This window comes from Hypanus sabinus, chromosome 3, assembly GCF_030144855.1.
Source record: "Hypanus sabinus isolate sHypSab1 chromosome 3, sHypSab1.hap1, whole genome shotgun sequence".
Lineage (NCBI taxonomy): Eukaryota > Metazoa > Chordata > Chondrichthyes > Myliobatiformes > Dasyatidae > Hypanus > Hypanus sabinus.
The window spans coordinates 186,505,714-186,627,203 of record NC_082708.1 but is presented as its reverse complement, the minus strand read 5'-3'; the positions used below and the strand labels follow the sequence as shown (position 1 = coordinate 186,627,203).

At 42.0% G+C, this 121,490-nt stretch overlaps 1 protein-coding gene across 2 annotated transcripts; it reads left to right on the top strand.

The window, feature by feature from the left end:
- Nucleotides 1–2,420: 2,420 nt before the first annotated feature.
- On the top strand, nucleotides 2,421–120,528 carry paip2b (poly(A) binding protein interacting protein 2B). 2 transcript variants are annotated; one of them, XM_059965779.1, is made up of 5 exons: nucleotides 2,432–2,518; nucleotides 50,628–50,680; nucleotides 51,060–51,215; nucleotides 100,177–100,350; nucleotides 114,837–120,528. In XM_059965779.1, exons 2-5 carry the CDS (start codon nucleotides 50,678–50,680, stop codon nucleotides 114,891–114,893), a joined length of 390 nt encoding a protein of 129 aa, XP_059821762.1. In that variant the 5' UTR covers nucleotides 2,432–2,518; nucleotides 50,628–50,677; the 3' UTR covers nucleotides 114,894–120,528. The 2 variants fall into 2 exon arrangements, with proteins under 2 accessions (XP_059821763.1, XP_059821762.1); XM_059965780.1 differs by lacking the exon at nucleotides 50,628–50,680 and having other exon boundaries at nucleotides 2,421–2,518.
- Nucleotides 120,529–121,490: the final 962 nt, after the last annotated feature.

Sequence of the window (121,490 nt, the reverse complement as noted above, 5' to 3'; positions counted from 1 at the left end):
GATAGTCAAAGGCTTTTTCCAGGCCTGAAATGGTTGCCACAAGTTTGAGGTGCTGGGGAGTAGGTACAGGGGAGACGTCAGGGGTAAGTTTTTTTACGCAGAGAGTGGTGAGTGCGTGGAATGGGCTGCCGGCAACGGTGGTGGAGGCGGATATGATAGGGTCAATTAAGAGACTTGTGGATAGGTACCTGGAGCTTAGAAAAATAGAGGTAAGCCTAGTAATTTCTAAGGTAGGGACATGTTCAGCACAACTTTGTGGGCCAAAGGGCCTGTATTGCGCTGTAGGTTTTCTATATTTCCTCTTTGATGGTAGCAATGAGAAGACGACATGCCCTGTGTGACGTGGGTCCTGAATGACAGATGCTTCTAGCCTCTAGAGAGCGGCAGCCTTGTCTAACTTCGCCTTATGGATCAGCCCACCCTCCCAAGAACTGGGCTGGTCAATTTTTCCTGAACTCTCTCCGTTGCAAACGCATGTTTTTATATATTAGAATCAGAATATATTCGTGAAAATGCCGATGTAAACGTAGAACACAGCTTCTAACAATCGTAGTGGCGCTCTGTGTACTCAGATAAGAAAGCTGCCATCTGGAAACAGGCAGGCTGATACAACGCACAAGGAGGCGACACCGATGCCTGAGCACATTGCAATATCATGTGCAGTAACAAAGAATTGTCCAATCAGGATCACGGAACGCCAATAATGGACAGCCAGCAGAGCCAATTAAAGCGCAAGAAGAATGAACCGGCTCTATTATCGGCCTCGGCCTTACCATCGACCTCGTTGCGATCTGGCACTTCATCGGTTACCTGCACAGTACTCTCTCTCGGTAGAGTTTACATTTGATTCTGCATTGTTATTGTTTTACCTTATTCCAGCTCAATTTAATCGATTTGTATGAACAGTATGCAAGACTAGCTTCTCACTGCATCTTGCGATATGTAACAATAATAAAACGATCCAATACAAAATAACTGCGAGCAAGAAACAACGCCTGAAAGCACGAACTGCAGGGCTGAAGAACAACTTCTAAACCAGTGTTTACCGACTCTTGAAAAAGAATGCATCCCAGAGGATCCCAACTACAGTACTCTGTTTGTCCCACTGCCATCACGGAGGAGGGCTACGTAGCGTCAACGCCAGGACCACCAGGCTCAAAACAATTACTTTCCCCAACCAGTGAGACTGATCAACACCTCCACCCAGTAACCCACCCCTCCACACCCCCAACCACCACTACTTTATAATATCCTGTCAGAGTCACTTTATGTACAGACACTCCTGTGCCCAGCATCACTTTATGGGTGGACATCCAAGCTACGTATTTATATTTATTGTATTGTGTTTTTTGATTATTGTGCTCTTTCTCTTATTGTGTTTCTTTTGTACGCATCAGATCCAGAGTAACAATTATTTCGTTCTCCGTTACACTTTGTACTGGAAATGACATTAAACAATCTTGAATCTTAGCCTCACAATTTACATCGTTATGAATTTGCACTATATTGTTTACTTGTACTGCACTCTCTCTATAAATTTAACACGATTCTGCATTGTTGTTTTACCGTGCTCAATGCACGGTGTAATGATTTGATCTGTATGCTAGACAAGCTTTTCACTGTATCTTGGCAAAAGTGACAATAATAAACCAATTCCAGTTTCGAGCAACAAATCCTACGCCAAAAGGGGCGGGACCACAACTGTAGTTTGACCCGCCTCTCTTGATTGACGTTCAGGTTAACCAATAATCAGGCTTCAGTGGAGGGACTCTGCCTTTCAATCCTCTCAGGCAGCTCCAAGGGATTGGGCAAGAGAATTATACATATATCAATAAAATGCACCAAACGAGATTCTTCTTTCGTTCAACCCCCAACCTGTGTGTGAAAGACGACAGAAACCAACCATCGTACGCAACAACATTACAGTGGGCGGGGCAAGAGGCGCGGCTGTTTAACACTGACTGTCCTCCTCATTGGATAGAAAGGAGCAGTGCGATGACGTAACGCCCGAGGCTTCTCACTCTCTCCGCCTGAAAAACAACCGCGAGAGCGCGCGTGTCCTCCAATGCCACTAGTCCCGCCTTCCATTTCGGAACGACGCGGCGGTGAACCAATTCGTTTTCAACCTGTCTCCATTACCTGGTTTCTATTGGCTTCCAGTGCTGTCGGTCGCATCGGAAAGGCGGGACGATATTGTGATCGACCATTCATTACGAGGCACGGAGGCGGGATAGGTTTGAGCTCGTTTGCTTGCCAGTGCGCGAACCCGCCTCTAATACGCGTCCCGCCTTCCACTTCAGAGCGACGCAAAGGGGAACCAATTCGCTTTCAAACTCTGCTTCGGTTCCTTATTTCCATTGGTCTCTGTGGAAGTCCGTCCCGTTACAAGGGTGTCTCGGTCCAATCATCACAAAGCACAGGAGGCGGGATAGTTTTGAGGTCCGTTTGTTTGCCCGCGCGCGCCCGCGAGCTCGAGAGAGACGCCGAGAGAAAGGGTTTTAAACGTGGTTGGCGTGAGGTAAATATCTATGCAGATGCTTTGCGCTTTGTGGAGTATTGGTGGGCTCCGAGGGTGTTTGCTGTGTTTCAGTTCCCTGCATCCTCCCTTCGCACACGATCCCTGGAGTTCAATGCGGACCTCCTGGTTACGAGGAGCTCCTTCAGCTCGCTGGGCCCAAGGCCTTCAAGCAAACATCCCCCCCCCCCCCATTCTTCCCCAACCACAGAATGATTTCTACTCAAATTCTCGGCCTTCGATCCCCCACTCTCGCCGTTGTACCAGGTCATCAGGACCAGCCACCGCGCCCCCCCCCCACAGATTATAATCTACTAAATTTAAATCTTTCAAACCAAAGCCTCCAACACCAATCCCCCAGGACTCCTTCCCCACCCCGTCCACGTATCCACTTCTCCCCATTCCTCGCCCCCCCCCCGGAGATTACACTCCTTACCAACCCCCCAAGACTCCCCTCCTCCTCCTCTCACCCCCCCCAGGACGACTCCCTTCCTCCTCCTCCCCTACCCCCCTCCCCAGGACTCCCCTCCTCCTCCTCCTCCCACCCCCCTCCCCTCCCCCCTCCCCTACCCCCCTCCCCTCCCCCCTCCTCCAGTACTCCCCCCCTCCTCTCTTCCCCTACTCTCTTCCCCTACCCCCCCTCCTCTCTTCCCCTACCCCCCTCCTCTCTTCCCCTACCCCCCCTCCTCTCTTCCCCTACCCCCCTCCTCCTCCTCCCACCCCCTTCCCCAGGACTCCCCTCCTCCTCCTCCCACCCCCTTCCCCAGGACTCCCCTCCTCCTCCTCCCGCCCCCTTCCCCAGGACTCCCCTCCTCCTCCTCCCGCCCCCTTCCCCAGGACTCCCCTCCTCCTCCTCCTCCCGCTCCCTTCCCCAGGACTCCCCTCCTCCTCCTCCCACCCCCTTCCCCAGGATCCCCTCCTCCTCCTCCTCCCACCCCATTCCCCAGGACTCCCCTCCTCCTCCTCCCACCCCCTTCCCCAGGATCCCCTCCTCCTCCTCCCACCCCCTTCCCCAGGATCCCCTCCTCCTCCTCCCACCCCCTTCCCCAGGATCCCCTCCTCCTCCTCCCACCCCCTTCCCCAGGATCCCCTCCTCCTCCTCCCACCCCCTTCCCCAGGATCCCCTCCTCCTCCTCCCACCCCCTTCCCCAGGACCCTCCTCCTCCCACCCCCTTCCCCAGGACTCCCCTCCTCCTCCTCCCACCCCCTTCCCCAGGATCCCCTCCTCCTCCTCCCACCCCCTTCCCCAGGATCCCCTCCTCCTCCTCCCACCCCCTTCCCCAGGACCCTCCTCCTCCCACCCCCTTCCCCAGGACCCTCCTCCTCCCACCCCCTTCCCCAGGACCCTCCTCCTCCCACCCCCTTCCCCAGGACTCCCCTCCTCCTCCTCCCACCCCCTTCCCCAGGATCCCCTCCTCCTCCTCCCACCCCCTTCCCCAGGATCCCCTCCTCCTCCTCCCACCCCCTTCCCCAGGACCCTCCTCCTCCCACCCCCTTCCCCAGGACCCTCCTCCTCCCACCCCCTTCCCCAGGACCCTCCTCCTCCCACCCCCTTCCCCAGGACCCTCCTCCTCCCACCCCCTTCCCCAGGACCCTCCTCCTCCCACCCCCTTCCCCAGGACTCCCCTCCTCCTCCTCCCACCCCCTCCTCCTCCTCCCACCCCCCTCCTCCAGGACTCCCCTCCTTTTCCCTTCCCCTCCCCCCTCCCCCAGGACTCCACAACTCCTCCCACACTCCCCCCCCCCCCCCCAAACCAGCTCTCCACTCCTCCTCCCACACCCCTCCCCAGGTCTCCACTCCTCCTCCATCATTACATGAGCTACCCTGACAAGTATCATTTCAACAATTACATCCCCACAATCGCAGATCATAATGTCCCATCACAACCACAACCCCACCCTCCAATCCCCATCTTTGGCTTTAATCACACTATTCCTTACCATCTCCAATTCCGAAATGAAAAGAAATGTTATTCTCTCTTTAACCCTTGGCTGTAATTCTTGAAACCACTTTCCAATCTTAACTTCTCCAATCTACTGCCACAACATCCCCTGCCATGATTGCATCCCCTGCACTGTTCCTTCCAAAAATATCCCTACTAGTTCAGCCAATCTTCAGCACCAAAGTCAGGTTGTGATTTTGAAGGAAATGTGTTTGTTTTTGCTGGTTAACAATGTTAAAATTGCTGTGTGTTCAGTCATTTTTCGATAGTGATATGTTGTCACTTGATTGGTAAGTCAGTTTGTGAGTAAGGCATTGTTTTGGGTTCAAAATCAAATGAATTTACTATTCTGTAACACTTCACAACATTTGGATGATGAAGAATTTAAAGCTAAAGGCATTGACTTATTGTAGCCGTTGAGGGACAACTGAATTGGACACAACAAGACCTCACAAACAGCAGTGGCATATAACTGTTTTGAAATGAGAGGCCATGTGGAGCTTAGAGTTTGCTCTGCTAGTCAGCATAGTTACTGCTGATTCTGTGGCACAATTTCAAATTCACACCTGATCTCTGTGTTCTTCACTTACTTGGTATCCAAGATATAGTGCTCAGCCTCAAATATAATTCTGTGCATAACGTCTAATGCACGATTAATTCTTCCATTGTCTTAAATGACAAACCCTTAATCCTGAGATGGTACTGCCTTGTTCTAAAATCTCCAGCTGGAGAAAATGGCTGCTTAATTGTATGTCTGAAGGCAGATTTGTGTTTAATAGTTGTGGTGAACCTACTTTATTTCAATGTGCTTTCAACCTGCTTCAGTTATTTTAAAGATTATTTCCTGTCTTCACACTAAGGATATCCTCATTGTGTCACAAGTTGCTCAGCCACATTGGTAATTAACAGATCTTGTTGATGCTTGTGTTGTTCTGCTGAACATTGTGGGCAAGCTAAATTGGTGGTGGAATGTGTGGTAACACTCATAGGCTGCCCCCAGTACATCCTTAGTTTGTTCTGGTTGTTACTGCAAACGATGCATTTCATGTGAATTGCAGCAGAAAACTGAGCATTCACATGAAATATTGGACTTGTAAGATTAGTTGTAATTTTGTTACCTGGTGTATTCCTCATTTCCGTTCCTTCTTCACTGTAATGAAATGACCAACTTTAGTTGAATGAGGAAAGTTTAAGAACAGTTATGAAGCAGAACTTTCAGGCATTCTGGGAAAGGAGATGTTGATATGCTTCAATATGGGCATGTGTGCTGATCAGTAGAAGCACTATGGTATCCACATAATCTACACATTAATTGCAACTCTGCAAACTGGCAGTCATCAGCAACAAATAGGAGGACGAGGCTCAATGTTCTACTAGACCAGGAGTTCCCAACCTTTTTTATGCCATGGAGCCTTACCACTAACCAAGGGGTCAGTGGACCCCAGGTTGGGAACCCCTGTACTAGATGGAATTAAAAAATACGTAAATACTGAGGGGCTGACTCTTCCCTAACCTTATAGTGATCAATGCCAAAGAGACCTATTTTTGGCCAATTTATTTCACTCCATTTTAATGTAATTCCAAATGTAATGGTGGAGATCTGCTTCAGACCCTGCAGCACTTGTAGTTGAGCTAAAGATAATCCCATTAGATTCAGCCTTATTTAGCCCATGTACACCAAAACACAGAGAAATGTATCATTCGCATCAACAACCAACACACCCAAGGATGTGGCTACAAGAGTTGCCACCCGTTATGATACCAGCATAGCATGCCACGATGTTTTACAGAACAACACAAGCTGCAACAGTGACAACAAAATAAGACAACAGTAAAACAAGCCCCTGTCCAATCCCTCCCACCCATTTATGCACCCAGAGAGGCATCCAATCTGACAGGCTGCCTCTATTCTCTTGTCTTTGTCCCTGGATTCTCAAACTCTTAGACTTCAGTCCTCCTACTTTGGACTCTGCCCCATGGCACTGATCGCAGGTTTGATCTACGGGCCTCATCGTCCGGTCTTGCATGGTTCAGCCACAGTGACCTGGGCCCTTATGACTCTTATGGGCATCTACCTTCTGGACTTGGCATGCCCTGAACTTGGATCTTCAGCTTTGCCATCTAGACTTCACTGGGGTTAACCTATCTGTCTCCTCTTCTGGACTAGGAAGGAAATAGATTTCTAGACTTGCATGGACCTCTGGCCATGGTGACTTGGGGGTTAACAGTCCTTGTGGACCTACCATAGTCTTCCAACCTGGGACCAGTCTCCAATCTAGGGATTGCTGGCATTGAGACTAGAGTTTGATAGTTTGAGTGCATCTACAGTTACGTAAATGCCTACTGTGGTGTAGACTGTCTGCTAGTTCCAGGAGATTGTTCCTGGGCTGCTCCATGCCAGAGACTGTTCAGCTGTTTCCAGTAGTGACCCTGTCATCATTATCAGAGTTTGGGTTCTCTGCTGATGAATCCAGTATTCAGCTTTGTTTGCTGTTCCTCTATCAGGGCAGCAGTCTGTGCCACATGCAGAATGAAGATGATGCTGCAGCTAGCAGTTATGTAAATACAGAGGATTCTCTTGAACCTGTGCTGCTATACTAAACAAGTTAAGAACATGGAACATTACAGCATAGTACAGGCCTTTTGGCCCACAATGTTATGCCAACGTTTTAACCTAATCTAAGATCAGTCTAACCCTTCCCTACTACATAACCTTCCATTTTTTTTCCTTTCATCCATGTGTTTGTCTAAGAGTTTCTTAATTGTCCCTATGTATCTGGTTTTTTTTGCCCAGAGTGTGTATGCCACCACTCCTGGCACCCACACACACTCTTTGTAAAGTTCATGGCTGAACTTGTATATCAGCACTGTCTTCTTGCTGTATCTCCATGACATTTGGATTCTCTGTCCTTATTTTATTTTAACCTGCAGTGCATCATAAACTTCCAGTTTCATAAATTCTGTTGTACACAGTTCTGTGATATCTAAGCAGTTAAGCAAATATAAATATTTTAGAGTTGTATTTCTGTCCATATTCTAAAAATATAGAGGATGTGGAAATTTTTAAAGCTGTGAAAGAAACACATTTCTTTAAACTGATTTAAACCATGCGGTCTTATCCAGGTTAACTGGGACTACCTCAACAAACAGCACAAACTCAATAAATGTAATACTCTGGTGTTTATATGAAGAGATTTGATCCATGATAATAATGCCACCTTTGACATTGTGGTGTTTCCTGATATTTTGCAATAATGTTAACCAACAAAATTGAGGATAATGTAGTGAATTAAGATTTGGTAATTGAAAATAGACCAAACATGGGAATAAACATCTTTCTTTGATTAGTAGGCTATTGTTAATGATGCAATATAGGGATTAATAATCAGGTTCTAGGTATTTGCACACAATACAAAGGAATTTGCTGAGGGATCAAGTAACCTATTTCCAGGTTTACAAATGATACTAAACCAGGTAGGTTTCTGAGTGGGAAGGAGGATATAAAGCGGTACCAAAGAGTGAGTAGATTGAATATGATGTGAAAAATATGAGGTCACCTACTGCAATACACACAAAATGCTAGAGGAACTCAGCAGGTCAGGCAACATTTGTGGAGATAAATAAACAGTCAACATTTCGAGCTGAGATCCTTTATCAGGACTGGAAGGGAAGAGGAAAGAAGCCAGTATAAGAAGGTACCAGGTGAGGGGAGGTGTGTGGGATAGAGGGATGAAGTAAAAAGCTGGGAGTTATTAGGTGGAAGAGGTAAAGGGCTGAAGAAGAAGGAATTTGTTAGGACAGGACAGTGGGCCATGGGAGAAAAGAAAGGTGGAAGGGCACCAGAGAGATGTGATGGCTAGGTGAAGAGAAGGAAGCCAGAATGGGAATGGAAAAAGAGAAAGGGGGGGGGGGGTCGAGATCTCATGCCAGAGATTGGAGGTACCAAGAGAGAATGAGTTGTTGCTCCCCCTACATTACAGTGGTGTCATCATGATAGTAAAAGGAGACCATAGACTGACATATCAGAATGGGAAGTCAAATTGAAATCCTGCTTTTTTTTGTGGTGGATGAAGTGAAGATGTACGACAAAGTGGTCATCCTATCTATGTCAGTTCTCATCAGTGTAAAGGAGGCCAGACTGGGAACACTGGATGTAGAGGGTGATCCCAACAGACTTGCAGGTGAAGTGTTCTCTCATCTGTAAGGACTGTTAGTCACACTTACAGTGATAAGTGCCAAGAGGTAGATTAGCGGGGAGGGACGAGTGGACAAGGGAGACACATAGAGAATGATCCCTGTGCAAAGGTAAAGATGCACTTAGTGGTAGGGTCCATTAAAGATAGTGGAAGTTGCAGAGAATGATGTGCTGGATAAGGAGGTTCATGGGGTGATAGGTGAGGACTAGGGAAATCTTATCCCTTTTATGGCAATGGGAAAATGGGTTGATGATGGATGTGCATGAAAAGTTTATCCAGTATTTTCTGTTTGTTGCTCTGGATTTTGTTTCATCCATTTTTGTGCACATAACAGAAGTGCGGTGTATTTTAATTTAAGATGGTGAGAGATTGGGTGGAGTTAATGTTCAAAGGGAGATCAGAATCAGGTTTATTATCACTGTCTCATAATGCTGTGTAATTTGTTATGCAACAACAGTACAATGCAAAGACATAAAATTACTTAAATCACAAAATAAATAATGCAAATGAAGAGGAATAATGATGTAGTGTTAATGATTTCATTTAGAGATCCAATGATGGAGCGCAATAAACTGTTCCTGAATCATTGACTGGGTCTTCAGACTTATGTTACTACTGTCTGGGAGGAGGTATAAGAAGAGTGCTTGTCCCAGATGGTGAGGGGCTTTGATGGATTCTGCTTCTGGAAGATATCTTTGGTGAGGAGAGTTGTGTCCATGTTGGACACAGAACAGACCCACAGAAATATTGATACCCAGGAACTTAAACTGTTCACCCTTTCCTCCTAATTTCCCTTCCTGATGTCCACAATCAATTCCTTTGTCTTGCAGATGTTAAATGCAAGATTGTTGTTGCAACACCACTTAACCATCTGATCTACCTCAATTCTGTATGTCTCCTTGTTGCTATCTGTAAATTATAAATTGTGTTTAAACTGTGCTTAGAAATAGTCTTGACTGTAGAGCGAGTAGTGCAGTGGGCTAAGCATACATCCCTGAGCTGAGTTGATTGTCAATGTAGTCTCCCGATGAGAAAGTCAAGGATCCAGTTGCAGAGGGAGGTACAGAAGCTTGGGTTTATAAGTTGACTGATGAATTCTGAGGGGATGATGGTACTAAATGCTGAGTTGTAATTAGTAAACAGCAGCCTGATGTGTGTTTTGCTGTTCAGCAGAATGGAGAGTGATTGAGATTGCCTTAGCTGTAGAACTGTTCTGATGGCAGGTGAATTGCAGCAGGTCTAGCTCTTTGTTGAGTTAATTCTAGCTGTAACCAACCTTTCAAAGCACTTGTGAATGCACAATTGATAATCATTGCAGCAACTCATCCTGCCACACCCCTACAGCCACTGGGATATTGGGGAATAGAAATGTAGGCCTATGAGGGAAAAGTGTAAAGAGAATTTGCTAGGTTCATCCAGGAGGGGCTCATTCAGTATGTTGATTGTCCAATGAGAGGACGGGCCATATTTGACCTGGTATTATTTGTATTATTAGTATTATACAAGTATTATTTGTATTATTGGTATTATACAAGTATTATTTGTATTATTGGTATTATACAAGTATTATTTGTATTTATTGGTATTATACAAGGTCATATTTGACCTTGTGGGAGAATGTTAAAGTGAAGCAGGACAAATTACAAAAGTATTGGAGTTAATTGGGATAATTGTATTTGGGCAAGTCCACATGGGATGTGGGAGGGTACAGGACAGGTATGTTCCAGTAAGAAGAATGACAAAGATGGGAAGGCAAGAGAACTTTGGATGTCTAGAGAAATGGTGAATTTTGTCAAGAAGGGAAAGGAAGCACATATAATGTTTAAGAAGCTAAAATCAAACAGAGCCCTTGAGGATTATAAAGAAGCTAGAAAAAAAACTCGGAGGGAATTAGAAGAGCTGGGAGGAGGCATGAAAAGTCCTTGCAAGTAGGATTAAAGAGAATTCTGATGCATTGTATATGTACATCAAGAGCAAGAGGATAGCTAGGGAGAAGGTAGGACCTTTCAGGATAAAGGAGAAAATGTGTGCTTGGTAGTGAAGAATTGGGTACTTTGCATCAGTATTTACCAAGGAGAGAGACGTGGAGAGTAATGTGAACAGTGTGTACTGTGCCAGATTGCTAGGGCATTTTGAGATTAAGAAGGGGGTAAAGTGTTTTAAAGAACATCAAGATGGATAAATCGCCAGGGCCTGTTGGGATATACCTTAAGTTACTGAGGGAGGCAAGAGATGAGATCATTGGGGCCTCGACCAAAATCTAGTCACATGCAAAGACCCAGAGGACTGGCAAGAAGCTAGTAGTGTTCTATTATTCAATAAGGGAAATGAGGGAAAAGACAGAAGGTAGTTGCCGATGGGACTTATTCTGACTGGAGGTCTTTAACTAGTGGTGTTCAGCAGGGATCTGTACTGGGACCTGTGCTATTTGTAATGTATATAAATTACCTGGATGTAAAAGCAGATGTGTGTGATAGTAATTTTTCAGATGATACAAAGATTAGTAGTGTAGTTTGCTAAATGATACAATTGGGTATAGATCAGTTGCACATATCTTTTGGAGAAACGGCAGATGAGAAATAGCAGATGGAGTTTAATCCAGTGAAATGTGAGGTTTTGCATTATAGGAGATCAACTGTAAAGGGATAGCACTTTATTAATGGCAAGACACTTAATAGTGATGTGTAGAGGTATCTTGGGGTCCCGTTTAATGTTGACAAAGTGGCTATACAGGTTGATAAGGTGGTAAAATGGTATGTGGCATGCTTGCATTTAGTAGTTGAAACATTGCAATCAAGAGTCAGGAAGTTATGTTACAGCTTTATAAAACTCTGGTTGGGCTGTGTCTGGAGTATTGCATTCAATTTTGGTTGCCTGATTATAAGAATGAAGTGGAGAATTTAGAGAGGATGTGGAAGAGTTTTATGAGATTGTTACCTGGATTAAGGAGCATGTGCTATAAAGGAGAGGTTAGACAAACTTGGCCTGATTTCTCTGGAGTGGTAGAGGCTGAGAGAAGGCTTGATAGAGATTTACAAAATAAGATCCATCGATGAGAAAACTGTTATCTTGTTCTCAAGATTGAAATATCTAGTACTAGAGGACATGCATTTAAAGTAAGGGGTAATTTCAAAGGAGATATGCAGGGCATGATTGTTTTTTACAGAGTGATCGGTCTGGAGTATATATACATTGCCGGGTGATGGTGAAGCCAGATACAACAGGGGTGTTTAAGAGGTTCTTAGAAAAGCACATGAATGGAGGATGGAGGGATACAGAAGTCGTGTAGGAAAAGATCAGTTAAGCATTTAATTGTTTATTTTTTTTATTTCAAGATACAGCGCCAAGCAGGTCCTTCCAGCCCAATGAGTAGCGCCAGTCAGGTACCCAATTATTATATCCCTAGCCTAATCACAGGACAATTTACAATGACCAGTTAACCTACACCATGGGAGGAAACGAGTACCTGGAGAAAACCTACACAATTGTGAGGAAAACCTACAAGCTACTTATGGACAACACCGTAATTGAACTCCGAATTCCAGATCGACCCCAAGCTGTAATAGCATTACACTAACTGCTACACTACCATGGCAATTTGGCACAACATCATGGAGTGAAGAGCCTGTTTCTGTATTACACTACGCTGTTCTATGTTCTGTATAACTAACTTTTCTATCATTTTCTCTTCCCTTAACTTTGTAGATTCTTTTGTTGAGTGCACAAATTCTTCCAGCTGTCTACTGACCTTTATAATCATCTTGCTCTGTTGCAGTGCAATTTTCACCAGATATTCTTGTTTGATTACTAATATGTAAAACAGGATGGTGGGGGATTTTTTTTTGAAGTGGTGAAAAGTTTGGAATCAATTAATTTGTTTCATTTAGCATTTTAAGATCATAGGGGAATACATTGAGTTCAGAGTTGTGAAAAACCTGTATGGAAAATGAAAAAAAACTAAGCTTATGATGGTTCAAAATCTTTTGCTGTAGTAATTACTAGCCAGCAGAATTAAGTTGTCCTAACTGATACCATTGAAAATGTAAATGTGCGCAAGGAACCAAATTAAGAAGGGCTAAAGATTAAGCAACAATTTAATACTGGGGGATATAGTGATGAAGGACAGTGTAGCAAATTTTTTGCTTTTTTTAAAGTCATGAGGTCATACAGCACAGAACTCGGCCCTTCAGTCCACGATATGATTCATCAAAGCAGCCTACACTAATCCCATTTACTCACATTTCGTCCTTTGCTTTCAATGTGAAAGTGTCTCCACTAAGTCTTTGGTGGTGCATTCCAGATGCCAGCCACCCTTTGTGTGGAAATCTATCTCTAAACCTCCTCCGTCTTGGCTTAAACTTGTGGTGCTTTGTCTTTGATATCCATCTTGTCAAGGAGGTAAAATATTTTTGCTATCTACCCTGTCTGTCCCCCTTGTAAATTTATGTCTCTATCAGGTCTCCTCTTAACCTTGTCTCCAGGGAAAAGAAACCCAGTTTATCTAGCATTTCCCTGTAACAGTAAAACATTAATCCAGGTGACATCTTGGTAAATCTCCTTTCCACCCTCTCCAGCACAAACACATCCTTTCTCTACTGTGGTGACCAGAACTGTACACAATACTTGGCCTAACCACTATTTTATAAAGTTGTAACAGGACTTCCCTGCCAAGTATATACAGAAAATGCAAAAACTCATTCAGTCATATTTGGCAATGTGATTTCATTTTAACTGTTTGTTGAAATTGGACCGTAGAGGCCAGTGTTCTAGGATTATCCTTGCAACTTTTGTTTTATGATGCAATACTGTTCCTTTAAAGTTGGTTCTGCTCATAAACAGTTTGGAGGAATCATTTAAATAAAAGTAGGAGCTGCTGTGAATAATTTCAGTTTGATTTAACTGATTTTGAAATGAGTAGATTACAATTCAGTTTTAGATTTGTTCATTTTGCTGTATTAAAATCTGATCTTGATTTGTGGGGCAGTTGCCGGGTTGAACCACCTGTATGTATTCGATACCTGTACCCAATGAAAACATAAAAATTAAACAAATTTGAAGTCCAACCATAAACGAGCTCACTTCAATTATTTTCTAATAATTAGACATCAACACTTCTTTAAACTTAACTTACTATTCACACTGAGCCCAGACTATCTGGTTCTTAAATTAAATAGCTGGAAAACCAAACTAATTATTTGCATTGAATACTTTTGGTATGAATCATTTTATATTTGGATGAGATAAGCTGGGAGGTTATGGGTGGAAGAAGTAAAGGGCTGAAGAAAGAGAAATCTAATAAAAGAAAACCATGGAATAAAGGAACGGAGAAGGGAAACCAGAGAGAGCTGAGCAGGTGAGGAGAAGAGCAAAGAGGGCAAGTAATTTTCAGAAGTTAGAGAAAATTATGTTTGTACCATCAGGTTGGAGGCTACCTTGACAGAATATGAAGACTTGCTCTCCCAAACAGAGTTTGGCTCATCATCACAGAAAAGTAAGCCATGAACAGAATAGGAAGTGGAATTGAAAAGGATAGCCATTAGAAGATTTGTGATGGACAGAGCAAAGACATTCAACGAAGTGATCCCCAATCTGATTGAAATGTGCAGGAAGCAGCATCAGTGCATTTGTCAATATAGCCATGGCTACTACACCTTTTGGATGAAGAGGGAGGAGCTGAAAGAGAAATTATTAAGGGCAAGAACCAGTTCTGCTATATCTTGAGCAGGGTGGTAGTGGAGGGTAACCCGTTAGGTCTGTTGTTCAGAAAGACGTGAAGAGCTTTAAGGCCTTCCTGATAGGTGATGGAAGTGTATAGGAACTGGATGTCTATAGTGAAAATAAAGCTATCAGGACCATGGAACTGAAAGTGCTTAAAGTGATGGAGAGACATTAATGAATGTTGGTTGCATTGATTGCCTCAAATTGTTACTAGTAAGCTTTTGCCAGACATGTTGCTCTGATGTAACTAGTAGAATGGATAGGGGAAAGCCAGTGGATGTGGTATATTTAAATTGTCAAAAGCCTTTTGACAAGGTCCCACACAGGAGATTAGTGTGCAAACTTAAAGCACACGGTATTGGGGGTATGGTATTGATATGGATAGAGAATTGGTTGGCAGACAGGAAGCAAAGAGTGGGAGTAAATGGGACCTTTTCAGAATGGCAGGTAGTGACTAGTGGGGTACCGCAAGGCTCAGTGCTGGGACTCCAGTTGTTTACAATATAAATGATTTAGACGAGGGAATTAATGCAGCATCTCCAGGTTTGCGGATGACACGAAGCTGGGCGGCGGTGTTATCTGTGAGGAGGATGCTAAGAGGATGCAGGGTGACTTGGATAGGTTAGGTGAGTGGGCAAATTCATGGCAGATGCAATTTAATGTGGATAAATGTGAGGTTATCCACTTTGGTTGCAAGAACAGGAAAACAGATTATTATCTGAACGGTGGCCGATTAGGAAAAGGGGAGGTGCAACGAGACCTGGGTGTCATTGTACACCAGTCATTGAAGGTGGGCATGTAGGTACAGCAGGCGGTGAAAAAGGCAAATGGTATGTTGGCATTCATAGCAAAAGGATTTGAGTATAGGAGCAGGGAGGTTCTACTGCAGTTGTACAAGGCCTTGGTGAGACCACACCTAGAGTATTGTGTGCAGTTTTGGTCCCCTAATCTGAGGAAAGACATTCTTGCCATAGAGGGAGTACAGAGAAGATTCACCAGATTGATCCCTGGGATGGCAAGACTTTCACATGAAGAAAGACTGGATTGACTAGGCTTATACTCACTGGAATTTAGAAGATTGAGGGGGGATCTTATTGAAACGTATAAAATTCTAAAGGGATTGTACAGGCTAGATGCAGGAAGATTGTTTCCGATGTTCGTGAAGTCCAGAACAAGGGGTCACAGTTTAAGGATAAAGGGGAAGCCTTTTAGGACTGAGATGAGGAAAAATTTCTTCACACAGAGTGGTGAATCTGTGGAATTCCCTGCCACGGGAAACAGTTGAGGCCGGTTTATTGGCTATATTTAAGAGGAAGTTAGATATGGCCATTGTGGCTAAAGGGATCAGGGGGTATGGAGAGAAAGCAGGTACAGGGTTCTGAGTTGGATGATCAGCCATGATCATACTGAATAGCGGTGCAGGCTCGAAGGGCTGAATGGCCTACTCTTGCACCTATTTTCTATGTTTCTATGTTTAGTACAAACTGCTGTTGCATCTTAAAACCAAGTTTTGCCTTAATATAATAAAATAACTTATTACATATTTAATTAAGATCAAAAATCTACTCTAAATTAATGCCGCAAAAATTTCAGTGTTTCCTTAAAGAGGACCAAGTGTTGAAAATGTCTATCTGTATTGTCAGAGTAAAGCAGACAGAACTAAGTGACTGTTCCTAAATAAAGGATAGGCTGGTTTTGATAGTGAGAAATTCAAAGGATGGTAAGTCTTTGTCATTCTTTATCATTGATAATTTTGAAAGCACAGTAATTGGGTGCATTCAAATTAGAGATGCATAAAAGTACATGAAAGATATGGGGATGGTGCAGGAAAAGTTTTTGGAATATAAAATGACATCAGTTTGTTGAAAGGCTTATTCTAATTTTATCTTTATTGTGTACAAGTTGAAAATCAAACTTTCATGCTAATGTCAGTGATAAATGGCTGTATCCCCAAGTTACAGTTGTCTACTTGAATTTCCAACAAATTCATTTTTGTAGTCTTCTGATTACTGAGATTTTCAGGTAAAATGGAAATGTTCTGATCTGTTGAGTATTTTTGCAAATAAAATTCACCTGATGTCCATTTTTGTTTTTATTCTGTAAATTTCTGTGATACCAGGGATATGTGATAGATAAATGATTATGTCCACTTTTTTTTAAGTACTTCATATTTCAAAGGATGTTTGAGTATAAATGTGTTTTTTTACACTAATGATCTGGGGCAGGGGTCTGCAACCTTTACCACTGAAAGAGCCATTTGGACCCGTTTCCCACAGAAAAGAAAACACTGGGAGCCACAAAACCCGTTTGACATTTTAAATGAAATAACACTGCATACAACGTTTTTTTTTGCCTTTATGCTATGTATAAACAAACTATAATGTGTTGCATTTATGAAATCGATGAACTCCTGCAGAGAAAACGAAATTACATTTCTGCATGCAACAAAAACATTTTGAACTCTGAAAAAAAGACGTTGGGTTGAAGGTTACTTTTAAGTAAAATACTCAATGTCTATTTGAATCCTTCTTGTATTTATGAAAAACGCCAAAATTAAATTGTCCGCCAGCAGCAAACCAAAAATAACGTCAGCCAGCTGTCAACCTGAAAAATAAAAGGACTATTGCACTGAACAATGAAAAAATATGAATATACGTAAAATAATAGGCAATTAAAATATTTATCATACTTGGTTAATGGGATTTCTGCTCCTGGACCTCAGTGCACAGTGTCTGCACATCAGGGCTGTATGACGTCACCTTCATCTTTACACAGGATCACAAACTGTCATCTGTGAGGCGTGCACAATGTTTATTTTAAATAAAGTTCATGTTGAAGAACACCTGCTCACATACATATGTGGATCCAAAGATCGACAGGTCTCCAAGCGCATACTTTTTAATGTTTACATAAATGTCGGGGATAGCATTCCATGTTTCGAACACAAGTTTGTGAGGTTTGAGGAGGTTTTCAATATCACTCCATTTGTGATTCTGAGCAAGAACGGTCTTCTGACGGGCAACGTCTTCAAGGTCTGCTGTCAAGCGTCTAAACTTGGACACCAATATGTCTTTGTCGGCCAGTTCCATCTCAAGATGAGGTTGACTCACACCTGCCAATGCAGTCGTATTCAGTAGGGATGGATCGATGCTTAGGGGAGTGACCGGGAAGGATAATGTGTTTTTTCCTCTCTGAACTCTCAGAAGCATTTCCCAAACGATGTTTGCATTGCGATGATTGCAGAATGTAAATACTCTGAATTTATCATGTCATGAGCTTGTTTGAACTCTCTCAAATTGGGAAAGTGAGACAATGTGCCTTTCTGTAAATCTCTGGCAAGCACTGTCAACTTGCGCTCGAATGCCAAAACATCCTCCAACATGTGCAGGGCTGTGCGTCCTTTCCCCTGAAGAGCTGTGTTCAGCGTGTTCAGGTGCGCTGTCATGTCTACCATGAAGTATAGCTTTTCCAGCCACTCTGGCTGTTCCAGCTCAGGAAAGGTGAGCCCTTTGCTGCCCAGGAAAGTTTTCACTTCTTCCAGACACGCGACAGAGCGTTTCAGCACCTCCCCTCTGGACAGCCACCGGACTTTGTTGTGCAGCAGGAGATCAAAATATGCGCTTTCCAGCTCGTCCAGTAACAAACGGAATTGACGGTGATTTAAACTTTTTGCCATTATTTTATTGACAATCTGAATGACAACATCCATTACTTCTGCGCATTCCGGAGGAAATGTTTGAGCGCACAGTGCCTCTTGGTGCAAGATGCAGTGAAAAGTCAGCAGCTTTCTGTCCAGCGACTTCTGCAGTAAAGCCACAAATCCCTTGTGCGCTCCTGTCATACTTGGTGCCCCATCAGTAGCTACTGACACCAGGTGGGTGGTCTTTATTCCTTTGGCTCTTAAACAATTCAAGACAGCCTCACAGATGTCCTCCCCCCGTTTTTGGCCTTTTAGAGGTATCAACTCAATCATTGCTTCCTATGGCCCGGCAGAGTTTACATACCGGCAGAACAGCGCTATTTGTTCAATATCACCTTTGTCTTTAGACTCGTCACAGGCAATCGAGTAGGCTACAGCTGAATTGATGTCTTTAATTTGCTGTCTTGTGATGTCTTCTGCCATTTTTATGGTTCTGTCTTTGACAGTCTTTGCAGAGAGGGGCATATTCCTGATTTTCTGCACAATTTCACTCTTGTTTTTAAAGTCCGTGAATAGATGTTCTGAAATCTTAATGAAAGATTCTTTTATATATTCACCATCTGTAAACTGCTTCCCGTGCCTGACTATTTCCTGAGCGGCAACAAAACTAGCATATGTAGTTGATTTTCCAGACTTCATCCACTTCTTGAAATGATTTTTGCTCATATCAACCTTTCGCATCAGTTCTGAAACGGCTTTTTTTTTCTCTCATCTCCCATCCGGATATTTTTGAGCAAAGGCTTTATTCTGTTTATTCTGGAAATGTCTTGTGACATTTGACTTTTTGTTGTTTGCTAGTTTCTCATTGCATATTAAGCATACCGGTAAACCAGTCTCGTCAGCAGTGAAAGCAAATGAATCTGCCCACGTATCATTAAACGTTCTGTTTTCTTCAGTCACTTTTCTTTTTTTAGAATTAATTCTCCATAGTTAGCTTACCTTGGATTGAAAAATTAAAGAAATCGCACTCTGGCGGGTGTCAGGCATTGGCAGTGGTGACGTATATTAATAGCGACAAAAAACACGTTTTATTTAGATTGTACAAGATCACCATAATCTTCAAATTTAGAATTACATTTCAAAAATTAACAAACTGACATAAAATACATTTTAATTAAATACTCATCATTTATTTTCCAAAGCCACAGGGAGCCGCAGCACAGAGATGAAAGAGCTGCATGTGGCTCCGGAGCCGCGGGTTGCCGACCCCTGATCTGGGGTGTTAGGGTCTATGTTGTGCCTTTAGAGCATATTCATGCTTTAGTGTTTTAATAAAACAGAAATGTTGAAATGATCAGATCATGGGTTATCTTTCAGGTTTGTTGACCTTTCATCAGATGTACTTAACTGGAGTAGTGCAAATTGTGTCTGTCCTCTGTTTCCCCACCAAGAATGAAACTGATCTGTGCAGTTTTCTTCCCTCGTTTGGTAGAGAATCATAAGGTCCAGAGGTCCTTTAACTACAAGCATGCATTTTTGTTTGTATTTTCATTTGTTTTAATTAGCAGTTGACCCATCTCTTTTCTATTTAAAATTGTGTGTTCACTTCAACGGCCACTAACATTCTAAAATAAATATAAAATGTAATTATCGTAAGCGACTAAGATTTTCATAGGCTGTCTTTATGCACACCTGTAGTTCTATTCATGGCCATGCTTTTCTGGGGCATGAATTACATTTTTCTGTTTTGCTTTCTGGTAACTGGGTGCTCTAGTGAACAATAATGAGAATGGCATCATTCACGTTATGATTTAAATGCAGTGAAGCATCCTAAGGAATTTGACTGGACAAAATTTGATACTACATAGCATGAAGACAAGATAGTATATGGCAAAATGTTTGATCATGGAGAGGTAGGCTGTAAAAAGAGCCAGGAATCAGAGACTGAGAGATTTAGAAACTAGAGCTTAAGGTTTCGACAGTTGAAGGCAAGGCCACCAACAGTGAAGGAATTAATTTTGGGAGTTATGGAGATGTCAGAAGTTTTGAAACATCTATATGTTCTGTGTTTGAGAAGGTGGTATGAAGCTATAGAGCAATTTGCAAACAAAAATAAGAATTTTCAAATTGAAATATTAACCAGGAGTCACTTTGGGTTTTTTAGTCTGAGTGATGTGGTAGAATAAAGGAGGTGGGTCAATAATAATTTGAAACATTCATGATGAAAACAGGAATGATGCTTTCTACAGAAGTTCAGCTAATTCAAGGCTTGTATCAGGCTAGAAAAAATTGTTTCGTTTGATGAGGTGCATGATTGGAAGCTCATCTTGTACTTGAGGAACTTCTTCTCTAGCAGTTCCTCAGGCATTTGATAAGGTACCCCATGCAAGGCCTATTGACAAAGTAAGGAGGCATGGGATCCAAGGGGACATTGCTTTGTGGATCCAGAACTGGCTTTCCCACGGAAGGCAAAGAGTGGTTGTAGACGGGTCATATTCTGTTTGGAGGTTGGTGACCAGTGATGTGCCTCCGGGATCTGTTCTGGGACCCTCTAACTCTTCGTGATTTTTATAAATGACCTGGATGAGGAAGTGGAAGGATGGGTTAGTAAGTTTGCTGATGACACGTAGGTTGGAGGTGTTGCAGATAGTGTGGAGGGCTGTCAGAGGTTACAGCGAGACATTGATAGGATGCAGAACTGGGCTGTTAAGTGGCAGATGGAGTTTAATCCATATAGGTGTCAAGTGGTTCATTTTGGTAGGTCAAATATGATGGCAGAATATAATATTAATGTTAAGACTCTTGGCAGTGTGGAGGATCAGAGGGATCTTGAGGTCTGAGTCCATAGGACGCTCAAAGCAGCTGCACAGGTTGACTGTGGTTAAGAAGGCATACGGTATATTAGCCTTCAGTAACTGTGGAATTGAGGTGGTGTGGCATGGCAGCAGCGGCCTTTCAGACCTGGTGTTACTTTAATTTTCTAATTTAAGTTTGATACACAATTTTCGATTAGGGCACATGGATAACAGAGCAACTATCTACCATTGCCAGATACCACTACAATACAGAGATCGCTCAAAAACAAAACTTCACAAAGATCTGCTGGTTGAATTACGCGACCTCAGCTTGCTGAGGGGAACAGGCCTACATTCCTCGGACTCGTCTGATGCTGGTAGCTGGAGATGGAGACATTGCAAGTGATGTGCGAGGAAGTGGAAGTGAGGCAAGCGGGCAGAGGTCCATGGCAGGCAAACAGTGAACCCTAGCCGGCCGGATCTCCCGTCCATTCTGCTGTCCAATGCCCTGGACAATAAATTGTACTCGGCGGGAGTACAGAGTCTGTTGTGGGTACGTCTTGTTACGTATCCCGTAACTGGATAACTTACCAGCAAAGATAGAGAGGTCTGTTGAAGTCTGATGTCACTATTTTCAAATGTTTTTATTTATAAAGGGACACAAAAGTAAGGTTAATATAAACATTCAGATAATGCACGTCGTCAATACTCAATCTAAAGCGCGGGTATAGTAATAATCATCATTAAGAAGTGAGCTCTACTGTTGTCTAGGGGTTAATAGATTGTCCAATGGAAATATAAAAGTCACTCAGAAGTCTGCAGACTTTAGCCTTTCGGGGAATCGCTGGGTTTCACGTGTTTTAGAGGGATCGGTGAAAAACGGAAAAAACTTGCCCGGGTCTTTATGAAGCCACTCCGTTAAATCAGGGGAGCGTTGTTCCCCCGTTGTTAGTTCGAAGTCCTTCTCGGTATTATCAGCCACCCGCTCCCCAGGCAAAGGAGTTACGGAGCGCACGTGGCTTTGTAGGGCTTCCAGCTATTGCGGGAGCACTGAGCGATGGTGTCCTTCTGGTGCGTCTCTGGGGTACTGCCTCCTTTTATCTTGACTTGCAGAGTTGTAGATGTCCATCAAAGTAGGGTGATGCAATTCCCCACCCCCACATTGACCGAGGGTGTCCATATCCATGGTAGCTGTCAGGTAGCAGGGACATGCACGTCACACAGGTGCCTCTAAGAACCGTTGCATTGTCTCTCACTTCCTGGGTCCGAGACCTGAATTAATAGCGATCTTGCGATTCTCCGGAAGGAGGGGGCTGCTCCCGCCCCTTCGGCCCCTCAGAGCTGTGGTACATTCATAACAGTCTGTACAGAGACATGGCTCACTGATAGAATTTTGAATGCAGCTCTCTCCGGTAAGACTCGTGGTGGTGGTGGTATCTGTATTTGCATCAACACTCTGTGCTGGTTTCCGGACACTGATCATCGCAGGTGGAGTTTATGGCTGTTAGATGCAGACCATTTTATTGCCATGGGAATTCACCTCTGTTTATATATTCTGTGACTTCATTTCCCCCCAACACTAATGCTAAGGACGTGCTCTGAACTGTATGGGGCTATTAGTGAAATGCAGAACGCACACCCTGATGGACTGTTTATTGTCACCAGTGATTTTAACCATGCAAACCTTAAGTCAGTGTTCCCCAAATTCTATCAATATGTCGACTTCGCAACGAGGGGGGAGAACACGTTGGACCTGGTTTACACAAGCATCCCTGACTCGTACCGGGCTGAGTCCCACCCCCACCTCGGTTACTCAGACCACATCTCTGTTATGTTAATCCCAGCATACAGGCCACTCGTCAGGCACTCCAGACCAGTTCTGAAGCAGGTGAAAACCTGGCCAGCAGGATCCATCTCTGCTCTTCAAGACTGCTTTGAGCCCACTAACTGGCACATGTTCAGGGAGGCTGCAACCGATGGCGACTCTACCAACTTAGGAGAACACAGCGTCAGTGACCAGCTACATCAGCAAGTGCATTGATGAAGTTACTCTGTCCAAGACCATCACTATACACGCTAACCAGAAGCCATGGTTAACGCGGAGATGTGTGCACTGCTGAGGACCCGCAACTCCGCCTTCAGACAGGCAACAAGGCAGCCCTAACAACAGCATGGACCAAACTGTCCTGAGCCATCAGAGGGGCAAAGCGTGCATTCGCCCAGCGAATCCACAGCCACTTCCAGGACAGTGACGACACACGGCGCATGTGGAAGGGCATCCAGGGCATCTCCAATTACAGGACAACATCACTTGACTGTGCAGGTGATGCCTCCCTCCCAGATGCACTGAATAACTTCTACGCCCATTTTGAGGCGGAAAATGATGTGGTGGCGAGGAAGTCCACTCCTCCTACAAATGACCAGGTGCTGTGTCTCACCGTGGCCGATGTGAGAAGAGCCCTGTGCAGGGTCAACCCACGGAGGGCTGCTAGACCAGGCAACATCCCTGCTAGAGTGCTCAGAGGATGTGCAGACCAGCTAGCAGATGTTCTCACTGACCTCTTCAACATTTCCCTGAGCAGTGCCACCATTGTCCCTGTGCCAAAGAAGTCCTCAGTGTGTTGCCTAAATGACTACCGTCCCGTTGCACTCACATCCATCATCATGAAGTGCTTCGAGAGGCTCGTCATAATGCATATCAAGACCCTGCTGCCACCCTCACTGGACCCCCTGCAGTTTGCGTACCATCCCAAGTGCTCGACGGATGACACCATTGCCATCACCCTCCACCTGGACAAAAATGACACATACGTTCGGATGCTGTTCAACATTCAACACAATCATCCCTCAGAAACTGATTGGAAAGCTGAGCCTACTGGGCCTGAACACCTCCCTCTGCAAGTGGATTTTAGATTTACTGACTGGGAGACCTCAGTCAGTCAAGATCGGGAGCAGTATCTCTAACACCATCACACTGAGCATGGGGGCACCCCAGGGTTGTGTGCTCAGTCCACTGCTGTTTACTCTGCTGACCCACGACTGTGCTGCACCACACAGCTCGAACCACATCATCAAGTTCGCCGATGACGCGACTGTGGTGGGTCTCATCAGCAAGAACGACGAGTCAGCTTACAGAGAGGAGGTGCAGCGGCTAATGGACTGGTCCAGATCCAACAACCTGTCTCTGAATGGGTACAAAACAAAAGAGATGGTTGTTGACTTCAGGAGGGCACGAAGCGACCACTCCCCGCTGAACACTGACGGCTCCTTGGTAGATATCGTTAAGAGCACCAAATTTTTTGATGTTCACCTGGGGGAGAATCTCACCTGGTCTCTCAACACCAGCTCCATAGCAAAGAAAGCCCAGCAGCGTCTCTACTTTCTGCGAAGACTGAGGAAAGTCCATCTCTCACCCCCCATTCTCACCACATTCTACAAGGGTTGTATTAAGAGCATCCTGAGCAGTGACTGCCTGGTTCGGAAATTGCACCATCTTGGATCGCAAAACCCTACAGCAGATAGTGAGGTCAGCTGAGAAGATCACCGGGGTCTCTCTTCCCGCCATTATGGACATGCTGCATCCGCAAAGAAGACAGCATTTTGAAAGGCCCCATGCACTCCTCATACAATCTCTTCTCCCTCCTGCCATCTGGGAAAAGGCACAGAAGCATTCAGGCTCTCACGATCAGACTATGTAACAGTTTCTTTCCCCAAGCTATCAGTCTCCTTAATACCCAGTTCCTGGCCAGACACCTTGCCCTATTGTCCTGTTTATTATTTATTATAATGCCTGCACGGTTTTTGTGCACTTTATGCTGTCTTGGGTAGGTAAGTAGTCTAGTGCAGTTGTGTGTTTTTTTTCCTCTGTTGTTTTTTTACATAGTTCAGCCTAGTTATTGTAATGTGTCATGTAACACCATGGTCCTGAAAAACATTCTTCTTTTTACTATGTACTGTACCAGCAGTTATGGTCGAAATGACAATAAACGTGACTTGACTTGAATTGAATGTAGGAGCCAAGAGGTAATGCTGCAGCTATATTGGACCCTGTTCAGACCCCACTTGGAGTACTGTATTCAGTTCTGATCTCCTCACTACAGGAAGGATGTGGAAGCCATAGAACGGGTGCAGGGAAGATTTACAAGGATGTTGCCTGGATTGGGGAACGTGCCTTATGAAAACAGGTTGAGTGAACTCTGCCTTTGCTCCTTGGAGCGACAGAGGATGAGAGGTGACCTGATAGAGGTGTACAAGATGATGAGAGGCATTGATCATGTGGATAGAGGCTTTTTCCCAGGGCTGAAATTGTTCCCACAAGAGGACACAGGTTTAAGGTGCTGGGGAGTAGGTACAGAGAAGACGTCAGGAGTAAGTTTTTTATGCACAGAGTGGTGAGTGCGTAAAATGGGCTCCTGGCAATGGTGGTGGAGGCAGATACAATAGGGTCTTTTAAGAGACTTTTGGATAAGTACATGAAGCTTAGAAAAATAGAGGGCTATAGGTAAGCCGAGTAATTTCTAAGGTAAGGACAAGTTTGGCACAACTTTGTACACCGAAGGGCCTGTATTGTGCTGTAGGTTTTCAATGTTTCTGTGATTAAAGATGGCTTTCTTAGAACTGAGGCAAAACAGCAGTGAGGTCATGGACCCTATAAAGATTACAGAAGAGCAGGTACTTGCTGTCTTGAGGCAAATTAGGGTCAATAGGTCCCCAGGGCCTGACAAGGTGTCCCATCAGCCGTTATGGGAGGTCAGTGCAGAAGTTGAAGGGGCTCTGGCAGAGGTATTTAAAATATGCTTTGCCTCAGATAAGGTACTGGAGGATAGCTAAAATTCTGTTGTTCAAGCAAGGCTCTGAGAATAAGCTGGGAAATTATAGGGTATCAGTACGAGGTAAGTTACTGGAAGGTATTCTAAGGGACTGAATGTGTAAGTATTTGTATAGACAAGTCTGATTAGGGATAGCGTGGTTTTGGGTGTGGTAGGTCATGTCTAACCCATGTTAGAGTTTTTCAAGGAGGTTACCAGGAAAGTTGATGAAGAAAATCCAACACGAGGAAATCTGCAGGTGCTGGAAATACAAACAACACACACAAAATGCTGGTGGAACGCAGCATCTATAAGGAGAAGCACTGTCACTGTTTCAGGCCGAGACTCTTCGTCAAGATTTTTAAAGAAAATCCAGTCTGCATGGACCTTAGCAAGGCTTTTGGCAAACTCCCGCATGGGAGGCTAGTCAAGAAGGTTCAGGATGAGGTAGTAAATTGAATTCAACATTGGATTTTGGGGGAAACCCATAGAGTGGTAGCAGATGGTTGCCTCTTTCACTGGCAGCCTGTGACTAGTGGTGTGCTGAAGGGATTTGTGCTTGGGTCCTTAGTTGCTTACTATCTATGTCAGTGATATGGATGATAATGTGGTAAACTGAATCCGTAAATTTGTACATGACACCAAGACTGGGGACAGAGTGGACAGTGAGGAAGGTAATCAAAGTTTGCAATGAAATGTGCACTTGCTGGAAAAATGGCAGATGAAATTTAATACTGACAGGTATGAGGTGTTGCACTTAGAGAGTACAGACCAGTTTAGGACTTGCTCAGTAAACAGAAGGGCAGTGAGAACTACAGAAGGACGGAGGGGTCTAAGAATACAGATCTTGAAAGTGGTGTCACTGGTGAATAGGGTCGTAAAGAGAACTTCTGGCACATTTGCCTTTATAAATCAAAGTACTGAGTACAGGAGTTGGGTTGTTATGTTTAAGTTGTATAAGACATTGGTGAGGCCAAATTTGGAATATTGTGTACAGTGCTGGTCAACTACCTAGAGGAAAGATATCAATAAGATGTCGTGACTTGAGAACACGAGTTATAGGGGAAGGTTGAATCGGTTAGGGCTTTATTCCCTGAAGTGTGGGAGAATGAAGGGAGGTTTGTTAAGAGGTGTTCAAAATTATGAGGGGGTAAATGGAAGTAGATGTTTTCCACTGAGGTTGGGTAAGACTAGAACTAATGACTTGCATATGAATCTGAGGTATGATTAATAGGTTTGCAAATGACATAAAAATTGGTGGTCTGCTATATAGGCTTGTGGCTGGTAAATTGAACAGGGCAATGAATGATTGAATTTAATCCTGCTAAGTGTGAGGTGATGCATTCAGGTGGGAGGGGAGTGGAGAAGAGGTGGTACTATGAAGCAGGAAATATCCGTTAACTAGTAGAGCCATAGGGTATATGTATTGCGTAACAGAGGGGCCTTGCAGCACAAGTCAGAGATCTTTTGAATGTGGCAGCACAGGTATGTAGAGTGGTGCAGGATGCTTGCCTTATATTGTTGAGGTATAAGAGCAGAGAGTTCACGGTGCAACTTCATGAAACATTGCAGCACTGCACAAAATACTGGAGAAACACTGAGTCAGGCAACAGCCATGGAGGGAATGGATATTTTAAAGTTCACTGAGCTCCTAAAGCATTTTGTGTGTTGCTGCAGATTCTAGTATCTGCAGTGTCATGTGTCTAATCTCTGTAAAATATTAGTTATGCAGCAACTAAGACACATTATTGGTAGAATGTGATTGAACAGAGTGTAGAGGAGATTCACCAGGATGTTGTCTAGGTGTATAATGTTTCTTTTATAAGGAGAGACTGGGTAAACTGGGATTGTTTTCATTGGAGGAGAGGAGGTTGAGGGAGCATTATATGATATAGGTGTATAAAATTCAGAGAGACCTATGTAATAAACTTTAAACCATGTTCCCACAACTTAAACAGAGGACAGAGGCTTACACTAAAGAGTTAAGAAATTTGCGGAGGATATAAAGATGAAGATTTTCACCAGAACATGCCATAAAGGCAATGTTGCAAGTACTCCCAAAACACATAAGAAGCATCTGGGTGAGCCTTTGAATGACAAAGGCATAACAGGATACAGATTTGCTGGTAAATGCGATTGGTATACGTAGGTTTTTAATGTTTGACATGGTCACAGTAGAACAAAGGGTCATTTCTATGCTGATGACTGACCCAGCAGTAGTTCCAAGTGATTCTTCTTATTGACATTTATTATGCATAAAGTGGCTCTTTTTAGCAAATAACAATGATTGTTATATTTTTAGTCATTCAGTCATTGATTGTGATGCACTTAGGGTATCTTAAGAGTATAAAGCGATGAACATAATATTTGATCACTTCATATTTTCAGTTCCAATTAAAATCGATTTTCTTCAAATCATTTGCTTAGAATTGACAGGTCTTTAGAATTCAAGATTGATTTGCAACCACTGTTTCTTGGCTTCCCTAACTTTCCTACTTTATTCAGAAAATTAGTGTAGTCAAGCATTTTTAGTCTTTTCTGACTTAACTGCATTTACTTTAATGCAAGGAGCCTCACAGGTAAGACAGATGAGCCGAGAGCATGGATCAAAACACGTTATGATATTGTTGCAATCAATACCTGCACTTAACTACTTAGGAATGGCTTCTTCCCCACTGGCATCGTATTTCTGAACAGTCCTTGAATCCACAAGCACTACCTCGTATTTCTTTATTAGTGCTTTCTTTTTTGTACCTTGTAATTTTATGCTTTTGCACTGTGCTGCTGCTTCAAAGCAACAGATTTCTCATCATATGTCAGTGATAATAGATTGCCATCTAATTAACCATATAACATATAACAATTACAGCACAGAAACAGGCCATCTCGACCCTTCTAGTCCATGCTGAACGCTTACTCTCACCTCGTCCCACCTACCTGCACTCAGCCCATAACCCTCCATTTCTTTCCTGTCCATATACCTATCCAATTTTTTTTAAATGACAAAATCGAACCTGCTGCTACCACTCTCTGAGTAAAGAAGTTCCCCCTCTCATGTTACCCCTAAACTTTTGCCCCTTAACTCTCAACATGTCCTCTTGTTTGAATCTCCCCTACTCTTAAGCCTATTCACATCAACTCTCTCTATCCCCCTCATAATTTTAAATACCTCTATCAAGACACCCCTCTACCTTCGATGCTCCAAAGAATAAAGACCTAACTTGTTCAACCTTTCTCTGTAACTTAGGTGCTGAAACCCAGGTAACATTTTGGTAAATCTCCTCTGCACTCTCTCTATTTTGTTGACATCTTTCCTATAATTCAGTGACCAGAACTGTACACAATACTGACAGAAATTGACAGAAACATTGCTGAGGGAAGGGCAAAACTTGTCGTTTTTTTTTCCCCCGGGTGTAGAAGTTTCACACATGACAGGGGATTTGAGAGGAGTGATATTGCAAAATTTCCACATTTAACCTTGCATCCTTTAAAAATTTCCTTCTTGTGCCAACTCTTTCCATCTTCTACAGCTCCCTGTTTGAATAATCCTAATTTTGACTTGATATAACAGTTCATTCATTGGATAGAATTGACATGTACGATTTTGGCTGTGCGTGATTGTTAATGTTAATAGGAATCTATAAATGCTAGTTGATTTGGGAATTCTTGTCTCTTTGCCAAGTCAGAAAGATCAAAATAAGTAATATCATGAATATCATCTCTTTGCCAAATTGGAAAGATCAAAATAAGTAAAGCTTCATGTGGAAAACCCTTTGTCGTTGACTCCAGTGTGAAAATACAAATTCAGCTGCATATTACTAAATGAGAGCTGGTAATTTTCAATTTTCCTCTTGGATTTACTGGTGAACAGCATAGAGCTTGAGCTATTTCTCTGAACAATTAAGTTTTATGTAATTGAGACTTCCATGCTTGTGATCCCATTAGGTTTCTGAATACTTTCATTATATTTTAGAAACGGCTTCTTCACCTCTGCCATCAGATTTCTGAATGGACTATGAACACTATCTATCTTTTTATTACTATTTATTACTATTTTTATTTACTAGTTTATATATTTCTTATTGTAGCTTACAGTATTTTTATTGCACTGTACTGCTGCCACAAAACAACAGATTTCATGATATACTCCGTCAATAAAAAACATGCATTCTTTTGATTATTAATCCAGTAATATAACTAATGCACTACATTCTGTTACTTAGCTGTACAATTACACCAACTCCTCCATGTAGTTACTAATATTGAAATCTTCAGACATTTCTATGTTCAAAACAAAGCTTTCGGTTTGATGGAGTAGGAGGTGAGTGGCTGAGTAAGTTGTGTAACCCTGGGAACAATGGTTGTTGCAGTGATGTCACAGTGGTACAGTGAAATATTTAGTTGTTAAGTAGAAAAACAAGACAAGTGCTTCATTCCTAAATCTTTATTGAAGCTTGGCTGTTAAGAGATGCCTTTCAGCTGTAGACCAATGTTTCATTTGTTACACAGTAGGTAATATTCAAAATTATATTCTTGCGTGTTTAAATTTATTATATTTTCTGTCTGTTCTGTGAACAAAAATTTCTTAACTATCAGCTTATTTTGGAGGAGCTGTGATTTTTGTTTCCTTAAATTTATGTAGTTATTCAAAGTTGTAGGTGATACTGTGATTTCTTCTTCAGCTGCTGCAGACATTGTACAAAACTTGTCGCTGTGATGATTGTGTAGAAAATTGCAAGATGTTAACTCTGGCGAAGTTCTGATGGTTGAATGTAGAATACAAGGATTGATTTGATTTTCTGCAGCAGATGGAGAATGTTGGTTGACTTAAGTTTGGTTTGTTACTGCATTGCATCCTATAGATGTAAGAGTTGTTTTGTAGACCGAGAGTGATAGAAAAATACAGCATAGAAAAAGATCCTTTGGCCCATCTAGTCTGTACAAACCATTTACACTGCTTAGTCCCATCAACCTGCACCTGGACAGTAGCCCCTCATACACCTGCCAGCCATGTACCTATCCAAACTTCGCTTAAACTTTGAAATCGAGCTCACATTGCAGTGGCAGCTCATTCCACTCTCATGACCTTCTAAGTGAAGTAGTTTCCCCTCATGTTCCCCTTAAACTTTTCAACTTTCACACTTAACTCACAACCTCTAGTTGTAGTCCCACCCAACCTCAGTTGAAAAAGCTTGCTTGCTTTTACCCTATCTATATTCCTCATAGCCCCACCAGAGCTGTAGAAGATGGAAAGAGTTGGCACAAGAAGGAAATTTTTAAAGTTACCTTCTGGTAACTTTCTCGAAAAACTCTTTACGGTAAGATTGGTTAGACATGACTTGCCACATGCAGTCATGCTGATTATCCCTGATCAGTTAATGTCTATCCAAATACTCACATATCCGTTTCCTTAGAATGCCTTCCAATAACTTTCCCACTACTGATGTCAGGCTTACCGGCCAATACTTTCCTGGTTTATTTAAACAGTGAAACATTAGCTATCCTCCAATCGTCTGGTACCTCACCTGTTGCTAAAGCTAATTTAATTATCTCTGCTAAGGCTGCCTCCCGTAGTATCTGAGGGAATACCTTGTCAAGATCTGAGGATTTATCCAGCCCAATTTGCCTCAAGGCAGCAAGCTCCTCCTCCTCCTCCTCTGTAATCTTTATTGGGTCCATGACCTCACTGCTGCTTTGCCTTACTTCAGTAGACTCTGTGTTCTTCTTCTGTGTAAATACAGATGCAAATACACCATTTAAGATCTCCCTTGTATAGATTACCATTCTGAAGACCTATTTTGTCCCTTGCAATCCTTTTGCTCTTGACATATCTATAGAACCCTTAGGACTCTCCTTCATCTTATCTGATAGGGCAACCTCATGCCTTCTATTAGCCCTTCGGATTTCTTTCTTGAATGTTCTGTTGCATTTCCAAAAGTCCTCATTTGTTTCAACCCTTTACCCCTCATTTACTTTTACCCCTTAACCAATATTAGAAAACCAAGGTTTCCTAAGCCTGTTATCTTTATCTTTCATTCTGACATCTACATAGAAGCTTTGTACTCTCAAAATTCAAGTGCTTCATGGTTACATCCTCAAAAAATTCCAGAAGATTAGTCAAGCATGATTTCCCCTTTGTAAATCCGTGCTGACTCAGACAGATCCTGGTACTGCTATCCAAATGTGCCGTTATTTCATCTTTTATAATTGACTCCAGCATCTTCCCCACCACTGATGTCAGGCTAACTGGTCTTATAATTCCCAGTTTTGTCTCTCTCTCTCTCTCTCTCTCCTTTCTTAAAAAGTGGGATAACATTAGCTATCCTCCAATCCTCAGGAACTGATCCTGAATCTATGGAAAATGATTACCAATGCATCCACTATTTCTTGGGCTACTTCCTTAAGCATTCTGGGATGCAGACCATCAGGCCCTGGGATTTATCAGCCTTCAGTCCCATCAGTCTACCCAACACCATTTTCTGCCTAATGTGAATTTCCTTCAGTTCCTCTGTTACCCTAGGTCCTCTGGCCACTATTACATCTGGAAAATTGTGTCTTCCCTAGTGAAGACAGATCCAAAGTACCTGTTCAACTCATCTGCCATTTCCTTTTTCCCCATAATAAATTTACCTGTTTCTGTCTTCAAGGGCCCAACTTTGGTCTTAACTATTTTTTTCCTCCTCACATACTTAAAGAAGCTTTTACTATCCTCCTTTATATTCTTGGCTAGCTTACCTTCGTGTCTCATCTTTTCTCCCTGTATTACCTTTTTAGCTATCTTCTGTTGCTCTTTAAAAGTTTCCCAGTCCTCTGGCTTCCCGCTCACCTTTGCTATGATATACTCTCTTTTATCTTTATACTGTCCTTGACTTTCCTTGTCAGCCCTTACTCCCCTTAGAATCTTTCTTCCTCTTTGAAATGAACTGATCCTGCACCTTCTGTATTATTCCCAGAAATACCTGCCATTGTTATTCCACTGTTATCCCTATTAGGGTATCTTTCTAGTCAACTTTGGCCAGCTCCCCCCTCACAGCACCATAGTTTCCTTTGTTCAATTATAATGCTGACACTTACGATTTTCCCTTCTCCCTCTCAAATTGTAGATTAAAACTTATCATATTATGGTCTACCTCCTAATGGCTCCTTTACCTTGAGTTCCCTTATCAAATCCGGTTCATTACACAACGCTAAATCCAGAATTGCCTTTTCCCTGGTAGGCTCCAGTACAAGCTGCTCTAAGAATCCATCTCAGAAGCATTTCACAAACTCCCTTTCTTGGGGTCCAGAAACAGCCTGATTTTCCCAGTCTACCTGCGTGTTGAAATCCCCCATAACAACCATAGCATTACCTTTGCAACATGCCAATTTCAACTTGCACCGTATATCCAGGCTACTGTTTCGGGGCCTGTAGATAATTGCCATAAAGGTCTTTTTGCCCTTACAACTTCTCAGTTCTATCCATACTGACTCTACATCTCCTGATTCTATGTCACCCCTCGCAACGGACTGAATTTCATTCCTCACCAACAGAGCCACCCCACCCCTCCTGCGCACTTGTCTGTCCTTTCGATAGGACTTACAGCCTTGAATATTCATTTCTTAGCCCTGATCCTCTTGCAGCCATGTCTCTCTTATTCCTACAACATCAACTGAGCCTGAAGCTCATCCACTTTATTTATTATACTTCGTGCGTTCATATACAATACTTTTAATCCAGTACTCCCCTCACCTTTCACATCAATTCCTATTGCACTTGGCCATACTCTCCAATCCCTTCCTGAGCTTTCTGCCCCGTTAATTCTGTTGTCTGTCTTAACTTTTCTTATTCTCTCTTTCCCTTTACCTCCATCCTTGTATTTCCAGTTCGTCTCCTCCCCCACCCCCACTACTTAGTTTAAACACACCTGTCTGCCAGAACGCTGGCCTCTTGCTTGTTAAGGTGCAACCCATCCCTTTTTGTACAATTCATCCTTACCTCAAAACAGATCACAGTGGTCTAAGAATCTAAATCCCTGCTTCCCACACCATCTTCTCAGCTGCACATTCAGATCCCCTAACTCCCTGTTCCTGCCCTCAACAGCACGAGGAACTGGAAGCAAACCGGAGATAACCACCCTGGAGGTCCTGCTTTCCAGCTTTCTTCTGAGTTCTCTGAAGTCACGCTGCAGAATTTCTTTCCTCTTCTTCCTGACGTCATTTGTGCCAACATGCACTACGACTTCCAGCTGTTCACCTTCACCTTGAGGATGCCCTTCAATCAGTCCGTGACATCCTGGATCCTGGCACCAGGGAGGCAACACACCATCCTTAAATCCTGCCTGTTGCCACAGAAACCCTTTTCTGTACCTCTCACTATGGAGCCCCCTACTACCATGGCTCTGCCGGATATCTGTCTACTCGTATTTGCTTCTGCGCCAGTTTTTGACTCACAGACCTGTTGGCCTCTCAGACTGGGAGTATCTTCTGTCCGGACAGCTTCCAAGAGGGTGAACCTGTTTTCAAGAGGTACATCCCTCGGGGTCTCCTGTACTCTAAGCATCCATCCCTTCCTCATCGTTGCATCCCCCCCCCCCCCTTCTCTCTTCCAGTATCTTTGGTGTAACGATCTCGCTGTAGGTCATGTCCAGAAAACTCTTGTTTTCCCAGATGAACCTGAGGTCATCCAGTTGCTTCTCCAGTGGCCCAACATGGTCCTTCAGGAGCTGAACCTGGACACACTTTCCACAGTTGTAGCAGCCAGAGGCACCATCAGTGTCCCTGACCTCCCACATCATACAAACATCACACTGAATCAGTTTACCTGTCGTTTCTTCACCACTTCTCACTCTCTCCAACTGTGGTGTAGTCTCCTCCCTCAGCCTCCTCGCCAAAGACTCTCGAGCCAAAGACCCGCACTTTTCTCACAAGGCACTTCCCTTGACAAGGCCGCTTCCCTAGAGTAAACCTTACTTGTATCGGCTGATAAATTGACTAATTAATTTTACTGGCCGTACCTCTGCCGACCTTGAAGGTATATGTTCTCCAGTCTGTTGTGACTGAGCACTGCTGTGACATTTTCCTTGACTAGTAACGCTACCCTCCCCCTTTAGTCCCTCCCACTTTGTCATATCTAAAACAATGGAACTCTGGAATATTGAGCTGCTTGTTCTTCCAACTTAGTCTCACTAATGGCTACAATATCATAATTCCCAGTGTTAATCCATGCCCTGAGTTCATCTGCCTTTCCTACAATACTTCTTGCATTGAAATATACACAGTTCAGGACATTAGTTGCACCATGTTCAACCTTTAGATTCCTGACTTTGAGGTCTAAAGTACATCTGTTTCCACAACCTCTCCACCATTTGTTCTATTTTCCATCCCACTGTAACTCTAGTTTTAACCCCTGCCCCACCCATGCAGCGCGAGCTAACCTCACTGTTAGTCCTCCTCCAGGTACAAACTGTCTTTTACGTACAGGTCACACTTTCCCTGGAGGAGAGCCGAATGATCCAAAAAAATGATCCAAAAACCTCCCTCCTACACCAACTCCTTAGCTATGTGTTAACCTGTATTATCTTCCTATTTCTGGCCTCACTAGTATGTAGCAGTCCTGAGATCACAACCCTGGAAGACCTGTCCTTTAACTTAGCACTCAACTCTCTGAACTTGCTTTGCACAACCTCGTTACTGTTCCTATGTCTTTGGATCCTGGAACCCAGGAGGCAACATACATCTGGGAATCTTGTATTCATTCACAGAACCTCCTTTCCTTAGTAATTGGGAAGATATCATTTAAGGTTCAGCTATTAAATATTTCCATAGAACGCTTGACATGAAATAAGTAGGTGGTGCCATGCAATTGAGAGGCAGATTATGTTACAGGAATCCCACTGTTGCACTGATCTACAGTGCAGGTTTTAATATGGACAAACTCATGGTGCAATTAAATATTGGTTGGTATAACATTGTGAACATTACTTAGTTGAGGCTGAAAGAAGGCCAGAGATGGGAGCTTAACATCAAAAGATATACCTTGTATTGAAAGGACAGGCAGGAAGGCATAGGCAGTGGTGCAGTGCTGTTGGTAAGAGATGGAATTACATCTTTAGAAAGAGGTGACATGAGGTCAGAGAATGTGTTGAATCTTTGTAGGTGGAGTTAAGAAAGTGCAAGGGTAAAAAATCCCATTACGGGAATCCCATTGTGGTTGCAAAGGAAGCTGGAAAAAGCATTTAATAAGGGTAATGACACTGTTGTAATGGGGGACTTCAATATGCAAAGGGATTGGGAAAATCAGGTTGGTGTCAGATCACAAGAGAGGGAATTTGTTGAATGCCTGTGAGATGGCTTTTTAGAGCAGGTTGTGTTTGAGCCTTCTCAGGGAAAGTCCATCTCAGATTGAGTGTTGAGAAATAACCCAGATCTTATTAGGGAGATTAAAGTCAAGGAATCCTTGGGAGGCAGTGTTCATTATATGATTGAATTCATACTGCAATTTGAGAGGAAGAAGCATAAGTTACATGAATCAGTATCACAATGGAATAAAGGGAGTTACAGAGGCATGAGAGAGGATTAGAGGATGATATTGGCAGGGACGACGGCAGAGCAGAGATGGCTGAAGTTTCCGGGAATAGTTCACAAAGTGCAGGATAGGCATGTCCCACAGAGGAAGTTCTGAAATGGCAGGGGTAGGCAACTGTGGCTGACAAGGGAATTTAAGGGCTGCATGAGAAGGGCATACAAGGTAGCAAAAGTGAGTGGGAAGTTGGATGATATGGAAACTTTTAAAATCCAACAAAAGGCAACTTAAAAAAAGCTGTCAGAAGGAAAAAGATGAAATATGAGGGCAAACTAGGCAAAATACAAAGCAGTAAACCAAAAGTTTTTTTTGCAGTATAAAAAAAACCAGTAAAAGGTTAACGAGTACTTTGCATCTGCCTTCAGAAGATGCTAGCAGTGTACCAGAGGTCCATGAGTGTCAGGGAGCAGAAGTGAGTGCCATTGTTATTACGAAGAAAAGAGTGCTCAGCAAACTCAAAGACCTTAAGGTGGATAAGACACCTAGACCACATTGCCTACATCCCAGAGTCCTGAGAGAGGTTGCTGAAGAGATACCTGATGCATTGGTCATGATCTTTCAAAAATCACTTGATTTTGGCATAGTCCTGCAGGACTTGAAGATTGCAAATGTCACTTCACATTAGGCAGAAAATGGTGTTGGGTAGACTGATGGGACTGAAGGCCGATAAATCCCCAGGGCCTGATGGTCTGCATCCCAGAGTACTTAAGGAGGTGGCTCTAGAAATCGTGGAAGCATTGGTAATCATTTTCCAATGTTCTATAGATTCAGGATCAGTTCCTAAGGATTGGAGGATAGCTAATGTTATCCCACTTTTTAAGAAAGGAGAGAGAAACAAAACAGGGAATTATAGACCAGTTAGCCTGACATCAGTGGTGGGGAAGATGCTTCATGTCAAGTTAGGAAAAGGGGAAGTAAAACGAGATCTAGGTGTCCTTGTTGATCAGTCACTGAAAGTAAGCATGCAGGTACAGCAGGCAGTGAAGAAAACTAATGGCATGTTGGCCTTCATAACAAGGGGAGTTGAATATAGGAGCAAAGAGGTCTTTCTTCAGTTGTACAGAGCCCTGGTGAGACCACACCTGGAGTATTGTGTTCAGTTTTGGTCTCCAAATTTGAGGAAGGCCATTCTTGCTATTGAGGGAGTACAGCATAGGTTCACAAGATAAATTCCTGGGATGGCGGGACTGTCATATGTTGAAAGATTGGAGCGACTGGGCTTGTATACACTGGAATTTAGAAGGATGAGAGGGGATCTGATTAAAACATATTATTAAGGGATTGGACACGCTCGAGGCAAGAAACATGTTCCCGATATTGGGGGGAGTCCAGAATCAGAGGCTACAGTTTAAGAATAAGAGGTATGCCATTTAGAACAGATTTGAGGAAAAACCTTTCACCCAGTGAGTTGTGGATCTGTGGAATGCTCTTCCTCAGAAGGCAGTGGAGGCCAATTCTCTGGATGCTTTCAAGAAAGAGTTAGATAGAGCTCTTAAAGGTAGCAGAATCAAGGGATATGGGGAGAAGGCAGGAATGGGGTACTGATTGTGGATGATCAGCCATGATCACGTTGAATGGTGTTGCTGGCTCGAAGGGCTGAATGGCCTACTCCTGCATCTATTGTCTATTTAAGAAGGGAGGAAGGCAAAAGAAAGGAAATTATAGCCCAGTTAGCCTAATCTCAGTGTTGGAGTTGATTAATAAGGTTGAGGTTTTGGGGTATTTAGAGACTAATGATAAGATAAGTCAAAGTTAGCATGGTTTCTGTAAAGGGAAGTCTTGTCTGACAAATTTGTTAGAATTCTTTGAGAAAGTAACAAGCGTGGTGGTCAAAGGAGAGACGGTGGATGTCATTTACTTGGATTTTCTGAAGGCATTTGATAAGGTGCCACACAAGAGGCTGCTTAACAAGATAAAATCCTATGGCGTTCTGGGAAAGATACTGGCATGGATAGAGGAATGGCTGATGGGTAGGAGGCTGCCATTGACTAGTGGTGTTCCTCAGAGGTCAGTATTGGGACCGCTACTTTTCATATTGTTTGTCACTAATTCAGATAATGGAATTGATGGCTTTGTGGCAAAGTTTTCAGATGATAAGAAGATGGGTAGAGAGGAAGGTAGCGCTGAGGAAGCAATGTGATTACAGCAGGACTTAGACAAATTGAAAGAATGAGCAAAAAATGTAGCAGATGGAATAAAATGTCAGGAAATGTATGATAATGCATTTTAGTAAAAGGAACAATAATTTTGGCTATTATCTAAATGGGGAGAAGGTTCAAGCATCAGAGGTGCAGAAGGACTTGGTCCTTATGTAAGACTTACAGAAGGTTAATTCACAGGTTGAGTCTGTGGTAAAGAAAGCAAATGCAATGTTGGAATTTATTTCAAGAGGAATAGAATATAAAAGCAAGGAGATAATGCTAAAACTTTATAAGACACTGGAGAATCGTCAGTAGTTTTGTGTCTCATATCTTAGAAAGGATGTGTTGTCATTGGAGATGGTCCAGAGGAGGTCCACAAAGATATTTCAGGAATGAAGGGGTTAACGTATGGGAAGTGTTTGATAGCTGTGGTCCTGTAATCGTTGGAATTTAGAAGACTGTGTAGAGATCTCATTGAAACATTCTACCGAATGTTGCAAGCTTTCAAGAAGGAGCTAGATAGGTATCTTATGGATAGGGGAATCAAGGGATATGGGGACAAGGCAGGAACCGGGTATTGATAGTAGATGATCAGCCATGATCTCAAAATGGCAGTGCAGGCTCGAAGGGCCCATTGGTCTACTTCTGCACCTATTGTCTATTGACTAGATAGGGTGGATGTGGAGAGGATGTTTCCTATGGGGGGGGTATCCAGAACTAGAGGGCACAGCCTCAAAATTGAGGGGTGGCCCTTTAGAACAGGGGTAAGGAGGAATTTTTTTTAACCAGAGAATAGTGAATCAGTGGAATGCTCTGCCACAGACTGCGGTTGAGGCCAAGTCCACGGGTATAATTTAATTGATTGATTCCTGATTGGTCAGGGCATCGAATGCTATGGTGAGAAGGCAGGGAGGGGTATGGGGTTGAGGGGGATCTGGGATCAACCATGATGGAATGATGGAGTAGGATCAATGGGCAGAATGGTAATGTAGAGATTACCATAGCGTCAAAGCAATGCTAGCATCAATACAGTGAATGTAAGGAGCTTATACTTTCTTTCCGTTATCATGTGTGTTTCCTCTAGATGATCTGGTTTCCTCTCAGATTCCAAAGATGTATGGGTTACTTGTTAATTATCAGCTAACAAATAGAAGCCACAAATAGAAGCCCATTGGGCACAGACTCGTTAGCTGGACATGTCTGTTATTGTGCAGTATCTCTAATCAAAAAATAAAAATAAATGCTTTGATTGCTGGCAGTCTCTGTGAATGATGTAGAACTTTGTTATTGTGGTGTCTTGAAGGTTAATAGTTGAGATTATTCAACTGGTGGACTTTTGATGTCAGACATTATTGTGAATAGTATTTGCCATATAGACTGGTATACGCTGTTTGTTATTTAAAGATTTGTGAAGGGTATCACAGTGGGGCAGAAATTGATGCTAATACGCCATGGTCCAAAGACCATGGTTTGATCATGATGTTGGCCGCCATCTGTATGAACTTTACACATTCTCTCTGTGACTGTATTGTATTGCCTTGGTTGTATTTCTGTTTCCTCCCAAATGCTGGAGACATGCTGCTAGATAGATTAATCAGCTACTGTAGGTAGTTTGAAATGTAGGGGTGGCAGGGGAACTGATGGAAGTTGATAAGAATGCATGAGGGAAGCATGAGATTAGTACAAATGGGTGCTTGGTGGTCATTTAGAAGCATGGGTTGATGGCCTGTTTCTGTGCTACATGATTCCTTGACCCAAACATGAATATTTTTGTAATCCATCTCACTTTTGACCTTTGAAGCAGCTCAAGGTGTTTGAATGGCCATTGTAATTCCTGCCACTGTCTGTAGGGAGTTTATATGTGACTGCGATACTCTGGTTTCCTCCCACATTCAAAACACGTACCAGTTAGTGTGCTGTGTTCTACCAGCATTTTGTGTGTGTTGTTGTTTGAATTTCCAGCATCTGCAGATTTCCTCGTGTTTGCTAGTTAGAGATAATGAGTTCTGGGTATGTTATGTTGGCACTGGAAGTGTGGCGACACTTGTGGACTGCTCAGAAAAATCCTCACTGATTTGACACAAAATGATGCATTTAGCTGTGTGTTTTGACTGGCTGGAATTGAACTCTGATCTTACACCTAGTGCTGTAAAGCATTGCACTAACTGCTACTCTTCTATGCCTGAAAAATCCTTTTTTGAACTGTATGACTCCATGATTGCAATGTGACACAAAATGAGATGCTGCTCCTGAAGCTTGCGTTGACAGCCATTGTCTTTGGTCTCCTATGTTGCTGCAATGAAGTCTCAGTGGGAATGGAATGGAGATTGCAAGTGAAAGGTGACTGCAATTGCTCTTGCTGTACAAAAGCAATATTGATAGATACTGAGTCGTTAGGTATTATGTCAAATGGCTGAAAGCTTGAGGAAATAGTGTCAAACGGCTGAAAGCTTGAGGAAATAGTGTCAAATGGCTGAAAGCTTGAGGAAATAGTGTCAGATGGCTGAAAGCTTGTCTAAAGACATAGACTTTAAGCACAGACGAAAGGGGAAAAAGTATGGACTCAAAAGAATATAATAGTTTTTTTTCAGAGCTTGATACCCTGGTAACTGAAGCTACATTGGTTTTAATAAGGTAGTTACACTTGGGAATAATAGAGGACAGACATTCTAAACCATCCCCACTTCATGTTCCTTGAGATGTTTGCTATGCTATATACAGTAAATGATTTTGGGTTGAGTTTGTTTTGGAAGAATCTGTATTGAATATTATTGATATTGGTTTATTATTGTCTCATGTACTGAGATAGCAGGAATAGCTTTTCTGAGTGTTAACTAGACAGATAATGCCATAATAATTATATTCAGGTAGTAAAATATAAAATTAAAATACAAAAATTAGGTGTTGCAGTTACAGATAAAGTGCAGAGCAGGTAGACAAATAAAATGCAAGGGCCTTGAACAGGATAGGTATTAGTAAACATGTTATTTAAGCAGATGTCACACTGTATTGATAATTAAGAAATAGATTGGATAATAATTGGCTGTCAGATTTGTTCTTCATGGACTATTGCCCAAAAATAATTCACATTGTAGTAGTATCTATTTTAATTAATGCGATGAGTGGAAAATCTTTCTTAGCTACGTTTAACTTCCAGCACTGCTTCTGAAATATGCTCTTTGTGTTCATTGAAGCCTCTCTGCCATCAGATACTGTTAAATTTATAATTTCAGCAAAGAGCAAATGATAGGACTGACTTGCTGTTGAACTTGTGGCTTCTCTTCAGCAACATGCTTATACTTAATGCACAATTTTGTTAGGGGTTACTCTTGTGAATAAGCTGCAAAGATGTGGCCAAAAAGCTTGTTCAGAGAGACGCCTTAAGGAGTATGTTAATGGAGGAAAGAAGCTTAGGGACGGAATTTAAAAAGGTGGTGATACTTCACTCCCAGATAAGTTTTTATGTATGCTTTGAAAGAGAGAATAAAACTACAGGAATGAGAATCCCTGCAGCATCCGGTGACCTGGGATCTCTGTCTAGGAGGCCGATGTCATAACGCCTTTTAAGAGGGTGAACCTCTGCAAGGCAATAGGCCCCAGTGGTAGGGCTCTGAAAACCTGTGCCAACCAACTGGCGAGCGTGTTGAAAGACATTTTCAATCTCATTGCTACAGTCAGAAGTTCCTACCTGCTTCAAAAGGGTAATGATCGTACCTGTGCCCATGAAGAGCAGGGTGAGCTGCCTTAACACCTATCATTTAGTAGCACTCACATCTATGGTGATGAAGTGCTTTGAGAGGTTGATTTTGGCTAGAAGCAACAGACTCACTGCAATTGACTATATAGGTCTATAGCAGATGCTATCTCATTGACTCTTCATGTAGCCTTCGATCTCCTGGATTATACTAATACTTAAACCAGGCTTCTGGTAATTGATGACAGCTCAACGCTTGACACAATCATTGCTACAGTTCTGATCAAAAAGTACAAGAACCAGAGCCTCTGTACTTCTCTCTACAACTGGATCCTCAATTTCCTCACTACAAGATCATGTTCTGTGCAGATTAGAAATAACATCTCCACCTTGCTGATAATCAACACTGGCTCACCTCAAGGATGTGTTCTCAGCCTGCTCCTCTATTCCTGTATACCAATGACTATGTGGCTAGGCACAGCTCAAAATAGAAATAGAAAAGGTGAGTCAAAAGGACAGTGTTATGGTAGTCATGGGAGATTTTAACATGCAGGCCGATTGGGGAAAATCAGGTTGGTAATGGATCTCAAGAGAGTAAGTTTGTTGAATGCCTAAGAGATAGCTTTTTAGAATAGTTTGTTGTTGAGCCTACTCAGGGATCAGCTATTCAGGATTGGGTGTTATGTAATGAACCAGAGGTGATTAGGGAGCTTAAGGTAGAAGAACCCTTGGGAACCAGTGATCACAATATGATTGTGTTCAACTTGATATTTAATAGGAAGAAAGTAAAGTCTGATGTAACAGTACTTCAGTGGGAAAAGGGAAATTACAGTGGTATGAGAGAGGAGATGGCCAAAGTAAATTGGAAAGAGATGCTGGCAGGAATGTCAGCAGAGCAGCAATTGTGTCCATTTCTAGGGAAAATGAGGAAGGTGCAAGACATGTGTATTTCAATACTGATGAAATACTCAAGTACAATTGCCATGATTTTGACAAGGGAAGTCAAAGTTATTGTAAAAGCAAAAGAAAGGGTGTACAACAAAGCAAAAATTAGTTGGAAAATAGAGGATTGGGAAGTTTTGAAAAATGTACAGAGAGCAACTAAATAATTAGAAGGGAAAAAATGAAATATGAAAGCAAGCTAGCAAATAATATCAAAGTGGATAGTTAAAGTTTTTCAAGTATGTTAAAAATAAAAGAGAAATGAGAGTGGATATAGGACCGCTAGAAAATGAGGTAGGAGAAATAATAGCGGGGGAACAAGGAGATGGCTGATAAACTAAATGAGTATTTTGCATCAGTCTATGCTGTGGAAGACACTAGCAGTATGACTGATGTTGTAGTGTGTTAAGGAAAAGAAGAGGGTGCAGTTTCTGTTACAAGAGAGAAAGTGCTCAAAAAGCTGAAAGACCTAAAGGTACATAAGTCACCCGGACCAGAGGAACTACACCCTAGGGTAGTGTTAGAGATAGTAGTGGCATTAGAAATTCTTTCAAAAATCATTGGACTCTGGCTTTACTCCACTCTCTAAGAAAGGAGGAAGGTAGCAGGAAGGAAATTATAGATCAGTTAGCCTGACCTCCGTGGTTGGAAACATGTTAATGTCAATTATTAAGGATGAGATGATGGAGTACTTGGTGACACAGGACAAGATAGTACAAAGTCAGCGTGGTTTCCTTCAGGGAAAATCCTGATGAACCTGTTGGAATTCTTTGAGGAGATTACAAGTAAGGTAGATAAAGGGGATTCAGTGGATGTTGTATATTTGGACTTTCAGAAGGCCTTTGACAAGGTCCCGCACATGAGGCTGCTTACCACGTTAAGGGCCCCTGGTGTTACAGGAAAGTTACTAACATGGTTAGAGCATTGGCTGTTTGGTAGGGGGCAGCGAGTGAGAATAAAAGGATCCTTTTCTGGTTGGCTGCCAGTGACTAGTGGTGTTCTGCAGGGGTTGTTTTTGGGTCCACTTCTTTTTATGCTGTATATAAATGATTATATAGATGGCTTTGTTGCCAAGTTTGCAGATGATATGAAGATTGGTAGAGGGGCAGGTAGTGTTGAAACAGGTAGGATGCAGGACAGACAGATTAGGAGAATGGGTAAGAAAGTGGCAAATGAAATAGAATGTTGAAAAATATATGGCCATGCACTTTGGTAATAGAAATAAATGTACAGACTATTTTCTAAACAGGGAGAAAATCCAGGAATCTGAGATGCAAAGGGACTTGGGAGTCCTTGTGCAGAACCCCCAAAAGGTTAACTTGCCGGTTGAGTTGGTGGTGAGGAAGATGAATGCAATGCTAACATTCATTGCAAGAGATCTAGAATAAGAGCAGTGATTTGATGCTGAGGCTTTATAAAGCACTGGTGAGGCCTCACCTTGAATATTGTGAAGAGTTTTGGGCTCCTCATCTAAGAAAAGATGTGTTGTCATTGGAGAGGGTTCAGTGGAGGTTCACAGGGATGATTCTGGGAATGAAAGAGTTATCATACGAAGAACGTTTGATGGCTCTGGGTCTGTACTCGCTGGAAATCAGAAAGATGAGGGGGAATCTCATTGAAACCTTTCAAATTTTTAAAGGTCTAGTCAGAGTAGATGTGGAAAGGATGTTTCCCATGGTGGGAGAGTCTAGTACAAGAGGGCACAGCCTCAGGATAGAGGGGCACCCTTTCAAAACAGTTGCAAAGAAATTTCTTTAGCCAAAAAGTGGTGAATTTGTGGAATTTGTTTCTACAGGCAGCTGTGGAGGTCAGGTCATTGGGTGTACTTCAGGCAGAGATTGATAGTTTCTTGATTGGACATGACTTCAAAGGTTACGGGGAGAAGGCCAAGATCTGGGGTTGAGGTTTTTAAAAAAAAAATGGATCAGCCATGATTGAATAGTGGAGCAGACTGGATCGGCCAGATGGCCTAATTCTGCTCCTATATCTTATGGTCTTATAAATTTGCTGATGACACGCCTATTGGCAGAATTTCAGATGATGACGAGAAGGTGTACAGGAGTGAGATAGATCAGCTGGTTGAGTAGCATCTTAGCAACAACCTTGCACTCAACATCAGTAAGACCAAAGAATTGATTGTTGACTTTAGAAAGGGTAAGACAAGGGCACACACCAGTCCTCATTGAGGAATCAGAACTGGAAAGGTTGAGCAATTTCAGGTTCCTGGGTGTCATAATCTCTGAGGATCTATCCTAAGCCCAACGTATCATTGCACTTACAAATAAGGTATGACTTTGGCTATATTTCATTCAGATTTTGAGGAGATTTGATAGGTCGATAGTGTTGTTAAGGCGCATGGTGTGTAGGCCTTCATCGACTGTGGGATTAAGTTCAAGAGCAGTGAGGAAATGTTACAGCTATACAAGCCCTTAGTTACGCACCACTTGGAATACTGTGTTCAGTTCTGGTTACTTCACTTTGGAAGGATGTGGATACTACAGAGAGCATGTAGAGATTTACAAGGATGTTGCCTGGATTGGAGAGCATTTCTTCAGAGAACAGGCTGAGTAAACTTAGCCTTTTCTCCTTGCAGCAATGGAGGATGTGAGGTGACCTGATAGAGGTGTATGAGTGGCATTGATCATGAGGATAGCCAGAGGCTTTTACACAGGGCTGAAATGGCTAACATGAGGGCGCATAGTTTTAAGGTGCTTGGAGGTAGGTACAAGGGGGATGTCAGAGGTAAGTTTCTCACATAGAGTGTGGTCGGTACACAGAATGAACTGCCAGCGAAGGTGGTAGAGGCAGATATAATAGGGTCTTTTAAGAGACTCTTAGTTACATGGAGCTTAGAAACATAGAGGGCTTTGTGATAGGTTAATTCTAAGCAGTTTCTAAGGTAGGTTATGTAGTTGGCACAACATTGTGGGCTGAAGGGCCTGTAATGTGCTGTAGATTTCTAGGTTTTTAGGAATGAGGGTAGCTAGGTGCTAATTGGAATTCCAGGTAAGCTAAACATGGGTGAGAGTTTCACTCCCTGATGAGCAGAAGCTGGGACAGAATTGCCATGTCTTCTCAAGTTGTAAGTAAATAAGGCAGATGTTTTGGAAGCTCATCAGTTAAATATGGCTCTTGGTTTGTGGTCATTCTTGCTAAGGAGAGAAGCAGAGTTGGCTTGCAAATAGTTTAAGATGAGGACCGCAGTCGACAGCTTTAGCCTCATTAGTATCTTGTGTTGAATGTCTGACAAACATTTGACAGTTTAGGGATGGAATACCAGTTGAGAAATGCACAGTCAAGTGGAAAGTAATTTAATTTCTGATTTTCATTTTCCCCATCCCTTCCATGCTCTTTGCAGTTCTCAAGGTTTTAACCTTGTCGATATAATTTTCTGGTATAATAAGTATACATGTGGGACCTGATTATATTGTCAAGGAGTGGCATGTGGGTGGATAGAGCTATTGACTAAAAATAATTCTTTAGCACTAGAGATAATGGTGTAGTTTAGGGTAGAAAAGCCATTGTTCTGTTTTAAATCTGTTAATAAGAACTGTTAACTGTTAACTTTTATTAACTTGGACAACAGAGACATTGAAGGAACAAGGCTTCAGACACATTGACAAGCATGAAGATAAGTTAATCACAGTCACAGTGTCATTTGTGATTGGTTCACTTTTATGGCAGGGCTGGAAACCTTTCAAAAGAGATTCAAACAAATTGTTTTGGAAGTTTAAAGCATCATGTTCACTAATTTGAAGCTCTTTTGGACGAAAATGAGCATTGAGAATGATGGGTTCTCGGTTGAAAATGTATGTTTATTTACATAGTATTTCACATATTTCATTCATATAAAACACAGATTTTATCTTCAAAGTCAAAGTAGTCAAAATTTATTATCAAATTATGTATATGTTACTTATATCACCTTGACACTTACATTCTTGCAGGCATTTTCAGGATAATAAAGAAACCCAATAGAATTTATGAAAAACTGTAAACAGACTGACAAACGATCTTGCAGTTTTAGCAACTGTTTTGATTTTTCTTTCATGGTAAAAAGATCTCTTTGTTATAAAAACACCAATAACTTCTGGAGATAGTAGGATGCTGAAAGACAATCTATCTTTGGATGTGTAACTTGGCTTTGTAATCGCATCCCCCCAACCCCCCGACCCCCGATTGTTTTTATTTTTGATCTTTGGTTCCAGAGTAACTTTTTTTTCTCCTTTACACTTGTGTACTGGAAATGACATTAAAAATCTTGATTTTGGTCCTTTCAAACTTGGTTAGTGCACTGCATGCTTGCTTATTTGCACAGTAGAATGTGTGTGTGGGGTGGGGGGGGTGGGAGTGGAGCACATTGTAGGTGTCAAATGACCAGTGGTTGCGTCATGTTAAGCAGCTAAAAACCTCGATCTCTGGAAAACTTTCATGAGGATTTTGCAGTACTGTTGTAAAATATAACTCTACTATTACTATTATTTAATATTTAAATATAGTTTTCATCTTGATGGACGAGAATCTGAAGAGGTCAGTTTGCCAATCTGTCGAGTTTGCCATAAAGTTAATTTGTTCTTGCTCTGAGCTGAGTGATCTGTTTTTTTAATACACTTTGCTAGCCAGGTGGGGATTATTTCATGTTTTTATTGTATAGAGTTTCTGGAGTTTGGGCCATTGGCATTATGCCAAAGTAATGCTTCATGAGGGTTCATCTGATGCAGATTTTTATGGAGGAGAAGGAGAGAAATCATTTAAGGAACACTTGCACCTTTGAAAATCTATTGTGGATACTGCAATATGAGCTTAACAAGCTTCATGTTGAAAACTTTTTAATCAATCTAGCATATTATAAGAGCCCAAATTTTAAACTTATTGCATAATTTAGACATTTGTCATGCTGCTGCAATATGCAGTGTATTGAGAATGTTAATTAGATTTCCAGTAGAATTTTCTCATTGAGATATGCTTGTGCAAAAGTAGCCATATTTTTTTTTTGAAAATCTTTCTTGCCACGTCAACTGGTCGGAAGTGCACAGGTGATGTGTTCTTAAATCTGTACTTAGGATAACCAGCTGTGAGGTGTTGAAGAAAAGCATTTCTGACTCGTTCTTTTGAGGCCTTTCCAAAACTCTTGATTCCAGTAAGAAAGCAGCCTTTGCTATGTGCCTTTTTGATGCAGATTCTGAGTCTTAATTCCTCATGGAATAAGCTTGTGCTCTGAACTGTACATTGATTCATGCTAAATTGCTTGCTTTAGACCGAGTACTTGTTTACAGTGGAGGAATATTTTTTTAAGTTATTTTTGGTTTGCTGGGTCTGCATTTTCAGCCTGTATATGGAGAAACTTAGAAAAGTGTTTTTGCATGTCAAAACTTTAAGACTTCCTGTTTAAATAGAATGAGTTTCTTAATTTGTCAGATTTAATGTTGAGTATTTTCTCTGCAATAGTTAAACCTGTGCTATGCATTAAACTTACTGGTCACTTAGGTTATAGGTTGAAACCTTAAGATCCCCTAGAATCTCAGTGCTGCATTTGAAATTTTCCAAAGGGAGAAGCAAATTTGCTGATATAATTGCTCTCCAATAATCTGTGCTTGAAAGCTATGTGGGCGCCTGGTGAGAAAAGAAGATCTGATATATCTGTGTCAGCTGGATGAGTAAATGTTCAGAAGTTGTTGATCGTGGAATTTTAAAAGTTTTGTTAGGAGGGAAATTTGAGGAATCAAGTAGTAAGGGCCAGAACAAGAGTCCTGAATTGTACATAATATTTCAGCATGAATCTCCAACTATATTACTTCATCTTGCTTTTAAGCTTACTAGTTTTCTCTAAATGCCAGTCATGCAATTGCCATGACATATCACAGTGAAGACTCTATCTTAAGTAGTTAGAAACCTAGATTGTGTTATTTCTTAGAGTATTTGAGAATCATGGTGTTTATTTTGTAATCTACTTCCTCCAGGTTCCATAATCCAAAGCATGGAAATTCAAATTAAACGAAATGTGGTTTGAATATTGTAAAATGCTAGTGTCTTTATTGTATTGGTTTTTAATTTGAAAGATGTTTGTTGTCACTGAGCTGCAGTGAAAGTTTATGGCACCAATCTGTCTGAAAGAGATGAGCATATCATTCCATCCACTTGGATCTTTGGATATGTATTCACAGAAATGCATCTTGCCACAGAACAAAACTAGTAACTGCAAACTGTGCCATTGTTACAGAGAAAATAATTTATTTTCTTGATTTTTGTGCACTATCTTGCTGCATCACCAGTCTCTGTTGTGTATCCCCTGAGTACATGGATAATACTTGCATAGGTTGAAGGGGAAAAAAATAGTAAGCTTGTAGAAAAATATGGAGCCCCTCAGAATCTTACAATATTGGAGACACATGTAAAGGCATATTTATTACCAATTCCAAGTTGCCCTGAGCTTTTGAGTTGCTACAGTTCTGCTTTGCTGATTCTATGGTGATCTTGGGTAATGGAGTTTCAGGGTTTGATTCAGACAGCACAATGTTCTATATCCAGATGAGCTCTTTTTATTGAAGATTTTGAACATAAAATTAATTTGATTCATTGTGGTGCATGACATTGTTTGCATTGGATCATGATGTACCAGTGATAGAATAGGTGGATGGTGAGTGCTGTCCCAGATGCGTTGTCAAATGTCTTGTCTAAGAAGGTATCCTGATTAGTTTGATGATTTTGTAAAGGGTAACTCTAAACAAAGGCACACAAATTATTTTCTTAAAGAAGAATCCATCTTTTTAACAGTTTATGGCTTATCTTCCTCTTGGAGAATTTACCTGTTCAGCTAAGTGTTAATTAGTTTAAAAGCAAAATTCTCACAAGTTGGAAACCTGAAATAAACATAGACAAGCATCTGTGGAAAAAACAAAAGTTCAACAGAACTGGGAAATAATAGACATAGAACATGTTTAAAGTTGCAGTGAAAGAGAGTGATACAGAAGACAAAAAGAAAAGTTTGTGGTAGGGTGGAATTCAGGCGAGATTGAATGACATAAATGCTGCTGCTGCCAGTTAAAAGTGGGTGGTAAATGTATGTCTGAAGGAATTGTAAATTGGAGAAGGTGGATAAAGTACCAGGAGAAGTAGTACCAGGTGTGCGGTGTAGAATGTTGGATGTGATTATGTTGTTGAATTCATTGTTGAGCCATGATGGCTATATTGTGCCTAGTCAGATAATAAGCTTACACTAAATTTTGTTGGAAAAGTGTCAAAAAGGTAAGAGTAGGTCAAAGTTGGAGTAATTGGCACTAATTTTAATGTATGTCCAATGCCTCTACTCCTGCATCCCACATTAAGATAGCCTGTGGGCCTTTTAATTCCCTTGTGGAATTCTGACCATCGCCACAATCTTTATTCACTTGCCATAAGCAGCAAGTCAGGCAGCATCTGTGGCAAGAGAAGCAACTAGCTAGCACTCGAGGTTGAGGCTCTTTATCTGAACTGTTTTATTTCTAACTTTTCATAGCGATTTTTTTTTTGTTTTACTTGGTGTTCAGTAAATCTGAAAATACATAAAATTTTAAAAGAACCCCATGGTATCTTGATATACTGCTCAGTATGAAACCCGGACTTTTCTCATGGTCGTTTTTGTTTCTTCTCTGCTATTCGATGGCCCGGCCCTTACGTTTGTTTCTTTACCTCTAGTGACTGCCTGGAACAACTTTTTCTTCTGATCATTTGAACAACTGAGGAAAATGGTGAGTTCATCAGAAGAGTTGTGAACCTTATCACATCTATCCCTGCACCCTATGTTGCTGGGAAGTATGAGGTCAGGTCACAGGTGTGCAGTATTACAACACACCATCTGGAGAATTTGTCTGTGAAAGGGTAGCATGTGTGCAGCTGAACTTTTAACAACAAACTTTTAAGTGTGCTTTAGTTCAATTTAGGTCCAAGTCTCATCCCATGATTGCATTCATTGAGCACTTACCTAATTACCCTACAGTGTGCAGAATACTTTTATTTCTGATGGCTAGTTTTTATTATACATCCAGTATTTTCTTATGCATTCAGGGTATTTCTAAGCTAAGTGTTTCCAGTCATTAATCTGCCTCTCTTTCTTGTGTTACATTTCAGACTGATTCCTTAGACATGAAGGCTCCTAATATGACAAATATGACGTCAGGCTCTGGAGCACAGGATGTCATTGTATCCAATGGACATACTGAAAATGAGCCAAATCCTTTTGCTGAGTACATGTGGATGGAACATGAAGAAGAATACAACAGACAAGTAAGGCTTTACTTTCAATGATGGGCCTCTCCTTTATGGTGTTGATGCCCTTACCTTTATTGTATTAATTAATTATAAATAGTTATGGTTAGAAAATATTCCATTCTGGCGACCCACTTTCTGTGCAGGCGAACCGGCTCACAAATAGCCAGTGTGCGGGGGGAGACTTTAGTAATGTACCTCCGATGTCATTTCTGCCCGGAGAGGGCAGGCGCTAGGGATTTAAATGCCAGCACCGCGAAGTTTGAATAAACTAGTCTCGAAACAACTTACCATCTGCGTGTCGTTATTTCAGTGCTGTGTGTAGCACATCACTACATTGGTGACCCCGACGGTCCAAACGGGATTTGGACCAAAGATGACCGACTCTTCATCTGTTCACGCAGTTTCACTAAAACTGCTGACTTTCTGGACGCTGTGACCACGTGTGTGGTTTAGCTAAGCAGATGCCCAGTTCCAGATTCGGCAGATATCCTCTGATTCCACGCGTTACTACCACGTGGTGAGCGCCCTTGACCAGCAGATGGCCGCCCAGGTTGCAGATTTCATACATTCGCCCCCGGAAGAAGGCAAATATGAAGCATTCAGAGCGCTGCTCATTGGGACCTTTGGCCTCTTTGTGGCGTGAGCAGGGTGCCCACCTGCTTCACCTGAATGGTTTGGGAGACAGACTGCCATCAGCATTGATGAACCAGATGCTGTCCCTGGCTGACGGACACAAGCCCTGCCTCATGTTTGAGCAAGCGTTCCTGGAGCAACTGCCCAAGGACATACATCTGCTGCTGGCCAACACAGATTTCAGCGACCCCCCAGAAGGTGGCGGCCCGGGCAGACGTGCTGTGTAAAGCCGAGAGGGAGAGCGTGGCGTCCATCGGTCAGATTACCAGACCAGGCCCGGCAGGGGGGGTGCACACAGCACAGAGGCAGGAGTGAGGAGGCCAGTGAACAGTGGTGTTTCTACCACCAGCGGTGGGGCACAAAAGCCCGCCATTGTCGCCCGCCTTGCAAGGGCCAGGGCCAGCTGCCGCTAATGACTATGGCGGCTGGCCACCAGGACAGCCTCTTGTATGTCTGGGACAAACAGTCGGGACGCCGCTTCTTGGTCGACACCAGAGCGGAGATCAGCATCTTGCCCCTGACGGGGTACGACACCCGCAACAGGAAGCCAGGACCCACCCTGAGGGCCGCAAACGGCAGCACGATACAGACCTACGGCACCCGCAAAGTGCAGCTGCAGTTCGGCGCCAGCCGGTTCACCTGGGACTTCACACTGCCCGCTATGGCCCAACCACTCCTGGGGGCAGACTTGCACGGCGCACGGATCTTCTCCAAGGTAGACCTCCTCCGGGGGTCCCGATGCAACCGGACGATGTCCCCAAAACGGCACTCATCACCCCTTTCGGCCTTTTCGGGTTCCTCCGCATGCCATTCGGCATAAAGAATGCCGCACAGACGTTTCAGCGGTTAATGGACGCGACCTGGACTTTGCTTTCATCTATTTGGAAGACATCCTCATAGCCAGCAGCAGTCGTCAGGAGCATCTGTCCTACCTCCGTCAACTCTACGCCCGACTGAGTGAATATGGCCTCACGATCAACCCGACCAAGTGCCAGTTCGGTCTCGATACCATCGACTTCCTGGGCCACAGGATTACCAAAGACGGGGCAACACCTCTGCCCGCCAAGGTAGACGCGATGCACCACTTTGCCCAGCCCAACACGGTCAAAGGCCTGCAGGAGTTCGTTGGTATGGTGAACTTCTACCACCGTTTCCTCCCCTCAGCAGCCCGTATCCTGCGCCCTTTGTACACCCTGATGTCGGGTAAAGGCAAGGACATTACTTGGGATGAGGAGGCCGAGGCCGCTTTCGTTAAAGCCAAGGAAGCCTTGGCAGATGCCGCAATGCTGGTGCACCCCAGAACGGACGTTCTGACCACACTCACGGTGGACGCATCCGACACAGCAGTCGGTGGGGTGCTGGAGCAGCTCATCGAGGGGCGCTGACAACCCCTGGCACTCTTCAGCAAGCACCTACAACCACCCGAACTCAAGTACAGTGCTTTCGACCGGGAGCTGTTGGCGCTGTATCTGGCAATCCGGCATTTCAGGTACTTCTTAGAAGGCAGGCCGTTCGCCGCGTTCACGGACCACAAACCGTTGACCTTTGCGTTCAGGAAGGTGTCTGATCCCTGGTCGGTTCGCCAGCAGCGATATCTGTCCTACATCTCGGAGTACACAACGGACATCCAGCATGTCTCGGGGAAGGACAGCGTCGTGGCAGACGCACTCTCCAGACCAGCTGTCCAGGCCCTGTCCCTGGGGGTGGACTATGCAGCACTGGCGGAGGCGCAGCAGGCAGACGACGAGATGCCCAGCTACAGGACCGCAGTCTCGGGTTTGCAGCTGCAGGACTTTCTTGTAGGCCAGGTGATAGGACCCTCCTGTGCGACTTGGCTACCGGCCAACCTTGCCCCATCATCCTGGCAGCCTGGAGGTGGCGAGTTTTTGACTCCATACACGGTTTGGTGCACCCATCTATCAGGACAACCGTCCGGCTGGTCTCCAGCAAGTTTGCGTGGCACAGACTTTGCAAGTAGGTCAGTGAATGGGCCAGAACGTGCGCGCAGTGCCAAACAGCCAAGGTGCAGCGGCACACTAAAGCCCCGCCGCAGCAGTTTGAACCCACCCACCGGAGGTTCGATCACATTCATGTGGATGTCATGGGCCCCCTACCAGTGTCCCGAGGAGCGCAGTACCTCCTAACGATGGTAGACCAGTTCACGAGGTGGCCAGAGGCGGTCCCGCTCACCGACACATCTGCCGATTCCTGCGCCCGAGCACTGCTTGCAACCTGGATAGCACGCTTCGGGGTACCGGCCCACATTACCTCCGACAGAGGCACCCAGTTCACCTCCAGCCTTTGGTCGGCTGTGGCCAGCCTGTTGGGAACGCAGCTGCACCACACAACTGCCTACCACCCACAGTAGAACGGACTGGTGGAACGTTTCCACCGTCAGTTGAAGTCGGCTCTCATGGCCTGCTTGTGAGGACCTAACTGGGTGGACGTGCTTCCCTGGGTCCTGCTTGGAATTCGTACAGCGCCCAAAGAGGATCTGCACGCCTTGTCAGCCGAGTTGATGTATGGCGTGCCCCTGGCCGTCCCGGGAGAGATCATACCAGCCCCAAGGGGGCAAGAGAAAGAACCCGCAACAGTCCTGGAGAGGCTACGCGAAAGGCTCGGCAACCTGGCCCCCTTACCAACTTCACAGCACAGACGGACCCCGACCCATGTACCCAAAGACCTGCAAAACTGTAAGTTTGTGTTTGTACGAAGGGGCGGACACTGGGCGCCACTACAGCGGCCGTACGAGGGGCCGTTCAAGGTGATCAACACAACGGGTCTACGTATGTTCTGGACATTGGAGGGAAAGAGGAGATTTTCATGGTGGACTGACTCAAACCAGCCCACGTGGACTTGGCGCAGCTGGTCGAGGTTCAGGCACCATGGCACAGAGGCAGATCTCCCAAACAGAGGTTGATCCAGACTGTGGACATTGGGGGGTGTATCGCTGGTTCTGGGGGGGGGGGGGGGGGGGTTGTTATGTGGCGACCCACTTTCTGCGCAGGCAAACCGGCTCACAAATAGCGAGCGCGCGGGGGGAGACTTTAGTAATGTACCTCCGATGTCATTTCCGCCCGGAGAGGGCGGGCGCTAGGGATTTGAATGCCAGCACCGCGAAGTTTGAATAAACTAGTCTTGAAACGACTTATCGACTGCGTGTCGTTATTTCAGCGCTGTGTGTAGCACATTTTCTTCCTACTTTTCCTCATCTACTATCATTTTGTTGTTTACTAAAGAACAAAGACCAAAAATGTGATTGACCAAGATTCATTAGAGTAGGTGAGGCAAAGAGGCAAAAATACTAAGAACCAAGAAACTAGGGCTGAACAGGCTGCTACTGGAGGCAAGGAATGAGATTTCTGGGTCTGGCTGAGATACTTTACATGCACAATGGCAATTTAAATATCAGATGTGGTGTTCCTTTTCAAGAAAGGCATTAAGGGAAAGCTTTGTAACTTTGTAACTGTGACCCAGGCACCAATAATAGGGAGGAGACGGTGGAAAAATTTGAGTGAAATGATTAATGATCACATGGAAAGAAGGGACTGATTAGTCATAAAGTCATGGAATCCTGCAGCTTGGAAATGAGCCATTTGACACAACTTGTCCCTGCTAACCAGTGAGCATTAACCCCATCACATGTTTTAAATGGGCCAACTGTCTGAAATATTTCATACAACTTCCTAGCTCTATTATCTTATCTGTAATGCTACCATTACTGATCTATACAATTGTACTCTGAAGTTACTCTGTTCCCCTCAATACTCCCCAGGAACTCGCTGTTGATAATGAATCTCCAAGTCTCATTAATGCTCCTAAGTTGCATCACCTCACATTTGTCATGCAGAATTTTTTTAGCACATTTCACCAAACATTACTGTCTGTAGCCTCAGACTACCCTCCACATTAACAATTCCACCAATTTTTGTGCCATCAACCAGCATATTGATGTTGCCTGCCACATCCACATCCAAGACATTTATGTTTATTACAAGCAGCAGGGATCCTGGTAGGCTGCCACTAATCACAGACATCCAATAACAAAATAACCCTCTGCTTTCACCCTCTGCCTCATTCTGAAGCAGTCTCCTCATGGAACTTTATCAAAGGCCTTATAAAGTCTATGTAAAACTACAGCAATTAGTTACATCTTCAAAGAATTCAATGAAATTAGACAAAATTTGCCTTTGAGAAAGCTATGCTGGCTGACTCTGCTTTGTCCCTGTCTTTCCAAGTTATCATGATTTCTTCCCTAATGAATTTTTTCCAGCATCTTCCCTCCCATTGATGTTAGCTTCACAGGTCTATAGTCCTAGGCTTTTCCCTACATAGTTGAAAAGGGAGAGCATATTTCTTTCCTCCACTTAGTCAGAGTGCTAGCAGTCTCTTCTCTTGCCTCTCTCAGCACCTTGAGATAAATTCCATCCAGTCCCAGGAATTTATGCACCTTTAAGCCCACCAAGGCATTTACTAACACTCTATTTACAGAGATTTGCACCAGACTTTCATCTACCCCTTTATTGAATTCTCCAGCTGCAATCTATTTAATTTGTCAATATTGATAAAAAGGTATTTATGTGTCGATCTGCCTCTGTACCAGAAGACTTTAGGTTCAGACCAAGGGAATAATTGTCAAACACATTACATACTGTTTAATAGCAAGCTTGCATCTCAGTTGATACTACAGAGCTGCCACTCATAGAGCCTGGAAAATCTGTAATCAAGTGGGCCCATAACACTGTTTGGGGCTGCTTGCTAAATATTTGTTATCACATAGTACCCTGATGTTGCAGACATCCTTGATTAGTGATTACACAAAGCAGCTTTCTCGTGCACAAATACTCCTTTGTTCCTTAGTTATCTTGCAACATTATTCTCACAGCACGACTAGCCAAGCTGCAAAACAAGTCAGTCAGGTTTTAGCCCTACTAATTCTATATATAATTCCTCACATGTACCCTTTATGCCTAGTTTTTTGTCTTTAATATGCTTACAGAGCACCTTTGAATATTTACCCTAATCTTGTCTGCCAGTGATTTCACTTGACCTCTTTTAGCTTTCCTAGTTTCCTTTTTAAGTGCTTACACTTTCAAAATCTGCAGAGGCCTCTCCCTTTATTACTTATTGTGACCTGCTCTTTTTCTCTTTATCTAACTCTTAACATCCCTTGACATCCAGTTACTTATTATAGCTTGAGTTTATCCACTTTACTAGTTATTCTCCTTCCATTAAAATAAATGCAATTGTGCTTAGAATTCACCCTGATGTGCTCTTGCTCTCTGGACGAAATAAATCTTTATCCTCTGACTTAAGTATTTCTCCACCTGAACAACTTGAGCCCCCTTCCCCTGCTAAGTCAGCTTAAACTTACACCAACAGCACTAACATTTGGTAACTTGTATGTACTTAATAAATTTACTTTGAACTGATATCCCTGTCATAACAGAATCCTGTCTAGCTCTCTCTCCTCTGGTTGTTCTCCCTCTTCTATGATGCCATGAACTAGGCTGTTGCTATGTTCTCTTCCAGGATGCCATCTATATCCACTCCCCAATACTATCCAAAATGATTCAGAGACGGCCACTGTTGCCTTATCAATGAGAGATCCTGGTCCAACTGATTTGATTGAATTCTTTGAAGAGGTAACAAAAGTGTATTGAATTGGAGAGGGCTTTAGAAAAGCCTTTGACAAAGTCCAATGCAGGACACTGATTGAAAATGTTAGGGCCCATGGTACCCAGGACAAGTTAGCAAATTAGATCCAAAATTATCTTGGCAAATGGAGACTGAGTGATGCTGAATTGATATTGTTGCACCTGTGATAAGTGGAGTCCCACTAGAATGTTTGCTGTTTGCAGTGTACATGTAGTAGTTGATTTAGATGTGGATGTGGCATGCATAATGGTTAAGATTGTAGATGTAATGAAGATTGATGAGTTGTTGACCATGTGGAAGGTAGTTTTAGGCTGCAGACAGATGTTGATGTGTTGGTAAAACGGGACTGAGAAATTACAAATGGATTCTAACCCAAATGGTTCTGAGGTGACACATTCTGGGAGTTCCAGGGAGACTCAGGCAAACATGAATGGTAGAATCTTTGAAGTATTTAGGAACAGAGACGCCTCTGATTCTAAGTTCATAGATCCTTGAAGGTGAGATCGCAGGTACATGAAGTGCACAGGAAGGCATATGGGATACTGGCTTTCATTAGTAAAGCACTGAATATAGAAAGCTGCAGGTTATGCTCCAACTTTATAAAATCATTGTTCTGATTTCAGTTGGAGTACCTCATGTAGTTCTGATCACCATACCATAGGAGGGAGGTGATAAAAGTAGAGAGGGTGCAGAGGTGATTCACCAGGATGTAGCCTGGGATGGAGCAGCTCAATTATAAAGTGAGTCCTGAGAAGCTAGGCCTCTGGAGTGGGGCAGATTAAAAAGGGACATATAAAATTGAGCAATATAGATAGATGAACATATGCAGGAAATTTTCTCTATATCAGAGATATTTAAAATGAGAGGACATGTATTTAGGCTAAGGGGAAAAGATTTAGAAGCAGTTTGAAGGGAACCTTCACCCAGAGAATGGAGATTATTGGGAGTGCTTTGCATGAGAGAATGGATGAAGCTGGTTCATTGGTAGCATTTAGAACATAGAACACAGTACAGTACAGAATCTACAGACTATGATACTGTGCCAATACTTTAACATACCTCAAGATCAATCTAACCTTTCCTTCCCACAGAGCCCTGCATTTTACTATCTCTTAAATGCCTGCAACGTATCTTTCTCTACCACCACCCCAGCAATACATTCCACATGCCCACCACAGTCTGTGTTTTTAAAAAAAAGCACTACCTCTGACATGTCCCCGAAGCTTTCTTCCCAACATCCCAATGCCTTGTTGAAATATTGTTATTTAAGAAATATTTAGGTGAACATTTGAATTGCTTAGACATAGAAGACTATGTGCCAAGTGCTGTGCAGTAGGACAAAGTGGTGCCCGAAGGCCAGTGTGATGAGTTGGGCTGAATATCCTGTACCAATCCTGTAGAATTCTGGCTCAATAATGGTCATCATGCTAACTTTTGGATTAAAATTATTTTAGCTGGTCAGAGAGGAGCAATTTAGAGAAATTGTATCAAGGCCTGTTCTGATAATTGCATTCCCATGCACTATTATGGATTCAAAACATCTAACAAAATAACATATTTTGAAAAGAATTCTTAACAGTTATTCCCAAGTATCAGAAAGTACTGACAAAATTGATTTGTATTCTTTCACCATGCACCCTCATCAGTGAGGTGGGCGGAGGGGTAGAAATTGGGAATATTTATTGAGATACAGGGCAGAACAGCATTAACTATCCAGTCCTCTAGTACCTTGCCTACTGCCAAGGATGTTTTAAATATCACTGCTAGGGCCCCTGCAATTTCTGCACTTGCCTCCCGTAGGATTTGAGGGAACACCTTGTCAGGACCTGGGGATTTATCCAACGTGGTAGCAAACACCACCTCCTCTGTAATCTGTATAGGGTCCATGAAGTTGATATTGCTTTGTTTCACTTCTATGGATCCTGTATCTGGCTCCCGAGTAAATACAAATATAAAGAATGCATTTAAGTTTTCCCCCATCTCCCCATGTAGATTTACTATTCTGGTCTTCCAGGGGACCTATTTTGTCCTTGCAATCCTTTTGCGCTTAACATACCTGTAGAATCCTTAGGATTCTCCTTCACCTTATTGCTAGAGCAACTTCATACCTACTTTCAGCCTTCCTGATTTATTTTTCTAGTGTTCTCTTGCATTTCTTGTACCCCAGATGCACTGCATTTGTTCCTACTTATCTATATATGCTACATGCCTCCTTTATTTTCTCCTCTTAACCAGGGCCTCAATATCTCTTGAAAAGCAGGTTCCCTGCTCTTGCCTTTTATTCTGGCAGACACATATAAGCTTTGTGCTCTCAAAGTTCGATTTTTGATTTTTCCAAGTACATCTTTGCCAGAAAACAGTCTGTCCCAATCCACACTTGCCAGATCATTTCTGATGCCATCAAAATTGGCCTTTCTCTGATTTAGAATCTCAACCTGCAGACCAGACCTACCTCTTTGCATATTTATTTTAAAAGTAATGGCATTGTGGTCACTGGATGCAAAGTATTCCCCTACAGAAACTTGTTTTACCTGCCCTGTTTCATTCCTTAATAGCAGATCCAGAATCTTTCCTGAACTCATTTGACAAACTCTATTCTAGCCAGTCCTTTTACAATATAGAATTCCCAGTCAATATGTGGAAAGTTAAAATCACCTACTATAACAATTTTGTTTCTTGAAACCAACTGTGATCTCTCTACAATTTTTTTTCCCCTCTAAATCCCAAGGAATGTTGGGTATAGCCCCATTAACATGATCATACCTTTCTTATTTCTCAGTTCCACCCATAATGCCTCAGTAGTAGTTCTCCAGACTGTTGTGACTAAGCACTGCAGTGAGATTTCCCTTGACTAGTAACTTCACCCCACCCCATTTAATCCCTCCTGTTCTGTCACATCTGAAAGACTGGAGCCCCGGAATACTGAGCTGACAGTCCTGCCCCTCCTGCATCCAAGTCTCACTAATGGCTACAATATCATAATTTCAGGTGTTGACCCATGCCCTGAGCTCACCTTTTCTACAATACTACAGGTCCACAATCTGAAATTCTGAAATGCAAAAAGCTCAGAAAACCAAAGTTTTTTTTTTGTTAACAGCTGACGTCACTCAGGTATGACCGTGGCAGCACTAGCAGAGGCTGCCAGACATCAGTTGTGGCTCAGTGCTCATACTGGTTACACGTGCATTTGCTGTTCACTGACATTTTGTGTTCACTGTTGACTTTGTGTTTAATTTCACTGTGAAAATGTCAAAAAGATCTGCAGATACCCCTATGGGTAACAATGAGAAAAAGAGAAGGAAGCGTCTATCATTATCAATAACGCAGAAAGTGGAGTTATTGCAGAAGCTTGATCGTGGTGTGTCTGTGCGACATCTTACTGAAGAGTATGGTGTCGAAAACTATCACTGTATATGATTTAACGAAACAGAAAGACAAGTTACTGAAGTTTTATAGTGACATTGAGATTCTACATTTATTCCAATAAGTCATTTACCATGTGTTTGATTTGGTTTGAATGTTTGGATGTTGGAAATTAAGTTTTTTTTTCTTGTCATTATTCCCTAAACAATACAACTATTTACATAGCATTTACATTTTGTATAAGGTACTATAAGTAATCTAGAGATGATTTAAAGTATACAGGAGGATGTGCATAGGTCTAGAGCTCTGCCAGGTCCTAAAGTCCACGTGCACTGAGCCAGGTTAAATAAGGGACTTGAGCGTATGTGTATTTTGGTATCCGTGGTGGGGGGGGGGGGGGGCGGGGGGTCCCAGAACCAATAAGGAGAGATTCTGAAATCTGAAAGATTCTGAATTCCGAAATGCAAATGGCCCCAAGGATTTCGGATAAGGAATTGTGGACCTGTACTTGCATTGAAATGTATGCAGCTCAGAACATTAGTCACACCATGGTCAACCTTTTGATTCTTGGCTTTGTCTGAGGTCTTGCCAACATCTGTTGCCACAACCTTTCCAGTAACTGTTCTGACACTGGTTCCCATGCCCGTGCAACTCTAGATCAAAACCTACCATGCTGCATTAACAAACCTTGGTGCTAGGATATTATTTCAATAGACAATAGGTACAGAAGTAGACTATTCGGCCCCTCGAGTCTGCACCTCCAGTTCAGGTGCTGTCCCTTCTGTACAGGTCCCACCCTTCCTGAAAGAGGGCCCATTGATTCAAAAGTCTTATCCCCTCCTTCCTACACCAACACCTTAGCCACATATTAAACTGTATAATCTTCCTAGTTCTGCCCTCACTAGCACGTGGCACCAGTAGCAATCCTGAGATCACAACCCTGGAGATCCTGCCCTTTAACTTAGCACCTAACTTCCTAAACTCCCTGTGCAGAACCTTGTCACTTGTTCCACCCATGCCATTGGTACCTACATGGTTCACAACCTCTGGCTGTTCACCTTCTCAAGAAAGCTGAGGACTCAATCCAAGATGTGCCGGGCCCTGCACCTAACATACCATCTGGGAATCTCATTCTTGCCCACAGAACCTTCTGTTCATTCCCCTAATAAATCCCCTATCACCACTGCGTGCCTCTTCTCCCACCTTCCCTTCTGAGTCACGGAGGCAGACTCGGTGCCAGAAACCTGACCATTGTGACTTTCCTCTGTTAGGTCAATTATTCCTCCCCCCCCCCCCCAACTCCCCAGCAGTATCCAAGGTGATTTACCTGTTATTGAGGGAGATGTCGACAGGAGTGCTCTGCTCTGCCTCCTTAACCCCTTTCCCCCTTCCTGACTGTCTGCCAGTTTCCTGTGTCCAGCACCTTGAGTGTAACTACCTCTCTGTATGTACTATCTATCACCCTTTCAAGCTCCCAACTGATCCAGAGTTCATTCAGTTCCAGCTCCATGTGTCAGGGATACTGGAGGTCTCCCTGATTCCCACAGAGAGCATGTGGATTCAACAATCCTGCCTGGCATCTCTGCTGCCCTGGCTGAGCAGATATAACCATATATATCCATATAACAATTACAGCATGGAAATAGGCCATCTTGGCTCTTCTAGTCTGTGCCGAAAGCTTACTCTCACCTAGTCCCACCTACCTGCACTCAGCCCCTAACCCTCCATTCCTTTCCAGTCCATATACCTATCCAATTTTGTTTTAAAGGACAAAATCGAACCTGCCTCTACCATTTCTACTGGATATAAAGAAGGGAAGGGAGAAGAAACTTAACCTAGAGCTTTTTTTTTTGTATGCTTTCTCTGACTAAAGCATCGAAGAGCTAAAGCCTCAAAATCACCACAATTCTGTCCACTCCAACAATGGCCACTGAGCTTGCCTCTGCCTTCCTTTAATTTGTTCTTGCTAATCAATCCCAAATGCTAATTGGTCGCTGGTCAGAGCTCAGTTACACTGCCATAACCTATCGTTGATTTTTTTCCACTCAGGCAGCAGACCTGAGTGAAATTCCCTCCTCTCAAACTTCCGAAGTCCGGATTGGTCACTGGTCAAAGCACTATTACACTACCATGACCTACTGCTGCCTTTTTCTACTCGGACAGTGGACCTGAGTGAAATTCCCACCTCTCAAACTTCCATTATCCAGATTGGTTAGACCATAAAGACATAGGAGCAGAACCAGACCATTCAGCCCATCTGGGATCAGCCATGATGGAATAGCAAAGCAGACTTATCATGGCTGATCCCAGATCCCACTCAACCCCATACCTTTACCTTCTCGCCATATCTTTTGCTGCTCTGACCAGCTAAGCAACCTCAACTTGTACTTTAAATATACCCACGTAGTTGGCCTCCACTGCAGTCTGTAGTAGAGCATTCCACTAATTCACTACTCTCTGACTAAAAAAAAACCTCCTTATCTCTGGTCTCAAAGGTCACACCCTCAGTCTTGAGACTGTGCCCTTCAGTTCTGGATACCCCCACCATAGGAAACATCCTCTGCATATCCACCCTATCTAGTCCTTTCAACATTCAAATGGTTTCAATGAGATCTCCCCCACATTCTTCTAATTTCCAGTGAGTACTTGCCCAAAGCTGCCAAATGCTTCTCACATGTTAGCCCCTTCAATCCCGGAATCATTCTCATGAACCTCTTCTGCACTCTGTCCAATGACAACACATCCTTTCTGAGATACGGGGCCCAGAACTATTGACAATACTCCAATTGCGACCTGACTAGTGTCTTATAAAGCTTCAGCATTATCTCCTTGCTTTTATATTCTATTCCCCTTGAAATAAATGCCGACATTGCATTTGCTTTCTTTACCAAAGATTCAACCTGTAAATTAAGCTTCTGAAGTCTTGCAAGAGGACTCTGCACCTCTGATGTTTGGATATTCTCCCCATTAGATAATAGTTTGCACAATGGTTCCTTTTACTAAAATGCATCATCATACATTTCCCAACACTGTATTCCATCTGCCACTTTTTTTCCCATTCTTCCAATTTGTCAAAGTCTTGCTGCAATTGCATTGCTTCTTCTGCACTATCTACCCCTCCACCTATCTTCATATCATCTGCAAACTTTGCCACAAAGCCATCAATTCCATTATCTAAATCATTGACGAACAATGTGAAAAGTAGTGGTCCCAATACTGACCCCTGAGGAACACCACTAGTCACTGGCAGCAAATCAGAAAAGGCCCTTTTTATTCCCACTTGCTGCCTCCTGCTTGTCAGTCATTCCTCTATCCATGCCAGTATCTTTCCTGTAACGCCATAGGATCTATTCTTGTTAAGTGGCCTCATATGTGGCGCCTTATCAAATGCCGTCTGAAAATCCAAGTAAATGACGCCCACTGCCTCTCCTTTGTCCACCCTGCATGTTACTTCCTCGTAGAACTCTTTAACAGGTTTCAGACAAGATTTCCCTTTATAGAAAACATGCTGACTTGTATTTATTTTATCATTAATCTTCTAAGTACCCTGAAACTTTGTCCTTGATATAGATTCCAATACTTTACCAACCGCTGAGGTTAGGCCAACTACCTTTCCTTTCTTTTGCCTTCCATTTGAAATGTTCTATTCCAGAGTCCAGTGCCAGAATCACTAATTCTTTAAAGATCATGTCCAATGCATCCATTATCTTTCAGCAACCTCTCTCAGGACTCTGGGATGTAGGTCATCTGATCCAGGTGCATTATCCACCCTAAGGCCTTTGAGTTTGCCCTTAGCACTTTTGCCTCTGTAATAGTAATGGCACTCACTTCTGTTCCCTGACACTCATGGACCCCTGGCACACTGCTAGTTCCTTCCAAAGGGAAGACTGATGCAAAGTGCTCGTTAAGTTCATCTGCCATTTCTTTGTTCCTCCTCCACCCCACCCCCCCACCAAGCTCTATTACTACCTCACCCGCATAATTTTCCAGTGGTCCAATAACAACTCTCACCTCCCTTTTACTCTTTTTATATAACTGAAAAATCTTTTAGTATCCTGCTTTATATTATTGGCTGGTTTGCCCTCGTATTCATCTTAAGCTCCCTAATAAGATCTGAGTTATTACATAATACCCTATCTAAGATAGCCTTTCCCCGAGTAGGCTCAAGCACAAGCTGCTCCAAAAAACTATCTCGTAGGCATTCAACAAATTCCCTCTCTTGTGATCTGACATCAACTGGATTTATCCAATCCCCTTGCATATTGAAGTTCCCCATTACAATTGTGACATTACCTTTATTACATGCCTTTTCCTGCTCCCTTTACAATCTCAACTACTATTTGGAGACCTATATGTGATTCCCATAATGGTTTTATTTACCCCTGTTTCTTAAGTTCACTCACAAAGATTCAACATTCTCTGACCCTAGTCATTTTTTTCTAAAGATGTAATTCCATCTCTTACCATCAGAGCCACACCAGCGCCAACGCCTTCCAGCCTCTCCTTCCAATACAGGGCATATCCTTTTGATATTAAGCTCCCAACTATGGCCTCCTTTCAGCCCCAAACCAGTGATGCCCACGATGCTATACCAACCAAACTCTAATTGGGCCATGAGTTCGTCCATCTTTTTCTGAATGCTACATGCATTTAAATACAGCATCTTCAGTTCTGTATTCACCCTTTTGAATTTTGACTCTGTGGTACAGTTTAATTCTTTGCTCTGTCTGCGTTTGTACCCAGTCATTGACTTGCCCTTCCTTACGTTCACCCATCATCTACTGTAAACCTGCTGGCTCATCCTCAGCTCTATCATACTGGTTCCCATCCCCCTGGTTGCTGGTCAAAGCTCTATTCCTTAAACGTCTGCATGCTTCTTGATGTGTGGTGTCCAGCACTTGACATGCTATGACAGCTGAGTCTGCAGAATTGGATTATTAAAGTTTTGCATAACTTCCATGCTTTTGTGCTGCTATTTATAAACTTAAGATTCCTGTCTACTTTCTTGAACAGCCTTGTTGATCTGTCCTGCCATCTTCAGTTTTTGTATTAATCTTTCAGTGTTTCCTTACCTTCCACCCCCAGATTATCACCGTTAAATTCTGAATGGCCTTATAGTTGATATAAAAAGGTAAAATTAAATATTGATATTACATAATGGTGCGACCAATGTTGACCTTGAAAAAACATGTAGCAAAATATTCCTTAAAATATTGGCTGGATGTTCTCAGTTCTACAATTAGTTGCACTCCACTACATCAGAAAACACTAAGAATCAAAATGAAATGTATTCTTGATTTCAGAAAAAATGGACAGATGATATTTTAATTGGATGATTAAATTATTTTTTATTATGCTAGCCTCCATACCTTTATAGTGTAATCATGTAATTTCAGGGACATTTGTGCCTTAGTGAGGTCATTGTCATACTTGTTACTTGTACTCTATCCTTAATGCATATTAGTACAAAAGCTATCAAAAAATAAAATTTTTACTGAAATATTTTCCAGGCATCCTCAAGGTGTAGGTTTTCATTGGCTAAAAACTAAAAGTTAAGGAAATTCACAAGAACCATAGTAGATGCTACTGGAATCATTCAACCAAACTATATAACAACCAAAACTAGAAACAACCAAACTAATTGAAAGTTGAATAGTGTAGTTAAAACAAGGGCTTGATTAAATTATTCAGTGCCATGGTCCTTGAGAAGTGTGTGCAATTTTGGCTGCTAGAAAACAAAGAATACATTCAAGCACTTGAAGCCACATAGAGAAGTGCTACAGGGCTGAAGCTAATTGTAAAAGTCTGAGTAATGTAGAAATTCTAGAGAAACTTGGGCCTTTAGCTTGCAAAGAAAACATCCAGGAGGTGACAGAATCGAGAAAGAATGTAAAGTATAAATCCAGGATATTACTTTAAATTAGATTGTGACAAGGGGCTTTCTGGTTCAAAGGAACAGAAGTTAAGTTTCATGTTGTTGTCAAGTACCTGTAGTGATCTTGTAAAAATAGACCTACTATTTTAAAGTAATTTCACTAAAATTAGATGCTGAATTTTGGGGAGAGCAGGTGGTTTGTAATATTGAGAGACACCGTGAAATGAGCTCCCACATCACAGCTCCAATGACCTAGTTTCATCTGTGTGGTGCTGTCTTGTATGGATTTGTATGTGCTCCCTGTATTGGGTACCACTACCCCCCCCCCCCCCAGGCTGTCTGGTTTTCTCCTACAGCACAGATGAATTGGCCACTATAAATCACCACAGTAGGTTAGAGTGATTGAATCTGGGCAGGGTTGATGGAATGGTAGATGGGGAGAATTAAATGGGATTGGTGTAGGATTAGAATAAGTGAGTACTGGATGGTCTGCACAGGCTTGGAGCGGTTTCAATGATTCTGTGTTTCCAAATAACAAGAGGTGCTAAATAGGTAATATTATTGGGCAATATGTAGTGGTTAGCGTGACACTTGCAGCTCGGGATGTTGAAGTACAGAGTTCAATTCCGGCATACTTTGAAACCAAGTTTGTATGTTCTTCCCATGTGTCCAATAACACCAGGCTTAGAAGGTTAATTGATCATTGTAAATGGTGCTGTGATTAGGCTAGGGCTAAATAGGTGGGTGGCTGGGCGATGCAGCTTGTTGGGCTGGAAGGTATCCATGCTGTATCTCTAAATAACTAAATGATACAGTTGGCCCTCCTTATCCGCAGGGCATTGGCTCTTGGGACCCCCCGCCAATACCAAAATTCGCAGATGCTCAAGTCCCTTATTTAACATGTATCTGTGCAGTGGTCTTTAGGACCCAGCGGAACCCCGGACTTGTATTTAACGTGTCTCCGTGCAGTGGACATTAGGACCTGGCAGCGCAGCTCTGAATCCGCAGTGTTTCTGTTCACGAAAATAATCACGATCGCGATTGAAAATAAGGTGGAAGTAATAAAGCGATTGGAAAGAGGTGAAATGCCATTGGTCATTGGAAGAGCATTAGGCTACAGTCAGTCAATGATCGGAACAATTTTAATGGAGAATGTGAAAGGCCCTGCCCTGATGAAAGCTACAATTATTACCAAGCAATGCAGTGTTTAAATTATTGAAATACATATGTTTCTTGTGTTTTATATGCATAGAAAGGTTAAATTGTACTATATACCGTAAATTCCGGACTATAAGCCGCTACTTTTTTCCCACACTTTGAACACTGCGGCAACACTGTGGCCTATGCTACGGTGCGGCTAATGCATGTTTTTTTTTCATGCCGCCAAAAACATTTTGCCTCGTAACTGTAGACCAGTAAAATTGATGAGTTGTTCACAGAGGTCCAATGAAATTGTACGATAAATCAAGCGCACTTTCACAATTAAATTATTGTAAATCAGTCATTTGTACTCACCCTCATCAACATGGAAAACACTCGAAGAAAAGCATATGATGCAGCTTTTAAGTTAAAGGCGATCAATCTGGCGGTTGAAGAAGCAAATCGAGCTGCTGCACATAATCTTGGCATAAATAAATCGATGTTGAGACGGTGGAGACGCCAGCGTGAAGAACTGAGTCAATGCAAAAAGACGACAAAAGCTTTCAGAGGTAATCATAGCAGATGGCCCGAACTTGAAAACTTTCTTGAAGACTAGGTTAACACACAGAGAGCAGGCAGCCGCGGTGTTTCCACCGTGCAGATCAGACTGAAGGCTAAAGCAATCGCCACCAAAATGAAAATCGAAGATTTTAGAGGTGGGCCATCGTGGTGTTTTAGATTTATGAGACGAAAAGGCCTGTCCGTCAGGGTACGCACGACTCTGTGTCAGCAGCTCCCTCCCGACCACGAGGAACAACTTGCTAACTTCCGCACATTCACTCAAACAAAGATAGTGGAGAATTCCATCGGGCCAGATGATATCATAAATATGAATGAAGTACCTTTGACGTTTGACCCGCCTCTCACTCGGACTGTTAATAAAAAAGGTGACTCGTCCATCACACTGAAAACAAGTGGCCATGAGAGAACGCATTTTACTTGTGTTCTGAGCTGCACAGCATCCGGACTAAAGCTTCCACCGATGGTGATTTTTTAAGCGGCTGACAATGAAAGTTCAGTGAAAGCTGCCATCAAGAGTACAAACTTAATTCCAGCTGTGGTTCCTGGGGGCACCACGAAGTATTTGCAGCCACTGGACATCAGCGTGAACTGGGCATTTAAAGTGGCGCTGCGCATTGAGTGGGAGGCTTGGATGACGAGCGGTGAGAAATCCTTTACCAAAACAGGACGCATGCGAAGAGCATCTTTAACTCAAGTCTGCCAGTGGATCCTAAATGCGTGGAGCGGTGTCACAACTTCCACCATCACCAGCGGGTTTCGAAAGGCTGGACTGCTGCGTGATGAAGAGGACCACGTGCGCTCAAGTGAGAGTGACAACGAAGAGACTGAAGTGAGTGACGAGATCCTGAGGTTTTATTCAATTCGGACACTGAAGGACTTTGATGGTTTTAGTGCGCAGGAGGAAGATGAAGAAGGCGATCAATAACTTTTCCTGGTAGGCTGCAGTATATATATTTTTTTTACCAGTCGTTAGGAGATATTGGAATGTTGTTCGTGCACTGTTCAGTAAAAAAGTATACGCAACATAATTTGTGTGTTACCGATACGTATGTATATTTAAAAGTAGCTGTGTTACAGGCACTGTTCGAAAAAAAGCATTTGCAATATATATTTGTTTATGTTACCATACGGATTTAATTAAAAGTTAAAAAATCCTCATGTGTAATATCTTTCTGTGTAAATATCTCATATTACAACGTGGGACACCTGCGGCTTAAAATCCGGTGCGGCTTGTACAAGTACAAAATTGATTTTCTTTCTAAAATTAGAGCGTACAGCTTTTAATCAGGTGCGCTCTGTAGTCCGGAATCTACGGTACTAAGAAAAACGTTTGACTAACTGACGCTAAATAATACCGGATGTTCTGTTCCTGTTCCGACTTCAAATCCGACTTAAAAACGGACTCAGGAATGGAACTCATTCATAACCCAGGGACTGCCTGTACTTGTAAGTCATTTCTAGATTACTTATAGTACCTAATACAATGTAAGTGCTATGTAAATAGTTGTTATAATGTATTGTTTAGGGAATAATGACATCAAAAAATAGTCTGTACATGCTCAAGCAACGAGTGCTGGAGAGAAAACTTCTGGGTTTTCCCGATTCGCAGTTGGTTGAATCCACGGATAAGGAGGGCCGACTGTATTAGTTTACCTTGTATTAGCTTATGAGAAATTGACAACCAAATTTTGTAACCAGTTATTACCAAATTTTATTCACTTTAATTTTAGTTTCTTGATGTCTCACTGCAACATTTCCACTCCTCCCAAAGTAATGTCAATTTACTTTACCTAATATACTGTTTCAATCATTGATGACCCTGTGATATCTTCAGTTATAGAGGATTTGTGCATTGGTGTTGCATGTTGGCAATCTATATTTTGGTAATAACTGCTGTTTTGTTGAATTCATAAGAAATGGGAAAATTAACATTCTGTAGACTAGTAATTACATGAATTCTATAGAGCATCTATGTTGTTCATTAAGTAAGTCAGGTGATCATAGAAACATAGAAAACCTACAGCACAATACAGGCCCATCGGCCCACAAAGCTGTGCTGAATATGTCCCTTACCTTAGAAATTACCTAGGGTAACCCATAGCTATCTACTTTTCTAACTTCCACGTACCTATCCAGGAGTCTCTAAAAAGACCCTATTGTTTCCACCTCTACTCTGTTGCTGGCAGCCCATTCCACGCAATCACCAATCTCTGAGTAAAAAAAACTTACCCCTGGTATCTTCTCTGTACCTACTTCCAAGCACCTTGAAACTGTGCCCTCTCTTGCTAGCCATTTCAGCCCTGGGGAAAAAGCCTCTGACTATCCACATGACCAATGCCTCTCATCATCTTGTACACCTCTATCAGGTCACTTCTCATTCTCTGTCACTCCAAGGAGAAAAGACCAAGTTCACTCAACCTATTCTCATAAGGCATACTCCCCTATCCAGGCAACATCCTTGTAAATCTCTTCTGTGCCCTTTCTATGGTTTCCACATCCTTCCTGCAGTGAAATGACCAGAACTAAGCATAGTACTACAAGTGGGGTCTGACCAGGGTCCTATATATCTGCAGCATTACCCCTCTGCTCCTAAACTCAATCCCACAAATGATGAAAGGGAATGCACCATATGCCTTCTTAGCCACAGAGTCAACCTACTCAGCAGTGTCCTATGGACTTGGACCCCAAGATCCCTCTGATCCTCCACACTGCCAAGAGTCTTACCATTAATACTATATTCTGCCATCATATTTGACCTACCAAAATGAACCACCTCACACATCTGGGTTGAACTCCATCTGCCACTTCTCAGCCCAGTTTTGCAACCTATCAATGTTCTGCTGTAACCTCTGACAGCCTTCCACACTATCCACAACCCCCCCTCCCAAACTTTTGTATCATCAGCAAATTTACCCCATCCCTCCACTTCCTCATTCAGGTCGTTTATAAAAACCATGAAGAGAAGGGGTCCCAGAACAATCCCTGAGGCACACCACTGGTCACCAACCTCCATGCTGAATATGACCCGACTACGACCACTCCTTGCCTTCTGTGGGGAAGCCTGTCCTGGATCCACAAAGCAATGTCCCCTTGGATCCTATGCCTCCTTACTTTCTCAATCAGCCGTACATGTTCTTTATCTATCTGAAGAACAATTACTTGGTCACTTCTCAAGAAGAATCTATTTAAGGAAATCAAACTAAATCTCAATGTTTGGCCCTTCCTATCACCACCAGTCAAAGCTGTCAAGAACCTACAGAATAGAATTATACCAAATTCCAAAGTTTTTTTTCCCTGAAGTACCAAGAGCTCAGTATTAGAGAAAATGTATGTCTGAAAGTAAATTAGTAACATCAAGAAATTCAGAAAAAAAAATAAGTAAGGACATAAAACCAAGGGAAACTGATCAAAGGTTTATAAATGTATTAAGCCAAGAGAGTAACAAAGGACAGAGTCACCTTGATTCTTTTAAAACTGTAAGTAACATTGCTATCCACAAGGCTGGGAAGAGAGTGCCAGGATTTGGAGTTGGTCAGAAAGGCATTTTTGTTTCACCTAATGAGAATAATTTTGTGTTAGAAATTTTTGATTGCTTGGTTTAACTGGGTGTTGTTTACTTAATCTGCCATACATATAGTTACAGAGTTCTGGTTATTTTTGGATGAAGGGTACAGAAGCTTTATTCAGTTGGACCCTGGTTATTTCAGATGGGAAGAATATAACAGTAGAAATGAATGGTACATTTGGAATTGAGTGAATATGTTGAAGTAGTCATGTGGGTTAGCTCCCTTTTTGGTGAGGATGAAAAATTTTGATGAAAATTTTGACCTCTATGTTAATAGCGAAACCCTCCATATTTGCACAAATTTCCACAAAATGATATACTTTTCCATGCAGTAGTTACTTTCCTCATGTTATACTTTACTATGCTTTGCAAATGCCTTTTTTTAATCCCCTTGTCTCTTAGATAGCTCTGATTTCTGATTTCTAGCATTTCTGTCAATAATAAGTACATCTTCCAGTGCAGCACAAAACGGTAGTTGCCTTCCTCATGATCATCTTGAAGGGCGACTTGTGCACGATGGGCTAGCTGGTCTACTCTTGCTCCTATTTCTTGTGGATCCTGAGAAACACTTCCCAACATCACCCAAAGAACAAAATTCTGAGAGCAACCAAAAGGAAGTTAGTTGAGATGTCATTTTATTAACCATTTTTGGCTTCTCTAGACTATCCTAGTTTGTAAGGAAAACAAGTGGTCTGACAGTAATGGCAAATGAACTTGGGGCATAAATAGGTAGATAGATGGGAGTGGGATCTTATAGCCATAATGGAAACATAGCTAAGAGTGGCAACTTAATGTTCCAGGAAAGATGCCTTGGGCAAGATAGAGGTAGAGGGAAGTGAGGAAATGTAAATGCTTTTTTGGTTAAGGTGAATGTGGCTACAATTGGGCATTATAGAAGAATCTTCTGCTGAGGCTTAGTGTGTGGAACTGAGAAGACCAAAGACTAGAGTACAGCACAGAAAAACAGACCTTTTGGCTTACCTAGACCATGATGAAACCATTTAAACTGCCTAGACTCATCAACCCGCACCAGGACCATAGCCCTCCATACCCCTACAATCCATGTACCTATTCAAACTTAAACTTTGAAATCAAGCTCACATACACCACTTGTGCTGGCAGCTCATTCCTCTGAGTGAAGAAGTTTCCCCTCATGTTCCCCTTAAAATTTTCATCTTTTACTCTTAACCCATAACCTCTGGTTGTAGTCCCACCAACCTCAGTGGAAAAAACCTGCTTGCATTAACTCTATCGCTAACCCTCCATAATATTGTGTACCTCCATCAAATCTCCTCTCAGTCTTCTACGTTCTAAGGAATAAAGTCCGAACCTATTCATTCTGTCCTTATAACTCAGGTCCACATTCTTGTAAATTTTCTTAGTACTCTTTAAACTTTGTTTCTATCTTTCCTCTAGGTAGATGACCAAAACTGCACACAATACTCCAAATTAGGCCTCACTGATGTCTTACACAACTTCAACATAACATCAGTACTCAATACATTGATTTATGAAAGCCAATGTTCAATAAGTTATGGACCTGTATTCCCAGATCCCTTTGTTCTACTGTTCACTGTTTAAGACCTACCCCGATTGGTCCTACCAAAGTGGAAAACATCAAACTTGTCTGCATTAAATTCCATCCACCTTTTTTTTAGCCCATTTTTCCAGCTGACACAGATCCCTCAGCCAGCTATGGTAGCCTTCTTTGTGTCTACGCGGCCAATTTTGGTGCTAATCGCAGATTTGCTGATCCAGTTGACCACATTATCATCCATATCATTAATATAGATGGCAAACAACAAAGGACAGCATCAATCCCTGCAGCACACCACCAGTCACAGGCCTCCAGTCAGAGAGGCAACCACCTACCATTCTCTGGCTTCTCCCACAAAGCCAATGTTTAATCTAATCACTTTTGTAAAGAACGTCAACTGAGGCTGTTCCCTCTGGTCCTAGACTCTCCCACCATGCCCACTCTATCTAAGCCTTTCAATATTTAGTAGGTTTCAATGTGACCTTCTGTCATTCTTCTAGACTCCAGTGATACAGGCCCAGAGCCATCAAATAGTCTACATACATTAACCCTTTCATTTCCAGAATCATTCTTGAAACCTCTTAGTCCTAAAACTGCTCTTGATACTTTGTGCGGTCTGACAAATGCCTTATAAGGTCTCAGCATTACAGTCGGCCCTCCTTATCCGCAAATTCCGCATGCGCGATTTCAACCAACTGCGAATCGCGAAAACCCGGAAGTGCTCTTCCAGCACTTGTTGTTCGAGCATGTACAGACTTTTTTTTTCTTTGTCATTATTCCCTAAACAATGCAGTATAACAACCATTTTACATAGCATTTACATTGTATTAGGTATTATAAGTAATCTAGAGATGATTTAAAGTATACGGGAGGATGTGCGTGGGTCATCATGGATTGAGATCGAAAAAAATCGCAAGTTTTTACTAAGTAAGTTGGAACAGGTTTATCCGTTATTATTTAGTGTCAGTTGGTCAAATGTTTGTCTTCGAATATAGTATATATTTTACCTTTCTATGCATATAAAAACACTTAAGAACATGTGTTTCAGCACCGGGCTCGGGAACGTAAGTTCCTGAGTTCGATCTAGTGACAGATTGCTCCCAAGCGTGCTCTGCACCGTGCCGGGTTGATGTGGAGGATCAAAAACCCAATAATTAAACCACTGAGTTGCTTAGTAATAATTGTAGCTTTCATCGGGGCAGAGCCTTTCTCATTTTATCCTTTAAAATTGTTCCAATTGTTGACTGACGTAGCCAAACGCCTTTCCAGTGACCGATGGCGTTCCACCTCTTTCCGATCGCTTTATTATTTCCACTTTATTTTCAATCATTATCGTGATTATTTTCATGAACAGAAACACTGCGGATTCAGATCTCTGCCATTGGGACCTAATGTTCACTGCACTGAAACAAGTTAAATAAGGTCTGGGGTTCCGCTGGGTCCTAAGATCCACCACATTGAGACAGGTTGAATAAGGGACTTGAGCATCTTCGAATTTTGGTATCCACAAGGGGTCCTGGAACCAATCCCTTGCGGATAAGGAGGGCCGACTGTATATTCTTCATGATTGTCTGTCCAATCGTTCCCCATTGACCTCCTCCAAGCGTTGACTCCTGGGCCTTCACTCCAAGTGCACTCTGTCCAGTGGTCAACCAGATCTCTCCACTTGTGTCTTGTCTTCTCTCTTCATCCCTTGCTGACAAAAGACCACAAAACCCTTCTCTCAGCACATAGGAAAGAAACAACATGCCTCTAATTGGATGGCGCACATTATCTCTAGGCAAAACCCAAACACTGCTGCTACAGAGAAACCATTACATTAGCAGCAAAACCTTAAAGTATTACAAATGCTGGTATTGCATTTGCTTTCCTTACCACTATTTCATCCTGGACCAGGACTCCAAAGGCCTCCAATTTTTGAATTAACTCCCTGTTTAGAAAATAGTCTACACCTTTTTTCCTTCTACCAAAGTGCATAATCATACACTCCCCTAAACTACTTTGCCCATTTTCTTAATCTGTTTAAGTTCTTCTGCAGACAGCCTGCATCCTCAACACAAACTGCCCCTCCACCTTCACGTCATTGGCAAACTTTGCCACAAAGCCAACAATTCCCCCGTCACCCAAATTGTTGACATACTGTGTAATGTGAAAATAAGCAGTCCCAGTACCGACCTCTGTAGAACATCACTAGTCACCAGCAGCCAACCAGAAAAGGCCCCCTTCATTCCCACTCTTCGCCTCTTGCCAGTCAGCCAATCTTCCATCCATACTTGTATCTTTCCTGTAATAACGTGGGCTTTTAACTTGTTAAACAGCTTTGTGTGGCACCTTGTTAAAGGCCTTCTGAAAATCCAAGAAAACAATATCCACCAATTATCCTTTGTCTATCCTGTTTTTACTACTTCAAAAGAAATAAAAGGATGACCACCGTGTCGACACTACAGGTGTCCAGATAGTCCTCAGGAATTAGAAATGTCTGTTAATTTCTGGTCAAAATGGCACTGAACTGTGATGTCTGTTGACGTCATGACTCAGACTTAGTTCATTCTTAAGGGTGGTTTTTGGACAGTGCAGGGGCTTAGGGGCAGGTTAGGGCCTAGGGACAGGGAAAAGAGAGAATTCGAGGTCACGGGCAGTAAATGAAGAGTCAGGCGGGGGCTAGTGTTTGGAGTCCAATTTGGAATGCTCTGCAGTCTAAAGGTTAGTGATCTTGGAGATTGGGTAAGGAGTTCAGCTATTTCCAGGTTGGCAGGTCCTGGGTCGGAGGACTGTGCAGGTGTGGGTCACAAGGTCACTGAGGTCAAAAACTCCATATGTCAGTCTGAATGTCAAGGACCGTAGGTCAAAATTGTAACCAATGAGTCCTGGGATCAATAGCCAGAGGTTAGTAAAGTCTGGAGGCAGAAGCTTAAAGGTTGGACCAAAGTCAATGAGTCTGGGGGTGAAGCCTGAAAGGTTGGAGGTCCAGGGCCTGCAAGCATCCTGTCCTAGTGGGATACTTGTCTTTGTTTGAGTGGGTGGAAAGGTAGGAAAAGGACTTGTTTTGCTGCTGTTGTTTTGTGTTATCATTGTTCTGCTGAACATTGAGCATCCAGTGTTAGGCTGGAATGTGTGGCAACACTTTGCAGGTGGCCCCCAGCACACCTTAGGTGGGTTGGTTGGTAATGTAAATGACACATTTCACTATGTTTCAATGCATGTGTGATAAATGAATTCGAGTTTGTGCAGGAGTGTTGTATAAATAATCAGAATTGTCATCTTAAGAGATTTTAACTTTTCTAGCATTGACTAGATGGGGTGGAATTAATTTAGTGTATTCAGGCAAGTTTTCTGAGGCAGTTTATGGAGTGGGGCAAGGCTTGATCTGTTTCTAGGAAATAAGGAAAGTGACTGAGGTTACTGTACAGGAGCTGTATGGGACCAGTGGCTAAAGTTCCATTAGTTTTAAGTTAGGTATGGATAGAGACAAATCTACCCACAAGTTTGAGTTTTGAATTAGGGCAAGGCGAATTTTGACGGTATTAGACCGGAGCTCGCAAAGATTGTTGGTGCAAAGTTGCTTTCGGGCAAAGAGACCTCCAGCAAGGGGGAGGTTTTTAACAGTCTCTCTTTGTAACTCCATTCTTGTGAATTCACTCACTGTCCTTGCATTTTCCAACTTGCATTTATGCTACACATTGGTTATTTTGATTTTCATCACAGCCTCAACCTTACTTCCCACTCTTTTTCCCCAACACAGAGACTTCTGGAGACCATGGGTCTCTTTCACAATTTCTGTTTTTATTGTGTACAACAGGACCCAGGGCCCTTCTGTTCAAGGTAAATGTGTCTCCTTGATTTGTCCTTCCAGAATGCAACACTGCACTTAACTGAATTAAATTCCATTTACTATTTGTCAGCCTACCTACTAAGCCGATCAAGATCCCACTGTAATTCTTGACACTCCTCATCGCGGCTCCATCTATTTTAGTGTTAAATACAAACTTAGTAACTATTCCTTGTATATTCTCATTCAAGTCGTAAACATATATGGATGCTGTATTGATGATGATGTATTTTTATTTATTTTGGATGACATTGATCACAGGCAGAGTAGTTGTAGACCATAGAAGGTCATAGTATGTACGTAAGAAATGTATTCAAAAATTGAAACTTTAAACTTGAAAGTAAAATTTATTATCAAAGTACATATATGTTACCATGTACAGCCCTGAGGTTCATCTTCTTGTGGGCATACACAGCAAATCTACAGAATAGTAACTAAGAGGATCAGTGAAAGATCAGACAGTGCAGAAGACGACAAACTGAAAATGCAAACAAAATAAATAGCAATAAATAATAAGAAACATGGAAACATAGAGAACCTACAGCACAATACAGGCCCTTTGACCCACAATGCTGTGCTAAACATGTACTTACTTTAAAAATTACCTAGGGTTACCCATAACCCTCTGTTTTTCTAAGCTTCACCTATCCAAGAGTCTCTCTAAAAAAAACCCTATTGCTGGCAGCTCAATCCATGAATTCAGCATTCTCTGCGTTTTTAGAAAAAACTTACCACTGACATCTCTGTGCCTACTTTCAAGCACCTTAAAACTGTGTTCTCGTGTTAGTCATTTCAGCCCAGGGAAAAAGTCTCTGACTCTCCACACGATCAATGCCTCTCATCATCTCTATCAGGTCACCTCTCATCCTCCGTCACTGCAAGGAGAAAAAGTCAAGTTCACTCAACCTATTCTCATAGGGCATGCTCCCCAATCCAGGCAACATCCTTGTGTATCTCCTGCACACCCTTTCTACATCCTTTCTGTCGTGAGGTAACCAGAACTGAGCACAGTACTCCAAGTGGGGTCTGACCAGGGTCCTATAAAGCTGTAACATTACTTCTCAGCTCTTGAACTCAATCTCATGGTTGATTAAAGCCTATACACCGTACTCCTTCTTAACCATATAGTCAAGCTGCGCAACAGCTTTGAGTGCCCTATGACTCAGACCCCAGGATCCCTCTGATCCTCCACACTGCCAAGAATCTTACCATTAATACTACATTCTGCCATCATATTTGACCTACCAAAATGAACTACCTTACACTTATCTGGGTTGAACTCCATCTGCTACTTCTCAACCCAGTTTTTCATTCCAATTAATGTCCTGCTGTAACCTCTGACAGCCTTCCACGCTATCCACAACACCCTCAAACTTTGTCATCAACAAATTTACTACCCCATCCCTCCATTTCCTCATCCAGGTTATTTATAAAAATCACAAAGAGAAGGGGTCCCAGAACAGATCCCTGAGGCACACCACTGGTCACCGACCTCCATGCTGAATATGAGAATATGACCTGTCTACAACCAGCCTTTGCCTTCTGTGGGCAAGCCGATTCTGGATCTACAAAGCAATGTGCCCTTGGATCCCATGCCTCCTTAATTCGTCAATAAACCTTGCATGGGGTACCTAGCAAATGACTTGCTGAAATCCATATACACCACATCTACTGTTCTACCTTCATCAGTGTGTTTAGTCACATCCTCAAAAAATTCAATCAGGCTCATAAGCCATGCTGACTATTCCTAATCACATTATACCTCTCCAAATATTCATAAATCCTGCCTCTTAGAATCTTGTCCATTGGCTTACCAACCATTTAAGTAAGATTCATTGATCTATAATTTCCTGAGCTTTCTCTACTCCCTTTCTTGAAAAGGGAACAATATCTGCAATGCTTCAGTCCTCTGGAACCTTTGCTGTACCCAATGATGATGCAAAGATCTTTGCCAGAGGCTCAGTACTCTCCTCCCTCACTTCTTACAGGAAACTGGGGTATACCTTGTCCTTTCCTAGTGACTTATCCAACTGGATGCTTTCCAAATGCTCCAGCACATCCTCTTTCTTAATGTCTGTATGCTCAAGCTTTTCAGTCCACTGTAGGTCACCCCTGCAATCATCAAGGTCCTCTTCTGTAGTGAATACTGAAGCAAAGTATTCATTAACTCCGCCACCTCCACTAGTTCTATACGCACTTTTCCACTGTCACGCTTGATTGATCCTATTCTGTCACATCTGATCCTCTTGCTCTTCACATACTTCTAGAATGCCTTGGGGTTTTCCTTAATCCTGCTCAACAAGGCCTTCTCAAGGCCCCTTCTGACTCTCCTAATTTCATTCTTAAACTCCTTCCAACTAGTCTTATAGTTTTCTAGATCTCTGTCGTTACCTAGGTTTTTTTTTAACCTTTCATAAGCTTTTTTTCTTGTTTAGATTTTCAACAGCCTTTGTGCACCATGGTTCCTGTATCCTTACCATTCTTTCCCTGTCTCATTGGAACATACCTACGCAGAACATCACACAACTATCCCCTGAACATTTACCACATTTCTGCCGTACATTTCCCTGAGAACATCTGCTCCCAATTTATGCTTCCAAGTTCCTGCCTGATAGCTTCATATTTCCCCTTACTCCATTTAAACTTTTCCCTGACTTGACTATCCCTCTCCAATGCTGTGGTACAGGTGATATAATTGTGATCACTGTCTCCAAAATGCTTTCCCACTGAGAGACCTGATACCTGACCAGGTTTGTTTCCCCATCCCAGATCAAGTACAGCCTCTCCTCTTGTAGGCTCATCTATATATTGTGTAAGAAGTTCTTCTTGAACACACCTAACAAACTAAACCCTTCCCTCTGGGGAGATGCCAATCAATATTGGAGAAATCAAAATCTCCCATCATGACAATCACTGTTCCAGAATCTGTCTCCCTATCTGCTCCTCGATCTCCCTGTAACTATTGGGTGGTCTATATTAAAAAAAAAAGCACCCAGTAGAGTTATTGACTCCTTGTTTCTAACTTTCACCCACAGAGACTCAGTAGACAATCCCTCCATAACTTCCTCCTTTTCTGCAGCTGTGACACTCATCTCTGATCAGCAGTGCCACACCCCCACCTCTTTTACCTCCCTCCCTGTCCTTTCTGAAACATCTAAAGCCTGGCACTCGAAGTAACCAATCCTGCCCCTGAGCCATCCAAGTCTCTGTAATGGCTACAAAATCATAACTCCAAGTACTGACCCATGTTCTAAGCTCATCCGCTTTGTTCATGATACTCCTTGCATTAAAATAGACACATATCAAACCATCAGTCTGAGTGCATCCCTTCTTTATCACCTGCCTATCCTCCCTCTCACATTGCCTACAAGCGTTCCTCTATTTGTGAGCCAACAGCCCCTTCCTCTGTCTCTTCAGTTCGGATCCCACTCCCCCAGCAATTCTAGTTTAAACTCTCCCCAATAGCCTTAGCAAACTGCCCTGCCAGGATATTGGTTCCACTTGGATTCAAGTGCAACCCAACCTTATTGTACAGATCACGCCTATAGAAAAGAGGTCCCAATGATACAGAAATCTGAATCCCTGCCCCCTGCTCCAATCCCTCAGCATTTATCCTCCATCTCATCCTATTCCTATACTTACTATCACATGGCACAGGCAGTAATCTTGGGATTATTATCTTTGAGGTCCTGCTTCTCAACTTCCTTCCTAACTCTCCAAACTCTGTTTTCAGGACCACCTCCTTTTTCCTACCTATGTCGTTGGTACCAATATGTACCACGACCTCTGCCTGTTCACCTTCCCACTTCAGGATATCATGGACTCAATCTGAAACATCCCAGACACTGGCACCTGGGAGGCAAATTACCATCCATGTTTCTTTCCTGCATCCACAGAATTGCCTGTTTTACCCTCTAATTCTAGAGTCCCCTATCACTGCTGCCATCCTCTTCCTTTCCCTACCCTTCTGAGCCACAGAGCCAGACTCTGTGCAAGAAGCACAGACACTGTTGTTTCCCCCATGTAGGCTGTCCCCCCAACAGTTCTCAAACAGGAGTACTTATTGTTAAGGGGGGGGGACAGCCACAGGGGTACTCTCTAGTATCTGACTCTTGCCCCCACCCCCCGACCTGTCTCCAAGGCCCCGGTGTGACTACTTGCCTATAGCTCCTCTCTATCACCTCCTCACTTTCCCTGACCAGATGAAGAACATGAGGTATAGAGTGCTGGACAGTAATTGTACTTGAACCTAATGGTGCAAGTCCTGAAGCTCTTGAACCTTCTACCTGATGGTAGCAGTGAGAAAACATCATGTCCTGGGTGCTGGTGGGTCCCTGATGAAGGACGCTGCTTTTCTGTGAGTGTTTCGTGTAGAAACAGATTGGTTAAGAGGGCCTTAGTCTTGATGGACTGGACTGAATCCATTATTTTTTATAGGTTAATATAGGAGGTAATTATGGGAACAGCAAGGGAAGATTTTGCAAATGATTCTTCAGCTGTTACTGGACAGATGAAAATGGAGCAATTGAATGCAATCTTTCTCTTATATGAATGGTGATGGCAGCAGGCACTTTGGCCCAACTTGTTAATGCTGAGTAAGATATCCATCCAAGTTTGATTAGCTTACCTTTGGCTCATATCCTTCTAACCTTTTTTTAAATTCATGTACCTTTTAAATGCTGTAACTGTAGCCATCTCTCCAAACTATTAATTTATGTAACAAAAGGTTCCAAACACTAATCCCTAGATATTGACTTGGGTGTGTCTTAATCTAGAGGGGAAATTCAAGATTCTTCAGTACGCAAGTGTAAAGATGAATGAAATTAAGTTGTCCTTTGTTCTATATCCAAAATTTTCTTTGCCTTATTCCCAAGTTAATGAGTTTAAATAGAACCAAATCTGGAGTGAGAAAAGCCATAAAGGTGGTAGGTGACATGAATGATTCCTTTCTAACTTCCTTCAGCCCCACTTCACCGCATGTTGATTTACTACATATGGAGCACTACACTTTTGAAAGGATCAAACATTACTGTGGACCTTCAATTCACTTGATACATTAGTCCTGAACAGTCTGCTTAGTGTGTTCAGTCATTGCAGGAAACTTCTAAGGATTCAAATGACATGTATAACTGTCTCCGAGTATAGTAAGCTTTTTGCTACTATCAGCTTTAATATGCATGTGATAACCTCCTCTTTGGCTCAGTTAGCAGTAAACAACAGAAATTTAATTTCCAAGGCTTTACTCCTGATAATGTATTATGACTTTATCTTGAAAGTTGCCTGAATTTATACTAAATGATCAGGGCAAGTCTAAAATTTATTTTAAAACTGCTTTGATTTGGGGTCTTAAGCCTGATCTTCACCTAAATGATTGCAAATTACCTGAATGCATTTGTGAACCATTGTTTTAATAGATTCACTAAATGTAGTTAACACTTTGGAACTGAACCAATCAGCATTTTCAATTATGCAACAGGTCTTTCAAAGAAGTTGCTGATTGTTTTGGGAAAATGCTTTTGTCAAGAGAAAGTTTAAAGAATGTGCTATCCCACATTATTTTTATTGTTGGTTTACAATTTTAAAAGGAAGAGAAAACATACAATGTATTTTAATTGTATTTGTGTTTCCTTTTGGAAAACTAGGTCTTGTTTTACACTCTTAACCTTGTAGGAAATAATGAAGTAACTTTGTTCTGCGAAATGAATCGTGCATAAGCAGATTTCCTCAGTGCATTCAATGGATGTAAGGCAGTGATGTTTTCTCGTCTTCCTAGTGGTAAAGTGTTTGTGTGAATGTGCACTTAGATTGCAAGGTGAACAGGGTTCACATGGCTGCCACCTGTATCATAAATTTCCTGATATTTGGAGTTAAAACATCAACAATTGGGACTTGTTTGGTGAGCAATATAGCTGACATGAACAATTTGAGGCCATTTATTGTCATTATTGTCACAATGAAAAGACTACAGTTTCCTCCCACATTTCAAAGACATGCGGATTGGGGTTAGCAAGTCGTGGGTGTGCTATATTGGTGCTGGAAGCGTGGTAACACTTATGGGCTGCTCCAGCACATCCTCTGATTATGTTGTTGACACAAATAATGTGTTTCTATGTACAAATGACATATAAATCTAGTATTTTAAAAAAAATCTAAATGCTGCCATGAAGCTCCTTGGGATACCTTATTTTGTAAACACTCATCATAGATGAAAATTTATTTATTTGGAGTATTGTAACAAGCTCTACTGGCTCAATGTGCACTGCCCAATTACGCGCATTTGCCAATTAACCTTTTGACCTGTATGTCTTTGGAATGTGGGAGAGCATCCAGAGCATCCAGAATAAAACACACACAGTCATGGGGAGAATGTACAAACTCCTTGCAGACAGCAGCAGAAATGTACTCAGGTCACTGTTTCAGCATTATGCTAACCGCTACGAGATCCTGCTGCCAATGTTGTTGGCCATGTATCTTTTGGATATACAGTTCCAAGAAAAAGTTTGTGAATCCTTTGAATTACCTGCTTTCCTGCAGTAATTACTTAAAAAATGCGGTCTGATCTTCATCCAAGACAAGCACAATCAGCCTAAACTAATAACACACAAACAATTGTACTTTTCATGTATTTATTGAACACATTGTTTAATCATTCACAGTCCAGGCTGGAAAATATATGTGAACCCTTGAATTTTATAACTGGTAGAACCTCCTTTAGCAGCAATAACCTTCAAATGTTCCCTGTAGCTGCTGATCAGACATGCACAATGGCGAGGAGGATTTTTAGACCATATCTCGATACAAAACTTACATATCATCTATACTTCTGGGATATCTTGCATGAATAGCCTTCTTCAGATCATGCCACAGCATCTCAATTGGGACAGGGTCTGGTCTCTGACTGCACTATTCCAAAACACAAATTTTTTTCTTTTTAAACCATTTTGTTTGACTCTTAGGTTTCGGATTATTGTCGTTATATCATCCAACTTTTATTAACCTTCAGGTGACCCTGCTACCCTGACATTCTCTTGTAAAATGTCTTAATACAATTTTGAATTTGTTGTTCTCTCAATGATTGCAAGCTGTACAGGCTCTGAGCAGCAAAGCAGCCCCAAACCATGATGCTCCTTCTACCATGCTTCACAGTTGGGATGAGGTTTTGGCCTTGATGTGCAGTGTCCTTTTCCCATCAAACATAGCGGTGTATATTTCTGCCAAATAGTTCAACTATTGTCTCATCTGTCCACAGAACATTGTCTCAGAAGAACTGTGGACATCCAAGTGTTCTTTTGCAAACTTGAGATGTGCAGCAATGTTTTTGTTTTAGAGAACAGTGGCTTCTTCTGTGGTGTCCTTCCATGAACACTATTCTTGTTCCAGGTTTTTTCTTACAATGGACATGTGAATAGAGACTTTAGCAAGTTCTAGAGATTTCTGCATGTCTTTTGCTCTTGCCTTCTTCAGCATAGCACGTTGTGCTCTTCTTGTGATCTTTGCAGGATGCCCACTCCTAGGGAGAGTAGCAACAGTACTGAATTTCCTCCATTTGTAGGCAATTTCTCTTACTGTGGACTGATGAACACTCAGGTCTTTATAAATGTTTTTGTAGCCTTTTCCAGCTTTGTGCATCTCTACAATTCTTCTAAGGTCCTTTGAAAGTTGTTTTGATCGAGGCATGGTGCACACTAACAGATCTTTTTTGAGAAGAGCCAAGTTCTGTCAGTAACCTGACTTTGTCTTTTTTTATAGGCAAGGTTCCTCTACAACCCATACCTCCAATCTCATCTCATTGATTGGAATACCTGATTCCAAATAGCTCTTGTAGAAGGCATTACCCCAGAGGTTCATATACTTTTTTTTTGAACCTAGATTATTACTGAGTACACCATTTAAGCAGTTTTGATGAGAACTACAATTGTTTGTGTGTTATTAGTTTAGGCAGATTGTGCTTGTCTATTATTGTGACTTAGGTGAAGATCAGGTCACATTTCCTAAGTAAATAATGCAGAAAACCAGGTAATTGCTAAGGGTTCATAAACAACTTCTTGCAACTGTTCTACCAATATATCTTCACCAGTAGTGGACCATGGAGAACTGAATATTTCTGGAGTTACGAGTATGGTGTCCCACATTTGTGAAGACACTGGGCAGACCCTTGGTTTGGTTTTGAATGTATTTTGAAGACTTCCCTGAAGTGCAGCTTCATATTACTGAAAGCAAACTATAATTAAATTTTTCAGTATAGTTTGGTCTGCTGGGGATGTCCCTGTATGCCAGAACCACAGTTTAACCTTCTTCCACTTGCCGCACCTCTTCAACTAAGCAACGAGTTTGATTTCATTCAGATTTCACTCTACCCGGACGATCTTATTTCTTTCCCTAGTTTCATGGAGGATCCCTCAGCTCTTTCATCTGATGCTTAGATTTTCAGGCACTTTCTGTTTTTAATATAATGTTGGCTTAATACTTATTTGTATAAGGCTAGTTTGCCAGGCAGGTGCTATAGAAAGGGATAATTTACAGTGACCAACTTGCCTGCCAACCCATGTGCTCACAGGGAGTTGAAATTGGAATTGGTTTCTTATTGTCACATGTACCAAGGTACAATGAACGGCTTGCCCTACATGTTGTTCATACAGATCATTTCATTAAACAGTGCATTAGTATGAGGTGAAGCAATAACAGGAAAATAAAGTGCAACAGTTATAGAGAAAGTGCAGTGTGAGTGGACAATAAGGTCCAAGATCTTAACAAAACATGGTGAGGTCAAGATTCAATTTTACCATACTAGGGAGCCATTCTGTAGCAGGGTAGAAACGGTCCTTGAATTGGGTGGTATGGGTTTCCGGTGATGTTATCATCGAGAATGGCAGCTTAAGTCACTAGCTCCTCCGTAAAAACATGTATTAAGCCCCATTAACCCATCAAATATAGTATTTTTCAAAAAATATTTGAACTGAAAAGAGGGGCAAGAATGGGGAAAAGGAATGGAAATAAAAAAAGTGATGTTGCGGAGCCTGCGGCCGAGGGGAGTGCAGTGAGTGGCTCTCCTACCCGACTGCGTGCTGGCGAGGTGGACGCTGGGCCTCATTCAGGCGAAGCGGCCAATATCTTTGAAATCCCGAAAGAGATAAGGGAGTTCCGGAAAGAAATAGAGCAGCAGCTCCGTGATATTAAGTCAGAGCTTGCCAGCGTCAATCAAAAAATAGCAGTGGCAGAGACTCGAATTGAGAAGGTGGAAGATCACGTTCAAAACGTGGAACGGATACTGAGTAAAACAATAAAAATATTAAATCACCAAGAAGGCAAACTGCTTGACCTGGAGGGAAGATCAAGGTGGAAAAATATCAGAATCTACAACGTTCCCGAAGGAGCAGAGGGCTCGTCTATGACGGAGTTTGTCGGAAAGTTACTGCGGGGCGCGCTGGATCTTCCCTCAGCTATGGAGCTGGAAGTCGAAAGAGCCCATCGTACGCTCATCCCGAAACCTACCCGGGATAGAAAGCCACGCTCAATAATAATTAAATTCCTTCGGTACAGCAACAAGGTGGAGATTCTGCGAAGGGCCTGGGGTAAGAAGAGTGTTTAGATGATAAATTAATATATTTCGACCAAGATTACCCGCCCCCTGCCCCCACGGTCCTGCAGAAACGCAAAGAATACTCTGAAGTAAAGTGAGTACTAAAGTAAAAAAAGATTAGATTTCAAACTCCGTACCCTGCTAAACTTCAAGTGTTTTATGACGATGAGACATGGTTGTACCAGACAGTGGAAAAGGAGACTACAGACATAAAGTCTAGAGCAGGGGTCGGCAACCATTACCACTGAAAGAGCCATATGGACCCATTTCCCACAGAAAAGAAAACACTGGGAGCCACAAAACCCGTTTGACATTTAAAATGAAGTAACACTGCATACAATGGTTTTTTTTGCCTTTATGCTATGTATAAACAAACTATAATGTGTTACATTTATGAAATTGATGAACTCCTGCAGAGAAAACGAAATTACATTTCTGCATGCAACAAAAACATTTTGAACTCCGAAAAAAAGACATTGGGTTGAAGGTTACTCCATAGTTAGCCTACCTTCAATCGAAAAATTAAAAGAAATCGCGCACTGGCGGGTGTCAGGGATTGGCAGTGGTGACGTATATTAATAGCGATAAATAACACGTTGTGGCGGTGTGCTACACGCAGCGCTAAGATAACGACACTGCAGTCAAAGGTAACTTTATTCGAACTAAACAGCCTTGCTTTAAAGCCTCCCTCAACCTGCCCCCCCCCCCCCTCCCCCGTGGGCGCGGATGCTCCAAAAGACACGTACTCACAAACCCCCATAGGCTAACTCCTTTAGCCGGAACGATGGCTAATTGTGAGCCAGTTCGGATGTGCCAGGAAATGGGGTCGCCTCAACGTTTTATTTAGATTGTACAAGATCACCATAATCTTCAAATTTCGAATTACATTTCAAAAACTAACAAACCATGGGGAGCCGCAGCACAGAGATGAAAGAGTCGCATGAGGCTCCGGAGCCGCGGGTTGCCGACCCCTGGTCTAGAGGGTTGACCATCAGTGTGGCCAAACCGAGAGAAAGCCTGGCAGAGGAATTATCCCGCTCCACTTGGGAAATAGTGCGAGAATCGAGAAGGCAGGAGACGGGCAAAGGCCGAGAGGAATATATCAGGAAGAGACCGGGAGCTTCCCAAAGACAGTCCTCACCCCCTTCCGAAGAGCCATAAGGTTTGGCTAACTTTAAAAATGTTGAGAAGCTAAATGGAAGCAAAAGTAGATGTTGATATACCTATCTCAAGAAATACTTATTATAATGTGGATATTATATTACTTTGTTGTTATTCTTTATTCGCTCACTTAGAGAATATATGTGTATATATATCTGTGTGTGCGTGTGTGTGTGTGTGTGTGTGTACGTACGTACACACACACACACGGAGTACACAGGGAAATCTTTTCTGTGTAATGGATTTGTTCACTGACTTTTGTGAAACTGCAATGGGGGCCCTCAACTCACAAGTAGGAGGGGTTATCCCCCACAGCTAGATATTTCCTGTAGCTCAACGCAGGGTCATCTACTAGAGACCTCAACCTTGGAATCATGTTTGTTGCCATTTTTGTTATTATTTGCTTTTCTTGGTTCTTATTTGTTCAGGGATTAGATCGATTTGTTCAGGGAGTAGATCGATTAAGTTTTATTCTAATTTCAATGATACATTGACAGATAAATACAGATGGCTAAGGACAAGGTAAAATTCAATTCTTTTAATGTCAATGGGCTATTAAATCCAATCAAACGTAAGAGAATTTTATCCAAAATGAAAAAAGAACAAGCCCATGTAGTATATTTACAGGAAACTCATTTTAGTGATAATGAGCATAAAAAACTAAAGAGAATGGGCTTCACTAATCTGTTTTTCTCCTCATATAAATCAGGACATAGGAGAGGAGTTGCTATTCTTATCTCAAGTAAACTAAATTTTGAAAAAGTATTCGAAATGGGAAATAAAGAGGGCAGATATATTCTGGTAAGGGGGAATATAGACGGCAATTCAGTTACTCTATTGTAGGCACCCTCGGGAAGTGATAGTGGTTTCTTTCAGAAAATTACTGATATTATGGTAACAGAAACAGAAGGTCTCCTGATATGTGGGGACAACTTAAATTTACAATTACAACCAAACTTAGACTCTTCCAATAGAAAAACCTATGAAACAAAATCTTTACATAAGGAAGTTAATACACTTTTTGAGGATGTTGGTTTAATTGATATATGGAGGGACCATTTCCCCAACAGAAGGGATTACACTCATTATTCTGCTCCCCATTCTGTACTTAGAAGAATAGACCATTTCATAACATTTGGAAAAGACAAAGACAAAATAAACATCTGTGGAATTGGGACAATAGATGTAAGTGACCATGCACCTATATATTTATCTGTTGATTTTGACCTCCAACCAAAGAATACTATTTGGAAACTAAATTCAAGTCTACTCAATGATCCGTACTTTAAGGAACAAATTAAAAAAGAAATTGGTCTCTACTTAGAATTTAATGATCATGGAGAGGTTTCACCTCAGATTTTAAGGGATATTCTGAAGGTGGTCTTAAGAGGGAAAATTATAGCGATATCTTCATATAAGAAAAAAAATAAGGAAAAAAACATTAGAGGAATTACAGAGTAGGCTGAAGGAACTAGAAAAAAACGCAAATTGAATTTGGCACAGGATACATTAGGGGAAATTAAAAGAATTAGGAATGAAATAAATAGTTTGGCTATGCAAGAAATCAGGAAAAACTTAATGTTTCTGAAACAGAGACATTATGAAAGTGGATCGAAATCTATGAAAATAGTGGTGTGGAAACTGAAAAAAAAAATAGAAAAAACAATTCATAGAATTAGGGACCCAAGAATGAAAATGATAAAAAAAAATAAGCTAAGTGAAATTCAAGAAGCTTTTGAAGTGTTTTACAAAACGTTATATTCCAAAGTTCCAGAGAGAAGTATAACCCAAATTGACACCTTCTTGAATTCTCTAGAGTTACCCATTTTAAGCGAAGAACAAAATAGAACGGTGACTGCTGACTTAACTGAAATTGAATTAAAAGCTGCAATTAGTAGGCTTAAATTAAGCAAGTCACCAGGATCAAATGGGTATATGACAGAGTGGTACAAAGAATTTAAAAATGAGTTAATTCCTGTTTTACTCCCCACACCAAACTGGGCTCTAAAAAAGGCACAAATGCCACCCAGTTGGAAGGAAGCAATAGTCTCAGCTATACTGAAAGAAGGCGAGGATAAAATGGAATGTGGGTCATTTAGACCAATATCTGGTCTTAATGTAGATTATAGATTATTTACCTCCATCATGGCCAAAAGATTAGAGGAGTTTCTACCCATACTGATACGTGACGATCAGACAGGTTTTATACGACAACGGCCAGACACAAGACAATATACGAAGGACATGTCACATTATGGATCATATACAAAAAAATAAAATCGAAGCAATAGTGATAAGCGTGGATGCTGAAAAAGCATTTGATTCAGTTAATTGAAATTTTCTTTACAGAGTTTTACATAGATTTGGTTTCCAAGACACAGTTATTAAAACTACACAGACACTATATGACAATCGTACTGCTAGGATTAAAATCAATGGATATTTATCAAATAGTCTTACCCTAGAAAGGGGCACGAAGCAGGGTTGTGCATGGTCACCGCTACTCTTCACATTATATCTGGAGCCATTAGCTCAATACATCAGACCAAATGAAGATATCTGGGGAATTACTATTAATGGGACAGAGCATAAATTGGCTTGTTATGTGGATGACATTTTGATGTATCCAGGGCAACCAACATACTCTAAATTGATGCAATCTTTTGAACAATATGGTCAATTATCAGGATACAAGATCAACATAGATGAAACCCAATTACTTTCATATTACAGTAGCCCACCAAGAGAAATTGAAAGTCGATACCCCTGGGCATGGCACAGTCTTTCAAATATTTGAGCACCATTATCCCAAAAGATTTGGCAAAGTTATCAGAATGTAATTATCAGCCTTTATATAAAAAAATTAAGGAGGATGTGGCAAGATGGAACATTTTTCAGTCTCAGTTCAAGGATTGAGTCTATTAAAATGAATATACTGCCCAGACTGTTATATCTCTTTCAGACCCTACCAATAGAGATTAATCAAAATCAATTCAATGAATGGAACAAGATGCTATCAAGGAATATTTGGCAGGGTAAAAGGCCTAGAGTTCGTCTCAAAACTTTGCAATTAACAAAGGAAAAGGGGGGATGGGGCCTACCTTCTCTTAGGGATTATTATTTTGCAGCACAGTTGAGAGCTGTGATATGTTGGTGCAACCCATCATATGACGCTCAATGGGAAAACATTGATGAGCGGGTACTTCCCATCCCCACACAAGCAATTTTGGCTGATAACAACCTGCAAAGGTACATAAATACTATTGATAACCCATGGGTGAAATTGACTCTTAAAATATGGAAAACTACTATGAAAGAATATAATCTAGAGGGAGATGTTGCAATTCTTAAATGGTGTGCATATGACTTGGATTTTACACCAAATAAATTGGATGCTAGATTTAAGGACTGGACAGCTAAAGGAATAACAGTTCTTTGCAACATAATGAAAGAAGGAACACTGTTCAGTTTTGAAATGATTAAAGAGAAACATTTAATAGAAAAACAAGATTTTTATCGGTATTTACAGATGCAACAATATGCTAATAAGATGCTTAAAAATGTAACCAAGGCAAGTACATGCTTGATAGAGCTCTTGAGAAAAGCTTATAATTCAGATAATGGTAGTAGAATCATTTAAAGCATGTATAAGGTGTTGTCAAATCTTAAAACACATTCGACTTCATACATTAAAACAAAATGGGAGAAGGAAGGCGGGATAATTATATCTGAGGAAGAATGAACAACAATATGGAGATATCAATGGAAGTGTACCAGTTCACAGAAATGGAGGGAGTTTGGATGGAAAAACTTGATAAGATATTTTATTACACCCTCTCAGAAATCCCATTATGATAGTAACCACCTTGTTTGCTGGAGAAATTGTGGAACTCAAAATGCAAATCATTGTCATATTTTTTGGGACTGCCCTGTTATCAAAAACTATTGGAGGGGGATACACAGAGCCCTACAAGACATCTTGAAATGTGAAATACCCTTAGAGAGTAAGACCATATATTTTGGATCAATACCTCAAGAATGGTTGAAAAGAGATAAATATTTAATGAATATACTGTTGGTGGTTGGTAAAAAGACCCTTACTAGGAAATGGTTATCACAGGAGAGCCCGACTTTAAATACATGGATGGAAATTACAATGGACATTTACAAAATGGAGAAGATAACAGCATCTGTTAATCATAAGCTGGAACAATTTGATTAATACTGGGAAAAGTGGTTTAACTACATAATGCCTCATAGGCCTGATTTTATTTTCACAAATCAATGAATCTGTTGAAAAAAAAATCACTCCCTACTTGTACATAGTTCTTTCCTTTTGCTTGTTTTTTCTTTCCACTCTTTTCTATAAGTGTATACCTCAGATAAATGCTTTGTGGAGATCTGTGATGTATATGATTATATGATATATATGTACAATGTCTGAAATACATCTTGTGGAAATGTTTGATGATGAACAATAAAAAAAAATAAATTACAAAAAAAGAATTGGGTGGTGTGTTCTTTGAGGCTTTTCTGTTTTCTGCCTGATAGAGATGTGCAAGCTCCACAGACAGGTCAGGAATGAAGTCTGGTATGTTGCATAGTGGAATACCGCTCTACTATTTGCTCGGCTATGCTCCAATAAATTCACACTAACTAGGATTAAGATGCTAGGGATTAAATCAGGCCCCTACATTCAAACCATGCACTCTCCCAATGAGTTACTGTGGTGAACTACATATACCTGTCTGGATCCCGCTGACTGCTCCTGTGGCTCCTCCCATGGACCCCGGTATAAAGGCGATTGGAGACACAGCCCTGGCCTCAGTCTCCAGGATGTAGTATGGTGGTCAATTGCTGCTTGTTCTTTCTTCCAGCCAATAAAAGCCTATATCTCGCCTCACGTCTCTGAGAGTTATTGATGGTGCATCAGTTACATCTTTAGCATAGTCTAGAATGATGGAATTCTTTACTGTGGTGCTATAGCTTGATCCTTCATGGTTTCTCATTATTTAAAATCACCCTTGGTGCTTTGTACTGTGTTTAACTGTGAAGAAGTTCAAGTTCGATTGTCATTCACTCATACAAATGAATACAGCCAAACAAACAGCGTTCCTCCAAGGTCAAGGTACAAAACACAGTACGAATAGCTCATATAGTTATGATAGCAGAAAAGCATACAGCCACAAAAAATAATTTAACCCCAAGTCCCTGGGTAGTATGGCCTATAGATTGATGGTGCACAGCATATTGTCCTGGTCCAGCTTGTCTTCAACTGAGCAAACACCAGAGGACAGCACCGACGAGAGGGGCCAGCCCAGAAAATAATCATATCCAGAAAGGAAACATTCTCCATCACTTGGTATTGCCCTGTCTGAACTGTATATATTAGGAGCTTAAGAGCTTGTCATCATTTTGAGACCAGTGAATCTCATTCAAAATGTTAATAGATTGGCACTGTGCCTTGAATTGTTTTTGTCTGCTTTGACGGCAGAAGTTGAGGTTGTCTAGCACTAGAGTTTTCCCAAAATAGCTTCCAATGAACTGAAAAATGGCATGATGTCACAGTAACCAGGCTAGTCAAAGAACTGTTACACCTTTCAAATACATAATACAATCTGAAAAGCTGTCAGTGTGCCTTTTGTGTTTACCATTGCTTTCTTCAGTCATTTGCCTACTTGTGGGATGCACAGTTTGGCTCCCTAAACAATGTTCCCATAAATCTAGCAGGCTGCTAGTCTGATCTCAAGCCAGTGTGGTATGGCAGAGGATTGAAAATTAGCTGCAGTGTGCACATCATGGTCTTTAGGTCTGAATACTGCTGCACAGAAGCATGGAATGTGCTGGAGGTCAGGGAGTGAAGCATATGATTTCTCTCGTGAATGCTGAATGCAGTACTGAATCCAGTAGTGGTTCGCAGTCTTACTGAGCTGGCTGGCAGGTAGGATCAGAATCAGGTTTATTATCACTGGCACATGAAATTTGCAGCAGCAGAACATTGCAATATATAAAAAGTTACTATAAGTTACAATAAGAAATATATTAGTAGTGCAAAAAGAGAACCCTTGCTGCCGAAGGGTTTCAGCCTGAAATGTTGACTGTACTCTTTCACATATATGCTACCTGGCTTGCTGAGTTCCTCCACATTTTGTGTGTGTTGCTCACAATATAGTTAGGTGATAGTTAGGTGGTGTCACGGGTTTGTTAATTGTTCAGAAATTTGACGGATGGGAAGAAGCTGTTCCAAAAACATTGAGTGAGTGTGTGTACCTCTAATGGTAGTAATGAAAGAGGGCATGTCTTGGATATCCTAATGATGGATGCCACCTTCTTGAGGCACCACCTTTTAAAGATGTCCTTGAAGGTGGGGAGGGTTGAGCCAGCTCAGTCTATAACCCTCTGAAGTTTATTCTGATCCTATGTATTTTTGTCTCCATACACAGCCAGTCAGAATACTCTCCATGTTTACAAATTTGCTTGAGTGTTTGATGACATACCAAATCTTCTCAAACTTTTGGTGAAATTTAGCCGCCAATGTGCCTTTTTCATAATTATATCAATATATTGTGCCCAGGATAGATCTTCAGCCATGTTGACATTCAGGAAGCAATGCACCCTTTCAATAGACAATAGGTGCAGAAGTAGACCATCCGGACCTTCGAACCTGCACTGCCATTTTGAGATCATGGCTGATCATCTACTATCAATACCCGGTTCCTGCCTTGTCCCCATATCCCTTGATTCCCCTATCCATAAGATACCTATCTAGCTCCTTCTTGAAAGCATCCAGAGAATTGGCCTCCACTGCCTTCCAAGGCAGTGCATTCCAGACCCCCACAACTCTCTGGGAGAAGAAGTTTTTCCTTAACTCTGTCCTAAATGACCTACCCCTGATTCTCAAGCCATGCCCTCTGGTACTGGACTCTCCCAACATCTGGAACATATTTCCTGCCTCTATCTTGTCCAATCCCTTAATAATCTTATATGTTGCAATCAGATCCCCTCTCAATCTCCTTAATTCCAGCGTGTACAAGCCTAGTCTCTCTAACCTCTCTGCGTAAGACAGTCCAGACATCCCAGGAATTAACCTTGTGAATCTACGCTGCACTTCCTCTACAGCCAGGATGCCCTTCCTTAACCCTGGAGACCAAAACTGTACGCAATATTCCAGGTGTGGTCTCACCAGGGCCCTGTACAAATGCAAGAGGATTTCCTTGCTCTTGTACTCAATTCCCTTTGTAACAAAGGCCAACATTCCATTAGCCTTCCTTACTGCCTGCTGCACTTGCTCGTTCACCTTCAGTGACTGATGAACAAGGACTCCTAGATCTCTTTGTATTTCTCCCTTACCTAACTCTACACCACTCAGATAATAATCTGCCTTCCTGTTCTTACTCCCAAAGTGGATAACCTCACACATATTCACATTAAACATCATCTGCCAAGTATCTGCCCACTCACTCAGCCTATCCAAGTCACCCTGAATTCTCCTAACATCCTCATCACATGTCACACTGCCACCTAGCTTAGTGTCATCAGCAAACTTGCTGATGTTATTCTCAATGCCTTCATCTAAATTGTTGACGTAAATTTTAAACAGCTGTGGTCCCAGTCAATGCTTCAAGCCGAAACCCTTCAGCAGGACAGTGAAGAGTTCTACTCAAGGGTCTCGGTCCGATACATCGACTGTACTCTTTCCCATAGATGCTGCCTGACATGCTGAGTTCCTCTAGCATTTTGTGTGTGTTGCTTGGAACTCCAGCATCTTCAGATTTTCTCTTGTTAGTGTTCAGTATAGTCCACCTGACTTCTTTAAAAAGTAAGCAAAACAAATGTATTTTCCCATTCATGAATTAATACTCATGTTCTTAATTCATGTTATGCTTTTTAATTTATTACCTTTAGAAGATTTTATTTAAGCTGTTTTTTATATCATTGTAGGCAGAGATACTGGGAAAGCCTTAAAGAAAGCATGAGCGTCAGAAGGGATAAGAGTTTGCTGGGTTAGAGGTGCGAACCTCTCCATATGGTTGTAACAGCACTCTCTCCAAGCCAGTGGGAACTGTACAACTTCAACAAGCTAGTGTGGGAAAAAGACCATAAAATTCTGGAGCAGAATTAAGCCATTTGGGCCATCAAGTCTGATCTGCCATTTCATCATAGCTATCCAATTTTCCTCTCAGCCCCAATCTTGTCTTCTCCCCGTATCCCTTCATACCCTGACTAATCAGGAATCTATCAACCCCTGCCTTAAATACACACTATTACTTGTGCTCCACACCTGCCTGTGGCAATGAATGCCACAGATTCAGCACTCTCTGGCTAAAGAAATTCCTCCTCATTTTTGTTCTAAAAGGACGTCCTATTCTGAGGCTGTATCTTCTGGTCCCACTGTTGGAAACATCCTCTCCATATCCACTCTATTGAAGCCTTTTCAATATTTGATAGGTTTTAATGAGGTCACCCCTCATTCCTCTAAATTCCAGTGGGTTGAGGCCCAGAGCCAGCAGATGCTCCTCATCCGACAAGCCTTTCAAACGCAGAATCAGTTTTGTGAACCTCCTTTAAACCCTCTCCAATGTTGACACATCCTTTCTGAGATAAGGGTCCCAAACCTGCTCAGAATACTCCAAGTGAAGCCTCACCAATGGTTTTTGAAGCCTCAACAGCCCATGTTTTTATATTCCGTAGAAGGTGCAAACCTGGCCAAACATGATCCAGCACATTTATTTCACATGAATCAAGTTCAAGTTTAATTTTTATTTAACCATTCATGAATACCTATGAAAACAGCCAAATGAAACAGCATTCTTCTGAGGCCAAAGTGCAAGACATGCTACCAACAGTCATGTACGAGGCATGTATAGCATATATAAAAGCAGTAAACGTACAGTCACACACAAAAAAACATAATATAGCCCAAGTTCTTAAGTCTGTGGATGTTGTCAGCAAGAATAAGCCTGCAGCAATCAACACAATCCAGCTTGTGTTCCACTGAGTGAACACTGGAGGGCAACACCAATGGTGGGTGGGAGTGGGGGTGGAAAACCAGCCCCCAATCCAGCCACTCCACCTCCAACGTTTTCTTTCCTGGGCAGCTGTAGCAGGTGACACCATGACATGAGACCTATTCTGCATTACTGCCCTGGCCATGTAGCTCCCCAGCTTGCCAATAAACCAGTGAACCAGATTTGCAGTATTCTACATTGCCAATGTGCAACAGGGTCTTGAGATCACAAGATGTCCAAGAAAATCACTTGCTGTTAAACTGCACACAGCCTTTGTGCGCCAACATCTTTCTGTAGGAGGCAGTGACACCGCTGCACCAAGACCAGCTCCTCTGTCAGTGAGCAACTCACTGATTGGGTAGACCTGTGGTACTTTAAGTTCTTCATTCCAGCAGTGTTTCACAATCATAAAAAAGACGTTTTTAAAAAAAACACTGTTGATTGGCCCAGCAGTGGCCACTGCATCTGGGTGTGCACTGGCATGGCACTATTGCAACTCGGGTTTTGGGGTTCATTTCTGGTATCCTGTGTAAGGAGTCTGTGTATGTCCTCCCCATGGAATGCATAGGTTTTCTCCAGGTCCTATGGATTCCTCCTGTAGTCCATAGATGTACCGAGTAGGTTAATAGGTCATTGTAAATTGGCTTGTGATTAGTTTAGGGTTAAATCAGGGTTGCAGTGCAGCTTGAAGGTCCAGAAGGGCATAATCTGTGATATTCTTCAAAATAAATTAAATTAAATCTTAAAATGAACTATAAATAGCTACTTGAAGATAATTGTATGTTTGTACACTTTGAGATATTCAAGGACAATATTATAAAGATTCAGTCCAAACAATTTTGTCAAAAGTTAAGGAACATCTAACTCAGTACCCTGATGGTTATCAAGGAAAATATAACACAAAAATGGGAGGTTTATAAAACTGAATTCAATGCTACCGAAAGCCCAAAGTGAAGTGCAATGGCCTACAAGACTATGGATGAGAATAGGGTCTCATTTGAATTTAATGTGATGTGTTAAATAGATGCCTTATTTTCGATAATTCTCTGATTCTAGGACCTGAGCTGTAGAGTATTCAGATTCCTTGTTCTTTCTCTTTTGGAATGTTTGCCGCATTCTCATTTATGAAGTTATTTATGAATCTGCTTCTGCAACCCTGATATGATCTGGAAAAATTATTAATGTCGTGGATTTTTCATTGTGGCCCTTTAGTTACCAGTCCTCCTGCCACTGGAAGCAGTACCTCTCTCATGTTATCTCCTTGCCTACCTTCACCTCCCTCTGGTGCTCCTCCTCCCTCCCAACCACCCCCCCCCCGCCACTTTTTCTTTCTTCCATGGCTTTCTGTCTCTTTCACCAATCAACTTCCTAGCTCTTTGCTTCATCCCTCCCCCCTCCCAAGTTCCACCTATCATCTGGCGTTTTTCTCTCTCCCCTCCTCCACCTTTTAAATTTACTCAGTTTTTTTCACCAGTTCTGCCAAAGGGTTTCAGCCCGAACCGTTGACTACATTTTTCCATAGATGCTGTCTGGCTTGCTGAGTTCCTCCAGCATTTTGTGTGTGCTGCTCTGGATTTCCAGCATCAGCAGATTTTCTCTTGTTTGTGATTTGATTACTCCTCTCCTATCCCATCTGCTTAACAAAGTTCAACAACCACCTGCTCTTATCTTGCCATAAAGTTATCTGCCCAAGGCGGCACGGTCGCTTAGCAGTTAGTGGTTCAGTTCCTGCTGCTTTTTGAAAGAAGTTCGTACATTCTCCCCATGACCGCAAGGGTTTCCTTTGTGTGCTCCACTTTCCAAGAGATATGGATTAATAGTTTATTTGGTCACAGGACTGTAGTTGGGTGGGATGGGATGGGTTAGTTCAGAGGTCGGCAACCTGCGGCTCCAGAGCCACATGCGGCTCTTTGATCTCTGTGATGCGGCTCCCCGTGGTTTGTTAGCTTTTGAAATGTAATTCGAAATTTGAAGATTATGGTGATCTTGTACAATATGAAAACTTTGCGGAGACACCGTTTCCTGGCACATCCGAACCGGCTCACAATTAGCCACCATTCCGACTAAGGGAGATAGCCTACGGGGGTTTGTGAGTACGTGTCTTTTGGAGCATCCGCGCCCACGGGGACGGGTTGAGGGAGGCTTTAAAGCAAGGCTGTTTAGTTCGAATAAAGTTACCTTTGACTGCAGTCTTTATTTTAGCGCTGCGTATAGCGCTACACCGCTACAACGTGTTTTTTATCGCTATTAATATACATCACAACTGCCAATGCCTGACACCCGCCAGTGCGCGCTTTCTTTTAATTCTTCGATCCAAGGTAGGCTACCTATGTAGTAACCTTCAACCCAACGTCTTTTTTTCGGAGTTCAAAATGTTTTTGATGCATGCAGAAATGTAATTTCGTTTTCTCTGCAGGAGTTCATCAATTTCAAAAATGCAACACATTATAGTTTGTTTATACATAGCATAAAGGCAAAAAAAACCCGTTGTATGCAGTGTTATTTCATTTTGTGGCTCCCAGTGTTTTCTTTTCTGTGGGAAATGGGTCCATATTGGCTCTTTTAGTGGTAAACGTTGCCGACCCCTGGGTTAGTTACTGTGCTGTACTTCTAAACTAAATAGAATATAGACATCTGACCAGTTATACAGTATTCCCTCCTCTGCCCATTAAAGGTTTTTTTTTGTTGTCTATTGCATCAAGCAAAACCTGGTTTATTTCCATTTTCCTCTTATTTACCACACAGAGCTGTTCCTTAGTATACTAGGTATCATTGTGCAAGAAGGAATTTTGGGCAAATGCCTATCAGCAATATAGCAATTCACAGGAGTGAGCTTAACTCACATCAATGCATGATTCCATTCTACACTCCATTTCTTCCTTCCACTAGCACATTTTGACATTTTATTGCTTCATTATAGTGTGATTTCTGATTACCTTGTGCCTAGAGAAATTGCAGATGGTTATGCCCACCTACTCTGCTGAATGTCACATTGCATTGAACAAGCCAGCATATGTATTCACTGTTAAAATTTTTTGTCCACAGGTAGAAGAGGAATTATGGGAGGAAGAATTCTTGGAGCGTTGTTTTCAGGAAATGCTGGATGAAGAAGACCAGGAATGGTTCATTCCAGAACGGGATTTGCCAGGCATCAACCAGATGCAACAGCAAATGAATGGACTATCCATAAGTGAAAGCAACAAGACAGAGGATCTTGTGGTAAATAGTAAAAACAATAATGCACCCATTTGAATGAGTGCAATGTCACTTCATCAAATTTTCTTTCATCTTTCTCTGTTCTAACCACTACAATCCCAGCTCTTATAGTCTTGCTTTGTAATCAAATTTCCAATTTCCCAGCACGGTTATATAAAAAAATGTTTCCGCACTCTTTAGGGTCTGTATGTTCAAATTGTATTGCATGCAGAATTTGTGACCAAACACAGGACATAGGAATAAGGGTAATCCACTTGGTCAGCTTCCCCCACTTCTTTCCATTGTTCTGTCATTTTCTCCTCAGTAAAAACAAACAGAAAGACTCATTAAAAATCTCTTCCATCTCCTTTGGTTCTACAATCAGATGGCATTCTGATCTTCAAAGAGATTTGTTCACTCCCTGGAAATATTTAATATACCTATAGAATATCTTGGGATTTTGCCTTACCTTGCTTGCTAAATCCACCTCCTATCCTCTTCTTGCTCTTGTAACTTATCTTTAAGTGCACTCCTACACTTGTAGGCATCGAGGGATTTACTAGTTCTCAATCATGTACTCAGTGTATGCCTGTGCATAAGTCATATATTATCATTGGAATATATCCTATTTATTTTGGTGTCCATGAGCACACACCTGAAGGTGGTTAATAGCAAATGGAGGCAAGAACTGATACCCAAGAGAATATAAGTTCAAGGTGAGGGTCTGGCCATTGAAAACTGGAGTATGTAGAAATTTCTTCTCAAGAGAGTGGTGAATCGCCAAGATTCTCTGTCTGAGTGGGTGGTAAGAGCTGGATTAGTAGTATTTAAAGTGGAGGTGGATAAATATTTGCCAGATCAAGGAGTAGAGGGGTGTGGAGAAATAGCACAAGAGGAATTTTCAGGCCAGTGTAGATCAGCCATGATCATATTCACTTTTATATGATGTGAAATTTGTTGTTTCATTCCAGCAGTACAGTTGGAACATAGAACAGTACAGCACAGAAATGGGCCCCCACATCTACAATGTTGTGCTGTACCAATTTTATTACTAGTCAAATGGCTACCTAAGCCAATGACTTCTCCGTACACAATGTCTATATCCTTCTGTTTTCCTCACTTTCTTTTGTCCATCTAAATGTCTCTTAGAAGTCCTTAATGTATCTTCCTCTACCACCACCGCAGGCAGCGTATTCCAGGCATCCACTGCTGTGTAAGGGGGAAAAAACGCCCTCATATCTCGTTTGAAATTAGCCCCTCACCTTAAATGCATGCCCTCTTGTATTAGACATTTCAACCCAAGGAAGAAGATGCTATCTGTCTGTTCTATCTAGAAAAGATACAAAAATCTGAGGTGCAAAGGGATTTGGGAGTCCTTGTGCAAAATTCCCTAAAGGTTAATTTGCAGGTTTAAGTCTGCAGATGTGATGTTAGCCTTCATTTCAAGAGGGCTAAAATATAAAAGCAAGGATGTAATGTTGAGACTTTATAAAGCACTGGTGAGGCCGCACAGAGTATTGTGAGCAGTTTTGGGCCCCTTATCTTAGAAAGAATATGCTGAAACTGAAGAGGGTTCAAAGGAGGTTCACGAAAATGACTCCAGTATTAAACAGCTTGTCACATGAAGAGTGTTTGATAGCTCTGGGCCTGTATTGCCCATTGCTAGTGGAGTTTGTGGCAGTTAGATGCAGACCATTTTATTTGCCACGGGAATTCACCTCTGTTCTTATATTCGGTGTCTACATTCCCCCCAGCGTTAATGCTAAGGAGGCGCTCTGTGAACTGTACAGGGCTATTAGCGAACTGCAGGACGCACACCCTGATGGACTGTTTATTGTCGCTGGTGATTTTAATCACGCGAACCTTAAGTCATTGCTCCCCAAATTCCATCAGTATGTGGACTTTGCAACGAGGGGGGAGAGAACATGGTTTACACAAACATCTCCGACGTGTACCGGGCAGAGCCCCACCCCCACCTCAGTTACTCAGACCACATCTCTGTTATGTTAATCCCAGCATACAGACCGCTCGTCAGGCTCTCCAGACCAGTTCAGAAGCAGATGAAAACCTGGCTAGCAGGAGCCATCTCTGCTCTTCAAGACTGCTTTGAGCACACTGACTGGCACATGTTCAGGGAGGCTGCAACCGATAGCGACTCTGCCAAATTAGAGGAGTACACAGCATCAGCAACCAGCTACATCAGCAAGGGCACTGATGATGTTACTCTGTCCAAGACCATCTCTATACGCGCTAACCAGAAGCCATGGATGACTGCGGAGGTGCGTGCGCTGCTGAGGACCCGCGATTCCGCCTTCAGAGCAGGTGACAAAGCAGCTCTAACAACAGCATGGACCAAACTGTCCCGAACCATCAGAGGGACAAAGCATCCACACGCCCAGCTAATCCACAACCACTTCCAGGACAGCGGTAACAACACGCGGCACATGTGGAAGGGCATCCAGGACATTACCAACTACAGGACAACATCACCCAACTGTGCAGGTGATGCCTCCCTCCCAGATGTGCTGAATAACTTCTATACCTGGTTTGAAGTGGAAAATGACCTGGCAGCGAGGAAGTCCACCCCTCCTACAAATGACCAGGTGCTGTGTCTCACCGTGGCCGATGTGAGAAGAACCCTGTGCAGGGTCAACCCACGGAAGACTGCTAGACCAGGCAACATCCCTGCTAGAGTGCTCAGAGGATGTGCAGACCAGCTAGAAGATGTTCTCACTGACATCTTCAACATTTCCCTGAGCAGCGCCACCGTTCCAACGTGCTTCAAGGCTGCCACCATTGTTCCCGTGCCGAAGAAGTCCTCAGTGTGTTGCCTAAATGACTACCGTCCCGTTGCACTCACATCCATCATCATGAAGTGCTTCGAGAGGCTCGTCATGAGGCACATCAACACCCTGCTGCCACCCTCACTGGACCCCCTGCAGTTTGCGTACTGTCCCAACTGCTCAACAGATGACGCCATTGCCACCACCCTCCACCTGGCCCTAACCCACCTGGATAAAAAAGACACGTTCAGATGCTGTTCATAGACTTCAGTTCAGCATTCAACACAATCATCCCTCAGAAACTGATTGGAAAGCTGAGCCTACTGAGCCTGAACACCTCCCTCTGCAAGTGGATTCTAGATTTCCTGACTGGGAGACCTCAGTTACTCAGGATCGGGAGCAGCATCTCCAACACCATCACACTGAGCACGGGGGCTCCCCAGGGCTGCGTGCTCAGTCAACTGCTGTTCACTCTGCTGACCCACGACTGTGCTGCAACACACAGCTCAAACCACATCATCAAATTCGCAGATGACACGACCATGGTGGGTCTCATCAGCAAGAACGACGAGTCAGCTTACAGAGTGGAGGTGCAGTGGCTAACGGACTGGTGCAGAGCCAACAACCTGTCTCTTAATGTGAACAAAACAAAAGAGACTCCACTCCCCACTGAAGATCGACGGCTCCTCAGTAGAGATCATTAAGAGCACCAAATTTCTTGGTGTTCACCTAGAGGAGTATCTCACCTGTGTCTCAACACCAGCTCCATAGCAAAGAAAGCCCAGCAGCGATTCTATACTTTCTGTGAAGGCTGAGGAAAGTCCATCTTCCGCCCCCCATTATCATATTCTACAGGGGTTGTATTGAGAGCATCCTGAGCAGCTGCATCACTGCCTGGTTCGGAAATTGCACCATCTCGGATTGCAAGACCCTGCAGCAGATAGTGAGGTCAGCTGAGAAGATCATTGGGGTCTTTCTTCCCGCCATCACAGACATTTACACTACACGCTGCATCTGCAAATGAAACAGCATTATGAAGGACCCCGTGCAACCCTCATACAATCTCTTCTCCCTCCTGCCATCTGGGAAAGGCTCCAAAGCATTCGGGCTCTCACAACCAGACTGTGTAACAGTTTTTCCCCCCAAGCTATCAGTCTCCTCTACCCAGAGCCTGGCCTGACACCTTGCCCTGTTGTCCTGTTTATTATATATTGTAATGCCTGCACTGTTTTTGTACACTTTACGCAGTCTTGTGTAGGTCTATAGTCTAGTATAGCTTTCTCCGTGTTTTGTTACGTAGTTCAGTCTAGTTTTCATACTGTGTCATGTAACACCATGGTCCTGAAAAACGTCGTCTCATTTTTACTATATACTGTACAGCAGTTCTGAACAGCTGAACAGCAGTTATAGTGGAAATGACAATAAAAGTGACTTGACTTTGTATTCACTGGAATTCAGAAGAGTGAGGGGTGACCTAATTGAAACCTATCGAATGGTGAAAGGCCTTGATAGTGGATGTGGATGGGATGTTTCTCTGGTGGGTGTGTCTAGGACCAGAGGACACAACCTCAATGGAGGGGCATTCTTTTAGAACAGAGATGAAGAGGAATTTCTTTAGTAAGAGAGTACTGAATCTGTGGAATTCATTGCCACAGGCACCTGTGGATGCAGAGGTTGATAAATTCTTGGGGAAGGCAGGAGATTGGAGCTGAAAGGAAAAATAAATCAGCCATGATGAAATGGCAGAGCAGACTCAATGGGTCAAGTGGCCTAATTCTGGTCCTGTATCTTGTGGTCTCTATCTCTGGTAATCATATAAACCTCTATCAGATCTCCCCTCAGCCTCTGGTACTCCAGAGAAACAAACCAAATTAGTCCAATCTCATTATAGCACATGACCTTTCATCCAGGCAGCATCCTGGTAATCCTCTTCTGCACCCTCTGCAAAGCTTCAACATTCTTCCTATAATTGGGCGACCCAAACTGTATGCAATACAATTATATATGTGGCCTAACTAGAGTTTTATAAAGCTGCAACATAACTTACTAACTAACTTTTGAACTTAGTGCCTCAACTAATAAAGACAGGCATGCCATATGTCTTTTTAACTACCTTATCAATGTGTGTAGGCACTTTTAGGGAGGTCTGGATTTGGACTCCAATATCCCTCTGCTCATGACACTGTTAAGAGTTCTGCCCTTTACATTAAAACTCTTTACATTTGACATAAGGCATAACAATCTCTAAATTACAAAAATAAATAGATTAAAAAAGGATAATGAAATATGGATAATTACATTATCAGTTGGCAGAGGAGGGGTAAACATCTTTTCAGGCTCCTATACCACCTCCTGGATGGTAGCATAGGATTTTGTGAATAAACTATATGAGAGTTGTTTTAGGTGCTCAACAGAAGCTGCAGTCCTTAATCTCCATTATGAACGAACTAAAAGCCTTTCACTGATATCAACAGTCAGACACTGTCTCTTAAAGTGAATGCAGCAACTCAATGACAGTGTTTGTGAATGATGTAGAACAATTTCTATTATGAACAATAAGTGTCATCTGTCAGCCTTTACATTACCCTACGTGCCCCCCACAACACCAAGAATTCACAAAACAGGCAAATCAGCACGGCAGGTCTGTCTGGAGCTCATATGAGCCACCTCTGATTTGGTCCGTATATGCACTGGTTGGAGTAACAGCAGGTGCCTCTGGCTTGTCCAAGGGTGTGCTGACACTCATGGTCATGTGATGCAGGGGGGTATGGTAGTGGAACCATCCAGGTCTTACTGAGCCAGTTTGAGGCAATTGACAGAAATACTGTATCATGGTGGCCAAAAGCAAGCAAGGTAGAATGTAGGTCAGTCAACTGGAATCCAAGTGTGCTGTTCGCCATGATGGGAGGTTGGAATAGTATAAATGAATTGAGTTTAGTGAGGTGGATGGAATGCTGCTGAGACACCGAGCAGGCGGTGGTGAAGTCAGGAATCAAATGACGTGGCACCCTTAGCAGCTGCCTATAAACAAACTCGGCTGCAGAGGCCTGCAGATCCTATTTTGGAGCCATTCTGAGCCCCAGCAGGATCTCCAAGAGATGATCGTGCCAAAACACATCATGGGAGTCCCTCAGAGCAGCCATTAAGGAATGGTGGGACTGCTCCCACCAGCCATTGGATTGTGGGTGATATGCTGCAGTGTGATGCAATTTTAAACTGAGGTTTTGGGCCACTGCAGCCAGAAGTTTGATGTGAATTAGTGAGAACAGTCAGATGGGGTGCTGAACTGAGCAAACCAGGTGTTGATGAATGCCCGAGCCATCTCCGCAGGTGTCCCTGACGCGAAAGGGACAACCTCTGATCCACTATGGTAAGGAGATGCGTGAAACCACAGGAGGGGGAGTCAGAGGACTAACCAGGTCCACATTGATGGGGTCGAACTGTCACTCAGAAACCTCAAAAGGTGTTAATGATGTCCAAACATGATTATTGATTTTTTTTTGCCTGCTGACACACAACACAGGCTGCATTCTAGTCATGCATGTCCTTCCTAAGAACATACCACACAAACCTTAAAGCAACCAGTTTCTTTGAAACCTTCCTGCACGGATGCGAGAGGTTTTGAAGGAGATAACAACAGTATGCCTCTAGTTGCAGGCACTATGGGCAGGGGTGACCAGTTGAGACATCACACAGGAAGGCAACTCCTGCATCCCTAAATTTGTCATTAGCCAACTGCAGGCCCGTGATGCTGTCCTGTAAGCCTGGACCTCACGCTACCATGTGTATGGCATCAATGGCAGGACTTGAGAGGCAGTCAGCCACAGCATTATTTTTCCTTTCGATGTGCTATATACCAGTCATGAATTCTGAAATGTAGGCCAGGTGCCACTACTGCCTTACAGACCAAGTGTGAAACACTTTGGCCATCGCCTGCACAAGTGGTTTGTGGTCAACGAACACCATGAAATGCTGGCCTTCCAGTGGAAAACAAAAATTGCAGATGGCCAGATGGAGATGAGAAGCTCGATGTTAAACGTGCTGTACTTCCTCATGGGGGGTGGGGGAGGAGGTGAAGGCAGGTGAGCAGCTGCCACATGCCTCCAACCAACTGTTCATGCACAGCACCCACAGCATAGTGTGAGGTGACAGTAGTGATGATTATAGGTGCCCTGGGGAGTGGATACACCAGTAGGGTCATGTTCAGAAGAGCTCATGTGGTGGTGTCAAATGTACTAGTCATGTCTGCTGACCACTCAAGCACGCAATTTGGGGAAGTGCCTTTAAGAGCACTATTGAAGGGGAACATAAATTCAGTTCATGAAATGAAATGATGATAGAAGTTCACCATACCTCAAAACTCTTGTAATGCAGGACAGTGAAAAGTCCATGGTGGTGGCATGGTTGACGCACTTCTGTGGGTATTCAGTGGCTGAGAAAGTCAATAGTAGACACCCAAACTGGTATTTTGCAGCATTCATAATCAGCCCATTTGGGCTTAAGTTTGCAGAGATGAGATGTGTTCATTTTTGGATGCGTTGGCAACAAGTATATCATCCAGGTGTCTTTTAACATAGGGTCCATTAGTCACTGTGCTGTATTTTTCAGTACAAACAGTACATGCAGAAACTCAAATAGGCCAAATGGGGTTATAACAGCGGTTTTGGAATGTCCTCAGCACATACAGGCGTCTAATGGTAGCCACTGATTAAATCCACTTTAGAAAAAGATCATCTTTCTGGCTAAACATGCCAAAAACTCTTGAATATGTGGGACTGGGTAACAATCTGGTGGTGGCCTTGTTGAGGTAGTGGTAATCGGAGCATCCATGGCAGTGGCCATCAGGCTTAGGAACCATGTGGAAGGGTGAAGCCCAAGGGCTATTTGACTGCATACAATGTCAAGCATATCCATGTTAGCAAACTGCCTTCATGCTGGCCTGCTTTTCTGAGTCCAGACTAAGCGCATGGTTGTGGACCAGTGAGCCAGTACAGAAATGTGTTGCTTGACCCCATGCTTTGTGACAGTGGTGGAAAATATGAGCTTGATGAGGTTTGGGGACTCAGAAGTTCATTAGTTCTATTTAATATCAGAGAAATGTATACAATATACATCTTGAAATTCTTTTTCTTCACTAACATCCTCAAAAACAGAAGAGCTCCCTGAAGAGTGAGTGATAGTTCAAACGTTAGAACCCAAAAGTCCTCCTGCCATGCAGAAACAGCAACAAAGCAACAACTTTTCCCCACCCCCACTCACTTCCGCAAAAAGCATCAGCACCCTCAACATACCAGGTATGCAAAAGCAAAGCCCCCAATAAAGACCATGATCTGCAGTACAGTTGGCCCTCCGTATCTGTCAACCAACCACGGTTCGAAAATATTCAAAAAAATTCCAGAAAGTTCCAAAAAGCAAAACTTGAATTTGCTGTGCGCTGAATCCACGCGAATGAAGTGATGTGTAGGCATACCCTGCTGTAGCCTCCCGCCATTTCACAGATCCTCAGTCTCTCTCCAGGACTCGTTTGAGAGTCTCTTTCTTTCACTACATCTGTTGTGAGCGAAAGGAAGGAGTTTAAGGCAGTAAGCGATGGCTGGCTAGCTATGTAAAGCGCTACAGCCTTAAGAACTTAAAGATCACAGGAGGATCGGCATCAGTTGATGCCGAGGCAGCATCAGCGTTCTCTGAATAGCTACAATGATTGCGTCTGTACTGAACATGTACAGACTTTTTTTCTTGTCATTATTCCCTAAACAATACAGTATAACAACTATTTACTTAGTATTTACATTGTATTAGGTATTTTAAGTAATCTAGAGATGATTTAAGGTATATGGGAGGATGTGCTTAGGTTATATGCAAAAGCTACACCATTTTATATAAGGGACCTGAGCACCCACGGGGGGTCCTGGAACCAATCCCCACGGATACTGAGGGATGTCTGTACAACAAAAATTCTACTGCCACAGGCTCTCTCTCCCCCTAATAAAGGGAAAAAGAAGTTCCTCTTTCACAGCAAGAGGGGAGACATAACAAAACAACTTGCTGTTTTGTGACCCAAGAATTGGCAGGAATCTCTTCCCCCACCGAGAGAGGGAGCATGCGATTCGCCAAGTACACAGCTCCTGACCCGTTGTTCCCAATATTTCGTTCTCTTCAACAACGCTTCAGTCAATGGCACGGGCTTAGAATCAGCCTGTCCATAGGACCACAAAGCCTCGGAACCCCTAAAGCACGCTTGTCTTCTGGGCCATGTCCTTGGGATATCAAAAAGCACCCGGGGGTGGGTCACGCCACTGCAGAGAACCAAAGTCTGAGGGTAACTCAAGGTCAGGGTTTTCAACAACCTGAAAGGCTCATCAAAGGTAGAAATTAAGCTGTTTTCGTAGATGAATGCAAGGAGTTGCAGTTTAGCGCCCAGCAAGCAAGTGAATTCACAGAGCCATTATGGGAAGCATACTGGGGTTACATCCAGAAGCTTCATCCAGAAGCTGGCAGTTCTTAAGGTCTACTGACAATTCTTTGGTGCACAGGAAATCTATGCTGAGCAGGAATCTAACAACTTTATCTAAAACAAAGTCCCACATGTAGCATTGTCTACTGAAGCAGAGTGTCATATGTTGTATCCTACAAGTTCAATTCCTTCTGTCGTCAGCAGCATCTAGTGTGAACCCATCACTCTCTGCCTTATAATCAACAGGTGACACTGGCAGCACACTCACTTTAGCACCCATGCCACACAGGAAGCATCACCCTGAAAAGATGTCCGTAACTGACAATAGACGACCCTGGCAGCTGGAACTCACTGTGTTCACAGACCTTCAACGTCATGATGTACTAGACTGTCAAAGCTGATTGGCAATTGGCACTTCTTGATGTACATGCCAAAGGGTATGTGGTAAAAACATAATTGGACCATAAGATATAGGAGCAGAGTTAGGTCATATGGCCCATTGAGTCTGCTCCATCATTTCATCATGACTGATCTGTTATTCCTCTCAGCCCCAATCCTCTGTTTCTGCTCTTATCCCTTCATGCCTTGACCAATCAAGAATTTATCAACCTCTGCCTTAGATATTCGTTAAGACTTGGCTTCCACAAGTACCTTTGGCAATAAATGCCAGATTCACCACTCCCTGGTTAAAGAAATTCCTCTTTATCTCCAATCAAAAAGAACAACCCTCTATTCTGAGGCTGTGTCCTCTGGTCCTAGACTCTTCCAACATAGGAAACATCCTCTCCACACCTATTCAACCAAGACCTTTTAACATTTGATAGGTTTCAATTAGGTCACCCTCATTCTTTGAATTCTTGTCAATACAGGGCAGAGCTATCAAAAGCTTGAATCCTGAAATCATTTTTGTGAACCACTTGAACCCTCTCCAGTGTCAATATTTCTAAGATAAAGGGCCCAAAACTACTCACAGTACAAGTGTGGCTTCACCAATGCTTTATAAAGTATCAACATAAGATCCTTGCTTTTATATTCTAGTCCTCTGGAAGTGAATGCTAACATCGCATTTGCCTGTATTCCATCTGCCACTTCTTTGCCTCCTGCCATTCAGCCACTGCTTTATCTATGCTGGTATCTTTCCTGTAATACCATGGGCTTATAGCTTGTTAAGCAGCCTCATCTGTGGCATCTTGTCAAAAGCCTTCTGAAAATTCAAGTACACAATGTCAAGTGATTCTCCTTTGTCTATCCTGCTTGTTATTTCTTCAAAGAATTCCAACAGATTTGTCAAGCAAGGTTTTCCTTTGAGGAAACCATGCTGAATAAGGCCTTTTTTATTATGTGTCTCTAAGTACCCTGAGACCTCATCCTTAATAATCAACTCCAATATCTTAACAGCCACTGAGCTCAGGCTAACTAGCCTATAGTTTTCTTTCTTCTCCCTCACTTCCTTGAAGAGTGGAGTGATATTTGCAATTATCCAGTCTTTTGGAACGATTTCAGAATCTAGTGATTCTTGAAAGATCATTACTAATGCCTCAACAATCTCTTCAGCCACTTCTTTCAGATCCCTGGGGTGTACACCATCTGATCCTGGTGATTTATCTACCATCAGACCTTTCAGTTTCTAAGAACTTTCTCCCTAGTAAAGGCAACTTTATCCACTTCTGACCCCTGACACTCTGGAACTTCCAACATGCTGCTGGTGTCTTCCACAGTGAAGACTGATGTATAATACTCATTCAGTTTGCCTGCCATTTCCCTGTCTCACATTACTACCTCTCCAGTATCGTTTTCCAGTGGTCCAATAACAACTTTCACCTCTTTTTGGTCTTATCCTCTCCACATCCACTCTATCAAGGCCTTACATCATTTGGTAGGTTGCAATGAGATCACACCTCATTATTCTTAATTCTAAGGAGTATTGGACCAGTACCATCAGATGCTCTTCATATGACAAGCCATTCTCTTAAAAACCAACAGAAAACAACTAAAAAGCAACTGAAGGCATGCTGATTTACTGCTGATTTTTTTTGGTATTTATTTTTTTATTGAAGCTCATCATCAAACAAACATTTCCATAAGATGTATTTCAGACATTGTACATATATATCACAAATCTCCACAAAGTATTTATCTGAGGTATACACTTATAGAAAAGAGTGGAAAGAAAAAACAACCAAAAGGAAAGAACTATGTATAAGTAGGGAGTGATTTTTTTTTTCTTACAACAGATTCATTGATTTGTGAGAATAAAATCAGGCCTATGAGGCATTATGTAGTTAAACCATTTTTCCCAGTATGAATCAAATTGTTCCAGCTTATGACTAACAGATGCTGTTATCTTCTCCATTTTGTAAATGTCCATTGTAATTTCCATCCATGTATTTAAAGTTGGGCTCTCCTGTGATAACCATTTCCTAGTAAGAGTCTTTTTACCAGCCGCCAACAGTATATTCATTAAATATTTATCTCTTTTCAACCATTCTTGAGGTATATATCCAGAATATATGGTCTTAAGAGTATTTCACATTTCAAGATGTCTTGTAGGGCACTTACTGCTGATTTAATTCCCTATATATATATAGCAGCCCCCATGATTGTAATATCCCTGTTGCATGCACCTTGAATTTCCTTGCACATGTCCCTCATATATGCTATTTGTCTATAAACCACTTGTATCAAAGTTTATACTCCTTGCTGCATAATTTACCCAAAGCTACCTTCAATTCTTACAGAAAAATCTGCTAAGCCTAGAACCTGTCCCACTATTGTACTAATGTTGTCTCTTATTAACAACACTACCCTTTTTCTTTTTATCTGTTAATTGTAAAATGGGTACTGTCTTGCTAATTGGTAGACTGTGAACTTGTTTCCATTTGATAGGATGCAAACATGTATTGTTTCATGTGGCCAGCATTTTTGATGTGCTGAAATATGAATCAGATTTAATATCGCTAGTATTTATCATGAAATTTGTTGTTTATTAGCAGCAGTACATTGTAATACGTAATAACTGAAGTTTAAATAATCTAATTGAGGCTTAAAATAATTTCAATAATGTAATTAGGTAGAAATCTCTTGGTTGGAGAAACTAATAAGAGAAATAGAAGCAGCAATAATCCCCCTGCATGAGCTCTACCATTCAAAAGTATTCCAGGTTATTTTATTATCAAAGTATTTGTATGTTACCATTCATAACTCTAAGATTAATTTTCTTGTGGGCATTCACAGTAACTACAAGAAGCACAATGGATTCAATGAAAGACTCCCTACCCCCAAGCGGGCCAGATAAACAAAATGTAAAGACAACAAAATGTGCAAATAATAAATAAGCAATAAATATCGAGAACTTGAGATGTAAAGTCCTTGAAAGTGAGATTGTGGGCTGTGGGAACAGTTCATTGTTGGTTCAAGTCAAGTTGAGTGAAGTTATCCCCCCTGTTCAAGAGCTTAATGGTTGAGGGGTAATGACCATTCCTGAACTGTGGTGTGGGTCTTGAGGCTTCCAGATGGCAGCAGTGAGAAGAAAGTATGACCTGGGTGGTGGAGACCCTGATGATGGCTCCATGCAGATGTGCTCAATGCTGGGGAAGACTTTACCCATGCTGGACTTGGCCATATCCCCAACTTTTTTCCATTCAAAGGCAATAGCGCTTCTATACCAGATTGTGGTACAGCCAGTCAATATACTCTCCACCACATATCTATAGAAGTTTGTCAAAGTTTTAGATGTCATGCTGAATCTCCACAAACTGAAGAAAGTAGAGTCACTGCCATGCTTTCTTTATCATTGGCACTTGTGTTCTGGTCTCAGGACAGATCTTCTGAATTGAAGGAATTTAAAGTTGTTCACCCTCTGCACCCTTGATTCCCTAATAGGGACTGGCTCATGGACCTCTAGTTTCTTCCTCCTGAAGTCAATAATCAGCTCCTTGATCTCTGACATTGAGTTGTGAATCTGTTGGCATCACCCAAATAGATTTTCAATCTTCCTCCTATATGCTGATACATCACCACCTTTGGTTCAGCCTTTGATTCACTCTTGGCTGAACCTGTACTTCAGTTCCATATTCTTCTGTTTTTCCTCCCCAAACCCAGTAATCCACCCTAACTTCAATAATTTCTTAATCTGTTATCTTCAAGATTCAAGATTTTCAGGATTTAAAAACTTTGTTGTCATTCTAACCGTACATCAGGTCTGCAGGGCAGAATGAGACAGCGTTTCCCAGGAGCAGTGCAATCATAACATAACAAATGCAACACTAAATAATAAACATAACAATAAATAGTAAAACACAACAACCACATGTCAGTTAAAAGCAAATTATAAGTGTCCATTGCAAGTTAAAAGTGTCCAAAGCAGAGTCAGGTAGAGCGGCTATTTAGCAGTCTGACTGCCTGTGGGAGGAAGCTGTTTAGTAGCCTTGTGGTTTTAGTTTTGATGCTCCTGTAACGTTTGCCTGATGGCAGAAGAACAAACATTTTATGGAGAGGGTGTGAGGGGTCTTTGATGATATACCGTGCCTTCTGGAGGTATTGACTCTGAAAGAGGTCTTGGACAGAAGGTAGGGAGACTGCAATAACCTTCTCTGCTCCCCTAACCACCCTCTGCAAGGCTTTTTTGTCGGAAGCACTGCAGCTGGAGTACCAGGTTGTGATCTGAAAATGTATTGGTTTTAACTTGAATTGTACTCAGTGACTGAGTATCCACAAACCCTCTGAAGTAGATAATTCCATAAGTTTGCAACCGGCTGCACAAAGAAACTTCTTATTCTGGTTCTAATTTTTATTATGGGGTCTTATCCTCGTGTATCCTTTAGTTGTAGAACAATTCCTCTGCATACAATCCTGTATGTTTCAATGAAATTTTCTCTCGTTATTCTAAACTTTCTAGTTAGGGGAGAACAATCCTACTTGACATGTATGACAATCGCCTCATCTAGGAATCAATCTGGCAGTATATCCCTCAGAGATTCAGTCTGATTTTGGTTTTAATTTCGATACGTCTATGCCATTGGGTTAATAGACACTTCGACGTGTACATGGAAGGGAAAAGCTTCAGCTCTTAAGCCTTAGAGGATATGGGCCAATTAAGACTAGATTAAATGGGAATCTTGGTAGCCATTAAGGGCTATATGACCTTAAATCAAGAACACTTTCTTCCCACTTAGGATGTTATTGTCAGCTATTTAGCAGTTTTATTTTTAAAAAATGACTTTGTATCTGTCTAACCCAAATAAATCTAATTGTTTCCTCTCTCTTCCCTCTAGAGTAAAAGTACTCTGAATCCGGACGCCAAGGAATTTGTTCCTGGAGTGAAGTACTGAAAATTTGAGAGTCTTGTAGGCTGCCCTCTACTGGAGGAAGCAAAAAAAAAATACAATTTCTGAACACTGTGAAGCGAGTCACTTTTTAGGATGGCCAATTGGTTATAGATGCTATTGGATTACCCACCCTCTCCCTTTCCCTATGCCGAAACTTGTTTAGATTGAATGCTCTTTTTTTAAGCTTCATTGCAGAAATAACTTGTTCCTTTCACAATTTCTGGTATGTACAAGGGTTCGGCTAGTGTGCAGTATTCCATTTGCCACGCATCACAGTGGGTCTGCTACTTAAAACAACTGGTCTCGTGGTTTGGTGGTTGAAAATGATGAATTGCCACAAAAGTTTAGGGACCTTGTGTATGTCTTGAAAGATGGGTTTAAAGTAACAGCCCCCCTTTTCTAAATAAACAAGAATTGGTGTAAGCGAAACAACAAAAGCACTTTGCCAAAAAAAAAGATTCTATAAGAATTATAAAATTACAATCTGCTGGAACCCAACGTGCACTGCTTTGGCTCTTTTACTGCCTAATTATAAATGTCCTTTTCCAAATTACAAGAGCCTTATAAAGGTGGGATAGGGGGGTTGGTTACAAATAAATATAACAGTATTACCACTACCATTTCAGGTAGGTAGTTTTATTATCTACAAGATGATCCTAACATAACACTAGCAGTAAAGGGAATGAATGCTCTGGAGGCTAAATGTGTTACAATGCATATTGTGATATTTTGTTTAGAAACTTTGCATCTCTTTTTGTGTTTTTTTTAAAAAGTGCAGCCCAACAGGCTTTAAAAGGGGATGTTATTTGTCTGGAGTGGGGGTTGTGAGGAAATCCTTCACTGATGGGAAAATGAATTGGGTTGTATAATGAGTGGGAGTCAGGTTACTCACAGTAAAACATGCACAGATGCTCATCGAAGAGCATTTTTAACCAGAAAGCACCTAACATGGTGAATCAATTAATTTCAGTTTTTACCAAAAGGTCATTGCTTGTGCTTGCCTTGATGGTGAACATTTCACCACTGTTGTACTCTTTCTTATTCTCTCTCATGTGTTTTGCTCTCTCACGCTTGTTCTCTTGTTTTCGCTCTTTGTTTTTCTTTTGCACTGTTCATCTGTGGGAAGATGTTAGTGCTCATTTCAAGAGTTGGATGTCTTTTCCTCTTTTGGTCTTAATGCAAGTGAGTGCTAAAGAAAAATATACTGGAAAATAGATTTTTATTTAGAATAATAAGGTACTCAGCCACTTTTCAGCTTTTATCAGTGAGACATTAGGAAGTTTAAGGGTTGAATGCGATTTTTAAAAAGATCATGAATTTCTTCATTTGTCAAGGAGATGTGTTGGTTCTGGACTTGCAGTATAAAGGTGGTTTGCAGGTACTGTGATTGAAATAGAGATGCCAGTATTTTTGTTACACATTGTGTTTTAGTGGAAGGGAATGTCATGTAGCTTATATTTAGAAACTTACTTTATTTATTAAATTCATTCAAATGCCTTGATGTTCCTTCAGGTGCAAATTCAGTTATGATGCGGTGGGGGGGGGGGGGGGGTTGCAATGCAGGTACAGTTTACAATTTGAAAGCCTTTTGTGGTGTGCATTTTTCTTTGTGAAAGTTCCATGTTAATCCAGTCCAATATAACTCATAGAGCATGAGGCAACCTTGGTGTTTCAGTATTGACTCTCTCTGAAATTTGGTTCAGGGGTATTGCAGTCTTATACAAAATGGGCAGAGGTTCTTCAGTGGCTCTGACTTCACTTTTGCTAACTCTTTTCCTTAGTTTCAAGTATTTCTTTCAAAGCCTCATGTTGGTTTATATTATTCCTAATAATATAATTGTAGTTTTCCCATTTTGAAACACTTTCATTGTGATTTAATGCACCAATTTCTTACCACAACTATTACCAAGGGCTTTATCAGTTTTTTTCCTACAATGTGCTGAGAGAAACTGATATCTAAGGTGCAATTACTACAAGAAATGCTTTGGCAATCAATAATTGACTGCATGCCAGTCTTCTATTTATTCTCCAGCACCACCCACTCAGCAATGGTAGAACTTCACCACAGCGCTTTAATAAATAAGGATTTATTTTTAAAGATTTTGTTATGCAGTATATCAGGTTGTAACTTAATCCATTTTAACTCCTTAATTCCCATATTAACGAGCGCTTCAGTGCAATCTTTAACATCAATGTCTTCTGTTCATCAAAGCCCATGGTGAAATGTTTTATTTTTATAAACTGGGTGGATGGTAATGGCATCATTTTGAAAACCAGTTAATAGCCCTTTAAGAAGGAAATAATATTTGTGTTCCTATTTTGACATGATACAGTAAATGTTTACCCCTTGCTGTCCTACCACGCTAGACTTGTTCTTTAATGTTTATATTAGATCAGTGCTTGGAAAAACTTTCATCCCCCTCCAGTATTCGGCACTTCCTGCTCATCATGTAACTGCAACACAACTCATATAAGCAACACCCACCACTGCTCCAGATTAGTGTGAAATTCTGTTCCTCAAGCTTGTGGCCAGTTACCAGTTACCATTTATTGCAGAATAATAGTCACATTTATGTTCACCAGAAACTCATTTGAGCACTCAAAACATTTTTAGTACCTTTATTCTGGAAAACACATTTCAATCCTAACAATCTGGACAATGGCAGCCACGCCATTGATGTAAAGGTTGGGTTTTGGTCTCAGTGGTGTTCCCATGAATGATGGCAGGGACCGGAGGTCCTGAGTTTGATATTGGTGATTGCCAAATTAATACATCTCTGCAGTAGATGTGTTACTACCTCACTGTGCATTCTTGGACAAAGGAAGAAATGTCATCAGTATGCCATCCAGTACCTTGTCTGGTCTTGATGGAAGTGTTCATATGCGAAGCTTAATTGGATACTGTATTTATGACTGCAGTTTAGTAGTCAATTTTTATTTGGTTGGCTATCTTTTATGAAAATGGTCATATTCAAATTAAGTATAGCTGGTAAAAACAGACAATGTTCTAGAATGAATTGATTAAAATTTGAATGATATAGCGGGGTGTTTAGGAGGGTACATAAACTATCTCTCAGATGAAATATCTACCCTGTTATTACCTTGACTTTTTAAAGCTAACCTTGGTTTAAATGTTGCTCTTTACTTTTTTTTCCAGAGCTGTTCATTTCAGTCGTTAACTCTGTATATTTCAATTCAATGTTGCTATCTGTCTAAAAGAGAAACTTGTTACTCAATTCTGCCCAGTTTGTAGATATGTTTAGTGTATTCTCAATCATGAATTTTCAGGGGTAACAATTCTGCCTACTGCATGAATTTCAGTGGATTAGAACAGTTACTGCTGCTTAACTCAGATGCCATCCAGAGGGAAATGGACGCAGGTAACATTTCTAATACTCCCTTGTGTTAAATAGGCTTTTGGGTTTAAAACAAAAGTGCAGGAATCATCCTTTCTCTTACTAACCCCCAACCCCTACATCTTTAATTGGAAGACTGCTCAGCAAAATTTATCCCAAATTTAGTTCTTACTGGTTAACTAAAATGAGTACTGTCAGATTGAGTGAAGTGGAGCACATAGGAACATAGGTACCACCTTTCAACAAAACAGGATTCAGTTATCTTGTCCAGATCTGTTTATAAAATTCTCCAACAGCCATGTTAAAAAATTGTTAATGCCTGCGCAGATTAACTTTATCCAGGTTATTTTTGAATATATTGAATTTGTTGGAAGTTTATTAAGAAAACTGGCAGGTGTTTCTCCCTTTCTGCCACATCCTGTAAATCTCCCAGCATCTGTGGAGCATTAAGGTGCTGCCCAAGAAGATTTACTTCTGTGTCTGGTATTTCCTGCATGGTTTCAAAACTGATTGCAGCACGCGACAATTTGATCTTTTTGAAAATTGTGGAACTCTGCTATATTGTATCCATGAGTTTTAATATTGTTCCTTTTGTGTGATTTGTGCTCATACTTTAAAAACAGAAACAAACAAACTCTCAGAGAAATTCCTGATCTATCCTGAACTTGGCCTTGAATTTTATTTCGAGATTTGGAGAAAGTTTTGTCTTTCAATCCATGCATTTAAAATTTTATGTCACAGTTGCCTGGGTTTTTAACCAGTCTTGTAGCAACTTAATGAGAAACAATTTTATAGTTTTCTGCTATTCTGTGCATATTTATGTACATTACCGCTGACGTTTAGTGATAACCATTTGCTTGGTGAGTTGTGCTTTGGAAAGGTCAACATATGGCAGAGTTAACATTGATTCGCATAAGGATTATACATAACCAGTTTTGTTTCCTGATTTTGTTTTACATCCCTTCAGTATTCCATGCATTCAAGATATGCATGCAATAATTCAGTTCTTCTCATTGAGATACACCTTACATATAGGGTTATACAAAGAAAACTACTGCTGTACTAATGTAGATGGTGTAAAAGGACTGGGACTCTTGGTACCATTCTCATTTCAAGAATTGCTTTATTATGGGAGAATTTGTATTGGTGCCAGAATCCTAGACATGTTTTACCTTTGTGTTAGCTTAATAATTAAATTAACCTTTAACATTGCTATTTACCTGGGTCAGTGGGTAGTACTTTTACCCATGTAGAGGGGGCTTTTTTTTCCCATTTGTTTCAATGCTTGAGGACCACATTTAGAAAACCTCCTTGCACGTGGAAATGTGTTTCCAACATCACAACAGAAAGTATACATCAACAAATGCTTTCTAGCACTTTGTAAAGTAGTGAGATTGTGAAAGGCATTAAAGAAGTGCAAGTTTTTCTCTCATGAAAATGATTACAAGTCAATCATGGCCAAAAATAGGGAGGGGGAAGTGAAGTATCCTGTTAAGCAGTATGTTAAGCTTATGAAACCAAAATATTTAAGTTGTAAAAGAAAACCTCAGTTGAACATAGGAACATAATGTGTCTGATTTTCTTGGCTCATTGGCTGTGTTTTTTTTTGGAAAGGTCTAGCACCAGCACTATGCATATAGGGGCAGGGCAATATTCTGATTAGTTTGCTTATAATCCTCATTTTGCTTGTGTTGAAGCTCAGAATCCTCCAACTTATTGCCCATTCAAATCAGTTTTGATAACAATAATTAAAATGGTATTTGCTGGATTGAACCTTAATTCTTTAAGCTAAGGTGCAATTCAGATCGTACTCCATATGGCTCTTGGGCATTTAACAAGGCCACTCCATAACCAATCTTTAGGTGGTTAACTGTGGGACCTTCTAACTCAGTCTCCTTGCCCATTTAACTGGGAGTTATCTAAGATCTATTTTAGCAAGAAATAACCTTGAGCCCTGTCCATTTCTCCCCAGATAGCCTTCAAATTACTGCTGTGTATTGTCGGCAGTGGACACCTTGGCCCATAACTTTCAGTTACACAGTATCATCGTTGCTGTTTTGCTGCTGCCCGGTAAATAATGGGTTGGGTCACTCCTGCGGTAAAGTCTGTTTAAACCACAGTTGCCAGTACAGTTCTGTATTAATACCATTTCTGTATTAAAAAAAATGAGTTCTCAGCATTTTGTCGAGACGAGGGTATTATCCGAATGTGTTTGCGGATGTATCGCCTTTGTTTATTGTTAATTATCTGACACGAGTGTGGAATAAACTTTGTAATTTACAGTTTTGTTTGGTCTTTTTCTTGAACTGAGAATTTTATCAAGACAAAACTATGAGAATTCTACATTTGAAAAAGTGTATCGTGAAGCATATTTTGTCAAGCTTGATGACTTGACAATGCAGCTTTAAAATGAGAAGGTCTTGTGCCCTCTTCTGGAAGACCACTTCAGGGTTCAGAAAGTGTAAGATGAGGTGGATATGTAAATTTGTGAAGTAGACCTGTCACTAGGTAAATGGGATGCCATGGTAGCACAGTTGTTAGCGAGATGCTATTACAGCTCAGTGCATCAGAGTTCAATTCTGGTGTCCTCTGTATGTCCTCGCAGTGGAATGTGTAGGTTTTTCTCCCAAGTGCTCTGATTTCTTCCCACAGTTCAAAGACGTACCAGGTAGGTAAATTGTCCCATAAATTGTGCCAGGGGTGGCACAGCAGAAGGGCCTACTCCACGCTGCATCTCCCCAATCCTATTGTACAGAAAGAAGTGATTGGCAGACAAAAACATTCAGGATTATAGCCTGTGCTCTATGGAACTGGGAAGTCTGTCCACCATGGTAAAGCTCTGTTCTACATTCATCTCCTTCTCTGTCTTCCTCCATCTGCTCAACTTGGAACTCAGTGACTGTACACAGAACATAGAAATCTACAGCACATTACAGGCCCTTCGGCCTCCAATGTTGTGCCGACCATGTAACCTGCTCTAGAAACTGCCTAGAATTTCCCTACCGCATAGCCCTCTATTTTTCTAAGCTCCAAGTAGCTATCTAAGAGGCTTTTAAAAGACCTGTCACCAGCAGTGCATTCCACACACCCACCACCATGTGGAAAAACTTGCTCGTGACATTCATAAGATGTAGGAGCAGAAGCAGGCCATTTGTCCCATCGAGTCTGCTCCAGCATTCAATCATGGGCTGATCCAATTCTTCCAGTCATCCCCACTCCCCTGCCTTCTCCCCATACCCTATCT

Coding starts and splice junctions, on each gene's coding strand:
- paip2b (XM_059965779.1), top strand. Junction 51,216..100,176: donor AAGAAGAATACAACAGACAA/GTAAGGCTTTAC, acceptor TTTTGTCCACAG/GTAGAAGAGGAATTATGGGA. Junction 100,351..114,836: donor ACAAGACAGAGGATCTTGTG/GTAAATAGTAAA, acceptor TCTTCCCTCTAG/AGTAAAAGTACTCTGAATCC.